Source organism: Acinonyx jubatus, chromosome B2 (genome assembly GCF_027475565.1).
Source record: "Acinonyx jubatus isolate Ajub_Pintada_27869175 chromosome B2, VMU_Ajub_asm_v1.0, whole genome shotgun sequence".
Lineage (NCBI taxonomy): Eukaryota > Metazoa > Chordata > Mammalia > Carnivora > Felidae > Acinonyx > Acinonyx jubatus.
Genome location: NC_069385.1, coordinates 64,082,987 through 64,227,165, shown reverse-complemented (window position 1 = coordinate 64,227,165; position 144,179 = coordinate 64,082,987). Strand labels below are relative to the sequence as shown.

The window sequence follows — 144,179 nt, the reverse complement described above, 5'->3', positions numbered from 1 at the left end:
GCATACTAAAAGGATCATACACACACCATGGCCAAGCAAGATTTATTTCTGGAATGCAAGGATTGTTCAAAATAGGAAAAATCAATCAATGTAATACATCCCATTAACAGATGAAGGAAGAAAAAAAAAAAAAACAAATTATCTCAATTGACGCAGAAAAAGCACCTGACAAAATTCAGTACCTTTCATGAAAAAAATATTCAAGGGGAACCTGGGTGGCTCAGTTGGTTAAGCGTCTGACTTCGGCTTAGGTCATGATCTCACGGTTCCTAAGTTTGAGCCCCATGTTGGGCTCTGTGGTGACAGCTCGGAGCCCGAAGCCTGCTTCGGATTCTGTGTCTCTCTCTTTCACTGCCCCTCCCCGACTCACACTCTGTCTCTCAAAAATAAATAAATGTTTAAAAAAAAAAACATTCAACAAACTAGGAATAGAAGAAGGAAAATACTTCAAATAAAAAACATAACCATTTTCTCTACCACAACCCCTTTCCCAATTGCCATGGTTAGTTTAATGGAGAAACAGGGTGCCTGCATATAAAATGTTATTTTTTTTTATTATATGAAATTTATTGTCAAATTAGTTTCCATACAACACCCAGTGCTCATCCCAAAAGATGCCCTCCTCAATGCCCATCACCCACTAAAATGTTATAAAGCCTGCAGAAAGCAGGGTGGTCAGCATGCTTTGTGTCCAGCTTGCCCAGCTAATTCTGTCACCTACTTCTGATCAACCCAAGGGCTTACAGATTTCCTCATCCAAACACAACTGCATACAAAATTTCATGTGAAGTGAAAAGCCCACACTGTAACAAGGACAGCCTTCTTTGACTCCCCCATACTGTACCAGATCTGCAGAACACACATATGTATGGTACATTTCCTTAATAATGCACTATCATTGATTTTTTTTTATTTTTGTGGCCCACTCCCAACCCCTAGTTAATCAATAACCAAGTCATCCACATAAGTGTTCACACCCTTATTTGGCCTTCTCAAGAATATGGCTCTCTTTTGCCTTCCCACCAAAAATAAATCCAAGAATTAAAATGCAGTTTATTTTCTGTTTCTGAGGTGAGATACCATCAAAAGTAGTTCTTTACTCTACCTGCATTGATCTTGACAAGCTGGCGATGAAGCCTATTTTTGGCCATGGCCAACTGTAATTTAAAAGCCATCGGGAGGGGTGCCTGGATGGCCCAGTTGGGTAAGTGTCCAACTTCGGCTCAGGTCATGATCTCATGGTTCATGAGTTTAAGCCCCATGTTGGGGAGCTGGGAGCCTGGAGCCTGCTTCAGATTCTGTGTCTCCCTCTCTCTGCCCTTCCCCCACTTGCACTCTGTATCTCTCTCTGTCTCTCTCAGAGACAATACATAAATACATAAATGCACATTTTGACAATTTATTTTTAAAAAACACACAAAAGCACAACTATGGTTAGTTCACTCATTTTTTTCACTTTTAAACTTAAGTTTATGAAAATTAAAATATATGTACAGAAAAAGTTTTGTCCTGTATATACAGTAAGGTATTAATCTCCATCACAAGATATTTTGAATACATCAGCAGAAATTTTTACTTAAAAACAAAGATCAGGGGTGCCTGGGTGGCTTAGTCGGTGAAGCGACCAATACAGCTTGTGAGTTTGAGCCCCACATTAGGTTCTGTGCTAACAGCTCAGAGCCTGGAGCCTGCTTTGGATTCTGTGTCTCCCCCTCTCTCTGTCCCCCCACCCCACTATCACTCTCTCTCTGTCTCTCAAAAATGAATATATGTTAAAAAATTAAAAAGAAAAACAAAGATCATTATGGCATTCATTCTTAAAAAAAATACTTTCATTAAGAAAGCTCATCCTTTCTGTTATGCTTCACTATTTAAGGAAAGCACTCCTAATGAGCTCTATTTTGACAGTAACCAAATGATATCTGACGACAATAGGAGCACAAATGTGTTAACTAAGTTACTGACCTTTTGAAACAAACAAATAATATTAAACAAATTTGTGAACAAGTGTTCAGGATAATTAGTATTGATTTCTATTTATTCAAGGGTCTTTGAAGTGGTGATGGTCACCTCACTCTTAGGTTAGAAAATCACCTTTAAAGAGAGAAAGCCGAGGGGTGCCTGGGTGGCTCCATCAGTTGGGCGTCTGACTTCAGCTCAGGTCATGATCTCACAGTTGGTGGGTTCGAGCCCCGCATCATGCCGTGTGCTGACAGCTCAGAGCCTGGAGCCTGCTTCGGATTCTGTGTCTCCCTCTCCGTCTCTTCCTGTCCCCACTCATGCTCTGTCTCTCTCTGTCTCTCAAATATGAATAAATGTTAAAAAATAACAATAATAATAAATAAAGAGAGAAAGCCTTAAAATGCTTATTGTCAAGGGATGTTGCATAGGATTTACCAAACACTTCAAGAACCTGAATGTAATTGTATTACACTTCAGACATCCACCCCAATTACAATACAGTATCTTTCAGAAACCATACCCTCCCTTAAAAGAGAAAGAGGTATTTCCATGAGTAGGCTTTAACATCTTAGAAAATTAATTTCCTTCAGTACCTCTCTGTTGCTAATTTAAGGTAAACTTCTCCCTATTCTCTCCCATTATAACCACTAAACCACTAATGCTACTATTGCTGAAAAATATATTTCAAGAATTTGCAAAACTTGTGACCATAAGAAAACTTCTCAGACACAGTTCAGAAATGTTACACTCATCCAATCCCTCCAAAGAAAATCAGCAACTCCCAATATCAAATTGATTGTTTCTTACTATTCATGGTCAATTTGTTTTCTATCCTGCCTGTTTTGGTTAAAAATGCTAAAAACTCTCTTGTAGAATTTAGGGAGCTGGGAAAGCTAATGTAAAATTTCATTTCCAACCCAATTCTCCAGCTTTGACATTGGGGCATACCAAAACTGAGCCTTCCCACCTCCGTGCACTCACTCCCCACACATACATTTAGAATCCCTCTACTCTCTGGTCACTACCCAAGGGGAAAAAAAAAACTTAGGGCTTACTAAAAGACCTAGACAGCATATCTTTTAAGTCGGTTATATCAATTATAGTGTTATCCAAGATGAGGTAAGTCCAAGTTTAATATGAAAGGTGATTCCTTTTCAAGAAATCATGTCAAATTTTTGTTAATGATAGGAGTCACATGAATCTCTCAAGCAACCCAAAGTGTCTCCTAAGAAAGACATCAAACCTGAGATGTTAGTAATAATACTTGATTCCAAGTACCTTAGGATCCTAGAGATGATTCCAACTTCACCCTCACACACACACACACACACACACACACACACACACACACACTCTGATTCCACTCTTGTCTCCACCAGATTTTAACTTGATCCTCCTCTCTGTAAATCCATAGGGCACTAGAGAAGAAAAAATTGATTGTTTTTTCAGAATATGTTTGGATTTGTACAAAGAAATTGGAAAGAATTATAAATTGGAAATATCTGAGATTTTATCATATCTGTTGGGAAACATACGTCCTGGGAAGATGGAGGATGAAGATACAGGGAATAGGAGTAACAATCAAGAGAAATAAAATGATGATGAGTTCAGGAGGGCAGAGCAGTCCTCTGCCCCTCTGGGGAGGCTGAGGTAGTTGAGACTCATCCTTTGTAAAGGAGCAGGGAGCAAAGTGGCTACCTTAGGAGCCTAGTGCTCCTGCATACTCACCTTTTCACCTACTTGGAACTGACCAATAGTCTGCAGTAAAAAACTATTTACACTTTCACTGGTGTCATATGTGTACTGAGTTCCACTGTTATTCACATAAAGCTTCAACATCATGGCCTCCTTCACTGTGAAACATTGGACAACAAGAAGTATTTACCAGTAAGAGTATAAACAATCAAGAGGGCAGTAGTTTTTGTCATTTTTTTTCTTGCTATACAACAGGGCCTGGAACATAGAGTCACCTAATAAACATTTGTTGGATGAAGGTTGAATTACTCCATCCACAGAGTACCCAGTAAGACAATCACAGCTCCTCTGTAGCAGATTCCAGATTAGAAACTCTTAATGTCCAGGCCTATTATGCTTCTCACACAATATCAGGGACTAACAAGGAGTGATGAGCTTTAGTTTGAAATTAAGTAAATATTCAACCCCTTAAAACTTCAAATGCTAGGGAACAAGCAAGCAACCTGGGAGCACATCCTGGGAGAGGGATGAAAATAATTACTTTTCATTTTTATAAATAAGACTGTAAACCTTTTTAAGTTTAACTCATATAAATCCTAATTTAACTGTTCCAAACTCAGGCAAATTACAAGTAAAATCTAGGGAAGGGAAAACTTGTGGTACTTCATGCTTTTGCAGAGTATTTATTTTAAGCCAAATTTTCTTGAGTCCTGGGGAAGGAGACATGAAATTACATGAAAGAGGGCTTACTACTCTACAGGTAATATTCATACATAATGTTTTATGAATAAAATATATTTTATAAGTTTCAAAAATCAAAATAATATTTTTTAACTTAATAAAATAAAAAACCTACTCATGATAAAAAAAACTCTAAGCTGAGAATAGAAGGGAATTTCTTCAACTTGATAAAGAATATTACCATATTGTACACCTGAAACTAATATAGCACTGTATGTTAACTAACTGGAATTAAAATACTTTAAAAAATAAATAAATACTCTTTAAATAAAAAAAAAGAAGGAGAGGCAAACCAAGAAACAGGCTCTTAATATAGAGAACAAATTGATGGATACCAGAGGGGAGGTGGGTCGTAGGATGGGTTAAATAGGTGATGGGGATTAAGGAGGGCACTTGTGATGAGCACCTGGTGTTGTACACAGGTGTTGAATCACTATATTGTATCCCTGAAACTAACATTATACTGTATAACTAACTGGAATTTAAGTAAAAACTTAAAATAGTATCTACAAAATACCTAGAGCTAACATCACATTTAATGGTGAGAAACTAGAAACTTTCCCAACAAGATCAGGAATAAGATTAGGATGTTTCCTGTCATCACTGTTTTTCAATATCACACTGGAAGATCCAGTCAATGCAATAAGAAAAAAAAAAGATAATTAAACATATATATAGATTATCAAAGAAAACACAAAACTGTCTTTATTCACAGATGACATGATCATCTTTGAGACAGCTGAAAGAATTGACAAAAAAACTCCTGGAACTAATAACCAGGCACAACAAGGTTTCAGGATATAACGTTGCAAGTTAATATACAAAAATGAGTCATTTTGCTATATAGTTACACGAATAAGGGAATTTTGCACTTAAAACACAACACCATTTATGTTAGCACCCCCAAAAATAAATACTTAGGTATAAATCTAACAAAATACATCTAATACCATCTAAGGAAAACTACAAAACTCTGATGAAAGAAATCAAAGAATTAATAGATAGCTATTCCATGTTCAGGGACAGGAAGACCCAGCATTGTCAAGACGTCAGTTCTTCCCAACTTGATCTGTAGATTCAATGCAATCCCAATGGAAATCCCAGCAATGTACTTAGAGGATATCAACAAATTAATTCTAACAGTTATATGGAGAGGCAAAAGACCAAGAATAGCCAATGTAATAGTGAAGGAAAAAAACAAAACTGGAAGATTGACACTACCTGACTTCAAGACTTGCTATGTAAAACTACAATAATCAAGAAAGTGTAGTATTCATGAAAGAACAAATGTACCAAATGTAATACAATAGAAACCCAGGAATAAACCCACAAAAATGTAGTCAACTGATATTTCACAAAGAAACACAGTATAATAAACAAAAGAGTCTTTTCAACAAATGGTGCTGGAACAATTGAACATCCACATGAAAGAAAGAAAGAAAGAAAGAAAGAAAGAAAGAAAGAAAGAAAGAAAGAAAGAAAGAAAGAAAGAAAGAAAGGAAGGGAGGGAGGAAGGAAGAAAGACACAGACCTTACACCATAAAAAAAAATTAACTCAAAATGGATCACAGACTTCCATGTAAAAAATGATAAAACTTCTAGAAGAGGAGAAAATCTAGATGACCTTACATATGGCAATGACTTTTTAGATACAACACCAAAAGCACAATCTATGAAAGAAAGAATTGCTAAGCAATTAAATTTTCCTGATGTAAAAGTCAGTACGAAGAGAATGAAAAGACAAGCCACAGACTGGAAGTAAATACTCGTACAAAATACATCTAATCAAGAACTGCTATCCAAAATATGTACAAAGAACTCTCAAAATTCAACAATAAGAAAATAAGTAACTCAACTTCAAAAAATGGGCCAAAGACATTAACAGAACAGACCTCACCAAAGAAAACATATAGATTGTAAATAAGCATAGGAAAAGATGCTCCATGTCACATATCATCAGAATGAAATGCAAATTAAAACAACAAGATACCACTACACAACCTTTAGAATGGCCAAAATCCATAATACGTCAAGTACTGTCAAGGATATGGAGAAAGAGAAACAATCATTCATTTCTGGGGAAAATATAAAATGGTACAGCCACCCTGAAAAATAGTTTGGTGGTTTCTTATAAAACTGAACATACTCTTACCACATGATTCAGCAATCTCACTTTTTGGTACTTATCCTAAGAAACCAAAAACATGTCCACACAAAAACCTGCACATGGATGTGTATAGCAGCTTTATTCATAAATGCCAAAGCTTGGAAGCAACCAAGATATCCTTCGGTAGCTGAGTGGATAAACTATGGTACATCCAGACAATGGAATATTATTCAGCACTAAAAAGAAATAAACTGTCGGGGCCCCTGGGTGGCTCAGTCAGTTGAGCGCCTGACTCTGGCTCAGGTCATGATCTCACGGCTCGTGAGTTCCAGCCTCACATCGGGCTCTTCTGACAGCTTGGAGCCTGGAGCCTGCTTCAGATTCTGTGTCTCCTTCTCTCTCTGCCCCTCCTCTGCTCACACTCTGTTCCTCTCTCTCTCTCAAAAATAAACATTTTTAAATAAATACATAAATACATACATACATACATACATATATAAATATAAGCTATCAAGATATAAAAAGACATGGAGGAAACTTAAATGCATATTACTAAATGAAAGAAGCCAGTCATACATACTGTGCAATCCCAACTATATGAGATTCTGGAACAGGTGAAATTATTGACAGTTAAAAAGATCAGTGGTTGCCAGGGGATATGGGGGAGGAAAGAATGAATAGATAGAACACAGAGGCTTTTTAGGGCAGTGAAAGTACTCTGCTAAAATGGTGGATATAAGTCATTATAAATTGGTCCAAACCAAGAATGTACAGCATGAAGAGTGAACCATCATGTAAACTATGGACTTTGGGTAAGAATGATGTGTCAATGTAGATTCGTCAATTGAAACAAATGTACCACTCCGGTGGGAGATTTGATATTGAAGGACACTGTGTGTGTGTGTGCAGACAGGGATATATGGCATGTCTCTGTATCTTTCCATTTTACTGTAAATCTGAAACTGCTCCAAAAAATAAGGTATATAAAAATTAAGTTTAAAAAATGTTTAAAGTATACTTTGATAGGGGTGCCTGGATGGCTCACTTGGTTAAGCGTCTGACTCTTGATTTCAGTTTAGGTCATAATCTCACAGTCTTGAGATGGAGCCCTGTGTCGGGCTCCATGCTGGGCACGGAGCCTGCTTAAGATTCCTTCTCACCCTCTCCCTCTGCCTCTCCCTCACACATGTGCACACTCTTTCTCCCTTCTAAATAATAATAATAATAATAATAATAATAATAATAAAGTCTACTTTGATAAATCTTAGTCCCATTCCCATTACTGTCCACCTTGGATGTCCCCTCATCCATTATCAGTAGGCATTTTTATCAGTTTCTTAATCACCCTTCCAAAATGTCTTCATTCAAATATAAACAAATACAGGTATATATTCTTCTTCTCCCACATTCGTTAGATAAAAGGTAGCTTAATATATAGGTACAACGTCTGCTCCTTGCTTCTTTAGTTAGCAGTGGTATTTCCTAGAGCTCTTCTCCCATCACCATGCTGTGGATGTCCTCATTCTTCTCACAACTGCATAGTACTCCACTGTGTAGTGAACTGGGTCCCCATTGGTGGGCACTTGTGCCATTTTCTGGTCTTTTGCTATTGAAGATCATACCATAATAAGTTGTACATATGCCATTTTATAATTGTGCATATGTAACTGTAGTATAGAGTCCAAGAAGTGAGATTTCTGGGACAAAGGGTAAAATGCGTCCACAATTTTAGTAGCTAGTGCTAGATAATATCCAACAGGCATTGTAGCACATTGCTACATTTGCCACCAGCAGCAGTGGATGACTTACTGATAGTGTGTTGTCAAACTTTCAGATTTCTGCTAGTCTGATAGGTGAGAAATGATATCTCAGTGTATTTGATCCTTATTTCCCATACTGTGGGTGGGGTTGAGCATCTTTTCACACGCTTATGGGCATTTCTCTTCTTTTTATATCTTCTCTTGCCTTGTAACCATTTTCTATGGGGTTCATGTTCTTCACAATTTTAGTTCTTTATATATTAGAGAAGTAACACCTATTTCTGTGATATGAGTGGCAAATATTTTTTCCTAGTCTGTCGATTGTCTTTTGGCTTTGCCTAATAGAGTCTTTTTTCCATTCAGAATTTTGATCATATTGTCCTTTTTTTAAACTTCACACAACCCTAGATGATAGGGTTATCTTCATTTTAGAGAAGAGGACACTGGGTTATAGGAATATTGAATATATTGTCCAGGAACATACAAATGCAACCACAGATCTATCTGACTTTGAAGGGTGTAATACCATAATACCACAATACTCTTGCCATAAAATAAGAATAAGAAAAGCAATGGCATCAAAACTAAAAATAGAACTACTCTACGACCCCGCAATTGCACTACTAGGCATTTATCCACGGGATACAGGTGTGCTGTTTCGAAGGGACACATGCACCCCCATGTTTATAGCAGCACTATCCACAATAGCCAAAGTATGGAGAGAGTTCAAATGTCCATCGATGGATGAATGGATAAAGAAAATGTGATATACACACACACACACACACACACACACACACACACACACACACACACACAATGAAGTATTACTTGGCAATCAAAAAGAATGAAGTCTTGCCATTTGCAACTACGTGGATGGAACTGGAGGGTATTATGTAAGTGAAATTAGTCAATCAGAGAAAGACAAAAAATTATATGACTTCACTCATATGAGGACGTTAAGAGACAAAACAGATGAACATAAGGGAAGGGAAACAAAAATAATATAAAAACAGGGAGGGGGACAAAACAGAAGAGACTCATAAATATGGAGAACAAACTGAGGGTTGCTGGAGGGGTTGTGGGAGGGGGGATAGGCTAAATGAGTAAGGGGCATTAAGGAATCTAGTCCTGAAATCATTGTTGCACTATATGCTAACTAATTTGGATGTAAATTTAAAAAAATAAAAAAAATTAAAAACTAATTAATTAAATAAAATAAAAATTAAAAAAAAGAAAAGCAACCACATCTAACACTTTACATTAACTATATTTTTACCCTCACAACTTACGAAGTTGAGATCATTATTATCATACGCATTTACAAATGAGAATTTGAGACTTCAAAAGGTTAAATAAATTTCCCCAGGAAACATTGTTTCATCAAGGATCAAGTCCCTACAATCCATGTCCAGAAGCAGGGTGCTCCGTCTCCGAGCTCTACAGTCCTTGTCCTTAAGGAACTTACAGAGCCCAGGAGTAGAGACAGAAAAGCAACCAGCTGCAATAATAGAGGTAAGAGCTGCATACAGGTACTGTTGGTATCACTCCATTTATTTGGAATCTTAGGCTGTGTCTCATGTGTTCTTGGTCATAGTGATAAACTGTCAGGCCAGCATGCAAGCAGCTCAGCAGTATCACCAGATGCTGTCACTAAATCCAACAATAGCTACAGTCATGTCTCATAGTACACATTTAATGAAACACAAATGCCACAGTCCAGCTACTTGTCTGGGCACATTCCCTCAAATTCACAATGTTGAGAAGCTCTGTGGAGAGAAGCACTCCTTATGGAGGACTTCCTGAAGGGTCAGCACTCTACTAATTCCCCTAATTCTGCTCAGTGAGATCTAGCTCCAGAATGAACTAGCCTGACAGAGAGGAAAGTACCTTTCCTGCTTAGAGTTCTCCCTCCTGGGCAACTGCTCTTACAGAAATTTGATCTTAAGTGATGCTCCCCACTATAGTGAGAGGGCTTTAGAAGTTCTAGAAAACTATGTTTCCTGTTAAGGTGATGTTGAAGATGCCATTCAACATTCAAGGATGTCATTCTCCAGGGTCTTACCTTTAAAGGAAAAATGAAAGTGGTTTACAGTCTCAGTGCCAGGAATAGTTTTTGTTTTGTTTTGTTTTGTTTTGTTTTGTTTTGTTTTGTTTTGTTTTGTTTTGTTTCCTACTGAGACTGACTTTCACTTACCCTGTGACCCTGCCACTCCTGTAAAAGATCACATTTCCCTCTTTGAATTGGTCCTAAGGAAGCTCAGATCGGAATGTATGGCACATCCATGTGATTTCCTGTGCCTACTTTTACTCCCAACTCTTTCTTACAGACTAATTCTACTTTCCCTTGTACTTATATTAAGTTATCTCATTGAATTGTGTGCACTGTATTGTCACCTAAATTCATTTTAAATAAGACAAGGTGTAAATATATATTCGAATGAAGCGTTTTATCCTCATTTTTTATTCTTTTAAACATTGCAAAAACACCATGATTGGAATGCTACTGAATCTAAATTATGACTTTATATAAGTAAAGAAAGATTACTTCATCTGTACCAGAATTTCACTAAATTCTTCTCACTTGTGATAATGTTTATCTCTGGTAAAAGAAGGGTCAAAGCACATCAGAATTCTTTTCAGCTTTGGCAATTGCCTGGCATGCTAATTGCTACCTGGTTGAACCAAGCTTACATTATTAATGAGTTTTCTGCTATTCACCGCTTTGAAGCTAATAGACACGGAGCCTTGAAATTAAAATACAAATTAGTGCTCAAAATATAATCTTCCTAGAAATATATAGACCCCTGTATGCTACAATAAAGTCACCCAAAGAGCAAACTAAAAAACTACCTAGAACATCGCATTAAAATATTACTTGCTAGAAAGCAATTATTCACATAGTACTTGCTACAGAACAGAACACATATGATTCTATCACAAAGAATCCAAATGTGCCTTAGAATGCATACTTAGTATCCCATTTCCATTAACTTTCAGTGAATTACAAATACAGGACTTTTAGTACAATTGAGAGAATTTCCCTCTGTTCTCAAAGTTCTCTCTATACCACTCTATCCATAGAAGGCTACTGGCATAGTCCACTCAGGAAAAGGTATATTTCACAAAATAAAACCTTATCTCATTGTGATGAAATATCAAAACTAAGAAAACCCAAATATGTTTGTATCTATCCTAAGAATAAAAAGTAAAAGATTTTCTTTTCCTTTACTTTATCCGTCTATTTGTTCAGTCTTGTTTCTTTTTTGTTTTCAATGAGTTCACGAACAACTCAGGGTTTACTCTCTCTAATCCTTGGATCATTTTATACCCAGACAAGCTGAGTCTTGTTATCTCAGGAAAAATCATGCTTTAGACTTTTGCAATATTTCTAACCTCAAAAAATTGCCAGTGTTCCTGGAGTCTAAAATGACTATACCCGGAGGAGCTAATTTTCCTCTGTGCTTTGAACTTACACAAAAACCACAGCTGCCTTTATCTATCTGGCTTGTAGGTTAATTTACCACAGGGTGCTCTGTTTGATTCTCTCTGGTGTTATTTAGCTGATAAAAACTTGGAAATATTGTGACTATCTGTGTCTTGCCCTTATTATACTGTCCGATTTGGTTCATATCATCTCTCCTCTCCCTCCCTCTCTCTCTTTCTCTGTCTCTCTGAAATTAGGTTTTGCTGTTGCCAAGAATAAATTGTTCCTTAGGGAAGCCAGTAAAAGTCTTGATTGTGTGTCACCCTGAGGACAAATGTGCCAGGTAATTTTCTTTTTCCCTTAATTTTTAAAATCACTGTTTCCTACTCTTCCATATCTTTGAAGGGAGGTGGGGAGAACTGATTATAAAGTCACTTAGTATTCACACTTTCAGCTATAGCATATCTACTAGCAAGGTATTAAACTATCCTCAATCAGTAAGAATTAATGTCTAATAGAGTCATAGAAAATAAAGTATACATCCCTACTGATGATAAACAAACAAACCTATGGGATAAATCTTCATTTCTAAGGAAGAGCACAAGTCTTTATTTACTGGGTTAGGGTTAAAATTTTAGATCTTTCTGGATTTCACCTAATTTCTGGATCCCTCATGAAAACATTACTTTATTGCTTGCCACTCTGACATCTCCCTCGGGCTGCTCCCCTAGGTAAGGATTCTTGCAAAGGACACAGGGAAACATTTCCAGTTATTATAATAAGTAGAAGAAAGGACAATCTGCTTTTTTTGAGAAAAATAAATCTTAAAATTTCAAAATGGTAAATGCCATAATGCTAGCAAAGTTAATATCTCCTTCACATTGCCTGAGGCATTCCATCAACCACTGTTTTCTCCTAATGCTCCAAATTTGGAGACATGATGAAGGTGGAATAGTCAATGAGGAAACAGTCAAAGGCTCAGACATATAATTAAAGAGAAGGATTCGAATAAAACTCTATGAGAAACATTTAAGCAGAGCAAAGATGCAACGAGACATAGGCGTGGTGAATGAATTATACCCATGTAGACTGACCTGTAAAAACAGCTATAATCTATCAATTTTTTAAAAAGGTACTTTGATTCATGAATTCAGCAAAGTTGCAGGATATAAAATCAATGCACAGAATCAGTTGCATTTCTATATACCAACAATGAAGCGACAGAAAGAGAAATCAAGGAATCGATCCCATTTACAGTTGCACAAAAAAACCATAAAATACCTAGGAATAAATCTAACCAAAGAGGTGAAAAATCTATACACTGAAACCTATAGAAAGCTTATGAAAGAAATTGAAGAAGACACAAATAAGTGGAAAAAGATCCCATGCTCCTGGATAGGAAGAACAAATATTGTTAAAATGTTGATACTACCCAAAGCAATCTACATATTCAATGCAATCCCTATCAAAGTAACACCAGCATTCTTCACAGAGCTAGAACAAATAATCCTAAAATTTGTACGGAACCAGAAAAGACCCTGAATAGCCAAAGCAATCTTGAAAAAGAATTTAAAAAAGGTACTGTACAATAATGCATCTAGTATGACCTCATTTTTGAAAATGAATGAATAAGCAAACAAAACTTAAACACAATAGAAATTTATAAGTTTCTATAAGCATAGAGAAAAATACAAAAGTACACATAGCCCATGATCAATACTGGTTACCTCAGAAGGTGTAATAAGAAAAAAGTAGAGATTAAAGTTTTCTTTCACATTTCTATATTACTATGACTCTCAAAAGTGAACATTATATTATCTTATAATTAAACAAAACAAAAAATGTAAGAATAAAAGACAAACTATATGCCAAGGAAGATACATGTATCATATATATGAAAGAACTTCCTATTCAATTCAATTAGAATTTGTTGAGTACTAGGGACCAAGCATATTGCTTACATATGATGGATTGGGCTACCAGTAATAGAAAACCCAACTCAAATTGTGTTAAATAAGAACAGTTATTGGCCTACATAACCAGAAGTCCAGGAGTGATGTAGGTTTTAGGAGTCACAAAACCTGTAGATTCCAGCTCCATTTCATTAAGATTCTTTTGGCACTCTCTTCCTCTGTGTACTGACTTCACCCTCAGTCTGATAGGAAGGATCAGACTTATTTTCAAATATGATATATCCAGAAGAAGAGAGAATTGCTTCTCAAGGAGATGAAGTAAATGCCCCTGTCAAATCTTTCCTTGTGCCTCATTGGTGCAAACTGCATCACATTCCCAATCTTGTAAAAATCATTGGCAAAGAAGATGGATATTACATCAATCAGGGATAGTCTTGGAGCAGGGCATGAAGACAGTCTACTGAGGAACATGGACTGAGTTGCAGAGAAGACAGGAATAGATATTGAAGCAGGGTTCCATTAGCAAAGAGAACAAAGAAGTGATGACTGTGGTCAGAAGTGAACAAACAATGGTAACACAGTTCTTACCCAGTGAGTGGAGTTTATACTGTTGTAAGAGGCAAGGAATAAATGAGCAATTATGACTGTAAGGAGTATTATGAAGTATACAATGCTATGCTTTGGAAACAGCAAAGGATTTATTACTGATAACAAGAAGATAGCTCAGACATTATTCTAATGTGATTGTTCAATAAAAAATATTTTTTAATATTAATGATCAGAATGTATAAAACATGAGACTTCAGTATAGATACTTGTCATCCATAACACAGCTAAAGGTTTCTTCCTTGCAAATACAGGAATTCTGATACATTCTACTTCACAGTATTCCCATCCCAAAAGAAACATATGTAAGTTGGATTTTTCACTGCATTATGGAATATGCTCCTAACAGGAAGAGAACTTCTGTTTTGCTAGGCTTCAATGAAAATTTCATTTTCCACTTCTAATTTTATGTATATGAAGATTGGAAGAATTTGCACAGATTAGCTTCTGGTTCTAAACATTTCAAACATCACTTCTCCTCCACTATCCTCATACTTCTGGTGCCAAACACTAAAAGATGCATTCATACAGCACCTTCATGTCACAGTGTAGCGTGAGTCAGCACAGTGGGGAGCGAGAGTATTCCTGGAAGCCATTCCTACACTAGATTTGCTAGTGATAACTATATATGCATCCCATTAAACCTGAATTAAAGGGTGTCCCCAATTCAATTTAGATCCCAAAATACCTACAGGATTCCCCAAACACAAAGGAAATATGACAGAAGGTAAGTCAAAGTAGAAAGAGAAAATGGTCTTGGAGTGAGTGAGAAACTATACATGTAAATATTACCGTTAACATATCTTACATCTGCACATTGCACATATGACCATGGAAACACACTGCTAAGGTCCCACCCACACCCTTGAAAGGGGCTCAGGCAAGTGAGAAGCCCTAAAGTTTATTTAAGTTTCATTGGTTTTATGATAAATTCAGCCCTGCCTGTGAGAGAAAAGCAGGTTGAGGGAAGACTGTGCAAAGATCAGAGAGAGAGGGCACAATGATAGTTGAGGGCTTCCTATAAAGGAGAGAAGCCTGGAGTGCAGGACACAGGAACAGCAAAAGAGCAAAAGTGGTTTCAATATAGACACGCTTGCATGTGTAGAAACAGGGCTGAGACAGGTCTCCTCTTTTTTCCGCAACATTCCATAGAAAGTAAAAGGCAAAGTTGTCTGCTGAAGGTGAATGGGTAGTTGTAGCTAAGGAATAATGGTGAGGCTTATGAATAATCATTTTGGAACCTATAAAAGAGATGACCAGGGCAATAGGAAAAGTTTGCCAAGTAGTACTGAGTGCTGAGGTCAAAATAAAATTGGAGAACATAAACTTGACATAACACCAATCTTTAGGGTTGTGGGATAGTTTCCAGGAGCATTCAGCAACTCAGCTAAGAAACCAAGTGTAGGGGCACCTGGATGGCTCAGTCGGTTGAGTGTCCAACTTCGGCTCAGGTCATGATCTCACAGCTTGTGAGTTCGAGCCCCGCATTGGGCTCTGTGCTGACAGCTCAGAGCCTGAAGTCTGCTTCTGCTTCTGTGTCTCCCTCTCTCTCGCATCTCTCCCTAACCCCCTCGCATTCTGTCTCTGTCTCTGTCAAAAATAAATAAACATTAAAAAAAATTTTTTTAAAGAAACCAAGTGTAATGAAAATTTGTTGTTTTTTGACCACCCAAGATTCATAGATCTATGTAGTCATTGTACCCCAATTTCTCTTTAGAGAATCATGTACTCCTTTCCCCACTTTTAGCCCATATACTCTGGGCCTACACTCAAACCAGATTGTTTGGTTTTCTGTTTTCAAAAAAAAGGAATTTTGGAGGGGAATTTCCAAATTCAAAAAAAAAAGAAAGGAAAGAAAGAAACTGGAACTGGCATCATGAAGGTAATGGATAAAAAGATGGAATAGGCAAAGGTAGGGGAAGAAGTATAACTAAGGAGAATTTTATTTTCTGTTTGTACCCTGGGACTGAGACCATGTGCCTCTTGTACATTCCCCAATAAATAACTTGACAGGAAAAAAGTTGGGAGTTCAGAGAGTGTTATTTATTGTGGCTTTCTGAAAGGTCCTACAAAGCAAAGATTCACTTAGGCTGAAATTGGTCCATTTGAAAGCAGAAAGGAATGAAAAGTATGGCTATACTAATGAAGACCATTTCTGCCTGTGGCCTACAATCTGGGATGGCTAAAAATCCAATGAAATGAAACCAGGGGTTGGAAAAATGGAATGCTTTCCTGTCAGTTAAGGTTCATGCCAGGAAAGGGGGGGGGGATGCGTTGTTCCAGGAGACCAAAATTGAGATATTTTCCCACTCAAAATATCTGCTGTTATGTACTCAGGGAGTGACTGACAAAGAGAACAACTAACCTAATTACAGAGATGTGGGGATGGAACTTCGGAGCAAAAGGCAAATCACTGGTAACTCTTACCACAGCTATTGTTTAACTTTATCTCTAGGCAGAGAGCAAAATGGAAGCCGTTCAGTTGAGAGTGAAATGCATGAGCCGATAGTCTGAGACTAAGGCAAGGCCAGCTGCTAAGAGCCTGGAATTCCCATGCCCAGCTCCACAATTCAAAAACTGTGTTTTGATATGATATTTGACTTTGGGTTCTTAGCCTATGGAGCCCAAGGGATGAAAAAGGAGTAAGAGGTGGAAAGCTTCATATGTTGCTAAGGAGGTTGCTTTGTTTGAGCTCTAAATCAACTCCCAGAACCCCAAAACTTTACTAAGCCAAAAGTAGACTGCTCCAAGATAATGCTATTAGATAGCTCATCCTCCCCAGACCCACCTGAGACATAGCTATGGAAAGCAACGGACAAGAGAGAACGAGAGAACCTTCTGGAGGGCAGAACAGGGATCAAACTGTTTATTAAACATACTGACTCCATAGGTCTTGGTGGGGCTCAGTACTTTCAATCAGCTAAATGGGCTTATTACTCACCACCCCCCCCCACACACACACACACGTTTGGAATATAGTGTTTTAGGGGTAAAAGAATCTGAGATATAGGCAACTTTAGACACTGATCTATATCAATGATTGTCACTCATTCTGCCTCCCCATAAATTTCACAGCCTGGGGTACACAGTTCTATGGCATAAAGATATAAAGCACTAGCCTGTGTCAAGGGAAATCTGTCTGCTAAAAGTACCATAAAGGAAACTGGGCCTGCACAGGAGAGTAAATAACAGGGAGCAAGCCAGGAGGCCTGTGAGCGACTTGGGAGGCTGAGCATGGAGACGGTCAGAGAATATAGTGTAGGATGAGGGCAGAGATGTGAGGGCAGCAAGGATCTGTTTTCCTCAGGTGTCCTTAGAGGGAGGCCTAGAGGTATAAAAGAACTGTGCAAATCCAGACACTTATAGCCCCATCTCTCACAACCAGCTCTGCATCCCATTAGTCTGCTGAAGCCTCAACCTGCTGGCTTCATTCCTTCAAACCCCATTTCTCAAAGATTTAGTCATTTCTCAATTTTTTTATATTTTTAATTTTATTTTGAGAGGCAGAGAGAGAGAAGAGAGAAGAGCAGAGAGAGAGGGAGACAGAATCCCAAGCAGGCTCTGCCCCGTCACCACAGAGCCCAACACGGGGTTCAATCTCAGGAACCATAAGATCATGACCTGAGCCGAAATCAAGAGTTGGATGCTTAACCGACTGAGCCACCCAGGTACCCCTCAACTTCTTTTATTTAACTTTGGTCTGTACCTGCCACACATTAATAATGCTTTCATATTCCACTTCTGAGTCCTTAGCATATCCACCCTCCATATTTGAACTTTTCTGTAAGCTAGTATTTGTTGAGTATGCTACTGTGGGTAACTGACCACCATCCAGAAGAGAAAGAACCTTCAGTTTTCACTCTAGGGAACCCTTGAACTCCACAATACCAGCTTCTTAGCCTCTTCTGGGATTAAATTGAAAGCACCAATGATACAAAAGGGGGCAAACCCCCACTAAGTCCTCTGCTTCTGAGGCATCAGGACTTCATGATAAGTGCCACAAGCCTGGAGGCATTCCATGATCTCTTCACCAAGCTAACATTCCTGAGGAAGGAGGCATCTGGCTTTTTGTTAAAGGTTTCAATAGGAGCTTTGCCTAGTGGTCTCCATGTCTGATCTTTTTCCAGAAGGAAGCCGAACACAAATAAACTACCATTTGGATTATTTAGATCTCATAGGTCTACTGTTTGCCCTGGCCTCTAGGAGCTGTATGCCTGTCTGGTGGGATTTCTCCCCTATATTTGTAAGTTCTCTAAGGATACAAGGACCAATAGTGCTTAATAAAGATCTTTGGTCCATTTCCTATGCTTCTTCCTTGCAAATGAGTAACACATGACTTCAGGCCATGATGAGAATATTCAGGTTTTATTTTGTGGTGTCCACCTATGCAAATTATTAGCACTTAGGAGTGCTTAGGGGTACTGAAGCTAGAATACACCAAGGTGAAGATGTGATGAATAATGTAGACAGATCACCAAAGCTTAGGGCCAGGACACCACAGAAGAGTTGAAGACAAACTGAGGGCAGGCCCAGAGGCAATAGGATAGATCATGAAGTCCAAACTAGGTTAAATGGGACAATCAGATTCTAAAGGAAAATCCTTTTTGAATGAGGGAAAAATAAGGTGAAGGAAACAAGAAAGCATATGTAAGAGGTTGAATAGATGGTGTTGCAACATGAAAAAAACCTGAATATCAGTGTCCATGCAGATGTGGGTTTGAATTCTTATATCTCTACAGGTCCTGTGGCCTCTTTAACTTCAATTAACCACTTGGAGTTTTGAAGGTCTTATAGAATGATAATATCTATATTGTAGAATTAATTATAAGAATTAGAGACTGGGGCGCCTGGGTGGCTCAGTCGGTTAAGTGGCCGACTTCGGCTCAGGTCATGGTCTCGCGGTCTGTGAGTTCGAGCCCCGTGTTGGGCTCTGTGCTGACAGCTCAGAGCCTGGAGCCTGTTTCAGATTCTGTGTCTCCCTCTCTCTGACCCTCCCCCCTTCATGCTCTGTCTCTCTCTGTGTCAAAAGTAAATAAACGTTAAAAAAAAAATTAAAAAAAAAAAGAATTAGAGACTATATATATATATATACACACACACACACACACACACACACATATACAGATATAGTACTTATATCATCTAGCAGACATCAAATAAATGATGGCTATATTAATACGATTATTTGGTTGTGAGCTTTCTGTGGGCATTAAACAGCAATAACAGTCTTAGCCAGGAGCCGATGCCTGAAGTCTTATCCATTTATTTATTTATTTAATTTTAAGTAGGACCCATACCCAACATAAGACTTGAACTCATGACATTAAGAATCACATGCTCTAGCAACTGAGTCAGCCAGGTGTCCCAAGTCATTATTTATAACACTTACCTTCTTCAGCCAACAATGAGTCTTTATTTAGTATTTAAATCTTTTAGTGTTTATTCATCGAACAGAATAAGTAAACCCATTTTATATATAAAAGTCTAAGCTAACTGCCAAAAACATAGTACTCCCCCATGCATGCACCATTAATGTTACCTGTTTTCATGTGACTATCCATCTTTGTTTTAAATTGCCAATATTTTTAAAGATCTGTTACTAAATACAAATTTTCTTCATTTCTTTGTATGACACTGTATTTGGCTGCCTTTTTTGTACTCCTAAATTATGTTTTTTATTGAAACAACCCATTGTTCTGGCACCATATTAATATACCTTTTGGTCTATTTATACATGTCACATCTTGGGTTGACTTGACTTTTATTCCAAGTTTCTTCCTGGCAAAGACAATGATCACAGTGTGCATACTTAATAAATGTTACATAATAATAACCATTAAATGTTCCTTTAAAATCTTAAGCAGCTTTTTATCTTTAGCTTCTACTTTGAGATAATTATATACTTCCCCAAAACTATTTATAGCTCCCATCAGGAAGAACAGCTGAAAAAAAAAAAAAATGTGTTCCCAGTCCTGCCAAAACTATGGTAAAAGTGATTCAAACTCTGAATTTCTTTTGCAAGTGTTCAAATGGCATTCAACATATGGATGTCTAATTCCAACAATAGAAAACTTTGCCCAAACCAAAATCTCCCTGATGGAGGTGGTCACTGAATACATCTTGTCCATATCACCATCATCATTCACTTACCAACAAACAGATATGCAAAAACGGATACAGAAACATACTTTTTACTTGCTGTTATCAGTCCATCTGTATCTGTGCTCCTCAGATGCACCATGAGTCATGTCCTCCTCCCTCCCTTTGAAGCCTGAGCCCCAGCATATTTAGTCAAGATCACAAGATGTAGTCACAGATCGCCTTACAAATAAAAGGAACAGAAGATGTCCTCCGTGACATGACTCTCACATCACAAGGTCAAAAACTTGTATACATATGTGCACTACACTTAGGGTTGCCAGGTTTAGCAAAAAAAAATTTAGCAGCCCTATGCACTCTACGATCATCCCTCAAAGTATCCTAGATGCTGTATCTGAAAACCCCCAGATGCTTCTCCCCTCAGTCAAGAAAGATTTATATAGTGGGCTGGTCACTGGATTTGGAGACTGAAGACCGAGGTGCTGGTCTCAGCTCTTGCCACTTAGAACCTGTTTGGTTTTGGGTAATTCCATTATGATTTTTACCACCAAGATCCTATTATTAAAAGGTCCATTTCCAGACTTTTGGAAACCACTACCCTTCGTGAGCCACCATGTCAGGTGCTGGGGAAACAATAAACAAGCACAGTGCTCTGCCCTCAGAGAGCTCAGTGTCTAGCAGGAAAGAAACATATGAACTCAAGGGGGAAAGTTGGGGCTGGAAGTCAAGACTGAGCTGCTCTCTTTTTTTGCTATGGTTTTGGGTCTGGTTGTCACTGCATCTTGGTACAAGCCTTTTGCCCTCAAGAGATCAAATAGAACCCACTGCTTAGCAATAGTAGCCTCCAAAGAGATGAACATGACATTGTGATGTCTTGCCATCTAACGTTTGAGACTATAAATACCTTTGGGGAAGTCGTACAAGAAAACACCATCTTTCTTCCTGTCAGAGAGAAGTGTCTTTCTGTGCCAATTACAGCTAGCTGCCCTGTTCCTCAGATGAGTGTCCTGCAAGAGGAGGTGAAGGCAGAAGGAAATTCCCCAGCTACTGACAGTTTCCCAAGGAATCCCCAGCATCTGCGAAGGTAAAGTTCTTCCAGCATAGGTCCAGAGAGGCAGAAGCGATAGCAATACTTACCAGAGCAAGGTTGGGGTATGTAGGCCCAGCTTAGTCCCCTCCAAGGTTTAAATTCACACTGAGAACAAACTGCTGGCCCACACACTGGGAAGCAGCCATTCCTGGCCTCGTCACATTGACCTGCCTGTGTTCGTTTATCCATGAGCTCAACTGCTTTTTAGTGGTAAAGTTTGGGTGATGAACTAAAAACAAAACAAAACAAAATGTAGTTCTTTAAAATGTAAACATTCTATTATTCTCTTTTCTACTAATAAAAATGCAGCTATTCGATTAAGGTATCTTCCAGGACCACGTACCTGGCCTCTGCTTACTTGATCACTGTTTTTTCCAAACCTTGCAACCTTCCTGTCCAGCCCTCCTGTCCATAACAGTGAAATCTCATGGACTCAAAGTGGAAGGAGCTCTACAGTTGGGAGCTATCAGCTGGCTTTGAATCCCAGCTGTACGTCCTAATTGCTGTGGGAATTTGGGCAAGTCATCTAGTTGCTCTAAAACTGTTTCTTCATCTGTTTATTAGGGTACAGTGTATTTGCCAACCTCTAATAGAGGTACGGTCACAGGTGGTCAATAAGATAAATTACACCATTTAAAACATCTTTTCAGGGGCGCCTGGGTGGCTCAGTCAATTAAGCATCCAACTTCAGTTCAGGTCATGTTCTAGTTAGCTGTTCATGAGTTTGAGCCTCCCGTAAGGCTCTGCACTGACAGCTGGGAGCCTGGAGCCTGCTTCGGATTCTGTGTCTCCCTCTCTCTCTCCCCCCAACACTGCTGTGCTCTGTCTCTCTCTCAAAAATAAACATTGAAAAAAAAACACGTTTTCGTAAATATATAACAAACTATAGTAATGGGCTTTTGGTACAGTATCTTTTTCAGTACAAGAATTCAGTTGATTAAACAATTCTAATTACTATACCAATCATGCGTTAATGGAGGTCTTAAAACACTGCCATCTTATGTGGGGCTGAAAGAGATCTAGTGACACAACAGGATCATCAAAGCTCGCTCAGGGACTCCAGAGCTCTTGATTTCATCACCTTCACCTCTTCACCCCCAGTCTTACCTACTATAGATAAACCCTGGTACTTTAGACAAGTCAGCACATAATGGAACCTCAAGTGTGCACCAGGGTAAAACCCTTTCCAAAAGGGATTCCGGGATCTATGCAATTTAAGGGAAGTGTCTGGGTGTCTAAGTGTCCCCAAAATTTCTGTCACAGTCAGCAAGGTCCATGAAGGTTCTCTGCCATGAGAGATGGTGTGCCCGAGGCTGCCAGGGGCCCAGTCAGCTTACCAGTCTCTTTTCTGATGTAGCAAAATAGAGTTAACAACTTAAAACCAAGAACAAACCAATCTACGTTTTCTGTTAATATCCACAACTTGGTGTATAGGTTTTGCTGCTATTATTATCCAGTGCATGCAGTCACCATCCAGTATTAGGTGTAAGCTCTTCTCAGTAAGGACTCAGTTCTGTTATCAGAGAATAATAGGAGCAAGGTAGCATAGAAAAAGATGAACTTCGGCATTAGGCCAAAGCTATGAATCCAAGCTATGCCTCAAAAAATTAATCTCCTGGCAACATAGTTTCATTTGTTGGATAAAGGAGAAAATACTGTGAATTCAAATACATATGGTGTATTTTGATAGAAGTGGCCAAAAATGGCACTCAACATTATTACTATTAGCATAATTTTATGCTAAGTGCTTATATGGCTATAAGTGTTTTTAAATTCTTTAAAAAGACATCATCACAAACGTGGAAGCTTACATAAAAGGAAGTTGGCTTACATAATCTTCTGACCAATTGTTATTCCCTTTTGGGAAGTTTCAAAATAGACACAGTGAAAACCAGAGGTAAATATGGTGTCCCATGATCGTGATTTGAATAAAATGCAGTCAGAATGTGTACTCCACCCTCTGCAACAAGCTTATCTTGGTCATTTTACTAACCTCAACATGTATTAAATTTTTTAGACTAGCAGTGTAGCATCATAGGAGGATTTTATTACATCTTAAATTTGGATTTCACCATTATAATCGTCTTTTGATGTATCAATTTGTCTAGGCTACAGTCTCCAGTTAACCCATCAAACACTAAGTGTTGTGAAGATATTTTGTAGATGCGATTAAAGCCCATTATTAACTGAGAGATTATCCTAGATGATCTGGGTGGGCCTGATTCAATCAGTTGAAGGGCCTTCAAAGCAGACTGAGGCTTCTCTGAGGAAGAAAAAGTTCTACCTATGGGCAACAGCTTAAGCTAGTACCTGTGATTTCGTTTGCCCTCTCTGATGGCCTGCCTTTGGGATTTCAGATTTGTTCTAGCCAGCCCTACAATCACATAAGCCAATTCTTAGAATAAATCTCTTAAGAAATATCTTATACTAATTTTGCTTCTTTGGTTAAATGCTAACTGACATAGCCATACAATTTTTGTTTTTTTTCTTTTTGTATTAAATCTAATTGACTGCACCTTGATATCTACATTGCTTCTAAAGGTTCTCTTTATTATGTATGAGTTGAGTGGGGTTCACCGTAGATGTGAAATGATCTTTTCATTTTCATGGTAGATATGAAAATGTCTTTTTGTGTGTGGGGTTTTTTTAGAATTTATTTTTGAGAGAAATAAAGTGTGTGGGTTTTCTGGGAAGGGCAGAGAGGGAGGGGTACAGAGGATCGAAAGCGGGCTCCGAGCTCACAGCTGGGAGCCAGAAGCAGAGCTCGAACTCACGGTGAAGTCATGACCTGAGCCAAAGTCAGCTGCTCAACCAACTAAGCCACCCAGTCACCCCAAAAATGTTTTTAATTCAATGTGTTCCTCTACTCCACTGTATCTTTCTATTTCAGAAAAAAAAAAACTGTCAAATGTAGATTCAATGACAATCTTCTTTTATAACTTAAAAAGAAATATATTTAGTTATTGCATGAGTGAAAAACAAGAGAAAATAAAACGCTTATGTCTAATTGGCAAGAAGTTAAAATTCATGTACAAATAATTGATATTTCTTATCGATTTAAAAGTGGATCTTAGAAAGGCCTGAGGTTTTAGAAATGGAAGTACAGTCTGAAATCATTTTGTCAAAATAACAGCAGACATTGTCATTGCTTTGCCAAGTGACAATCCAATTTTAAATAATTCAGCAGTAAAATTTTCATAATTCTCCTAGAGAGAATTCCTTAAAACTGGTTCTTAATATCAGTGGTCTTTTGCCAAGTTTCATTTCATCTTTAACTTCTCTGAGAACTTCTAAAACTAGAATATAATTATATACACACAGGCTTTGAGAGCTAATTTGAAAATAAAAACCCAAAGGAAGCAGGGTTTGAAACTCAACTCAGATTTTAATTTAACCGAAAGTATTATTCATGACAAATTTTTCTAAGATAAGATGAAGTAGTCCTTTTTTAAAAACTCCACTTTTAGAAATGTTAAATATTTACTCATCTTCTTATTGGGAGCTCTTTTCCTGGTTGTAATAACAATATGCACAAATAACCATAGTTTTTATTTTTGAATTACAACCCAAAATTCAAAGGTTTTTTTTTTTTTCATATAGGCCAGGGGCTTTGTAAAATAAATTAATTTTAATTACAAAGGACTAGTACCAATATATAGCTAAGAAATGTATTACCATTTACCTGAAATAACAAACATGTGCTTTGATATTTTTATTATTTAAAAACTGAGTTTTCAAAGAAGGCTGTTTAGCAGTACTATGGTTGTGAAAATAAATTTGAATTAAGCAGTCCTTTAAACTTAAAATTCATGGTAGAATAAAATGTTAAGCAGGTAAAATTTTTTCTGTGATATATACATAAATATTTTCATGTAAACAAAAGCAAAGATTAGGAACAAATTATCTTTGTCAGCAACCAAAATACATACATTAAAAAGGTTATTTTATTTTCTTCATGCTTCCATTGAACACGACTGGCATAAGCAGAGCAATAATTAGATGAGTCTTTACACTCCCCTCATACTCTTCTGGAGATTATATACAATAAAGACATCTCTCTAGAAGAAAAGAAAATATTAGAGGAACCAGACTCTTGAAAGTCATGACTTTTAAATATTAAGTCACTCTCTTTCCTCTACCGTGAAACAATATGGTCTACCAGAATTTGCCAGCTGAGAGAAGGTGTGGCGAGATCCAGCACTAATGCATATGGCAGAAAATGAAGCACAATGATGCAAAGACTCTCCCCTCAATGTGAATTACCCATACACTAGGAGATAATGGCTTCCAACGCAAACATAAAACAGGCAATATTAAAATGCATATATTTTCAACAGGAGTGCTTCTTGAAGCACCAGCATCAGAATCAGGAACCCAGGGACGTGCATCAGGATCCAACTGAGCGCTCAATAAAATAAAAGCATTCATCCCTGGGCCCCACCCCCAGACCCTCTGGGGAACCCAAGCATCTGTAGTGTTAACAAGCTCCCCTGGGAATAGACACAAATTTGTAGTAAAGTTTGAATATCCCTACTCCAGACTACTGAGGATTTCTTTTGTCTCTTTCTCTTGACCACAAATATCTCATTGTCTCTTTCACGCCTCTTTACTTATTAGCCAGAAGGAAAATGAAAACAAAAACATTTCTGATTATGTCAGTCAGCGGCGATAATTAGTAGTGATACTTTTTTTTCCCTCAAGGAAACACAGGGAAATACGCGACATAGGATTCTGCACCTAAATTTTTCAAAGGTACACCAGAGTACTTTTTGTTTAAAGCTTTCAAAATGTATACGTAATAAAAACATTCAAAATGATTTGTAAACTGTCCTCTGATCAAGAGTATCCAGTGTGAAGAGAACCGCTGTTCAGTGTTGTTGCTGAGTTCTCACTAAGGCCCCACATGGTCTTCTTTCCCAAACACCAAGCATCTCAGCAAGCGCTCCGTGCTCCCACCAAATGATGCTCTGCCAACCAGGCAGCATAAAAGTACCGAAGGGTGGCTCGTAAAAAAACAAGGACAAAGAAAGCAAAGCTCAGTTTCAACTCCTATCACAAAAGGAGTCTCGAGACCTACTGCCAATGTAAGATGAATACAGATCATGCTGACTTTCCTTAGAGAAAGCCAAATATACTTATTAATATCTGCTTGAAATCCAGTTTATATTGAAAATGGAAAGCATGATTCACTTCCATGTGCTTCTACGTATCTACTACAGTGTTTATGTTCTGTAAGATCCCTAGTGGACAAAACAATTTTAATCTGTGAATAATATAAATTAGAAACCAAAGAGGTAGGTGATTATCAGCAGAAGCTGATCCCAAAACAACATGCTGAATAATATGCTTTGAGAACCAAAAGAGTTCTTTAACTGGAAAATGAGTTCTAATACCATTACAACTGTCTTAAGAGCAGGGTTCCCCAAGTCCTTTGTGATGGAACCTTCCCAAGTCCTAATTCCTGATACTGTGCTATATAGGCTCTTCAGACATTCAGTAGACATTCCATTTTAAGAGACAGATAATAAATAAAATGTAAAGAAGTAATACTGGAGGCCAACAAAGACTGATGCTGACATCAGCTGGGCTCTTCACAAATCTCTACTCTCATGTGGAAAAAAGCACATTAAAGTTGGGCACGATTCATTTAATCCAGCTCTGTGGTTATAAAACTGAAGAAACAGAGGCTTTTTCCCCACTGGCTCACAAAGCACTAAGATTCCAAAAACATGCTGTAAAAATCCAAAAATGGTTAACTTAGCTATTTATAAAGCCCATGAGGGGCGCCTGGGTGGTTCAACTGGTTAAACATCCGACTTCAGCTCAGGTCATGATCTCTCGGTTTGTGAGTTTGAGCCCTGCATTGGGCTCTGTGCTGACAGCTCAGAGGGGCAGGTCTTCGGCAAGAGAAAAATAGTTTGAAACCCCAGATTTGCCCTATTAGAACTTGCTCTATGCTCAGACCAGGGTTTACCTTTGCCTCTTTGTGGGAGACACACTTTTGAGCATATTCACAAATTCCAGCCCTGCTGTGGGCAAACCCCAGGGCAGAAATGCTGTTCCGCCCAGAATATTTAGAAACAGCTGGACAACTGGAAACCTCTGAAGCTGCAAGGCCAAGACTTCCACACAGCTGTATTTAACTTCTCCATAATTGTCAGTCACTTGTTTTGAAAAAAAAAATCACCTTATTTCTTTATAGCCTTATTTATCTGAGATCTTCAAATTCCAAGGGTGATTGTGAATGATTTTTTTTGTATCTTCCACACTTACTGCAATGTTTTCACGTTTCCTTTGGGTAATAAAAAAAAAGTGAAGCTATTTTTAAAAGGAAGGTTTTAGTCTAAAAAAATTACATGATACCCAGAGTTCCTTCTTGACTATGAAATAATAAACCAGAATGATATATCTATGTGGCACAGTAGAACAGGAGTCTCAGGATTCAGACAGGTATTTTGGAGTCCAGCTCTACCATTAACCTTGGGCAGGATTTTAGTCTCTCTGAGACTTGCTTTCTTCACAAAAAAGAAAGAAAATACTACCCACCTCACAGGATGCTGTGAGGATAAAATAATGCACAGTGCCTGGAAGATGGTAGGCGTCCAATAAATGGGAAGTCCTTCTCCCCACTAGACTCTGTGAGAATTCTTGAGTAAAGGAAACACCAGCCCACTCAACTCAATCCCATTTAAATTAGCAGGGATGCTCTGTCTCCTCGACTTTGCCCTATTTGCTCCAAAGAATCACTATCGTGCTTAGAAAAATGTCTACATTTTTATGTTCTCTCCTTTAAAACTGGACATGCAGATAAAACATTTTTTTAAAAACTATCTTCCTAGAAATGATAATGCAATGTTCCCTAAAGCACAACATGTATAAAAACAATTCTGAAAAACATGACTAAATCAGTTTGTACATTATTTCTTAAAGTGCACCAAAGTAAGTATTAATGACCTTTAAAATGTCACTAACCCCCTTGGGTTATTTTTGTTAATAAAAGTAAGTATTTATCTACTGAGACATAGGTGGTTTTGGCTCCAATGTGATGGCAAAAAGCAGCAATGTCTTCCAGAAAAAAACCCGATAAACTCAATTAAGCATACCTTAGCAGCATACAAAACACCTACAATTCAATGTAACTGCAGGCTCAATAAGCACAATCCTGATTCCTGCTTCAAAAACAAAATCAATCAAAGAAACAAAAAACCATCTCCCCACACTAAATCAAGGATTTCTCTTGAACCTTGGAGGTAACATTTGTGATCATTTCCCTATTGTGTATCCTCGGTAACAGAATTATAACTAACCACCATTCTTTCTTTACACTGCACACACACACACACACACACACACACACACACACCCTATAAAAAACAATGAAATATACTTGGAGAACCCATGTGAGAGAAAACTCAAAGTCTGATAAAGAACAACCATCACCCAAAATGTTAGGCAGTTCCAATATTCACACCACTGTTCGGTGTTCCCCACACACATAGACAGCACTGGGACGGATTCTTCTCCTTGTGTGGCCGGGAAGACGCGGCAAAAACTTGAAGGATTTAGGCATCATGTCCAGGCAGGCGTCATGGAATTTCTTAATCCTCCAGTAGTAAATCAGTGGGTTCAATGCAGACTTGAGGTAGCAGAGCCAGAGTAGCCAGGTGCTAATCTCAAAAAAGTTGTGCTTATAGTAAAAGTGCTCACTGAACGTTGCCACAAGGCTGTAAGTGGTGAACGGGGCCCAGCAGATGATGAAGACAGCAAAGAGAATCAAAATGGTGGTGAAGGCACGTGTTTTAAAGCCCATGTCAATGCTCATCTGGAAGGGTCTCTGTAGACTCATGAGACCCAGTTTGCTGGCCTGGCTGGGGCATATCCCCTCGGGGTAGCTATGGATCCTCAAGGCATTGTGCCGAAGGGTGTTGAGTATGCCCATAAATGAATACAGTATCACCAGGAAGGGTATGAAGAAAGAAACTAGAGTAATCAAAATCACATAAGCTTGATAACCTGGATTGGTTGTATACCCAAACACACACTGGGGGGCTCGAGAAGGGATCTGCAGGTCAGGGTTTCCTACAGCCAAAGGAAAAGCTAGACAAAAGGAAGCTGTCCAAGAAACAGCAATTAGAATCTTTGCCCTATATGGATTTAGTTTATCCTGCCTCTGGACTATAATAAGGAATCTATCAATGCTAATGATGAGCAGGATGGCTACTCCCTCTATCACAAACAACCAGAAAAACATAGCAGATACCCTACAGAAGAATTTCCCAAAAATCCATCTTGTAGTAAGAATAGTTACCAAGGCAAAGGGCATGTTCAGCACTGCAAGCAACATGTCTGCAAATGCCAGGCTGGCAAGGAGAATGTTAATTGCAGAGCGCATGGCAGCTTTTTGGTAAACCATCAAACAAACAACCAAGTTCCCAAGAAAAGATACAAACAGAATAAATATCATTATAGCAGAAAGAATGATCTGGAGAGGCAAGTTTAGGCTCTTAAAAACTGCTGGTGTTGGGGTTACAGTTGTGCTATTCACTGTCAAGGAACTGATCCCAGTGGGAGCCATGGTTTCCATACTGTATCTGAGCAATGGACCAACGCCGTGATGTTGGAATGGCGGAGGGACCGTAATGTTCATGTAAGTGTTTTCATAAACTACAAATGTTGTGTTCGTTGCCCCAGTATGGGATGCAGTCAACACTGCAGAGAAGACCATGGTTTCAGCAGGATGGAAGGCGCTGGCAGAGATGTGGGCGTATCATGTTTCACTGATGGACTTGGAAACACATTCTGGAAAACAGACAGAGTTCCATCTTCCAAAGGAGACCTTTTCCCTGCAAACAAGCCCAAAATACAAAAAGTAAATGAGAAATGGGCTTTGTAAATAACATTTAACTTCTTACCTTCATCATGAAATACCACTTTTTTAAACCGTGAAAAATACCTAAGTCTCTTAGCCTAGTCAGCACTAAAATATTGTTGTTGTTTTATATTTGTCAACCATGATGGAATTTTCATAACATTTATAAATAAAGTGAAAGTGAAGAGAATCAAAGTGTATTACTGCCTCAAAAGCAAAAGTTACAACCTTCCAGTTAATTTTTCTTTTAAATTTCCAATAGCAGCATGGCCTTTCCACAGTCGCTATTAATAGAGATTTTAGTATCTGGTTCTCCTGAGATTACTAATATTTTTCTTAATAACTCTTTGGTACAAGTTCATATTCCATTTTTACAATAACACAAAAACTATTTGGCAAAGAATACTAAACTCAGTTTCTATTTAACGCATGATAATCACACACTTTTGTTCTAACCCCCTATAGGTACTAGGTTATTTTCTATGAAGGTCTAAAATAAGTTTCCTGGCTTTCTATTTTTGTGTGTGTTTCTTCTCAGAAATCCCAACACCAACCATACTGGAGAAGTTATTCAAGAAGAGAAGAAAATTATACATTAAAAGTTTTGGTCATATTTTTAAGACTTTTTTTTTCTAAAGCTCTCTTTGCTTCTCATAGTCCCTCTTCTTGCCCATGCCCATCCATTTCCATCTTTTAATTTCTGGTTTATATAATCTTCTCAATTTCTTCTCCCTAAAACAGACCTGGCTAGGTGTTAGCAACTTGATAAAATATGTCAAACAAATAATAAAATGGGGATTCTAAAGGAGATGACCAGAAAAATGTTCCAGTGTGAAGAAATCTACTACAGAAAAGTTACTAAGACATATGGTTCTCTTGTTCCAAAAAGTTTCTTATCACCTTTCTTTTATCCTTACCCCCAACTTCTTATCAATTTCTGTAACCCTAGAATTTTCTATAAGGGACTTTCTTAACCTACTATCTAACCTACTTTTGTGGTATGGGCTCTTCTTTCTTTACTGGGGAGGTAACCTTTTTAATAGAAAGGACTCTCTTTGTATTCCTGAGTAGATTCTTTTAATAAATCTCCAATATTGGGGGGGGGGGGAATAAATGCACAGAAGTTTAAAACAACACTGTAATTTTTTCATTATCTGAACTTAGAATTAAGACATCAGTTTTAAGTGAAAATGCAAAAAAATTCACTTACTTCTTGGGGTATGAGGTGTGGAGGCATCCCACTTGCAAGACCACTTGCAAGATCCAGCACTGGACCCAACTCACAGGCTCTCTACCATACTTGTATCTACCCCTCTTCATTGTCTAGGGCTGCCTTTATGAATAAAGAGGACACTAATCTGTTCAAAATATTAATTTATTTATTCTCACTTTTATAGCTTAAGTTCTTTGTCCCTATTAGGTTTTTATCCATCTTCACATAGTCACTTTCAAATGCAAAATATATCTGAATAAGAGACCACACTAATCCAGTAACTTTCAAACTTTATTAACTACAAAGGTCCAATGTGTAGGGAGCAGTGGCAGCTGGAAAGCTTTACAATATAATCACCATAAGTCTCTTTAAAAACTACCTAAATATAGTGGCGCTTGGGTGGCTCAGTCAGTTAAGCATGTGACTTGGCTCAGATCATGATCTCACAGTTTGTGAGTCTGAGCCCTGCATCAGGCTCTATGCTGATAGCTCAGAGCCTGGAGCCTATTTCAGATCCTGTGTCTCCCTCTCTCTCTGCCCCTCCTCCATTCCCTCCCTCTCTCTCTCTCTCTCTCTCAAAAATAAACATTTAAAACTTTTTAAAATTACCTAAATATAATTAATAAATAAAATTGCCTAAACATGCGAATAAAGACTGTATTTGCTACACAAATCAGTTTCAATACATCTATCTCTAAAGAAAAACCATAAATAGGCAAATGTGTATCTTTTTTATGTTTATTTATTTCTGAGAGAGAGAGAGCAAGCATGTGGGGGAGGAAGGGGCAGAGAGAGAGAGAGAGAGAGAGAGAGAGAGAGAGAGAGAGAGAGAATCCCAAGCAAACTCCATGCTGTTGGCACAGAGCCTGACACAGGGCTCGATCCCACAAACTGAGCCAAAATCAAGACTTCTATGCTTAACTGACTGAGCCAACCAGGCGCCCCACAAATGTATATCTTAAGCCTAATGTAATAGCTATAATTGTGTGTGACCAAGTAAAACAAACATATTTCCATCCTGAAGTAGTACATGATTTATTATTTATTTTTTCTTATTGAGATATAATTGACATATAACTTTGTTTCATTTGCACAACATGATTCAGTATTTGTATATGTTGAGAAATGATCACCACAATATAGTTAACATCCATCGCCACACAGTTACAAAATTTTTCCTTGGGATAAGAACTTTTAAGATCTACTCTCTTAGCAAATTTCAAATATGCAATACAGTATCATTAACTATAGTCACCACACTATACATCACCACGACTTATTTCATAACTGGAAGTTTGTACCTTTTGACCCCCTTCACGAATTTAACCCACATCTATCCACCACCACTGGCAACCATCAATCTTGTTCTCTTGTATCTACGAGTTTGGTTATTGGGGTTTTTCTTATTTTTTGTTTGTTTTAGATTCCATTTAAAAGGTCATATAGTATGTGTCTTTGATGGGTTTCACTTAGCATAACGCCCTTGAGGTCCATCATATTGTTGTAAATGGCGAGATTTCATTCTTTTTATGGATAAAAATGGATAATATTCCATTGCGTATATATGCCACGATTTCTTTATCTATTCATCCATCAATGGACACTTGAGTTGTTTCCATATCTTGGTTATTGTAAATAATGCTGCAATGAACATGGGGATGCATATATCTTTCTGAGTTTGTGTTTTTGTTTTCTTCAGATACTCAAGAGTGGAATTGTTGAATATATGATAGTTCTATTTTTAATTTCTTGAGAAATTTCCATACTGTTTCTATAGCAGCTGCACCAATTTAGATTTCCACCAATAGTACATGACAGTTCCTTTTTTTCCACATCCTCACCAATACTTATTTCTTGTGTTTTTGATAATAGCCATTCTAATAGCTGTGAGGTAACGTCTCACTGGTTTTGGTTTGCATTTTCTTGATGATTACTGAAGTTGAGCATCTTTTTATTTACCTTTGGCCATCTGTATGTCTTCTTTGGGAAAATGTCTATTCAGATCTTCTGCTTACTTTTTATTAGGATTTTTTTTTTTGCTGTTGAATTATAGGAGTTCTTTATGAATTTTGGATATTAACTCCTCATCAGATATATGATTTGTAAATATTTTCTCCCATTCAGTAGGCTGCCTTTTTATTTTGTTGATGGACACACTTTAAAACATTTGGTCTCCTTGACCATGTTGAAGAACAAAAACAAAAAATGGAATGGAGCCAAAGAGGAACCACAATTTAGAAGATACTTTTTAGGTTGTTATATAAACATATACAGTCATAATATTTTTCTGCCATCAAAGCCTCCCATTACTATAAAAACTTCTAACTTAATTCAAAAATTCATTCATCAAATATTTATTCAAGTACCTTGTATGTACCAGGCACTAGAGAGGCAGAAATTAATAAGTGGTTCCTGGACTTCTGGTTAAAAAGTGCAGACCAATGAAGCATTTGGGTGGCTCAGTTGGTTAAGCACCCGACTGCAGCTCAGGTCATGATCTTACTCTGTGTTGACAGCTCAGAGCCTGGAGCCTGCTTGGGATTCTGTGTCTCCCTCTCTCTCTGCCCCTCACCCCACTCAGGCTCGCTCGCTCGCTCACTCACTCTCTCTCTCTCTCTCTCTCTCTCTCCTCCCCCTCCAAAACATAAACATTAAAAAAAAAAAATTTTAACTGCAGATTGACCGTAGACCCTGCATCTCAAAATCATACTTGAAATGTCAGTAAAGGATTTTCTAAACAAAATGTACATCCCAAAGGACAAAAGGTATGAAGGAAATATACACTAATAGATAAGGGATTTTTTTTAAAGTGTCTCAAGACAAAAAGCAGATAGCAACATGATAGCTGACTGAACAGAACAGAGACTTCTTTATCCTCAATACTTCCAGGGAAATAAGCTTAGAAGAAGCTGACACACCCTGTAGACATATCTCCAGAGCAACTCTGGATTGGGAGGTAGGATTACAGAAAGGAGGTGGCACTGAAAACTGTTAAACTGACTGAAAACCCATCTCCAGAGCCACCAGAACCCCACTCCATGCCCAGGTCTCCCCTCTTGTGAGCAACCACAGGAAATCACACACTCTCATTCCATCAGCACAAGTCTGTGGCACAACTGAATCTGATAAGCATAAACTTAAGAGTATCAGTGCAGGGCTGAAAACAGAGAGATTCCATGAATAGCTGCACATTCCATAAGAGCACCTCGTCTTCTTCTCCATCCAAAGTGCTGTTCCCAAAGCACCAGCAGCCTGGCATGTGCTACCCATGCAGGACTAAAAGGTTTGTCGATTCCAACAATTAGAAAGCCCTAGAGTAAAAATCTCTAGATTCTAACATTTGATGGCACCCTAAGAAAAATGCTACCTTGGTGCCCAATCACCTTGCATATTGAAGTCCACCCACTATCAAGCCAACCCATGCACATAGAGCTTTGCATTAGCTTTTTGGTGTCTATTAAATATAAATGGTCCATTTCTCTAATATATAAGAAATCTACAAAGGAATTAAAGGCAATTTTATAGTTAAACATTAAGGAAAAGAACCAGAATTTATAAATATCAAGGAACACAGCATGCATGGACTTAATAATGCCTTTGCCCTGGTATCTATACAGTGTTCTTTATTCACTGTACTTCTGGCTTACCAGAATGTAAATATCCTCTGGCCTTCCTCCTCTTCTTACTTTGAACCATAATAAGCAAAGCAGCAGCTTTGAATGCTCATAGTAACTATGTTAAAAAATTCTTCCCTCTCAGGACTCCTCATCAAATACAATTGTGACCTGAAGTTTCTTTGTAATTTTATATAAAACTAAATAAAAGTTTAAAAAATTTTTAACGTTTATTCATTTTTGAGAGGCAGAGACAGAACGTGAGTAGGGGAGAGGCAGAGAGAGAGGGAGACACAGAATCTGTAGCTGGCTCCAGGCTCCGTCCCGAGCTGTCAGCACAAAGCTCCGTGCAGGGCTCATACCTAGGATCCGTGAGATCACGACTTGAGCTAAAGTCGGACGCTTAACCGACTGAGCCACCCAGGCACCCCTAAATAAAAGTTGTACAGGGGCGCGTGGGTGGCTCAGTCGGTTAAGCGGCCGACTTCTGCTCAGGTCATGATCTGGCGATCCGTGAGTTCGAGCCCCGCGTCGGGCTCTGTGCTGACAGCTCAGAGCCTGGAGCCTGTTTCAGATTCTGTGACTCCCTCTCTCTGCCCCTCCCCTATTCACGCTCTGTCTCTCTCTGTCTCAAAAGTAAATAAACGTTAAAAAAAAATTAAAAAAAAAAAAAGTTGTACAGTTAAAATATGCATTTCCAAAAAATAAAATAAAATTTACATTTCCAAAGGAAATGGGACAGTAGCAACATGAGAACTAGAAAATTAGCTTATTTTGATAATATCTGCATAAGAGTCCTAATGTTTAATCTATCTTTATTTGCCATCAGGGGAAACTCTTACTACATTTTCCAAATAAGAAAAACTTAAAATTCTGTGTAAATGTGTGCATACGTGTATATATACACACCCTACATGTAATGTGCACATGTAAAACTCACATAAGGCAGAAGTAATTGGACTTATGATTCTTTCCTTCTTCTTAAGGGATCTACGAAACAACACTGGGGTAACTAGGTTAATGATATGAGTAAAGTGTTTTACGTTTGGACTGTGCCAGAATGCCACAATTACTGGGGTATCAGTGCCTAGAATGGACAGTGGAGGTTGTAGTATTCTCTGGTCTTACCTGCTACTGCCACCTTATTCTCTGCAAAGATTATATTCTAGAAGGCATAGACTGATTTTATTAATTTCACAGTTGCCTCTATTATGCTTTGCATACAGCCCAATACATATTTAGAAAATTAAGTTCATTTGCACTGTTTTGTGAGATTAAGGAATTTCTTCTTTACTCACTTTAAGATTTAATTATGTGACATATGCACATAATTTTTAAATAATCAAATGATTTTTTAAATGACAGTTGAGCCCTGTACCACCCTTCACCAATCCATTACCATTTTCTGCAGTAGCCATTTTTAATTATTTCAAAGGCTTTTCAAGTACTTATTCTTTATATATCTAAATAATATGAAGAAATTGCTACCTTTTGATTTATCAATATTATATATTAAATCTTGACTTCCTATTAGAATAGATGACAATTTTGATGTCATAGTAACTCCAACTTATTTCTGCTCCCTTCATACTACCAAAATCTTATTTGAAAATTTGAATTACAGTAGACATTAATATAAACATTAATGTATTTATATAATTAGTATATCTGTCAGTAAACCAATAGAATATTTTTCTTTCATATATAAATTTTGAATTTCCTAGAATAATTAACTTATTTTTTATTTTCAATTTTTAGAAGTAACTACCAATAATTTTTTTCACCTGTTCCACCTGATAAATTCTATACCTACAAGTATTTAATTTTGAAAGGCCAAATTTATCAACTACATTTTTATATCCGAGTCATACTTTCATCCTCCTATCCCTCCCTGGAGTGGTTACTTCCCAGATCTGCTATGCAGAAGGCAGAGACACCCTTTTACTACCATCCTGGAAACCCTCCTTTCTGCTTTTGGCTCCTGGCTTCCACATTTCCTAGGCCCTTTTTCTTCCACTTCACTGCTTCCTTTATTTCCTTCTTTCCCAGGAACTGTTTGCTCAATTGCTTTCGAAGGAAGAACACAAGGAAAGCAAATTTGGGGGCGCCTGGGTGGCTCAGCTGGTTAGGCGTCTGACTCTTGATTTCAGCTCAGGTTGTGATCCCAGGGTTGTGGGATCGAGCCTGGCATCAGGCTCCATGCTGAGCATGAAGCCTGCTTAAGTTTCTCTCCCTCTCTCCCTCTGACCCCCTTCACCTCTCTCTCTAATAAAATTTTTAAAAAATTTAAAAAACAAGGGAGGTAAATTTTGAGTCCCTGGACGTTTGAATAAGTCATTATTCTGTCCCTTAATTGCCCTTGCTTAGAATTCTCCAATAAAAATAATTTTCTCTGAGAATTCTGAAGGTGTTCAGGTGGTTCTCAAAGGTAAGGGTTCATAAGAATCACCTGGAGCACCTGTTAAGCTACAGACTGCTGAACCCCACCCAGAGTCACTAATTCTGTAGTCTGCAGTGGGTCCCAGAATTTGCATTTCTGGAAGATGGGGGTGGGGGGGTGTGGAAAGTAAATCGAGAACTTTACATTTCAGATACAAGGATTAGATGAAGAACCAAAAAGCTTTATTAACCACTACGGAAGTAACTTCTATCTGCTACAGCCCCAGAGATGACATTTCTGAAAACTAAACCAAAGTCCAATCCTGTGGGTGGCTCTATCACAATGTAAATTGTATTCTCAATCTTATAGTCTTCTTCTGTTAAAATTAGTGCACTGATTGGGAGGGAATCAGGGCCTGAATATTCACATGGGTGTACATGGGGATTTTGATGAAGCTGAGGACCTTGTTCTGTGGTCTTCCTAGCCAACAGAAATGGCCTTTCCTCCCCTTAAATAAAGAGGTTAGTCTCTCGTCGCCTGAAGAGTCACTGAGGAAGGGCCTCACCTTACATAGTTCTTTGCAAGGGACTTTTGCTCTTCCTACAGCCCTTGCCCCACCACCTCTATTGTTTCTGTACCTACAACCAGACTAAAGTCCAAGCAGAATCCAGAGGAAGAAGCACAAAGTGTGACCTAGGAAGAAGTACCACTTACATAAAAAGAAATGCAAGGGTTGCCTAGGTGGCTCAGTCGGTTAAGCATCCGACTCTTGATCTTTCAGCTCATGACCTCACAGTTGGTGAGAATGAGCCTACATGGGGCCCTCCACTGACAACACAGAGCCTGCTTGGGATTCTCTCTCTCCCCCCTTTCTCTGATCCTCTCCTGCTTGCACGTGCACTCACTCTTCCCCTCTCTCAAAATAAACATTGAAAAAAAAGAAGAAGAAAGAAATGCAAGACTTTTCCAGTTAAAAACCAGGGAATATGAATGAAAAAGGATTCTGAAGGTAATGAGTCAGGTCAGAAGGAATATATTAGATCAGATCAAATTTATTGATATGGTCATAATAAAAACAGATTCTTTGTGTTAGCTCCGCTGACTAATAATGGCTCTAACAGTTTGCTCAATTAATTAACTGAAGGCTGGTCCCAAAAGTCATTTACAATAGATGAAATTGAGATCTCTTATCATCTTTGGTATAAAGGAAGCTACCCAAAGACTTGGGCAGATAGGAATGCTGGACTGGATTTATCATATAATACCTGTTCACCCACCTCTAACTGTGTCACCTGGTAGGATCTAAAGGCACTGCTTCCACCAAGGCTTTAAGAGATTCACTGATTGAGAGAACCATTAGCATTCTTGAATCTCTATCAAAGCTAGTCTTTGCAGACCAAGAGTGACAATGGGCAATGCTGCCATCCAAGAAATGGGTTCCTGAATTAAATGGGGATGGCAGTACCCCAGAGTGGCAGGAGCTAGGTGAGAGCACTTAACCAGAGATGAGGTGAGCACAGTTACCATAATGCAGCAGAGCAAAAGCTAAGTCTGACCTGCAGGATCATTGGTGTCTGATCATGGTGTCTCTAAGAGAGAAATAACTAGAAGCTTATCAAGTCCTACTTGATATGTATAAGCATCAAGGCTATAAAATAGAAAGCAGCAGCCCCTTGGGGTGCCTGGGTAACTCAGGAGGTTAAGCATCTGACTCCTGATTTCAGTTCAGATCATGATCTCACAGTATGTGAGTTTGAGCCCCACTTAGGATTCTGTTTTCCTCTTCTTCACTCTCTGCTCCTCCCCCCACCCATCCCCACTGTCATAAATAAAAGTATTTTTTAAAAAAGAAAGAAAGAAATTAGCAGTCTCTCAATCATTTCCCAAACTTGAGCCAGTACACAGACCTAGAGCCCCTTGAGTAAAAACAAGTCAAGTCCCCTTCAGGAAGGACCTTGCTACACAGCGCAATCTGTACTATAAATTTTCTTACCAGTCTTCCTCAAAAAACCTGCAGCCAATTACCAGAGTGACTATACACTGAGGAAGGAGAAATAATCAGAATTTTGTGGGATTGCTGAATATGGCTCTGAACTGGCACTCATTTCTGGAGACCCAAAATGGTACTGTGTTGCACCATTCAGAGTAGAGGCTTATGGAAACCATGTGATTAATGAAGTTTGAGCTCAGTTCCAACTCCCACTCATCCCATAACTCATGCCTATATTATTTTCTGAAATATGGAGTTGCAACAGACATATTCAGTAGCGGGAAAATTCCCTTACTGGTTCCTTGACATGTAAGGGCTATGATGGTTTCATTCCTGTAGAGAATACAAAAATTGGGATCACCATCAAGGACTGGAAGGATGAAGATGATCCTTCCTATCACATCCACACTCAACTTGCCTATCTGGCCTTACAGAAAGATGGGTTTTGTAGACAGCAGATGCTGTACCAGATGTGACTTCATTATTGGAGTAAATCAATACATTCCCTGGCGTGTGGCACACAGCTATTGATCTGGCAAATTATTATTTTTTTCTTTATCTGTGTTACCAAAGAACATCTGAGCGGTTTACCTCCAGCTGGCACCCTACTGTCCTACCCCAAGGCTCTATCAACTCTCCAATACACTGTCAAAATCTAGCCCACAGAGACCTCAATTGCCTTTGCATTCCACAGAATGTCATGCTTTCAACTACATGCTCAGTGAACAATAAATAGTACCTACCCTCTACACCTTGGTAAGATACATATATATGTCCTTTCCCTAAAGGGGAAAGATTCCTGCAAAACTTCAAAGGCCTGCCATCTCTCTACATTTTCTAGGAGTCTTGTAGTATGTCAAAATATCTCTTCCAAGGTGATAGCTGGCTCCACCTATCACTAAAAATCTAGTCCACCCCTTAGTAGGTTTTTTTGAATTTTATGGGTATGTTATTCTGACCCATTTATCAAATAGCTTGAAAATTTTATTTATTTCTGGTTTTGTAGTTGTTGTTTCTTTCACACTAAACCAACATTGATCTCTATTAGTGTATCACACTTTTCTTTACCCGTTTCCTGTATAAAAGTCCTTGAGGATGCAGGCTACCACCTATCTTCTCTATAACCTACCAAGCCCAAAACAAAGCTATGTACTCGTGATGCTTAAAATGCAATACCCACTTGTAGCATGCTTTACCCATAGAGAAGAAGGTGAGCAGCAAACCAGCCAGATCATGGATCCTTTCAACAGGTGGGCACAGCAAGGACCTGACTCAGGCTTCTCAGGTCTCCCATCAGAGACCTCTGACCACTCCCGGTCCCAGCTCACTCTGAAGGCTGGCCTAGGAGTCCACTGAGCCCAGACTACTGAGAAGAGCTGAGGAGCACCAACTTGAAACAATTACTACTCTAGAATTCTTCTGTACCTTAACGAGCAAAGTCAACACATAACTGGCTACTGGGAAAGACCAGGAGAGGACTAATAGAACAACCCAAGTGTTCTAGCAAATTCATAACTGACAGAGCAGAATATAAACAGGTGAGAATTTGAAATATTGGCCTTACTCAGACTGTCTGCTTCTGTCTTGAACAAAGTGTAAGTCTACAAGAAAGGAGAAAGGAGAGCTCTTATTCTGGGCCAGAGGCTCTACTAAAAGGAAAAAAGGTCTCACACCACTGTACTTTCTGATATTTGCCACACTCTTAGCCAAAAAAAAAAAAAAAAAATTTCACATGGCCCCAAAACCTCCCTCCCTTTACCCCTACCTTTCCTTTCATTAAGAAATTAAATGGAAAACTTCACCCCTACCTTCACCCCTACCTTTCCTCTCATTAAGAAATTAAATGGAAAACTAAGAGAGGAAAGAAATGATGTATCACACAAAATCCATATTCTTTGCCTAGATTAGACTCTGACTACACATCTAGAGATTCTAATTGGAAAAGAATGGTAAACAAAGAACACACCAGGATGGAAGCAAATATTCTCTGAGTATACTCCTGAGTTCTGTTAGGAAGTAGGTGGAACCAGAAATAAAGAACCAGGCAGTTCACCTAAGAGACAGCCCAAATTTCAACTTTATTTCATTAGAAACAAAAAGAGTAGTCACTTTCATTGGGCAACCTGCTTTATAACTAAAAAGAATAGTCCAGAGATAAATTTGTTTCACTATAACAATGTCTACATTTTTTTTTGGCTGAATTCTGTTATTTTTGGTTTACCTGTAGGTACACTAAAAGGAAGCTTTGAACAAACTAACCAAAAGAAAATATGTAACAATCAAGTGGAGAGGATGGGGTAGAGGAGGTCTTATTTAAAGTTTTTTATTTATCTTTTAATGTTTATTTATTTTTGAGAGGGGCAGGGGAGGGCCAAAGAGAGAGGGAGACAGAGAATCTGAAGTGGGCTCCGTGCTATGAGAACAAAGTCCAGTGTGGGGCTCAAACCCACGTACCAGGAGATCATGACCTGAGTCAAAGTAGGACGCTCAACGGACTGAGTCACTCAGGCACCCCTAGAATTATTTTTACAAAGAAAAAAATCATCACTGAACAAAATTTCACCTATTTTAGAGTATATCTAACTTAAAACCTATATGCAGTAAAGCTAAAGAAAAAAAAATGTGTGCACAATTTAAATATGAACTATACGCAGTGTTCTATTTATAACACTGTTCCATTCCCAATATATTTCTAATTCCAACCAGAATATTCACCACAAAAAAGAATTTTTTTCACTAATGTTCAATTTAGTTCTTCCGTGGACATTTGGAAAATTAGATTAGTAAGCATGAGAATTTATTTGCATTCATGTTACTTTTCCCCACAAATACTGAGAAATTAAACTAAATGTCAGCAAGGGTCTGTTTCAGAGAAGAATATTCTAAGTGACAACTGATGACAATTAAAATTGAAATTCGAGTAGCGAGAAAGGTTAGCATTTAATAGAAAAGTAAATTAATTATAATTACGAACCAGGAAAATATATTTTTAAGTGGTTAATAGAAGATTAACCGAAGGAACCTTTCTAGAAGTACAAAAAGCAAAAAAAAAAAAAAAAAAGATGAGCCCCACTGGTGACAGGTTTTGTTCATATTCCTTTTGTCTCTTATTTCTAATTCTTATTCCTTGGCTCACACTCGTTAGGTCATTGTTCTACCGAGAATCTTTACCTGCCTTGAAACTATTATTGGGGAAAATGCAGGCCAATTTAATTTCATCAGCCTTTTTGAATAGTTCACAGATATGCTATTTAACTACCACCGATGTTTCTCACAATGGTATTTGACTGAAAATTCAACATTTGGAAGGAAATACCAAGTCTTATTAAATAGTGAACCTGGAATCTCAAATCATACTGCCTGGATCTATAACCGCTTAGTTAAAACTTGAATATCTCCTCTTACCACCTATAAATTATTTGCACAGGGCAAGAGTGAAAATAAGTTTTGTTTTCATAAGGGACTATATTGGACAGTCAGAGTGAAATCCACATGCTAATTAAAAGCAACATAATCTAGTCTGATTTTGAAAAACACAGGTTTTTAAAAAAAGTTTAAAAGCTTGGTTCTTTTCTTTGGTGCCATTAGCAATCTCCTCCTTGCTTGCTCCAATTACTCCCTGATGCAGATACCTGCCATATGTCTTTCAATGGTCCAAACCTTACTTCCAAATTTCAGCCTCAAGTACCCAACTGCTCATTTAACATCTCCACATGGATATCTCAAAAACACTTCAAATTGTGCACGTCCAATTACATGTGGGATAGGGGTACAGTACCCTGGGTGGCTCAGTAGGTTGAGCGTCCAATTTGGGCTTAGGTCATGATCTCATGGTTTATGAGTTTGAACCCCACATTGGGCTCATTGCTGTCAGCCTGTCAGCATCCTCTGTACCCAGTCTCTATCCCTCCCCTGCTTGTGCTCTCCCATAAATAAATAAATATCTTTTTTAAAAAAGATTTAGAAATGTGGGGTAAATATTACTGCACATCAGTGTTCCCATGCTCAGTGACAATTGCCACCCATCTGGTTATACATGCCAGAAACAAGAGTCACCTTGACATCTACCTCCCTCAGCTATAATTGTCAATTTTGACTCCTAAATATTGTTCCTATCAAGCCACTTGTCTCAAACTCCTCTGCCATTATCCTGGTCCAAACTATCAACAACTCTCACAAGGTAGGACTTTTTGCCTGGGTTATTCACAACTGGATTCCCAACACCTACGACTGAGCTACCACACAGTTGGCGTTCAGTAAACTTCTGCCAAATAATAAACAGCCTCCTGCTACCACCTACCCCCATTCCCTGTTCAATTCACAAATTCTTACTCTTCCATTACAAGAGGAACCTTCTCTTGGTCCCATGACCAAGCTATCCACCACCCCCATTCTGTTGTCTCGTTTCAAAATGAACTTCTCTGTGACAACCCTCAGTCAGCAGTCAATTTACAGGTATCCACGGCATCCTTTGATTTATGCCTGTGCCCAACCCTGCCATGCCCCTGCCCCAACTAGAGAGCAAATTCCATGAAGGTAGAGGTGTGACATTTTTGGGTCAGCACGGTATCCTTGAACCCAGTTAAGAGCCTGGCATATAGTATATATTCAATAAAAAAGCTACTGAGTCATTAAGTTAAAAAAATTCTGACATATGCATAAACCAGTGTTGCCTCTTATGCCGTTATGACATCCTTAAAAGAAGAGTTTATTCAAATGCATTGCCTTTAGAGTTCTTTACTGAAACATTTTGTATATCTTGTCTATGTTGGATGCAAGCTAGAGATTAGCATAGGAATACACAGAGAACAGATGAAATCAAGTACCTACTTGGATCCAAACCTTAGGGCAGTCATCTATCCTGTAAGTAATGAGCTGGAGAATCTCTATAGTCTGAATGGCCCAACGTGATAGTATTAGGAGGTGGGGTCTTTGAGAAATGATTAGGTCATGATGGTGGAGCCCCTGTGAATGGCATTCATACCCTTACAAAAGAGGCCCAACAAAGCTCACTTGCCATGAGAGGATATAGTGACAAGCTGGCAATCCGCAACCTGGAGGGCCCCCCAACCCAACCACGCTGGCACAGTGAACTTGGGACTTCCCAACTCCAGATCTGTGAGAAGTAAGCCACCCAGTAAATGGTATTTTGTTATAGCAGCACAAACAGACTAAGATGAGAAAAAATAGAGGAACACAATTATATTAAACCCATAGTCTAGAAATTATGTGAAAGGAGGTATTAGGTTCATAAACTAGAGGACTATGAATCTAAGATTAAAACCTGAGCAGTAATAAAAATAAAACATTATAGTAAAAATCAGAGCACCATAAAACTCTCACAGACTATAAATGGGCAACTAGGGAAAGAGAACAGGGTTGAGAGTAGTTGGGAAAATGTTTTGGACTCTGTTTGCATGCCTCTCTATCTTCACTCCCGCCCCTGCCACCTGTACCTCCATAAATGCCTTCGACCTCAGCTGTTTGCCCAAATCTGACCCTGCAGAAACCACAGAGGTTCCAGCTCCTCCAACCACCCAACTCATATCACCCACCGTGTTGTGGGGCATGGGATTTGCTTCCCACTGGCTGCCCAGAGTAGCCCCTTAACCCCAATCCAAGGGTGAAGGTAAAACAAACCCCCATGGGGTGAACTTCAGCCTGAGAGACATAGAAGATGAAAAGGACGTCTCTCTCCCTTATGCCCCTAAATGACCACCAGGCCCAGGGAGAGTTCTTTAAAGCCCATCTAGAAGGTAATTCACTTGATGAAGTCGTTAACACACCACCTTGCATTTGCTTTTCAACTTCCTCCCTGCCTCACTTTCCTATCCACCCCCCCCACCCCCCCACCCCCCCGCTACCCTAGGATTGCACTTCTCAATATAGCATTCCAGGGGCACCTGAGTGGCTCAGTCAGTTAGGCGTCCAACTCTTGGTTTCAGCTCAGGTCATAATCTCACATTTGTGAGTTCAAGCCCCATGTCAGGCTCTGCACTGACAGCGTGGAGTCTGCTTGGGATTCATTCTCTCGCTCGCTCGCTCTCTCTCTCTCTCTCTGCCCCTCCCCCACTTGTGATCTCTTTCTGTGTCTCTTTCTCTCAAAAATAAATAAACATTAAAATATATATACTCCTTTGCCTCAGGCTTTGGTGTCTAGAAAACCCCAGCTAAGAAACACAAAAGCACTGAAAAAGAGATACTAATCTAAAATACTACTGCCACTACTTTTCGTCCTAATTGCAGTTAATGGCCACACCATCCATTTACTTCAACCTAAAACCTGGAAGTCAAACACTGTTTCTCTTATCCTTCTATCAGCACACCAAATCACTCTACACTGCCAATTCTGCCCCCCAAATAGTTCTTTGTTTTCTCTCCTCCTTACCCCCCATATCATGTCTCCAGCCCACGTAGGAGCCTCCTAAATGATCTTGTCCTTCCTTTTTATTATATTTTTATTTTAATTCCAGTATTATTAGCATTCAGTGTTGTACTAATTTCAGTTGTGTAACAGTGATTCAACAATCCTACATACTATTCAGTGCTCATCAAGATAAGTGTACTCTTAATCCCCTTGACCTATTTCACCCATCCCCCTACCACCCACCTCCCATTTGGTAACCATCAGCTTTCTCTGTAGTTAAGAGTCTGGTTTTTGGTTTGTCTTTTTTCCCTCTGTTCATTTGTTTTGTTTCTTAAATCCCACATATGAATGAAATCATACAGTATTTGTCTTTCTCTGGCTTATTTCACTTAGCATTATACTCTCTAGATCCATTCAAGTTGCTACAAATGACAGTATTACTTCCTTTTTATGGCCAAATAATATTCGTGTGTCTGTGTGTATGTGTGTATATTCTATTGTGTGTGTATATACATACACACACGTGTGTATATATACATATACATACACATATACATACATACGTATATATACAGACATACATCTTTCGATGGACACTTTAGCTGTTTCCATAATTTCACTATTGTAAATACTGTTGCAATAAACATAGGGGTGCATATATCCTTTCAAATTAGTGTTTTTGTATTCTTTGGGTAAATACCCAGTAGTGCAATTACTGGATCATATGGTAGTTCTATTTTTAATTTTTTGAGGAAAAAACTTAAAAAATTAATTAAAAATATTTTTTTTAATTTGATTTTTTGAGGAACCTCAATACTGTTTTCCAGAGTGGCTGCACCAGTTTGCAATCCCACCAACAGTGCAAGAGGGTTCCTTTTTCCCCCCACATCCTCACCAACACTTGTTTCCTGTGTTTTTTATTTTAGTCATGAAAGGTGTGAGGCAATATCTTGTGTTTTTGATTTGCATTTCTCTGATGATGAATTATGTTAAGGATCTTTTCATGTGCCTTTTGGCCACCATGTCTTCTTTGGAAAAATGTCTATTCATGTATTCTGATCATTTTTTATTGGATTATTTGTGGGGTTTTTTGCGTTGAGTTGTATAAAGTTCTTTATATATTTTGGATACTAACTCTTTATCAGCTATGTCATTTGCAAATATCTTCTCCCATTCCATAGGTTGCCTTTTAGGCTTGGTTGTTTCCTTTGCTGTGCAGAAGCTCTTTATTTTGATGTTGTCCTCCCTTTTTAAATTCACCTACCAACTGTGGCCAGATGAATAATTGTTTTAAAAAATCACAATCCTAATCATTTAAACACCTGATGGACTCAACTACAGCAATAGTGGTCAACCTTTTTTTTTTTTCTCCTCAACAAACCTGAGGAATCCAACATACTCATAATTGATAAGAATTCAGGAGCTAAGGGAGTGCATTAGGATGGTCACTCAAAAACTGTTTATCAGAATTTGTAAAGGATGCTTGAGTAATTAAGACAAGCTTCCTTCCTCTCTGCTCTCCCAGATTATATTATATCCACTTGTTTTTCTTTTTTGTTGTTATTATTATTGTTTCTGACGAGTATCTCTTCTCCCATCATTTGATAAGGACAGGGTTCCTGAGCCATGGAGATAGTCGTGTGACTACCAAGCACTTCATCTTCATGCAGTGACTGGTCTGAGAATGGGCCCATGACACCTGCTGGTCCCTCTACTTAAGAGGACTTCTACATTTCTATGTCAGGTCACTTTTACACACTCTAACACTTCCTTTAAGAAATCATTCTCTCCAGGAATTCTTCTCAAGGCTGCAACCTGGACTAGGCACTCCCTCTTTATATTCCAACTATATTCTATGCACACCTGTAGGTTAGCATTCTGTTTCAGTCACATTATCTCCCCAAGAGCAAGGAACCTGTTAGGAAGATTTATCGGGCTTTTAATTAAGGCCAGAGAGTGAGGGAAGACTGATTTTAAAAAGTAAATTGGGATTCCTTTGGAGGCAATATATTCTGTTATGGGGTGCCTGGGTGGCTCAGTCAGCTGGGCATCTGACTTCGGCTCAGGTCATGATCTCACAGTTTGTGAGTTCAAGCCCCAAGTCGAGCTCTGTGCTGACAGCTAGGAGCCTGGAGCCTGCTTCGGATTCTGTGTCTCCCTCTCTCTGCCCCTCCCCCACTAATGCTCTGTCTCTCTCTCTCTCTCTCTCTCTCTCAAAAATGGATAGACATTAAAAAAATTTAATTAATTAAAAAAATACATTCTGTTACATATAACTACCAAGTAAAATACCCATCTCTATGAATCCCTTTAATAAAGTAACGGAACTGTCTTACACTTTTCAAGATTTAGAGATAATTTTATACTTAGAGGGGGAAAAAAGGTACCAAAAAAGAACATTTCCTTTTCTTAATCATCTACGTTTACTTACCATTTCCATATATATCAAATGCTGACAACTCTTTAAGGATCTTTCAACTTAAATGACCAATATTTAGGGACCTAGTTAACTCAATAAGACATGATTCAGTCACTTTAAGTGTTATTTATGAAGACTTTAAAAACATAGAGAATTGCTTATAATGTAAAATCATAAAAATTGCTTTCACAGCGTAATTATAACTGTTTTACACACACACACACACACACACACACACACACACACACACACGCTCAAGGGAAATAATCACCCAAATGCTGACAGTAATATGTAAATGGTGGTAGCAATGTGGGCCTTTTCTTTTCTTATTGCATTTTTAATGTGCTTTTATTATTTCTATGAGAAGTAAAAATAATTAAATTGAACCCCACAGAGTAACTTCAACGTATTGAAGAGAGCACAAAGCCATGCCTCAATGAAATTCTAATACAGTAGTAAAACCTCAGCCTATAAGAATTATTCATTATAGCCAAGTAACCCAGCTCAACTGAGGTTAGTGAATGAACTTCACCATCTTTTCGACATATTTCAACAAGTACTATTCACTTTCCTAGCCTCTTTAGTTACACTGCCGTGTTGTTAAAGATGCAGATCAGATGTGCAGGACACAGGGCTGAAGGACCCAGCTTTATGGCTGCTCTGCTACTGTTCACCTTGAGAGCTCCCAGAAGACTGCAGAAAGACAGGTTCTGAATGGGTTGCTTTCCTTAGTGGGACAGATGGTGGTCCCTGGGAGTCAGTGAACTGTATGTGAAGCCCACACTGAGGGACACAATTCAAGGAGGCTCCCACCGTGTGCTTTTTCAGGCTAAAGCAGAGAAGAGCAGGTAGCTAGCTATTCCGCCCCAGCCTCCACCACCCCAGGGAGCTATTCCAACATCTGCTTTTGATTGCTCCTCTTGGTGGAAGTGTCTTCAGCCTCTACCCTCACCAGTGCTGCTACTTCCTTCAGCAGGCTGCTGATGGTCTGGGAAGGACTTCTCCAGAACACTGGCTATCTCTCCTCTTTCCTCCTTTTCCTGTGTCATCTTCTGTCTCCTATCATTTCACTCATACTGTTTGATTTGAATAAAAGGCTAAGCCTTTAGTATGAAGCCATTTGCTATCCTGTCCCTTCTATATGAAATACGAAATGAAAAGCTGGCAAATCTGTAATATTACCTAGGAACTTGCTACTCAAAGGGCAGTGTGTGGACCAGCAGCACCTGCATCACCTGTGGGCTTGTTAGGAATGCAGAACATCAGGCTCCAGATCTACTCAATGACAATCTGCATTTTAACAAGATCTTGAGATGGAAAAACAGAGATGTTAGTAAGGCCTCTCTGAGCGTATTTTTATACAGTTTTGACTTTTGAACCATTTAAATATTTTATATATTTAAAAAAGTACTAAATTGGTGGGATAAGTATGTCAACTCTCAAAATTTAACACACACAAAAATAAATGAACCTGAACCTATACGCCAAATTGATAAGCACAGTGAAGAACTTACCTTTTGAATATAGTACTCTATTGTATGCCCTTAGAACACCCTGTATTTTAAGGGGAGAAAAAAAAACACCTGCAAAGAAACTCTGGACTTTAATTAGCATAATTGTTGTTAGTAATGATAATGATATTTGGTAAAATTATTTTGTATATGTAACAAAGAATAAAGCATTTGGGGGCACCTGGGTGGCTCAGTCGGTTAAGTGGCCAACTCTTGATTTCAGCTCAGGTCATGATTTCACAGTTTCGTGGGTTCAAATCCCGTGTTGGGCTCTATGCTGTCAGTGAAGAGCCTGCTTGGGATTCTTTCTCTTTCTCTTTCTCTCTCTCTCTCTCTCTCTCTCTCTCTCTCTCTCTCCCCCCCCCCACCCCACCCTTCCCCAGTTCGTTCAAGCTCGCACTTTCTCTAAACAGATAAATAGATAGACTTAAAAACTAAGTCATTTGTATATTTACAATATACAAATTATAAATTTATATATAGGTGCCCTCCCCACCTAGCTCTATCCACACTGAAGGGGTCTAGAAGCCCCCATACTCCAGATACAATGAGCACATTCAAGTCTTAGTTTCCAAACACCACTGAACATCAAAAGAAACCAAAGCTCCTTAGAAAGGTGGCTGACCCCAGGTCCAAGATAGGAAAAGAATGAGACGAGGCTGAAGTGCCTCAGAGAAGTGTTCAAGACTAATGAGGACCTGACCTCACTTCCGTCTCTAAAAGCTTTGAGGATCTTTTCTTTACACTTAGTGTCCTTAAATTTCTTAAGAATTAGTCTGAACTTGAAGTTATCTTCTTCCATTCCGATGGGCCTCAGAACTTGTCACTCTGAAGATTCAGATTACGCCTCTGAGCACAAAATAAGTTTCTATTATTAATTTGATCTTTTCAACTCTTCATTAACTCTGTCATATCTTTTGGAATTCTAAGTATGTGGTCATTGGGATCAACTTGACTAAGCCTATCTCTGCTCTTCTTCCAAGTTTCCAGCCTCTCTTCTTGTACTGCATTCTATGGGATTGCCTTATAGGTCTTTCACATTTTCCATTGCACTGTTTTAATTTCAGCAAACAAATGTCTGATTTTCAAGAGTTCTTCCTTATTCTTGAACTGTTCCCATTTTGCTGCATCCTGTTATTGTTCAGACGTCACCTTCTTGAAACGCCCCTCAAGTTTTCTTTTATGTATTCTCCTCTATTTCTTAATTAATCACTGTTTCTCCCAGGAACATTTGTTCTGTTTATGTTACCACTCTTGTACTGCTGTTTCTTTTCATGTATCTAATGCATGTTTCTGAGTAAAGGACAGGGTAACTTTTTCCTCTACCACTGCTGTTGGGTTTCCTCTGTTTTTCTGTGGTCTCTCATAATAAAGCAGCTGGCAGAGAGTGCTATATGTGGAGAGGCTGGACTCCTCAAAAGACTGATTTCCTTTTAAGGTAAGCAGGGTGTGGGCTTTCAAACACCAAGAAGACAAGGGCTTTGTTTGGGGCAAACGCACTGCCCTTATCAGCTCCAAATGTCCACCAGGCAGTTCCTTTGATTTCTTGAGAAAATAAGACTCTAGTTTTCAACTCAGGGGTAAAATGATGGGCTGCTCTATTCCACACAGTAGGGTTGCAGGTAGAAGAAAAACAGTACAAGTGTGGGGTACAGCCTAACTATTCATCCCACCTCCTCCATTCATTGTACTTAGCACCATCAATCTTTCTTTTAAAATACCTATTATGACCAATGGAAGTCTGCACAAAACAAAACGTGATGAACTTTTCAAAACTCCTCAGGGGTAAAAGTATTCTCAATATTCATGCTAAGAAATTACTGAACCCATCTGCTTTTATTGTTTTTCTTTTTAGAAATCTCTGTAAAATTTGAGATGGAGAGAAAAATCACTCTGCCGTAAAAAAACATTTCATTTCTCATTTTATAGTACACATTCTTGAGTATCCGCTACAAGTTTGTTTTACCTTTAAGATGTCTTCTCTTCTTTGGCTTATCTCTGGGCAGTAGCTATGGTTTTTTTTAATATAAGTGTGAACATTAAGGCAAACATGTGAGCATCTGTATAAGTCTACCAGATACTCAATTTGTATTAAAACAAAGCCTTATGTGAAGATTGGCACTAGCTCAAATGTAGGATATAAAATAAAATTATTGTAAAAATTCAACGAAAAAAGACAACTCTGGTATTATTTATGCTAATTCACAGTAAATAAAACATATTTTATGCACAATGACATCCAATGGTACTCAGAAAATAATCCAGACTTCTCTGACCTCCAACTTTCTACCTGAAATATGGATATATTTATAGATATATTTATAGATATGTATGCCAATTATTTATATATATATACACAATATATACATAAAAATACATACACACACACACGTGTGTGTGTGTGTGTGTGTGTGTGTGTATGTATTTTTTTTCCAGCCAAAGGAGAAGATGTATGGTGTTCTGAAGTGCTGCATGGAAGTACTTTCTGCCTGAGTCACATTCCTCTTCCCTTTGGTCTCCTTCCTGACAGTGGAGAACACGGCAGAAACCACTCTTGTGAGAACATTTCTCTGCAGGCTGTCAAGAGAGGAGCTAAAAGTCAATATCTCCACCACTCTGATATTCCTACTGATCAACAGCAGCCATGTGAATCCGTGCCAGCTTCAGAGTTGCCAAGTCTTATCCCGCTAAATTTGTCTGCGCCTGTTTCCCTTACTTGCAAGGCCATCATTTATCACTCAGCAATGCTGTCGCTAGCCCCATCTCTAGTCCTATCACCTTTATTAACTAATTAATGTCAGCTTTGTTTACTTCTACATATCAAATACTTAACTAGTGCTTACATATCAGCAGAAACCCTTCCAGAGCTTCACAAATATGAAGTAATTAACAACTTCAGAAGATAGCATCATAACCGTTCTCACTGACAGATGAGGAAGCTGAGCTACAAACCAGGCCACTTGCCCAAGGTCGCACAGCTATGAACAGCAGCGCTAGGATTAGCACCTAGGTAACCTGGCTCTAGACTGTGAATCACCATCCCGTTAGGGACGGGGGAGAAAGTCTTATTCTAGCATACGAGAAAAAATTTAAGATGTGCAATTACAGCTACCATTTCTTAAACACCCACCATGCACCAGACCTTCAATATAATATTGCTAATCCTGACAAACCACCTTCCCCATTGTGAAGAAAAGTAAACCAAGGCTCAGAGCTTGACATGCCTCCGATCACATAACAGTGGGAAAGCTGAAATTGGAACCCAGGGCACCCCAGCTCCAAAGTTCCTGCTCTTTACAAAATGCTTTGCTGCCTCCCTCATCATCCGAGGAAAGAGAAAGAGACTTTTATTCCATTTAATACAGCAATCTGTAATGTTAAAAATGCCGTCCCTAGATTTGGCCTATGCTCCTGGTCGAACGCCTTGAGGATTTTATTTTTAGAGCAGCCTTTCCCAAAGGCTTCTATTTTTCTTCAGAACACCATTCCCTGAGGGCCAGACTCAGCATGAGAGCAGACACTATGTTTTATGCAGAGTTGATGAAATGACCAAAAAAAAAAAAAAAAAGGTAGGGCAGTAACTAAAACAGGGACATTTCTGGGAGCAAAATCCTAACTTCCACAATTAAAAAAGCCAAAGTATCCCTGACATGGCAAGGAAAATTCCACTATCTCTCATCCTCAGACACTAGTTTCATAATGTTGACTAAAAATTAAACTGTCTGATTTCTTCAAATCTAAACACTTGGTTAGAATTGGATAAACTCTGTGAATGGAGAATGCTTTAGATTTTTAAAATTTTTTATGGGCATGCTTTGGAACTCTGCAGCCAGTCTAAAAATCACTTACCCTTAAATTCTTTCAAAATGCAACTGGTAAAGTTGCCATTCAGCATTTATACAACACTTCCAGGAATGACACTAATCTAACTTCATGGGAGGAAGGTAAGACGTTTAATTCCTCTTTTATATTTGGGGAGGTTTATGAAGAGATACTTATCCCCAGGGAATGTGATATATCACAAAGGACAATCTGATCCTAAGTTAGTGATTTGGATGGATGTGACAAAAAAGTTAATGACTCAAAAATGGGATGCCTCACAATCTAGACTTGAGGCCATGCTCCTAGATGATATAGTACAAACCAGTAACTGAAGAGATTTTTCACAGTGATTAATCACTGAACACAGCATGACATAGGGAACAATCTTCTAGAGCTCCTGGCTCCTATCTCTACATGACTGTTTAATACAATCTGCTTCATGTTAATATGGGCTGTACTGTGCACCAGATACCAAGAAAGAACACAAAAGGAGATACACCTGCTGCCTTCAAAAGTCTTGAAATATTATAAAGAATGGAAAGGACAATTATTAAGTCCATTAAGGCAATAACCCTTTATCTTCAGATGTATGAATTCTTGTTAATACCAACCATGTTATACAGTTCTTGAAAGTCAGTAAGAAGAGAGGAGCTGGGGGAAGGGATGGGTGAAATAGGTGAAGGGAATTAAAGAGTACACTTAACATCATGAGCACTGAGCAAGGTACAGAATTGCTAAATCACTATATTGTAAACCTAAAACTAATATAACACTGTATGTTAACTATACTGAAATTAAAATTAAAAACTTAATAAAATTTAAAAACTTTAAAAAAATAAATGAGAAATAATGGAGAGTAGTAAATAAATCATAAATATAAGATGCAAAAAAATCAAGCATCATTTCAGTGTTCAATCTCGCTAAAATTGAAATTAAAAGAAAATTACAATGTTATTTTTGCCTAACAAATTTTCAAAGGTTTAAAAAAGATGAAAATAAGTCTAGGAAACTGATACTCCACCAGTTAATGCAACCTTACAGTATTTCAGCAGGCTATATCAACATTCTTAAAAATATCCCTAGGGATTTCCTTTCCTGGAAAAGAAAGACAAGCTTGTGGTAGACCAATGCTCTCACCAAAAACAACTGAAAAAGCTGGATAATTTTTCTTTAAACTTCTTTGGGGGTGCCTGGGTGACTCAGCTGACTGAGCATCTGACTCCTGATTTCGGCTCAGGTCATGATTCCAGAGCATCGGGCTCTGTGATGAGCGTGGAGCCTGCTTAAGATTCATTCTCCATCTCTCTCTCTCTCTGTGTCTCTCTCTCTCTCTGTCTCTCTCTCTCCCCCTCTGCTCCTCTCCCTCCTCTGGCGCTCTCTCTGTCTCCCTCTAATATAAAAAATAAAATAAGTAACTAAAAACTTCTTTGAAGGCATCTAAGAGTTACCAAAGCAAGGAGAACTTGAGAGGTCAAGATCTCAGAGAGAAGGAAGCACAGAGAAACGTGAGGTAGCTCTGCATTTGATGATACTTTTCCTCTGAGGTCTGAGCCGGTTCTAAAATGCCAGCTCAGAGGCTTTCTCAAGGCAGCTGAGAGGCAAAAATCCTGAAAAGTGGCAGCTGAAAGGCTTAAAAGCAGCTGAGAAGCTTAAAGTTGAGTAATAGAGGCAGCTGGGAGGCTGAGAAGCTGAGCAGAGCATGGTCTGTACTAGCGTCCTACAGCTGGAAGCTGGTGTTCAGGGCTCATGGGAGGTGGTGGAACGACTTCCAAAGGACTTCATTCTCAGACGAGGCATGGACAGGAAATTGAAGGGCTCTCCTAACAACCAAACACCAACCTAATTGGCTCAAGTTTGGGTTTCTTAATTAAGTTTCCAAATGAAGTTTATTTTTTAAGACACAAATGGAACATCAAAAGCACTAGCTATGAAGAAAAGATTGATAAATTGACCAAAACGGATCATTATGGAAATGAAAAGGCAGGTCAAAAGGAAAAAGACATTTGCAATCACATAACTGACAAAGGACTCATACCCTGAATATATGTACATATTTTTAATGCTGATGAATTTTTATGAAAAACACAAACACATCCAGGTGAGAAATGAGCATAGGAACTAAATAAAAACTTCACAAAGAAAGATACCCAAATAGCCACACACACAACAAAACAGGTGCAGTCCCTCATTATTCACCAGGGAAATGCAAACAAACAAAACAAAACACAACAAAGGCAAATCTAACAGAATGGCTAAAATTAAAAAGACAGAAAACAATGACTACTGGTCATGACGAGGTGCAAATGGAACTCTCATTCATTGCTGTTGGGAGTGGAAATTGGTAACCGTCTGTGGAAAACTGGTACCATTTATGGTAAATTTGCAGTTAAGCCTGCTCTATAACCCAGCAATCCCACTCCTGAGTATACGCTGAACAGAAATGTTCACATTTCTGTACTACAAGTCAAGTACAAGTATATTCCTAATGGCACTATTTGAAATAGCCAAATATTAGAACAGACATGTCCATCAATTGTAGCACTGATTAAAAAAAAAAAGTAGCACTGACAAATGTGGTATATTCATATAATGAAATACTGTACAACCATGAAAATGAACAAGCTACTGCAACATACCACATGGATGAATTTCACAAATACAATACTGAGCAAAAGACATGGACACAAAAATGTATATACAGTATTACTCCATTTACATAAAATTCAAAAACAGGCAAAATGAATCTTTGGTGTTGGTATTACTGCTTACCTTTGGGGAAGAGTACAATTAATGACTGGGAAGGACCTTCTAGGAGGTTCTGGGGTTCCTAGGATGATGGACCATCTGTGGTGGTTATACACATGTATTCACTTTTTCAAATTTCACTGAGCTATTTCACCCTTGATTTGTACACCTTCCTGCTTATATGTAATACTTTTTAACTTTATTAAAAATAAATGTATTACAGGTTTGTAGAAATTTTACTTCTCAGGATCCATTCTTAAATTTTTTTTAACGTTTATTCATTATTGAGAGACAGAGAGAGACACAGTGTGAGCAGGGGAGGGGCAGAGAGAGAGGGAGACACAGAATCTGAAGCAGGCTCCAGGTTCCGAACTGTCAGCACAGAGCCCGACGCGGGGCTCGAATCCACAAACCGCAAGATTATGACCTGAGCCAAAGTCGGACACTCAAACGACTGAGCCACCCAGGTACCCCTCTCAGGATCCATTCTTAAGAAATATTTTTAAATACCCTTTAAAAGTTCAAGTAATTAAAGTATATATAAAATCTTCCAGACCTTGGGTTAGGCAAAGAATTCATAGATATGACACCAAAACAGCAAAACTCAAAAATTTTGCACTTCAGATAACATAATTAAGAAAACAAAAAGCCAAGAAACAGACTGAAAGTATATGCAAAACTCCTATCAATAGAAGACCTGTACCCAGAATGTGCAAAGAACCCTCATAACTTAATATTCAAATCCATTTGAGAAAGGAACAAAAGAGATGAATAGACAAATCAACAAAGTAGATATACAAATACCTAATAAGTGTGTGAAAAGATGTTCAACATCACTGTCATTAGGGAAATGTATATTAAAAATGCACTGAGGGACACCTGGGTGGCTCAGTTGGTTGAGCATTCAACTTTGGCTCAGGTCATGATCTCACGGTTTGAGTTCGAGCCGCGTCGGGCTCTGTGCTGACAGCTCAGAGCCTGGAGCCTGCTTTGGACTCTGTGTCTCCCTCTCTCTCTGTCCCTCCCCTGCTCATGCTCTGTCTCTCTCTGTCTCAAAAATAAATAAAACATTAAAAAAAAATTTTTTTTTAAATGCACTGAGGGGGCACCTGGGTGACTCAGTTGTTTAAGCGTCTGACTTCGGCTCAGAGCATGATCTCGCGGTTCGTGTATTTGAGCCCCCATTGGGCTCTGTGCTGATAGCTCAAAGTCTGGAGCCTGTTTCAGATTCTGTGTCTCCCTCTCTCTCTGCCCCTCCCCTGCTCACACTCTGTCTCTCAAAAATAAATAAATATCAAAAGAAAACCTCACTGAAATATTTCACATCCACTAGAATGACCATAATAAATGACAGACAATAACAAATGTTGGTAAGGATATGGAGAAATAGGAACCCTCATATACTGCTGGTAGGAATGTAAAATGGTGGAACCATTTTGGTAAACAATTTGGTCGTTTCTCAAGTAGTCCAACATAAAACTCCCATACAACTCAGCAATTCCATTCTTAGGTATCAACCCAAGAGAAATGAAATGTGTGTTCAAACACAGACTTGCATGTGAACATTCACAGTGGCATTATTCTTAATAGCACAAAGCTGGAAACAACCTAAATGTCCATCAGCTGAAGAATGGATGGACAAAATGTATATATCCCTACAATGGAATACTGTTCAGCAATGAATAGGAATAAAGTACAGATATTGCTATGTTGTTAAGGATGAGCCTCAAAATATACTAAGGTAAGCAAAAGAAATCAGTCACAAGAAACCACATAATACATAATTTCAATCATATGAATTATTCAGAAGAGTCAATTACTTGTATAGAGAAAGAAAGTAGATTAGCAGTTGCCTGGGATTAAGGATGGGAGGGGAGATTAACTGTAAATGAGTGTGAGGGATCTTACCTGGGGTTAGAAAATGTTCAAAAATCAATTATGGTGATGGTTGTACCACTTGGCAAAATTACTGAACACCACTGAACTATGCATTTGAAATGGCTGGATTTTATGAAATGTTAAATATATCTCAATAAAGCTGCTGGGATGCCGGGGTGGCTCAGTGGGTTAGGTGTCCGACTTCAGCACAGGTCATGATCTCATGTTTCGTGAGTTTGAGCCCCGCATCAGGCTTGTGCTGACAGCTTGGAGCCTGGAGCCTGCTTCATATTCTGTGTCTCCCCCTTTCTCTCTTTCTCTCTCTCTCTCTCTCAAAAATAAGCAAACATTTAAAAAAAATAAAACTGTTAAAAAATTTCATGTACATGATAGCAAGAAAATAAAGCCAACCTATTCAGATTAAGGAAACAGTTTGAGCTAATTATGTGCTTTATATCATAGAATGCTATACAGCCATTAAAACTATTTCTGAAGAGTATTTAATGACATAAGAAAATATTATGCAAACATGTTGAGTGAAGGAAACAGACAAAGCTGTTTATACAGTATGCTCTTGCTACTTTTTTTTTTTTAATTCTTAAAAGGGACTGGAAGGAAACACATCAAAATATCAATACATGTTTCTGACCAGTAAGTTTCTTAGCAATACTTTTTCTTTGTATTTTCTGTATTTTTATGTATTTTCCAAATCTTGCCAAATGAGATTTCCTATATTCAAGAAAAAATTCTGCTTAAACATTTTCACATAACAGTTATTTTCAATGATCATAAGATATTTCTTTAAAAAAAAAAAAAACTCTATTCCATAGGAAAGACATTACGGAAACAAAATAAGCATCCTTCTATCTCATGATGCCTACTGGCCATAGCTAAAACATAATACAATATTTGAAAATTTAGAAACTGGTGACCAGAGGAATTAATCAAGTGTACCATCCTATTCCATTATTATGCAAGAAATGTACTCCCATTGATCCTTGAAGGGTATAACAGACTTATGAGAATAGAATTTGTTATCCCCAAAACCATAAATTTTAAATATGATCATTTATCTAGTCACTACTTTTTAAAGTACCCTATCTTTCCTCCAATTATTTACCTACTAAAAAAATTAAAAAATTAAAAAATTAAAGAACACACACACACACACACACACACAAGCAAAAAAACAAAAAACCAGTGCCTACTTTTTCATATTAATCTCTATATCACCATTCTGGTTCCCAGAAACATTCCCTGGGAATCAATGCAATTTAAAGCAAAAAAAAAAAAAAAAAAAGCCAAAAACAACAACAAATAAACAAACCCTGCCTATTTTTATTTTCATGCTAACTCAAGAGTTTTTAATTTTTTTTTAACATTTATTCATTTTTGAGAGACACAATGTGTGTAGGGGAGTGGCAGAGAGAGAGGGAGACACAGAATCCAAAACAGGCTCCAGGCTCTGAGCTGTCAACATAAAACCTGACAATTGGACTCGAACTCACAGACCCCGAGATCATGACCTGAGCTGAAGTCGGGATGCTTAACTGACTGAACCACCCAGGCATCTCAAGAGTTTTTTCTTTTAATCCCACTTTAGCATCATCTGAATTTCTGGGTACAACTCAGCTATACTCCACTCTCTGAACCTGTTCTCTTAAAATACTGTTTTAATGTTTATTTATTTTTGAGAGAGACAGACAGACCATGAGCAGGGAAGGGGAAGAGACAGAGGGAGACACAGAATCCAAAGCAGGCTCCAGGCTCTAAGCTGTCAGCACAGAGGCACCCAGGTGCCCCTAAACCTGTTCTCTTAGGTAACGCTCTACACATCCTATCTGCATGAGAATTAGAATTAATTTTTCATTAATACACACAAAGTTAGCACGATGAGAGTTTGTTTCCAAAGCCTTCAAATAAATTTATCTAATCAAAACTGATGTTTTCTACTATCGTACTGGTATTTCTTCTCCACTGCCTCTTACTGCAAATGATTTGGCTTGTCCTTTGGAAGGAATAAAAAGTCAGGGCCACCATAAGTGTCCAACTGAGCAACTTCCATACTCTTCCTCCAGATGCCCACCATGTTCACCTTAGCAGTGAACCTGGTTCACTTATAGTACTTGGTTGCTATTTACAAACTGTGTGTCACAGGGCAGATTACCTCATCTCTTGGTTCCTCAGAAAAATGGAGATCACGATAATACACCTTAGTTCACGAAGCTGTTGTAAGCGTTACATTGAGACAGAAAATGTAAAGTACTGACGCATTATCAGTGCTCAATAAATACGAGCTAGCAGTTCAATTCAGGCCAGAAAAGAAAACCATGTCCTCTACAACGCCAGCACTGCAGTGACATTTGGGATGCTACTCCATTACCCTTGCAAATGACTGTTTTCTCTTTCTCACCCCAAACTGAACTTAAATCTGTTTCTCACTTCAAGATTCTGCACTATGATTTTGACATACCTCTGTTTCTCTCCCTCTGACCTTCTCCACTCCAGCATCTGCCCCCTTTATTCAGAACGGTGACTTTTAATAGTCTTTTTTCAGAACAAAAGAGACACATACAGCTTCTCTTGTTCTTTCGTTGCTTCAAACATGATGGAAGTCTATATATTCCTTCCTAGACCTTTCAGAAACAGTCCACTACAACCATGCCCATTTTATTCCCCCATCTCTAAGCGCAACTGAAGTATAGCCTATTTCTTTTTCATAACAACATGATTTGTGACTGTGACTATGACTGCCCCTGAGAGCTCAAGCCAAATCAGTTCAACACAAATGTCTAGGGCATCAACCATGTGCCAGGTCCTGTACTAGATTCATATGACATGCTACCTGTCTACTAAAAATAAGTGGGGACAAATATGTTTAGGTCGTAGTCTCTTTCTTCCTACACATCTGGACAATGTCACTGCCTAAGATGGTTCAAACATTATCTCTTGATATAATACAGTTTATGAGACTCCCTACCCCACCACTTTACTACCTCACCTCACCTGCAACAACTAAACATATGTTCTCTTACAGTATCATAGAAATTTCACAGAATGTAGAATCAGAAGACCTTAATGATATCACAAGAGATCTCAAATAATCTCTTGATTATATATGTATAGTGGTCAACTGTATCTTTTCTTTTTTTAAAGAAGGCTGCTCAAATCACTGGCCCCTTGATCCTGTCATATGGAAATTAATTAATTACCATAGCAAATTCCAATAATGAACATACAGGAAAATATGCAATTACTAAGCTAGAAGATAACACAGGAGTAACAGCACCAAATTAAAGATCATTCTGTTGTTAGTATGCCATTTCAAAATAAGATTGCTGTAGAGCAGTGTTGACTCATCCTCAGAAATAATGGCAAATCTGTTTGACCTTGATTCACTGCCATGATCAAAATAATTCCGGTTAACTTGGGAAGATTCTGAAAAATCTAAAGGTCATACTTAAAATACTTAGAGTCAAAAATCTATGAAGACTTTAATTTTAGTATTCAAAGGAGCCACCAGACAAAGACGAACAAAATGTCAACAGAGTCATTCCATGCCAACTGAAATTACCTTCACTTGCATATTTTGCCCTGATGCGCAGTCTTCCACCATGCTACCCATGCATTTTAAACATCTTATTTTTAAGTAATCTCTACACCCAACGCAGGGCTCAAACCCACAACCCCAAAATCAAGAGTTGTATATTCCACCGACAGCCAGCCAGGTAGCCCACTACCCATGTATTTTATATAAATCTTTGACATATAATTTTCAATTTGACTTATAAATTTCTTTAAATCAATTTCCTTCTTTCCTTTAACAAATAATTAAGCACCTGCTCTAAACCAGCTTCTAAGCATAGCATACAATGGAGAACAAAACAGATCTCCTGATCTTACATAACCCAAGTCTTAGTGTGGTGACTCATTGTGATGGACAGGGACACAGGGTGCCTGGTTTAAATGTTATTTCTAGGTGTGTCTGTGATGGTGTTTCTGGATAATATTAGCATCTGAATTGGTAGAGTAAAGAGACTACTCTCCCCAGTGTGGTTGAGCATTATCCAATCTATGCAAAGCCTAAACAAAACAAAAAAGCAGAGGAAGGGGGATGTTGCACTCTGCCTGACTGTGCTGAAACACCAACCTGCTTTCTACCCTCAACTGATACTTATATCACTGGCCCTAACTTCCCTGGGTCTCCAAGCTTGCAGATGGCAGATCATAGGACATCTCCGCCTATAGAATCATATGAGCCAATTCCTCATAATAAATCACATGTATCTCCTACTGTCTGTTTCCCTGGAGAACCCTGACTTATACCAAGCACACACAAACATAAAATAAACAACCAAAGGATTCTGTGTGCTGTGAAGGAAAACTCAAGACTCTCAAAGAGAAGAAAACAGAGAAAACATCATTTCTCATCTATATGCATAGACTTGCCATAGTCTCTAAATCTCATGCTCTGTATTAGTATGCTACTATCCACAATAATGAGCCCAAAAGTACTAGGCTAAAGACCAGTATAATTTGGTTTTAAAGTTATAGTTTATGTTGTATTCAGTTTTATTTTTGGTGGGTGAGGTGGGAGAAAATAGGTCATAGACAGTTAAAAATTAAAATAAAATAAAATAAAATAAAATGAAAAATAAAATACAAATAAATAAATGAAGACTAAATGTGGGAATCTTTCATTGCAAGAATAAATAAAACTTTATGAAATGCACATGGTCCTAAAAAAGTTTTCTAAAAACAAATTTTTGACAAATAATTTTTAATTCATAAAAATGGTTCTTGAAACCTCAGTAAGTGAAGGATTCCACTAAATGTTACCCTAAAGCAGAATGCATGCATAAAAATAATTATCTCCTCTAACCTAACCTTATTTCCATTTCTGTTATTTCTAAATTTAAATTTTCAATCAGGTTTGCTGTACTTCCAACAATGGGAAAGAATCATTCTAAGTAAAAAGTGTTCCACAACTGGCATTCTAAATTCAAAGTACTGCATATCACCTCCCAACCCCGCCCTGCTCTCCCCCTCCTACACCACAAATCATGCCTCAGCAAACAAATCTTTTAAAGAAAATCTGCAATATTCATTTTGAACCTTTAGAATTAAAGAAAAACAAAATCAAGGTGATGAAATAGTTGCATTCTAAACACCAAAGAACAATTCCTCATCATGCACCACAAAATCACAGGGAGAAAGGATTTGGGTTGAGGTTGTGGTGTTTGTTCATTAGTGGGCTACCCACTGACTTTACCAGTGATGCTGCTAGTGATGCTCTAGTACTCTGCTCAAAGATCAAAGCATCAGTAAAAGCCTTACAAGTTTACAAAGTGCCCATGCAACTGACATACGGCTGGTAAGACCAAGTGCCCATAGGGACTTCACTAGCCAAATGTCAACTGCACACGCAGTAGTCGAAATTGCAATTCCTAGATTGCCTCTTACACAAAAAAAGGGAGGATGGAGAGCACTAAATGTTGCTGTACAAACGTCATCGCTTATACTTACGTGGGGTTTTTCCAATTGTATTATAGTTTATTCACGTCCACTTCTCATTTGATTTCCCCTATAGCAGATACAGTGTTATAAAGGAGTGATGCCAGAAAGTGGTGTGTGTGTGTGTGTGTGTGTGTGTGTGTGTGTGTGTGTGTGTGATCTATATTCAATAAGGGCAAGAACCACTGCACCAAAAGGGCCCAAATGTAGTTTGCCTAATGGTTGATTAAACAAATGTAAAAATTCTTCTTATATGCAGAATACATATTATGCTGGAATTGAGTAGAATGCGCAGAATTTAACATAGATTCTAGAAGGGACAGCATTCAGTGAAATGATCAATCCAAGTCTCAAGTTTATATTAGATAAACAGAAAACTCCCCTTCGACAGGGCCACACACTAAATGGATGCTTTATGTAATGTGGGTTTTCATATAAGTGTTCTGTCTATTCATTACAAAAAATTACCAGAAAGATCTTTTCCTGGAATTTTATTACAATTTAGAATCTAGATATGAACAAAGACCTTAGCAGAATAAGATTCTAATATTCAAGCTTCAGAAATCATTTCCATACTGGTGACTTGCTATGCAAGATGAGGAAAATTAATAGGATAAAAAATGGACTTTAAAACTCAAAACGCAAAAGAAAAATTATTTCATAAAAAGAGCAGAGAAAATAGTAAAAGCTAAGTTTATGACATGGGTAATTAGCACCTGATGAATGGAATAATTATCCAAAGGTATTCAAGTTAATTACTTAGGCCTTTTTTTTTTTTTGCTTCATTTTATCACTGTATCTAAGTTTTTATAGCTAATCCACAGTAGCTGAGCATGGAGAAATAAATTCTGACGTTCTTAAACTCCTTCTATTTTAACTGTTCATCACAACCAAGGCTGTACCCACGCATCTAACCTACGTAGGGTTAAAGGGAAAAAAATGAGTATAACAAAAGAGAAAACTATACGCTTCTTAAAATATTTACCAAGATGTAACCATTTGAAATAATCATAGAATAATTACTCCTTTTCAGAAGTGAGCCCCCCAGAAGAACCCTGCCGCTTGCCATCTTTCACTTGCTGCTTTTGAGAGCATGAATAAGGGCAATGCAGACCATGGGTAGCTTTTAAACTTTCCCTACTACCATTTTAAAGGCAGAAATCTGAAGCAACAGAAAGCTAAATGTGACTGGCAGTGTTTTTCAAGTTCAAAGATGTAACCAGGTGTAACCAAATAATTGAAAAAATAAGATGCCTGCACTAACTCCCTAAAGAACAAAACCAAGACTAGATACTAAGGGAAGGTAAACGAGATGAAGTTTATGGCTTAGGAAGAGAAAGTGCTAATACCAATATTTCAAATTTATCAGCAGAGGAAAATAAACTATAAAATTAGAGTTAAAACGGGAAAAAATAAGAGGCTTGCCATCATATGCTGACATATTAGTGTCTGCTTTTTCTTTTCAAAAGCAAACACCCTATAGTTAGTAGCTAAGTTTGGATATTAATCTGAAAAACAAAGATATCCTATTTTGGACATGTCTACAATCTCAGAAACAAAGCAGTTTCTTCAGTACAGTCAGATTTAAATTGAATTTTGAGTTGGGATTATAGCATTATAATATTTGTCAGAAAACCCCAACAGCAACCAAGCTTCAAAGGGCTACATTTGCTGTATGTTTGAAATGAATAAAAAATTCCTCCATGCCAAAAGGGCAAAGAAAAAGAAAACTGTAGGTCTTGAGTCTGGTGCTAGATGGATGGTTTCCCCAAAGGATTTGTAACTACCAATTAGTACTGAGATTTCTTTTTTAATTAAAAAATAAATAAAATAAAACCTTCAAGGAGAAATCGGATTTAAAATGTGTCCAGGTCAAGAGAGTGCCCAAGCTAGTCGCAGAAGCAAAATACATTTCCCCTCTGGAGGAACCCACCTTCAACCCAGGCCTGATACAAGTACCACAGATAAAATTCCAAAGAAAATGAGCAGCTCATAGTCAAAAATCATAACCTTAAAAAGCAACATTAGTGATTAAGAAGCTGGGAGTGGGGGTTGGGGGGGCAGACAGAAACCAACCCACCAAATGACTTCAGTTATAGATGTTATTAGAATATAAAATAAAAAATTATTGATATTATGAGTAGGAGATAAGCAAATATGAAAAAGAATCAAATAAGGTTCTAGAAATACAAATACAATAACCAATATTAAAAACAAAATCAGCAAAGTGAAATATTAGACACAGCTGAAATGAATTAGTAAACTGCAAATAGAAACATTAGTTTTCCCAAATGTAATCAAGACATTAAAGGGGTAAGAAACAAGGAAGATAATACAGAAGGCCTAACAAGCATGCAGTTAAGGTTCCAAAAGGAGATCTTTAAATTAATAGAGAAGAAATATTCAAAAGATAAGAAACAGAACTTTTCAGAATTCCTAAAGATGCTAGTTCCCAAATGTAATCTGTCTAATGCCAAGCAGATTTTTAATTCATATCCAGAAATATCAGACTGAAAATTCAGAAACAAGAGAGAGCAAGTAGGAGAATATCTTTAAGAAGAAAGAGAATACCTGAGTATCTTTAAAAGATCTTAGATGGTACTAGAGGGGAAGACAGATTTCCCTACAAAGGAAAAAAATTCACTTGACTGCTTAATTCTCAATCGCAACAGTACAATTCTGAAGACAATGAAAGTGTATTTCTTGATGCGCACAAAGAAAATAACTGCCAAATTCAAATTCAATACCACAGAGTCTTTCCAGAATCAAGGTGGAATAAAAGGATTATCACACAAAAATCTGTCTCTTTCTTCTCTCACACACACACCCTCAATAAAGGAAAAGAAAAGCATATACTTCAGGCAGAAAAAAAGTGATCCCACATAAAAGGTCTGACATCCAGGAAGGAATGGTAAGGACAGATACAAACACATGGTTTAACACCTTTATGTTAACAACAATTAACATTTAACTTAAAAGAGAAAAAAAATAGGCTAGAACTAAAATAACTCATCAGCAAAAACACATAAGTTGGAAATGAGTATCATTAAGAGTTAAAAAATTCTAAGGAATTTGCATGTTTTTAAAAGAAGAATGAGGGCCCCTGGGTGGCTCAGTCAGTTAAATGTCTGACTCTTGATCCTGGCTCAGGTCATGATGTCACGTTCATGAGTGCAAGGCTCACATCAGGCTCTGCACTATCAGTGTGAAGCCTGCTTGGGATTCTCTCTCTCTCCCTCCCTGTCTCTCTCTCTCTCTCTCTCTCTCTGCCCCTCCCCCCACCCACATTCTCTCCCCCACTCACTCTCTCGCTTTCTAAAAATAAATAATAAACTTTAGAAAAAAGAAAACAGAAGAAAAGGAGAATGTATTAGTCTGCTAGGACTAACATAAAATACCACAGACTGGTGGTTTAAACAACAGAAATTCACTTTCTAATAGTTCTAGAACCTAAAAGTCCAAGATCAAGGTGATTATCAGTGTTGGTTTCTGGTGAGACCTCTCATCCTGGCTTACAGACAACCACCTTCTCACTTTGTCTTCACATGACCCTTCCACTGCGCATGTGCAGAAGGAAGAGAAAGATCTCTGGTGTCTCTTCCTCTTTTTTATATGAACACCAGTCTTAATTAGATTAGGGTCATACCCAATGTCTTCATTTAACCTTGTCTCCTTATAGGCCCCGTCTCCAAATAAAATCACATTGGGAGTGAAAGCTTCAGCATATGAATTCTGGGGGGACACAATTCAGTCCACAACTTTAGACAAGACATTAACTTTAGACAAGATTAATACAAGTATGCATAGAACTGTCTGGGTATCTACTAAAAAAGTAGATACTATGTAGTAATCTCCTAACCCTCAAAATAAAAAGAATAGTAAAGAAAGTGGAAAATCAATCTATCTAAAAGAAAGCAACAAAGGAGAGTAGAAAGACACAGAAAAAGAACAGAAAATACATAAAAATATGAGAATAAATGAACCAGAATATACCAGTCTTTATTCTAAATATAAAAAGACTAAACTCTGAAGCAAAGATCCAGCTATATGCTATTTACAAAAGACACATCTAAAAACATTAGCTATGTCAAGTTGATCATAGAGAACCCTATATCATTTTATTAATATCAAAGAAAAAATATTAAGTCAAATAGAACTATTAGAGATTTTTTTTAATGTTTAGTATTTTGAAAGAGAGAGAGAGATAGAGAGTGAGTGGGGGAGGGGCAGAGAGAGAGGGAGAAAGAGAATCCCAAGCAGGCTCCACACTGTCAGCACAGAGCCTGACACAGGGCTGGAACTCACGAACCATGAAATCATGACCTGAGCTGAAATCATGAGCTGGAGGCTTAATCAACTGAGCCACCCAGGCATCCCAGCACTATTAGAGACTTAGAAAGTCATTACATATAATAAAAAGTTTAATTTACCATGACAATATTTAAAAGTCTGATTATAAAGCATCTAATATCAAACCTCAGAATGTATAAGCAAAGGTAAATAATCAAGATGAAATTGACAAATCCATTATTATAATTTCTCAGTAAGTGAATGATCAAGGAGACAAAACTGTCAATAAGTATAAATATTTAAACAACACAGTTGAAACTTTCATCTTATGGATACCCATGGACCCACATGCAACACTGCACCCAGAAACTGGACAATATGCAACACTGCACCCAGAAACTGGAGAATACACATTATTTTCAAGTTACACGTGGAACATTTAAAAACAGAACATTTGTGCTAGCCCATGAAGCTTACATCAAAAAGCATGAAAGAACTACTATGATAGAAACCACATGCTCTGACCACATCACAAGTAGAGTAGAAATCAGCAGCAACAACAAAGTTTATTTAGAAGCTAGAAATCACAGCAAACGGCACGATATGATAGCAAAAACACTACACAAAAATTTATTTTAAAAAATTTTTTTAATGTTTATTTATTTTTGAGAGAGGGAAAGAGACAGAGCATGAGTGGGGAGGGGCAGAGAGAAAGGGAGACACAGAATCCAAAGCAGCCTCCAGGATCAAGCTGTCAGCACAGAGCCTGACACGGGGCTGGAAGTCACCAGATGTGAGATCATGATCTGAGTCAAGTTGGATGCCTAACCAACTGAGCCACCCAGGCGCCCCCATAAAAATTTCTGATAAGCAGCTAATGTAGTGATTCAAGGGAAATTAACTATCCTCTAATAAGGCAAGATTCACAGTTAATGAGCTAAGTACCCAACCTAAGAAATTAGAATAGCAGAATAAACCTAAGAACACAGAAGAAAGACAATAAAAGAGCAAAAATGAAAGAGAAAACAAACATATGATAGAGATGACCAGCAAAGCCAAAAGCTGGTTCTTTGAACAGATTAAGAGAAATTATATATCTCAGGACTAAAGGAGGCTGAGAGAGAAATTAGCAAATCAGCAGTTTTTAAAAAATTGGGACATATCACAGATGCAGTGATAATTAAACAGATAAAAGAATATCAGGGAAACCTTATGCTAATACTTTACACTTCTGAAAACCTAGTTATAATGACAAATGTCCCTTAAAGTAGAATGGATAAATTGCAGAATTCATACAAAACACTAAACAAAAATGTAAACAAATGATAGCTATGAACATTGATAAATCTCAAAAACGTAACAGCAAACAAATAAGCAAGCATAAAAGTATAGATAATTAATATAATTCCTTCTACAAAAAGTCCAAAAATAACCAACACTAAAGAATATGCTGCTTTAGAGATAAAGCAAGCATTGACTTTAGGTGGAGAATGAGGAAACAGAGGGATTCTAGGTATATCATACTCTTTAATTCTGGTAGTAGGTCCATGGGTATTCAATTTTTTTAACTTATAAATATCCTTTATGCATTTTTATATGTACAATGTACTTCACAATAAATGTTCTTTTAAAAAATTACATAGTAAAATCAGTTTCAATAGCATATTCTGAACTTGACCATGTAAACAGTGAACATTCACATGGCCTCATGAAAACAATTTACCTATTCAATCTTTACCTACCTGTGACATTCCATGCCAAACAAAGATATGGTTCTTATTCTCTGAGATATTACAGAGGGGAATAATATTCACCTAAACAAAAAATTCATCCTGAAGTGCATACCAAGGGAACAGAGAACCTCAGAGAAACGAGGAAAGCAAATTATTTCAGCGAAGAAAACAATGCCTGAAAAAATAACTGGCCCAGAAAATATGTTTGGTACATATGGGTTTACTTTCTCTTTCCTTTAACATCCAGGACCAAATCCTAAAAATGAAAAATATACATGAAAATGCAAACGTGACTCTGCCTTCGTTAGGGTCATGTCTGATGGCTAACTGTCACTACTGTCATAAAAACAACGTTGAGAATTTCTCTACATTTAACCATCAGTCTACACATGACCTTTTCCTGGGTTGTACCCATTTTAGTATCTCATTTTTTCCCTAGAAGTGACTATGTTTCTGTGATGGCCAGAGTGATATTTATCTGGTTTCAAAAGGTAATTTCTGGTTAAGATGAGGTTTCAGGGGAACCTGGGTGGCTCAGTCAGTTAAGCATCTGATTTTGGCTCAGGTCATGATCTCACCATTCACGAGTTTGAGCCCCGCGTCGGGCTCTGGGATGACAGCTCAGAGCCTGGAGCCTGCTTGGGATTCTGTGTCTCCCTCTCTCTCTCTGCCTTCCTCCCAGTCTGTCTCTAAAATAAAACAAAAGCATTAAAAAATTTCAAGATGAGGTTTCATATTATTGACAGAGAGAAAAATACAGATGAACGTATAGGTAAAATATAGATATATAGACACACACATATACTCAGGACACTAAGAGTACCAGAGTTGGCAGCAAAGGACAAAAAGCAGAATATTTTCAAATCTTAGAGATGACTACACAGGAAACAGTATCTACTCGTTCTACCATGCATCAGATTTGCAGGCAGGAGGTCAGACGGTAATACAGTAAGGAGGCTGAAAATGAAAATGGAGTGAATGGGGGTGGGGGGCAGAGAGAGAGGGAAAGAGAATCCCAAGCAGGCTGCACAGTGCCAGTGAGAGACCGACATGGGGCTGGAACTCACAGGCTGTGAGATCATGACCTGAGCTGAAACCAAGAGCCGGACATTTAACTGACTGAGCCACCCATGTGCCCCAAAATATTAATAATTGTTATCTGTTGGGGTAATTTTCCTTTTTTTCTTTTCTTTTGATTTGGGGTTTTTTGATTTTGTCTGGATTTTCTACATGTTCTATGATGAACATGTGTCACTTTCATAAGGAAAAAATATCTATTATAGCATAAGGATAAAAAGTAAATATTTGATGGGCCCCTGGGTGGCTCAGTCAGTTAAGCATCTGGCTTAGGTCATGACCTTGTTGTTCCTGAGTTCTAGCCCCTCACTGTCAGCACAAAGCCGGCTTGGGATTCTTTCTCCCTCTCTCCCAGCCCCTCCCCCACTCTCACTCATGCTCTCTCTCTCTCTCAAAATAAACATTTTTTTTAAAAAAAGAATAAATATTTGAAACTTTACAAAGCAACTATTTACAAAATATGGAAACAAAAATGAGAAGTTCCCAACATCATTAAACCTCTCAGTGGGAACAAATGTACCCAAAGCCTATCATGGAAAATGGGGGAAACTTTCAACCCAAACTCCTTTTATTAAAGAGCTCAATAATTCAAAAAAAGGAAACATGTTTGAAGAAATACTGAGTGGGAACTAGCTGAAAGAATTAAAGAACAGACTTTCTGCTACTGTCAGACAGTAAAACTTCAGAAGGCACTACTATTTGTGCAAACTTAATCAAAATGGAGCAGAAGGTGGCCTGCTTCACATACAGCCTAGAAGTAATGGCAAAAATAAGCTAAAATGATGAAAAGAACAGATTTTTATTACAAGTAAACACTTGTGGTTGTGTACAAAATGCAACATTTTTCCCTCTGGAAGACAATGGATGATCTGGCTGGAGTCGCCCCTTTCCACTCCACCTGCCTGTGAATCTGTATCCTCCGGAGATGATCTTAGATCAAAAACCCTGCAGCTGACACCCTCAGCCACTGTACTGAACACCTGACATGAATGTTAGTTAACTGATTCTTAAGTAACTTTCAGTTGAAACTCCTATTCTGATCCAACTTCAAGCATCTTTAAACGCCTGCGAATGTTCTTTCTCTAAAATTTATTTAAAAAAAAAAATAGGAAGAGGTGAAGGCATCTGCTTTCGAAAGGCAGCAGCTAGAATAAGGTATCACGTCCCTTCTTCAGCACCACATCCTCAAGGCAGAACTTTAGAATTTCTACATAAAAAATTTTTGCCTAAAATATTTTTTCAAGGCTTTAATCATATAGACAAGACTTAGTCAATTCAGAGAAAAGCTTGGGTCAAAAGCCCCAAATGGTATGTAAAAACTTACGGTTAAAATGACACATAAAATTACACTGAAAATTACCTAAAAATTGATTAACATACATGCCAAGTGATTGGTTATTTGTACACTATCCAGCTGGGGATGTTTTTCAATCTAAATTGGGCCTGGGAGAATATAATTTCTTTAGAACTAGCACTCAAAGGAAATACTGATAATAATAGTGTTATTATTAATTTCAACATGGGACCACTAGATTACCCTCCTAACTGCAAATACACCTCTTCTGCCTAAGATCTGAGAGCTATTTTAAAATCCAACCTTCCCAACTTTTCCTTACATTTTTATTAAACATGAATGAGCTTTCCAGTATATGAAGCTACAGTTTCATGCTTGAATTTTCTGAATCTTCTGTCACAGACACAGAAATGGGAACAAATTACTTTTACCAATTCTGTCCGTATTTGCCAGCATAGAGGCTAAAAGGCACTTTATCCTATGTGTCGAAGTCAAAGACTGGAACAGCTCACTGTCAGCTTCAGAAACCATTTTTTACGAGCATGGCACACTGCCTCAAGCCAACTAAACACTAAAGCATGTTGGGCTGCCTAAACTGCAAATTATTTGGAATGTTCTCCATGTTTTGTGGTTGTGAAAGTACCTATTTTGTGGATCATCCAGTTAAAATTACGGCCACATTTGACCTTAAACAAAAAATTCCCAGGAAACCGAAACTATAATCGACCAAGATCCCAACATCTCTGAAAGACCATGATCTCAGACTCATGATCAAACATCTCAAATCTTATTTTTTAAAAGCCAAAGAGACACAACATAAACTCTGTGAAACACTTTAGTGTCTGTTTCAAGTAAACACTAAGAACTCACCCTAAAATACACCTCATACTTGCCAAAAAAATAAAATAAAATTGCCCCCTGTAACAAAGGGCATATGTGGCAAATATAAACACAAATATAAACATACATTTTTTAAAAACGCCTAGAAAATAAAGCAAAAACCTGTCTAAAAGATTATTTCATTTCTAATTTTCATACACATATGCTGCAATGTAGCAGCTTCAGGTGTGGAATGTGAGGAAGAAATACTCCAAAGCTTATAGTGATTAGAGCACTGGATCATAGCTATTATTTTCCCAAGCATTAATGGGTACCTGTCTCAAATCAAATACTTAGGACATTGTTTCACAACTTGGAGTGCCAAAACTTCCCAAGCTTTGCCTCGCATGCCTTTGAGATCTACTCTCTAAGTCTCAGGCCTATGGAGAATGCCCTGAAGGTCATTTTTGAAGTGTTAAAAAAGAAAACATCATATTGACAAGCCAATTTTTTCCTAGGGATTCTTCCACTGAAGATAAATTACTGAAGCATAAGAAATGCTGGTTCAATCATCCACTGATGGGATAATTCAGTCCATTTTAATAAACATGTGGTTAAGATCATTGGCATATGGCTTCCTGGTCCAAGCTTTGTGCAAGAACAAGAACATGTGGGAAGATAGTATATTTTAACTTAACTGATACTGATGAAATTGATGAAAATGCTGAAGAGATGACAAGCCTTAACAGGAAGTATTTTTAGCTTCTGATCTTTCATATCTGTGTTCCTGGTGCATGTATATTATCAAGTACCTGAACAGTTTTCCCTGTTTTAGATATACAGATATATAAATATGTAAGTATAGATAGATGTGGACTATTTAATTATATATATAAATTTGTGATATATATATAGTTTCAAAAAGAAGCATTGAGGGATACCTGGATCACTCAGTAGGTAGAGCATGCAATTCTTAATCTCAGGGTGGTGCGTTCAAGCCCCACGTTGGGTGTAGAGATTAATTTTTTTAAAAAAAAGCATCATTCATAAAACAATCTCACATCAAATAAACCATATATAAAATCTCAAAATTGTTAAATTTCCTAGAAAATTGTAAATTCTAGGAGCTAAGTCCCATTCACCTTGGAACCCCAAATTCTTAACGCAGTTCCCTCGTCTGGACTCAAGCAAACTTAAGGTAAAGTGGTAACTTCAGTTAGGATCTTAAGTATGTGACTTTTTATAAACAAATTTTTTCCCAAGAACATTCAGTTTGCTGTCAATTTTCAGAAAATGCTGGGATGGTGAGTTCTAAGTTTCAGTTCTGGTATACTTGAGAGCAAAGTAACAAAATTTTGCTCAGAGATAAAAATTTACATACCTAACAAGATGTTATAATATTAATGATTATCCTGTAACGATTTCCTTTCAAAACTTCACCACCGCAAATGTTTCCTATAATACTCCCTCTCTATTTTGGTAGTATTTTTTCACAAAGAGATTATCTGTAACGCATATAACTGAGAATTTAAATACTTACGACATTCTTTTCCTTAAACAAGCTCCCACATTCTATTTTAATTGTTTAAAATAATCTGGATGATGCAATCAATTATATCACTAAAACTTTGGCTATGCAACACTTCACAAAATGTAGGGACTTTTCATCAGCATCTTTGATTTGCAACTGACATCAGATGTACACAGTGTGAGTGGAGAAAACAGAAAGAGGAGTAGACAGGTGTAGTAGAGACTTGGAGGTGTGAGAAAATGGGCTTCCTTCACCCACAGGACACATGAAAAAAGAAAACGTACCCATTTGTGTAATAAATGTACTCATATATTAGGTTTCATCAAATAATTACACGAATTACATACCTTATCCAGGGGTAAAATTGTCTGAAGTAATGTTGGATTATGCAGGAAACATCAGGGTTTGTTTTTGGTTTGGGTTTTTTTTTATGATTCTTAAAAATACTACCCTTAAAATTAGTTGGAGCCTTTTAATCTAACACATAATGAAAACCATATTCACCAATAAGCAAATAAATAAAGCGAAAATCCTATTTTAAAAAGGTACAGTTAAAACCTTGCCGAAAAAAAAAATGCATACCTACTACGGGGGATACCTGTATTCCATAAGTGTCCAGACCAAATCTAAATATCTTACCAGAGACGAAAGGATCAGTTTGAAATTTTGGGTCAGACCTAGAGGGCATATCATAAAGATATATCTCTGGAGGGTTTTGTACTTGTCTGTGTATGTTCAGTACGTGAAGGATATTAGGGAGGAGAAGGAGAAGGAGAAGGAGAAGGAGAAGGAGAAGGAGAAGGAGAAGGAGAAGGAAAGAAAGAATGTTTCAAAAGGGGCGGGGAAGAGAGGACTAAAATCAGGGCGACGCTGAAAACCGACCAGGGCTGAAAGACAGACACACAGCGCCGCAAGCTTACCCACATGTAAGAGGCAAGCTCTTAGAACTGTTAGAGCTCCCGGGGAGCTTCCGGACTTGGGCAAACGAGGTCCATTTCACGCCTAAAGAAAGACGAGAGCACAGTGTAAAAGTTCAAGAGGATTCCATCCCCTTCCTCTCACTCCTGGCACTTAGCTTCTGGAGGAGAAAGCCCCGCCGAGCAAAAGCTGGCGCTGGGGGCCAACCTGCAGCTGCCCAGTTTCCTAGAAGGCCCAACTGCTCCAGCGGGCAGGGGATGGCGCCAGGGGGCGCCGGGAGGCGAGGCAGGCGGCACCCAGGGAAACCGAGTCCCGGTCGGGCCCCCACCGTGCGGCGCGGGCTGCCGCAAAACCTTCCCGAAAACCCGAGCCTCTCCTGCACAACTTCGGTCTAAGCAAGCTGCTTCTCCGCCGCCACTCCGCCCGACAGCACCGCCTCCCCAGCGCCGCGGAGCGACGCGCTCCCGGCGGGTGGCTACCTGTCCGGGGGGCCGCGGACCCCAAGTCTCACCTCATACAAAGGGCTGCGCGCGGGCGCCTGCAGCAGAGCCCAGGGAGCATGGCCCCCTCCAGTCCCTCCCGGAACTTTCCTGACATAGCACTTCTCTCCGCTGCAGAAAACGACGCTTCGAGGCAGAGGAGGAGGAGGAAGAGGAGGAGGCGGTGTGGCGACCCAGGCGGCGGCGGCGGCGGCGGCGGGAGCTGGAGCAGAAAGTGAGGAGCATCGCGGGCGAGCGCCGCGCCTCCCAATCTGCCGAGGGGTTTCCGCCCCCAGGGTAACCAAAGCTCCCTCTTAAAGGCGCCCGCCGCGTTTCAGGACGTGAGGGCTGGGGAGGAGGGGAGAGGGGGCGGAGGCAAGTAAAGAGGGAGGGGGCAGGCGGCGACGCTGAGATTCTGGAGGCCGCCGTCCAGCCTACCCCAGGGCTGCTGCGCTCGCGGGTTTCCGGCCGCTCCTCCCGCTCCTCGCCGGGTCTGGTCGCCCCTTCGCCTGGGCAAAGGTAGGACAAGTGCTGCCACCCAGCACCCGAGCGCCGCTCCCGCCGCTGGCTTGCGCCCCACCTTTGCGCTGGAACGTAGCCCAGTCTCCTAACCGCCCCCATCCTTTTAGGGTCCTGCCTTCCTGGGCCCCTCCACAGCGCCGCTGTCGTCCGCGCCCCCAAAGCCCTTGTGCGCCGCTGGCGACTGCCCAGTGGAATTGCGTTCCCTCACGTGTGTCAGGCATGTCCTCTCTATCTTCCTCACAGTGGTGAGGGTCTCCCCGGGAGCGCTGAACACTGAAATAACCAAAGGCCAGGCCAGTAGGGCCCCCTAGACTGACCTCTGAAAGTGTCACTGGCAAATGGCATGGGAAATTTACCAAATGTCCTGCTTTGTCCTATGCTTTGTTCTCTTCCAATGGCCAATTGCCAGATGGCCTCCAACTGGATTACTAGAACAGTTGACTTTCATCAACAGAGATTAGTTGTAAAGATCCCCAAACTCAGAAAGGCCCCCCTGAAAAGATACCACCTTAAGACCTAAATGACGCTGGGAAATATTACTTTCAAGTGACAAGTGATACTATTTTTCCAACTATCATCAACATTTGTGATCACTGCCGAGACCACAGTGGGGTATGCGCAGTGTGGAGTTGCCCCAGAGACACACAGCATGAGCAGCCATCAGCCTTAGGAACAGACCATGGTAACAGTGGGTGTGGGCAGCAGAGAGCTTCTTTTTCTACCTCATGCCTCCAGCTCTTGCTTCTTAGTACCTTGGGGCCTCAGGATAGGGTGTCATTTGTATCCTGGTACCCTGCACAGTGTCCTCTGGCTGACCTGGAGATGGGCCCTCAATTCAAGGTGAAGATCCAGCCTGGGCTACAAAGAACTGCCCCGACCCCCGCCAGGGGACGGACTCAGAGGGAGTGGTAGTTTCTCCATGCACACAAAAGCACCAGCATCAAGGAGCCTGAGACTGGACCTCAGTTCTTCCTCTCCTGCCACCTGCAGCTGCATAACAAGCACGTGCTGACTTGTGGAGGAAGAGGACAAGGAGACAATGTGCAAAAGATTGGAGCAACTTCTTTTATAATGTGGAGCAGAAATATGCCTTGGGCTCTCTAGAAGCAGGAGACTGTGGTCGTTGAGCCATGGTCCTTGATCATGACCTGAGCCAAAATCAAGAGTCAGAGATTTAACAGATTGAACCACCCAGGTGCCCCAGGAGATATCTTCCTATTATGATAAACTCCCATATAGTCAGGATAATTGGATGTAATAAACACCCAACTCAAAGTGACTTAAGAAAACCTACAGTGGAAGAGGTTGGAATGTATTGGCTCACATGCTTAAAAAGCCAAGAGTAGATCTGGGGGTGTAAAAAAAAAAGGAGAAGAAGAAGAGGAGGAGGAAGAAGGAGAAGAAATTGTTTTTTAAATCTTTTTTTTTCTCCAGATGCTCAAAGAATGTTAGGACTCCATTTCTCTCCATATTGTGGCTGTGCTTTCATTGGACTAGTTTTGTTTTCTCTAATAAGGGCCTAGACTGACAGCCCCAGCATTAATTTCTCCTCCAACCTCCTTAGCAACTGATCCCACTAGCAAGGAATAAGTCTTATTGGACTAACTTGGGTCCTACACTCATCTCTGAACTAAGCATTATAACTGTGGGTTTGAACATACCCTGCAGATTGGGGTCACTTGACTGTCTGAAAAAGATCAAGGGAGCTTTAGTGTCCACCACACCCCCCCCCCCACACACACACACGTAAATCACATGAACTGAGTGGGAGAGAGGAGGTTTCCCAAAGGAAAATTTGTTTTGCCAACAAAGAGAAAATGAATGTTGAGTAGATAAAGACCGTAGATGACCCACTCCCCACAGCCCCCCATTTCACACACACACACACCCCCTCACCCTCGCACACACTCACAACCCCTTAGGGACTGACTAGCTCTCTGTGTCTTCTGCCAATAGCCTCAGGACCAGAAAAATGCTGATGGTCATGGGTTGTAAGTAATTGAATCAGTTATCCACATCCTTTGACCTCAGAAGCCCTGGGAAAGTGCTCAGTGATGTTTAACAACCACTTGCAAACAAATGGTGTCTAGGACGTAATTGTATTCAATCATTTTTTTTCTATCCGCATGCCCCCACCCCCCCATTCCTTGTTAAACTTTATGTTATTATATAATCAATTCAACTTGATAAGGGCCCATGGAAATTTCTTATTACCTATACAGTATGTTCATTCAACTTGAAAAAGAAATGTGGCCTGTGAATAATCACATTTCAGTATCCAAGTGACACAGGGCCCAACTTCATTTCAAACTCCAATAAGTTCTTCTTCATCTGCTCAGAGATAGCACAGAGGAGTTTATATTTCGCCTACCAAAAAATGCCAGTTTCAGCTTTTTTTCTTCCCACCAAGAACTTTTCTTGTGGTTGCTCATAAAAACGTTTTATATTTTCTTCCTTCATCTCTCTATTTTATGAAGTTTGTACGTATCATAGAAAGATAGACTTAAAAACCTGGAAGAGGCTTTAGAATTAACCCAAAACATCCCAGTTTATTTCATAGATAAAGAAATAAAAGCTAAGAGACTGACCTAAGGTCATGCAGCTGTTTTTAGCATCTGTGACATGTCCAGCTCTGCTACACATTTCAAATAATATAGATACAAAAGTATACAACATAGTCACTGTCCTTAGAGAGTTGAATTCAGTCAAGGAGACATTAACCATCTAAGACAAATTCAGAGAATCACAGTATATCATACAATTTAGGATTTAAAAAATGTGTGATGAGCTCAGTGTGTTAACTATAAGCATTGAAATAAGAGACACGTAAGCTGGAGTAGTCTGGGAAATGCTTTTTAGCCAGGAACCACCTTGACAGCCTCTAAAAAATACATAGAAAAAAAAAATGGGCTTCCTATGTGAGAAAACAAACAAAATGAGAAGTCAGTGATGAAGTAAAGATCTTCCCATGTGTTTGGAACAGAAAGAAAATACTTAATAAAGATTAAGTATTTAGTATTAGTATTAAAGATTTAGTATTAGCATTAAAACACTAAATAAGATTAAGTATTGTTAAACTTATGTTTTATTATGTTATGTGTTCTCAGCTATAATGTAAATTTTTTTATCTTACTTTGGACTATGTTCAAAAAAAGTTCAAAAGCCCCTAGTTCAGAAGCCAGACAGAGTGGATATGAAACTCTGCTTTGTAGCAGGACATTGATCAAATAACATCTCTCCAGGCATTGGTTTCTTTATGTGCAAGAGATTTTCGGCACTGGCCTTTGTACAGAGTAAGACTATATATGGTACCTCTTATTTGCTGGCTGAATTGGAGATGATTTCATATTAGAATCACCTGAAGAACTTTTTCAAAATCCCAGTACCTGGGACCCACCCTTAGAGAATCAGACATAATTCTAGGATAAGAGTCTGCACATCAGAGTTTCAAAGCTCCCAGGTACAGTCATCTCTGCAAGCCCCTGGGCTGGACCCATAGCAAAATACATCCACCTGAGGAGCCTGGTGAAACACTGCCTATTTCTTCAGTAGGGACATTGATCTTCATGATTTATGTCTCTGTTTCTTTTGCCAAGCAATAGATAGCATGCTAGGTCATCAGCAGAATTCTAACTACTTTTGGCTCTGAAAATCTTCAACTGTGGTGCAAACTGCTTGTGGTTTATCTCGGTCAGTAGCACAGCATGGATCCTGAGTCATAATCTCTTATGCATCTCTCCAAGTATACAATTTATGGTCAGTTAGCAGTATACAGTAGTTTCTGGAGGTGCTAAAAAGCAGTAAAATACCACCAAAAAATCCCTAAGGAAGAGGAAAAGGGCTAGAAGCAAATGGCATTGGAAATCCATAAGCTAAATAATTAGCAAATGACTCATTAAATTCAGCTATTTTCATCCTGACTTTTAATAATACAGTTTCTAAATATACTAATTACTGATGTACTTTTTGTAATCTTACATTTAGGAATCCCTCAGTGTTTATATCTTATACATTTTTCCCCTATACAGTCAGTCCCCTCTGTGTATGAAGTGGGAGGATCTTTCTTCAAATACAAAGTGTCCAAGAGACTCAGAACCAGTTATTCTGCCTAGTTATGTTGTCTGTGTAAAGCTTGACTTTTTTTGTATTTGGTTGGGCAAAGATAATGAACATAGAATACTTTTGAATCTCTCCAAAGAGACAGAGCAACTGAATAAAAATCTTAAAACCTAAAATTTTAACAGTTAGACCTTATATGCAACATGATATGACAAAAAAAGGACCCGGAACCACTACCGGGTCTTCTTGCCTAAGAAATGGAAGCTGAATCTAATCAAGCCTCTGGAACTAATAAGAAATATAGGAGACCGAGGATCGAGTTTGAAAACCACCTCAAGGAAGGAATCAGTCAAATCCAGAATGGCAAACATTCAATAGAAAAAATGACCTCGTTTCACTACCAAATCAATGGCACGAAGAAACAGGGGCCTTTAAAGAAGAAAAGAGATTTAAAAATCATAATCATGAAATGTAATGTGTGGACTTTGTGTCCTTTTTTGAACAAACCACCTGTGAAAAGAACCATGAGACTATCAGGAAAATCAGATTATAGACTAAGTATTAGATAGTATAAATAAGTTACTGTTGATTTTCTTAGATGTGGTAATGACAGAAGAGTTCTATATAAAACAAAAATTTCATCAGAGGTGCATACTGAAGAATTTTAAAATCCTGCTCAAAAAAACAGAAGGAGTAATAGGTGGAAAAATGACTATAATTTTTATAACTGGGAGATGATACATGGAGGTTTATTATCCTTTACTTCTGTTATTGTCTATGCTTGGAAAGTTCCCTAATAAAGTTTGTGTAAAAAAAAAATTAACAACTTTCTCTTTGATGTTGAGTTAACCTTTTATTAAAATCCTTCTCTTGATTTTGCTAATCAGACAATGACAAATATATGTGAGTCTGGGCCCGGTTACATCTTGAGTATCTTTAGAAACAAGTTTTCTAGTCTCAGAAGTCTTTTGTTATAATATTTTTGGCCAGTATTTACTAGTCACATTCAAGGCATAGTACTGAACCAAAATAGTGATCAGTGAGAGTCTCTGGGGGAGGAGCCCACAACCATTCCAACACAGCTGGCTCTCTGCATCACAGGTGCCCACTCTCCAAGTATCTCTGTGCCTCAATGATTATCTCCAGTGACCAGCTCTGGCTACCTCGATTTGCAATGTCCATGATGAAGTCTACAGGTGAGCCCATAGGAACTAACTGGCTGAATGCTTTTATCCTTTTTGTAAACCTTAGTGAAGACATGATCTTTTGGCCTTTTCCCTTTCCTTACCTTACCCCATCACACTATTTCCCACCCCCCATAGCAGGCCTGCACTCACACGTACACATGTGCACACACACACTCTAAATAAGCATTGCAGAGGTAAGATCCAGCAACCCAAGACCAGTGAGACTAGATGGAGAGCAGCTACTCAGCCTGCTTTTAGTCTGTGTCTTAGTCTGGTGTGTCTCCAACACTTGTATCTGGACTAGTATTGGTTCAATTCAATTTTAGGAGATTCAATTTTAGGAGAATGTAAACTTTATTATGTCTATTTAATTTATTACGAATTGAAAATATAACTATTACAACAGTCTCATGGACATTACTTCTGTCGATGAAGATGGGTTTTTTTTTTTTACTTATTTATTTATTATTTTGAGAGAGAGAGTGAGCAGGGGAGAGGGAGAGAGAGAACCCAAGCAGGCTCCACACTGCCAGTGCAGAGCCCGCGAGGCAGGGCTCAAACTCATGAACCATGAGATCATGACTTGAGCCAAAATCAAGCATAGGACACTTAACCCACTGAGCCACCCAGATGCCCCTGAAGCTGTTTTTTTTTTTTTTTTTAATGAGTCAATTAAAAAGATTAAGTCAATAAAAGTACAGATATTTTGAGAATAAGACAATATTCATGAAAATGTTTCATATATGACTAAAGGTTTTGAAATTCTGTCTTTATCTATAGAAGGAAAAGAGGTCTTATAGCTCACACACTCAAGCCCAATTGAGCAGGAGCTTAACTGGAAGTGCAAGATAGTAGTAGATATGCAGTAGATAGATAGATAGATAGATAGATCGATCCTGTGAAAATCACAGGTTCTATTTCTAGTGCCGCCATGGTGGAGGGACCTTAGGCAGTTGGTTAGTTAACCTCTTAAGCCCTCAGTTTCTTTACCTGTGTATTGGGAATAAGAATGAAGTATTATGAAGAGTAAATAAAACATTCATCTAAATCACTTGGTCTCTGATAGAAAGTTAATGTCCATGCATGTTGGAGCTATGACTAATAACACCAAGTTCATATTTTTCTGGGCATTCTTTTTTTCTTATTTCCTTTTAGAAAGCTTGGAATTATAGCAGCTGATTTTAAATTTTTCCATTGAGAAATATAAATAACAATTTTCAATATCACTGTCACTAACTGAGATTTTTTTCAGCATGTATTTTTTGACCAGTGAAGTGGTTCTTACCTGCTGATAGTAAGTTGTATCATCTACCTTTTTTAAAGTAATCACTCATTTTTCATATAACTGATACTTAAAAAAAAAATTATAATTAGCCCTTACAAAGGTATCACTCCAGTAACCTTTTTTTTTTTTTTTTTTTCAAAAACTAGGCTTCATGCCCAGTGCAGAGCCAAACACAGGGCTTAAACTCAAATATCTGAGATGAAGATCTGAGCTGAGATCAAGAGTCGGATGCTTAACTGACTGAACCACCCAGGTGCCCCATTATTTCAATAACCTTTAAAGAATATTTAGAAGATATAAAATTTGAGCATTCTAGTTTTTTAAACAAAGATAATGGATAGACACTTATTTGAGTGTAAAGGAATTTTATTCCAATTTGTAGGGTTTTTTGGAAGTCATAACTTAAAATCCTCCAGTTTAGGATAAAAATGACTAAGAGAAAACAATTCTCAAAATTACTGTGTAAAATCGTCTTAATTCTTTATTATACATAATTATTTGACATGTAATGTTTGCCTTCTAAAGATTCTCTGCTGATATTAGATACATAACTTATATAGGTAATGGGCAAAGTGGTAAAAAAGAGTCTACCAACAGAAAGGAAGGTATTGAATAACAACGTGGTGGCCATTAAAATACACCAGTCAGCTGTTCTACTGCAGGAACTTGACCTCACTGCCCTAAAGATCCAGCCCTGCATTCACTAAGGTCACACTCCCCTTGGCCTGCCCTCAGCCAATGACAGAGAATGGCTGGGGCACTGCTGTTGCCCATTCCTGCAGACATAGAACTCCTCTAATGGGCAGCTTTGGCTCCAGGACTCCTCATCAGCCTGACCAAAACTTTCTGAGAACTGTGCTACAGTCTGAGATTCTTCATACCCAACCCTCCTTCCTCCTCGCTCTCCTTGCACACTCCTGAGACCTACATCGTGGTCTGAAGGCTCTTACTACTTCCTACTTCCTCTTCTTTATCTTTCAGTGATATTTCCACCAATAAATTTCTGATGCATCTCATCCCATCCTAGTGCCTTCTTCTTGGTGGATAAAGACATGTTTGTTATTCAGATCACATGAATCTGACAGCTAGGAAACAATTTGAAGAACATAATTGAGGTTTTATTAGAAACTATAGGAAAGTTGTAGCAGAGCCAGCTTAGGGAAGCCACAAGGAATTAGTGTGTACTTATTTTTCTGAATACAGAAAGACTTCTTTGAAAGACCATCATGTGTGCACATTATCTGTGGAACAGTGAGAAGCCATCTGCATCTTTAGAAAAGGTGTGATGTGCTTACAGTGAGACAGAGACCAGCATCAAGTGCTGCCTGGAAAAGAGGGCTAAGTGTATCGGCTTTATGGAGAGAGAAAGAAGAGAACACGAAACAGAAAAAGTAAAAACTAACTTAGGATTCCTGTTTTGGTAAGTCAAAGAGATAACAGCAGTGCCCACTAGAAGAAGAGAAAGAAAAGAACTATTTTTAACTCACTGGAGAAGGGGTTGGGGAAAAGGGAAGAGATGATTCACTGAACAATGTTCACCAGAATTCTCCTAAGCAGGAATGTGTCATTGTTTGGGAGAATAAATTGATGAGGTCACATCATATAAGCGAGGCCATTGAGGCTTAGATAACAAACATGTGTCAAAACATTCCAGAAGGGAGAAGCTGGGTTGCATGGACAAGGGATGGGATGCTATTGCTCCTGAGATTAACAAGGATAGAGACGAGTGAAGAACCAAAGACAGGAGGAAGAAAGAGAGGGAGAAGCCCTGGGACTAGGTAAGGGGAAGCATCAGTGAAAATCCTCAGCAGGGGGTTCCTCAAAGCCTTGTGAGAACTCTGATAAGAGCAGTGTTGCCTGTAGTTATTTGTGTTACGAGACCCCAAACCATTCCTTCATTCATCCTCTCTCCAGAAATTCATTAATGTCTGACTAAGCTACACATGCTTTTAGGGACTTGTTTTTGTTTGTTGTTTGTTTGCTTTAAGAGAAGTCAAAGCTGAGGAGTGGTTGGGTGGCTCAATCAGTTAAGCATCTGACTCTTGATCATGACTCTCAGGTCAAGATCTCATGGTTCGTGGGCTTAAGCCCTGCATCAGGCTCTGCACTGACAGCTTGGAGCCTGCTTGAGATTTTCTCTCTCTCTGTCTCTCTCTCTCTGTCTCTCTCTCTCTGTCTCTCTCTCTCTCTCTCTCTCCCTCCCCCTCCCCCACGCTCTCTTGCTCTCTCTCAAAAATAAATAAACTTTAGGGAAAAAAAAGGAAAAAAAAAAAGAGAAAGAAGTAAAAGCTGAGAGCCCCATCTGGGTCCACAGGGTAGAACAGAATCTCTAAAGTAGCAGAAGCGTGGGAAGTAGATGTGAGCAGACTTCATAAACGCTTTAGGAATTCTCAGAACTCTTGAGAAGGCTTCTGACTCCCATGGCCATGAATTTAGGGCTGGTGGTATTGAGCTCATTTGATCTGGCTCATAAGAAGACAAGGCCCTGTTCGAAGTCTGGGTGACATTTACTATCACACAACAGAACTATAGAATTCTTGAATTCATCTTATACAACATCTTTGCTCTTGATAGTTAAGGAATTGAGGCATAGAAGAGGCTTAGTTCCTTTAGAAGCAGATCCTGAGAGGATATGAGCACAAAAACTTAATTTAGGAGGTGGGAAAATGAGACTGGAAGGGAAGAATCATCAAAGGGTGTATTTTCAAGTAAACTTCCACTGTATTCAGGTAGAATCAATACTGCTGACGAACTCTGGAGCCAGTACAGAGCAAGCATTTCAGAGTTATCCTGCCCAAGGATGAGGGAGCTGGATATTTAGCTCCTACCAGTCACTAGTTGAGTGGGAAGTGGTAATTTTCTAGAACGTCTAGACTCTCCTGTGCTGGGGCAGAACTCTGGGGTTCCAGAGGTGTGAGAAGGCTCTCAAGCAGAGATGCAGGTTCCGACAATCAGAAGTGTAGCTAGCATGCATGGAAATATGATATGCCAGGGGAACTGGCAGGGCACTGACAGCATCTGCTACAGGATGGTAAAGGGACTCTCCAGGAATCTCACAGAGGAGTCACAGAGTCAGGACAGGAGACACAAGCGTTGGGGTTGGAGGTGGAGAGTGGTAGGATCTGGCTGAGACTTAGACAGACCTGGGTTTGAATCCCAGCCCTGTTCTCTAGATTCTGGGCAATCTTAGAAACCTACTTAGCCATTCTGAGCTTCCAACTGCCTCATTTGAAAACTGGGGATAACTAGCTTGCAGGGTTGGTGAAAGCTGAATACAGAAATATTTGTGAAAGAAATAGCAAATTGCCCAGAAGACACACAATAAATGGTGACTAATATTTTTTTTTAGAAAGAGAGTGAGAGGGAGAGACAGCATGTGTGAGTGGAGAGAGAGAATCTTAAGCAGGCTCCATGCCCAGCGCTGAGCCCAATGTGGGGCTCAATCCCCACCATTGAGATCATGAGATCGTGACCTGAGCCGAAATCGAGTTGGATGCTTAACCAACTGAGCCAAAATGGTGACTAATATTAATAAGTATTATTTTATTAAATAAGATGATTTTGATAGGGTCATAATTAAGAAACAAAAGGGGGGCACTTGGGTGGATCAGTCTGTTGAGTGTCCAACTTTGGCTCTGCTCAAGTCATGATCTTGCGATTCGTGGGTTCGAGCCCCAAGTCAGGCTCTGTGCTGACAGCTCAGAACCTGGAGCCTGCTTTGGATTCTGTGTTTCCCTCTCTTTCTGCCCCTCCACTGCTCATGCTCTATCTCTCTCTCTCAAAAACAAATAAACATTTAAAAAAAATTTTTTAGGGGTGCCTGGGTGGCTCAATCGGTTAAGCGGCCGACTTTGGCTCAGGTCATGATCTCACGGTCCGCGAGTTCAAGCCCCGCGTCAGGCTCTGTGCTGACAGCTCAGAGCCTGGAGCCTGTTTCAGATTCTGTGTCTCCCTCTCTCTGACCCTCCCCCATTCATGCTCTGTCTCTCTCTGTCTCAAAAATAAACATTAAAAAAAATTTAAAAAAAAATTTTTTTAAAGAAACAAAAGTATGCCTTCAGCCATACTATGGGGAATCTCCCCCTCCTTACCCCTTGACCTTTGATCTCCACCCAATTTCAGTTATTAACATTTTGTACTGATTCTAGGATAGTTTGGTGTGAAATCAAACTTGAGTCTTACACTTGATATAGAACTAAAAACAGGACTCCTTTTAGTAATGAAGACTCCTTTCTTATATATTTAAGTTGTCCAAGGATGATATAATGTTGATAGATGTTGAAGCTAGAGTAGAGATACGTAGGATTTAGTGTGTTATTCTTTCTACTTCTGTGTATGTTTGAAAAGTTCCATAACACAAAAATTCATTAAAGTTTATTCTAGTCCCATTAAAACTTTGAACTCACAACCAACATTTCTTAAAAATTAAACATCAGAAAAGTTAGACACAGATTTTTTTTATTTATCTTTTTTTTTTAATTTTTTTTTCAACGTTTATTTATTTTTGGGACAGAGAGAGACAGAGAATGAACGGGGGAGGGGCAGAGAGAGAGGGAGACACAGAATCGGAAACAGGCTCCAGGCTCTAGGCCATCAGCTCAGAGCCTGATGCGGGGCTCGAACTCACGGACCGCGAGATCGTGACCTGGCTGAAGTCGGACGCTTAACCGACTGCGCCACCCAGGCGCCCCTAGACACAGATTTTTATAAAGAAAGATGAAACTGAAAAGAATTGTATAATTTTCTGCTTTGTTATTTTTGTTAGTTTTTAGAACAAGCTAGCCTTATATACGGGGATGTAAGCATGAATGAGTGCAATTTAATCAAATTACATTTGATGACAGTTCAATAAACAAGCATTTCACTTAGGATGGGAAAAAAGAAAGAAGAGGTATCTTTTTTTTAAGTTCACAGGCCCCTATTTAAGGATATATTTCTGTAATGACTTATCATTAAGAGAAACAGTGGAGGGGGGAGATGAACTTAAGATCAAAGTTAAAAGTTCTTCTTAGACTTTTCTCTGGACACATTATATGTATTTTTTTGGTTTTTTGTTTGTTTTTTGAACTAGTGGTCCATATGCTTTGGAAGGTAACTTTACAGCCAGATCTACTTTGTTTTCTCAAAACCATCCTTTCCGTTATCTGGGTGAATCAGATTTTAGAATTAAATAGTGATTTTTCTTTTTTTAGTTTTTTTTTATGTTTATTTATTTTTGAGAGAGAGACAGAATATGAGTGGGGGAGGGGCAGAGAGAGAGGGAGACATAGAATCTGAAGCAGGCTCCAAGCTCTGAGCTGTCAGCATAGAGCCCAACGCAGGGCTCAAACTCGTGAACCACGAGATCATGACCTGAGCTGAAGTTGGACACTTAACCAACTGAGCCACCCAGGGACACCTGTAATTTTTCTTTTTACTATTAAGTCATAAATAAATTACTAATATCGAAGGCTGAGAGACCTGAACATCAAGAAGGAGGGAGATAGTATGAGATACACAAAAGTGAGAATAATTGTTTAGAATTTTTTCAGTTTATTTATTTTCAGAGAGAAAGAAGTGGGGAGGGGCAGAGAGAGAGAGGGACAGAGAGAATCCCAAGCAGGCTCTGCACTGTCAGCACAGAGCCCAACATGGGACTCCATCTCACAAACCAAGAGATCATGATATGACCCAAGATCGAGAGTCAGGTGCTTAACCAACTGAGCCACCGAGGCGCCCCTAGAATTTTCAAGTTATTGTGCAATATCTCTTACAGCAATTCTCCCTCTAAACCAGTTCTTCCCTCAGTCATATTATTCAGTGCCCAGCACTGTGGGAAGTCAACAGTGAACAAAACAGTCAAAACTATTGCCCTCAGGGAGCGTATGTTTTCCTGGGGAGATACAATAAACACAATCAATACGTGAAATATATGGTATTTTACAAGGTGACAATTACTATAGAGGAAAAGAAAGTAGGGACGGGAGATCAGGAGGGTTGGAGGAAAAATTAATAAATATAACCACAGAGTGGTGGAGCAGTGACTATCTGCAGAAAAGTGCCCCAGGCAGAGGTAAACACAAAGTGAAGCCTCCTGCTGAGGGGCTGGAATGGTCAAGGAACAGCCTGGGGACGAGTGTGGCTGGAGAAAGGGAGAGAAGAGTAGATAAGGTCGTAAATGTTGCTGAAAGTTTGTTTCAGTGGAACATTAGTCCTTTAGACAATTTGGGAAATACTATAGTCTCTGTTCCTTTTGCAGAATCACATCATCTGCACGTTACATGAACTAAGTCCTGCCAAAAGCAATCTGTTTAACATTTATAACCCATGCAATGGACTCAATATTTGTATTCCTCCCAAATTCATATGTTTTAATCCTAACACCCAGTGTGATGGTATTTGCTGGTGGGGACTCTGGCAAGTGATTAGGTCATGAGGACGGAGCCCCCATGACTGGGCTTAGTGCCACAACCCCAGAGGACTGTCTCACTCTTTCTGCCATGTTGAGGACACAGCCAGAAGACAGCCAGCCGGCTGTGAACCAAGAATCAGGCCCTCACCAGCACTGAATCTGCTGGCTCCTTGATCTTGGATTTTCGGCCTTCAGAACTGAGAAATAACTGCTTGCTGTGTAAGTCACCCAGGATATCATAATAATTTGAACAGACCAAAACAACCCAACATTTCTCAAACTTTCCTGACCACAGATCTCTCCTACATCAAACACCTATTTTTGGGATACACATTTTGAGAAAGATTTTTCTAGCTTATAAACTCTTACAACAAAGTGGATTCTTCTTTGTATCTGGTTACATACATTCTCAGTAAATACTTGTTGAATGGATCAACCCTCATCAGGCCACAATTACCTAATGCACAAGCTTATTGTGCCTTAAAGGAAAATGCCAAACTAGTCATTTCCTTTAGGTCCTGTTTCCATGTGCAGTGGGTGCATAAGCCTTCAGTCTCCTTTAGTAAACCTACTGGGCATTTTCCCTCCCCTGTCCTTTCCTGGGTGAGTAAGTTAGGAAGTCCAGCAGCCTGAATATACTCAGTTCAAGTGACTAGCAGATACTTCTGTGGCTCAGCCAATTCTGTTTTTACTACAGTCTTTTACTATCGTCTTTTACTCCCGTCTTTTTTTTTTCTTTTTTCAGAGAGAGCACGAGTTGGGGAGAGGGGCAGAGGGAGAGAGAGAAAGAGAAAGAGAAAGAGAGAATCGTAAGCAGACTCCATGCTCAGCACAGAGCCTGATGCAGGGCTTGATCCCACACCCCTGGGATCAAGACCTGAGCTGGAATCAAGAGTCAGATGCTCAACTGACTGAGCCACTCAGGTGCCCTGTTTTTACCACATTCTTGACCTGAAGTATCAGATACTCTCCTGGTTATTAAAGAATAAGCCTATCATTGTTTCCCCAATTGGCTTAGTCCCTCCATCAGCAAGGGAGCCCCAGAGGGGAAAAGGAGGAAGTAATGGAATTTGGCAAAACCTCACACTAACAATAGGCACTCCTCATTCTTCTCCTTCAGGCACAGGTAATAGATAGTTAATTTATGTGTACCATATATCCACAGTTTAAATAATTAACAATAAACTAGAAGTGCTTTCAAGAGGCTTATGGAGTATATGTACTATTTCCATTTCTAAGGACATTACATTTATTTCTGAATAGTTAAGAAATTTACAAAATAACAGATACCAATTTAAGTCCTGAAGAATGACCTCTTGTTAAGATAGCAATAACTGCATGAATATCCTTTTTTTAAATTAATTTTATTTATTTATTTTTTAGAGAGAGAGAGGACAAGAGGGGCAGAGAGAGAGAGAGAGGGAGAGAGAGAATCTTAAGCAGCCTCCATGCTCATCACGGAGCCGGATGTGGGACTCAATCGCAGGACCCTGAGTTCATGACCTGAGCCAAAATCATGAGTTGGATACTAAACTGAATGAGATACCCAAGTACCCTAACTGCATGAATATTCTTAAAGCACTTAGTGCTAGCCCATGCCTCCTTCGCTCACAACTGGTTATATATTTACTAAGACTATTCCATTGCCAACCATCTAGGGGATTCACATTCCCACAGGGGACTACACTCTTCAGCTGGTTTCATGTGTACATAGTTTGTAAAAAAAAAAAAAAAAAAAAGGCATCAATTAGTATGGACTTCAGTAGCAAATATCATAGCTCTTAGCAATGTGTCACCTGTGTGACTTTTTTGTTTGTTTCAACCACAGAACTAAGAATATAAAGTTATGTGTATGCTTGTATTGTGTGTGTATGTTTTATATATAAAACTAGGAAAGCATCAAGGCTTTTTGTATTGACTGTTCCCCGACCAGTCTTTTAAAATTTCTGACATAGGAGCCTTGTCTTCTACTAGAATTATTTCTAAATAAAAATGGGAATCTAAGTTTTCCTTCATCAATGTACTCCTCATAGAAATTTTCCTAGGTTCATGAAGTGGGGCAGGGCATATATGAGGATGTTGATCGATGGTTTGTGGTAGTGGAGAGTTGAAGATAACCTGGATGCTCATCATTTGGAGAATTAATGTTAAATGTAGTAGACACATGTAATGAATTACCACACAGTGGTGAGAAATACATGAAAATGTACTGTTAAGTGAAAAATGTGAGAAAGAGTACAATACTCCTTATGTAAATTAAAAGCACATACCTACAAACAGCACTACATACTTCTCAAAGTCCTATATCTATTCAAAGACATTTTTAAAACATTAAAAGTGACTGTCAGACATCCAGGGCTTGGATCAGCTGGGGTCCTCAGGCATCTTTCTCAGGCATCTTTCTTGGGCATATTTCTATGTAGTCTCTCTATATAGTCTTTCTTTTTATCTGGTTAAATAGTCTTTATAGTCTTTCCAGTGTGGTGACCTCAAGATGACCGGACTTCTTACAGAGTGTGCTTTCAGAGTTATATAGTACTGGTTCTCAAACTTTGTCATACAACAGAATCTCAGGAGGGGTTTTAGAAACACGTATGTCTGAGAGACACCCCAGAGTTTCTGGATTCAGTAGGTTGGGTTGTGGTCCAAGAGGTTGAATTTCTAACAAGTGCCCAGGTAATGCTGACATTGCTGATACTAGACTGACACTTTTTGAGAACCAAGCTATAGAGGAAAGCATCTGAAAGCTCAGGGAGATAGGACTCTTGAAATGCTTTGAGCATATTCAATATTTTCAGCCATCTCCTAACCATACCCCTCCAAGAGGCCTCAAGGTCCCCTTGTCACCAAGGCATTAAGAAATGCATTGAGAAGGGGGCATCGCCATCTTCCATAGCCCTAGGGTAGCTATCCTGAGCAAACCATAGATGATGGCAGAAGATGCTTCAGTGGATTGGGTTCCCTGATCTCAGTGACAAAAAGTAGAATTCCAAAGTAGTAGATGCTGGTGATGCCATCACAAGTACTTGAACCAACACATTAAATTCAGAATTCCATGTGAGCACACCATGGCAAAGAATTCAGCCCAATCAAGCCTTCTAGTTCATCCTCCTCGAGTGAATGCCATTAGAACTCATTCCCATAAATGTTCCTCACACTTCTGACAATAGAATTTGGTGAGGTACTATAACTGTTGCAGCAGAAATTATGCCCTGATATTTTTTTATCTGGACCGTGTTATGATATAACTCTTATATGCAAACACAGGGACAATAAAAAATAGTGACGGGATAGGTCCTAACAAGAATCAGTATCAGTTTGTGCAACAGATGCCTAAGGTGCAGTCATTGAAAGACTTTGATGCAAAATTAGGCAGATTTCCTGAAGAGCAGGAGAGGACTCCTCTGCCAAAGGAAATTCTCAAAGATTGGAGGATTTATATCTCTCAGCTTCACACGTATCTGCCCAAATATCTATATCAACCCCCTTCTTGCCAGCACCCTTACTTTAATCTGAGAGATCAAGTAGAACAGAGCATTTCATTGATGTTGCAACTCTGCAGGCCTTCTAATCAGGCCTTGGGGCTCAGGTTCAGCCATATTTACTCTGCAACCTACAGGAGAGGAAGGACTCTTTCAAAGTTGCCATGGAGGCTTTTTGATTCTCCATGCATGTTCTCAGCTGGACATTCATAGTTTTCACTCCTCTTTCTCCTTATGTACACCATCTAGGAGAGAAGAAGTCAGCTAATGCTACTATCTTTATTATCATTATTGATCATACATGATAACATTTTCTTCATAGTGATAGCTAAGATACAGTAGCAGTTATGTGGAGCTGAGACCAAAGATCTGGATACTCTGGCAGTGGTTACAGACAGCAGTGTTGCTATCTGGGAATTGAACCTTGACCTAGCCAGGTGGGGAAGGGAAGCTGGGAAGCCTGGGACTCTGTGGTGAGGCCAGTCTGTACCATGAGGAGCTGAAATGATACCATGTTAGGGACATCATTTGGACAGAAGCAAACCCTTTCCACAGTAAATCTTCCACACTCCCCAAATTAGATCCACAGGATTCCCACCTATTAGGATCAATCAGTGGGATTATAATCCAAGAACATCATATGAGAAAACAAACTACAATGTAACGCCAACAAACAACAGATTTTGAACCCAAGGATTACAGATATTAGAATTTTATTAAGTCTAGAATATGAAGTAGTTATACAAAGAAGGTCTAAAAAATGAAGAATGACTCACAAATATGATCAACCAAACAGTGGCATTTTTAAATAACTTGTAGAAACTGAAAATATATTTGTTGAAAAAAAGATCTCAATTAATTATTAAATAGCAGATTGTATACAACTGAAAAGCACCTGAGGGCTAGCTACTGGCTGAGATCGATGCAAACAAAGTGTTCAGAGTTCATCATAGAAAAACAAGAGAGAAAACATGAACAGGACTATGATCGTTCATTTTATGTGTCAACTTGGCTGGGCTGTAGTACTCAGATATTTGGTTAGACATTATTCTAGGTGTGTCTGTGAAGGTAGTTTTTAGATCAGATTAGCATTTATATCAGTAGACTTTTAATAAAGCATAATATGGGTGGATTTTATCCAAACAGTTGAAGGCCTTGATAGAAAAAACTGACCTCCTTGATGAAGAGGGAATTCTGCCAGCAGACTGCCTTTGGACTCCAACTACAACTCTTCCCTGGGTCACCAGCTTGCTTACCCACCCTACAGATTTTGGACTCTCCAAGCTTCCCTCTCCCTCACTTTCTCTTTCTCTCTCTTTCTCTCTCTCTCCTACCTCCCCATGAGGTGTGGGGTGTGTGTGTGTGTGTGTGTGTGTGTGTGTGTGTGTGTGTGTGTGTACCTCCTATGGGTTCTGTTACTCTAGAGAATCTTGACTAATAAAAGGACACTAAAGAATTGGGAGAGTAGGGGCACCTGGGTGGCTCAGTCAGTTAAGCATCTGACTTAAGCTCAGGTCATGATCTCCCGGTTTGTGAGTTCAAGCCCTGCATTGGGCTCTGTGCTGGCAGCCTGGAGCCTGCTTCAGATTCTGTGTCTCCCTCTCTCTCTGCCCCTCCACTGTTTGTGCTCTCTCTCCCCCTCTCTCTCTCTCAAAAATAAGTAAACATTAAAAAATTTTTAAAGAATTGGGAGAGTTAAATGAGAGAGCTTAACATATATAAAATGAGAGTCTTAGAAGAGAATAGATACAACAGAGAAGAAGAAATGTTTAGCAAAGTACTAACTAAAACATTTCCAGAATTGATTAAAAACATGGATCTACAGATTAAAAAACATACAAGCAGTATAACAAGTAACAAAAAGAAACCCACACCTAGATACATGGTAGTAAAATTACAGAACACTAAAAACAAAGAGAAGATCTTTAAAAAGCAGAATTAAAAGGAACACAAAGGAACAGCGATTAGAAAGACACATACTTCTCAATAGCAACAAAGGATTCTGAGGACAGTGGAATAATATCATGGTGGTGAGAGGAAATAACCAACCTCAAAATTGGTACCTAGCAAAACTATTTCTTTAAGAATGCAAGTGAGGAGCACCTGGGTGGCTTAGTCAGTTGAGTGTCTGGCTCTTGATTTCAGCTCAGATCATGATCCCAGAATCTTGGGATCAAGCCCCATGTCAGGCTCCATGCTGAGCGTTGAGCCTGCTTGAGATTCTCTTCTTCTCTCCTTTTGCTCCTCTCCCAGTCTCTCTCTCTAAAATTAAAAAAAAAAAATTAAAAAAAGAATGCAAGTGAAATAAAGACATTTGCAAATAAGCAAAATCTGATAACTTCCTACTAAAGGAGCTACTAGAAGATGTAATTTGGGAAGAAGGAAAATGATACTACAAGAGGGGTCTAAGATTCTGGAAAGGGTGGTAAATTAATAAAATGATAAACATAAATATAAATCCAAACAAAAATTTTCTCTATAAAATAATGATGATACTTTCTTTTAAAAAAAATTTTTTTGTAATATTTTACTTTAGTTTTTGAGAGACAGAGCACAACAGAGTATGAGCAAGGAGGAGCAGAAAGAGAGAGGGAGACACAGAATCCAAAGCAGGCTCCAGGCTCCTGGCTGTCAGCACAGAGCCCAATGTGGGGCTCAAACTCATGAACCATGAGATCATGACCTCAGCCAGAGTAGGACACTTAATCAGCTGAGCCACCCAGGCACCCCTAATGATGATAGTTTCTAATTTTAAGTACTTAAAAAAAAAAAAAAAAGAACTAAAATGCTGGACTATATTAGTATACCAGACAGGGAAGTGATTGGAGTTGGTGTGATAAGGTCTTTGTGTGTACAGGAGGGAGGCACATTGCTCTTATCTTAAGAAGGATAAGTAGGGGTGCCTGGGTGGCTCAATCGGTTGGGCAACCGACTTCAGCTCAGATCATGATCTCACAGCTCGTGAGTTCGAGCCCCGCGTTGGGCTCTGTGCTGACATCTCAGAGCCTGGAGCCTGCTTCGGATTCTGTGTCTATCTCTCTGCCGCTAACCCACTTGCATTCTGTCTCTGTCTCTCTCAAAAATAAATAAACATTTAAAAAAATTAAAAAAAAAGAAGGATAAGTAATTGTTTTTCAGAGACAAACACTACATGAATGAAAATAATGTATACATTCAGCATATGTGGAGGAGGAAAATGGAATAAGAAAAAAGCAAAAATAAATAATTCCTAACAACTAAAATCAATCTGTCCAAAACAAATAAGGACAAAACTAGAAGCACAGAAGTGGAACAAAAATAGATGTCAAAAAATTAAGATGTAAAGATAAATCCCAATATACCAATTATCGTAACAAAAAAATGTAAGTGGTTTAAATCCAATAGCTGAAATATCTCTTTCTCTCGGTGCTTTTTATATCCCTATAGAGTTATGGATTTTATTGAATACATTGTAATTAATTATATCCTCATTTTTTTTTTTGGTCCTCAAATTATCCCAAAATTTGGCCTATGGGAGTTTCTTCTGGCTGACTTTTGTATCTTTTTGACATCATCCAATTAGTCTTTGAGTGTTTGCCTGCTTTCTGTCATAAGAAAAAGGGAAAAGTCAAAAGAAAGTACTGCTTTACAGAAGAATGCAGGCTAATAAATGCAGTACTATAGCATTAGAATAATCATCATTTTGTGATTCCCAATGTATTATCTGATAAGGGGAAAAATTATAAAAACCATTACATATTGGTGAGGAAAAATATATTCTCAGAGGGCAAAATTTCATCCCACTGATCATCTAGTAGTGAACAGAAAATGTGGGTTCATCATGGAGATTTCCAGGAGATAGTAAGAACTAACTTGTCATTAGTTGTGTCATACCTGGTGTAGTCAGATCATCAGTATACTATATCACCTATGAAGAAGTCCTACCAATAATGATTAATCTGATTCTACTTAAGCATTAAGACACAACTTCTGGGGGAGCCTGACTGGCACAGTCAATTGAGCATCCTTCTTTGGCTCAGGTCATGGTCTCATGGTTCCTGAGTTACTGCCTCTGCTGTCAGAGGGGAGCCCACTTCATATCCTCTGTTCCCCTCTCTCTCTGTGCACCTGCCCTGCTCATGCGCTCGCTCGCTCTCTCTCTCTCTCAATAATAAATAAACATACAAAATTTAAAAAATAAAAAGACACAACTTCTGGCCATCCTCCTGCCCCACCCCACCCCCACATGAGCAATGGTTGATTACTTCTACAGACCAACTCTCACTCTCCAGCAATGGTGAACCACCTCTAGAGACCACACCTATCATGCCCACACCTTTTGCACTGGTAGGTATTTTAACAGACTAGGTCTGATCACACCCTCTCATAAATTGCTTCACCACTGGAAGGCTTTTGAAGAGGACTTTCCCTCTGAAGAGGTCTGAATCTCAGCCTTGGCAGTGAGAGGTTGGGGGGGCTAAGCACCTGCTACTTCTGGACTTCTCACTTTCATCTTTCACTTCTTTTAGTAGATAACTACCTTCTTCTACTTAATAATTCTTTATATTAAATTTTCCTTGTGCAAATAATTGGTGTGATTTCTCTTCCTGGAAGTACCCTGACTTATGATACCATATAAGAAACAAGAGCAGTATTCATAATACACGAATGACCCCTACAAATCAATGTGAAAAATACAATATAACAGAAAAATCAATAAAAGGTGTATATAGGCTTTTCATAGAAGAATAAAATTAATGTCCAATACACATACAAAACATAAAAAATGTCCATTTCATTAGCATGTCACTTCACAGTGATGTTGGACAGATGTTAGATGCATGGAAACACGTCACTGGTGAGAGGCAGTCCAATTTGGCAATATCTCTAAAAGATGAACATTGTTATAGCAGGTGGCCCAGTAGTCTCACTCCTGACTATGTACCCAAGAGAAGCTCTGGGCATATACCCACCAGGAGACACAAGAAGTCTCCTACCTCAGTATTCATAATAGAAGGTAGGGAGGAAAAGGAAAAAAACAAATGTCCATAGAGATAGCAGCAGCATGGATGAATAAATTGTGGTGCATTCACATAACTGAATATCACAAAGATGTTAATATGAACTCTGAAAAATGCAACACAATTGATTACTTTTGGAGATATAATATTGAGTGAAGAAAGCAAGTCCAAGAAGATCGCTTACAATATACTACTATATGAGCGTTTTAAAGTTCAAAAACAAGCAAAACTGAACAATGTATCATTAAGCATCAGAGACATATGTGTTAAAACTGCATTAAGCACATAATATACATTGAATTACATGTCAAATAATGTATTTTTTAAAAATAATAAAGAGACATATAACAACGCTCTACGCAAGGCTGTGATAAACAGAATGAGTCACACACACGATACTCTGCCCAGAAACGTAAAGAGAGTCAGTAGTAATAAATGACAATGATGGTGTGAGTCATGGAACTAGACTGAACTAGATTCTTTTTTACCAAATCCATAAGCAAAAATCTGAAAATGATAAATTAGCAAGAAACACATCAGCGTTTTATTTTGAGATAAAGGTGGAAAGGAATGCAAGAGGAAGGGGGAAACATTAACATAGTTGCATTTGTAGATGGGATACAAGGAGGGGCCAAGGCTTGTTACCCTACATCCTTGTCCTTCCTTGGGTTGGTTTTTCTTTTTAAAAATAACTTTGTTTATGTATGGGCCTTAATAAAACATTTTTAATTGTGTAAAAAAAAAATTTAGAAAACCATGAAAGAAATGCTTGGGATTAGAGTGTAGACAGCCTGGGGATGGGAGTTGGAGTCCTGGAGATCAGGAGCACCGGGCGCTGGAAGACTTGGATTCTAATCCGGACTCTGCCACCAAAGGGTTGGGTTCCTTTGGTAAGCAATTAAACTTTCTGGTGAGACCACCTCATCAGTACAATGTGAGAGTTTGACTAGGTCATCATTAAAGTCCATTCCAGTTCTAAAATTCAATTTTTCTACTATTACTCAAAGTAGCATTATAAATCTGACCATAATGTTATCTTTTTTAATGTTTATTTATTTTTGAGAGAGAGAGAAAGACGGTGAGAGAGAGAGAGAGAGCACACGTGCGTATGCGCCCACACAGAGGGAGAAGGGCACAGAGAATTGATTTGGGCTCAGACTAGTGAAACCTGAATCATGACCTGAGCTGAAGTCAGAGACTTAACCGACTGAGTCACCCAGCATCCCCCCTCGTAATGTTATTATCTTTTAGTGAGCACTCACACGGGCCCTTCAACACCATCTCTGTTAGACTTTCCATGCCTGTGGCCATGGGAACATTTGCTGAGAAAAAGTCCCTTTACACTGGGGATCTCCCAAAAGTAATGGGAGACAGCTCCCCTTGTGTTCTCTGCTGTAAGGCCTGTCAAGAAGTTTGTTCTTGAGACAGGAAGGAAGGAGGGCTTGGAGACGCAGAGTGCTGCACATAAGTCTACCTCTCTTCAATCTCCCTGACTCAATATTAGAACTCTTTTATCTTGCTGGAGGAACAATTTAGTTGCCTGTTCCACACCTCTTCTGCTTCACACCTGGATTGTACACTTTGAAATTCAAGGCTTAAGAAAATAGCACATCCTACATTAAGGTTTTTCTTCTTTCTTAAGGTCTTCTCCTTTCTTAAGGTTCTGGAGGATCTACCTACTCTGAAATCACTACCCCACAAGAGCAATGGTCTCAGGGGAGAGAGTCTGTCAGCCTGGAGGAGTGAGTGCACCCAGATACCAGGTGAATCCTCACTCTTGCTGAGCCAAAGAGACTGAGGCACAAGTAATCCCACTATTGACACTTCAACAGTACTCTCCAGGCTCCACTTTTGGCCCATCTTTTAGACCTATTTTCATTTGAATTTTCCTAACAACAAAACAAAACAAAACAAAACAAAAGCACTCATGGTAATTCTTGATTCTCAAAGAAAATTGAGGGTTTGAATTTTAAAATTGAAGTTAATCTTTTATATCAGTATTCCTGGTGAATCATCTGCCACAAACCATGTACTGTACTACTTATTGGTTATGTTTATCATTCTATTCTGTATCCTTACAGGCCCTGGGTACCCATAAAACAAAATTATACCACTCAGAATCACTCTGGGCAATTTTAACTCAGCCTTCTAGGATATTTTGTTGTTTGGGTTGTTGTTTTCATATTTCTAATCCCATTAGAAGTTGTGATTAAGTGTGCCTGTCTAGCTTCTATTTCTTTTTTATAACCATGTCACCTAGAGTGGCTTTTATGATATATTTTTCCCAGTGAAATTTAATTATATGAGCTCATGGTTATAGTTTAGAGAAAGCTTATATGAGTGACTAACTTCAACCAAACTACACGAGAGTCATAAATCCCTACAGCCTATGCTTGGGTTATGAGAGAAAAATTCATGGCAAGTTGTTTTTGTAGTTCATCCAGATTGTAGTTGATTTTGTCAAGTCTACCGCACATGCAATTGCAAGATGATAAGGATCTATTATTTTGAAAGTGAAGCCATCATGGTTTTGATTTCACTTCATTTAACGCAAGTATTTATCAGACGCTTGTTTTGTGCGAAGGATTGTGGGCACTGTCAGGGTACCAAAATGAGTAAAACAGAATGGCTGCTTTCCAACATGGGAAGCTTTCTTCTAAAGCAGATGAAAACAAATGCTATAGAGTAACAAAACCAAATATGGTGACAGCATGGAAGGAGAGAGGCTTCATTTCACCCCAGGGATTTTGGTAGGCTTTTGGGAGGAAATAAGATTCGACTGCATCCTTGAAGAATTGATAAGAACTTCAGAGGAGGATATGTACATGAGATAAACACAGACTTCAACAAAGAGAGTTAATACTCTTAGTATAGAAATACATATATACCATACAATTCATAACGTGTTTCACAAATATAGCAAAAGATTACCATCTTGAATATATATGTTAAGAAAAACTCTAAAACCCCCAATAGAAAAGCAAGTAAAAAGACATATTTACAGAAGAAAAAATGTACATGATTAATAAACATAAGAAATATGTTCAAGCTCATTCCTAAACAAGGAAATGCAAATTCAAACAATTGCAATTTTTTAAGCATTTCAAATTACAAAGAGTTTTAGAAGATACTGTTCAGGACATACAAGATATAATACAACGGGCATTCTTGCATAAACTGCTATAACTTTTCTAGAAAACAATTTCATAATATAAATTAAGAGCCACAGAAAGTTTATATCTTCTGTCCCCCCAAATAATTCCACATCTACGATTCTGTCATGAGGAAATAATTGAAGTATGTCTAAGGTTTATGTGCAATGATTTTCACATAAAAATATCCCTAAAAAGGCAGAATGGTTAAGTTATGCTATACATTTCTGATGAATTATCAACTCATACAAAATGATGTTTGGGAAGAATTTTTAAGGACACAAAACAAGGCTGATGATTTGTTATTGAGTGAATAAAATAGGATACAAAATAGTATCTACAGGATATTTCCAGCATATATCTTGGAATACACATGAGAGAGAGAAAAAGAGAAAGAGAGAGAGAAAGAATATACAGAAATGAACCAGAGTGGTTATAATAGTTATTTCTGGATGAAATTGGATTTGTTTTCTTCTCTACATTTTATTTTCCATTTTCCTCAATTGAGCACATAATGCTTTTATCATTAGGAAAAATAACTTTTTCAAATGAATTCAGAGCCCTTCTATCCTTTCCTCTTCCAACAAACTGTGCAAACAAAGCCACATGTCTGTGACAGTGCTGGTTTCCACCTTGGAATGAACGTTACCTTTGCAAAGCTTTCAGCATTCATAGCACTTACCCAAATCAAATCCAAATCTGCCCTCTGCTGCTTCTACTTCACAGAAATTTCTCTCAAGGCAAGACCCCTAAACTATCATCAGAGTTACTTTACTACTCCACACCCTAGGCCTTTTATTGGAGAATTAACACAAAAAAGAAAAAAATGGGACCTTGATATCACTTTATAGCCAGGAATTACCTTAGCCAAAACCTTTTTTCTTTAAATTCCAATCTTCCATTTGTGCAAAACAGATCAGTTCCTTATATAAATCTGAGTTTCCTATATCCAGTCTATTTAGAAGGAGAGATACCTGAAATCTGTGACCCATGCACTGAAGTTTGGCCCTATCCAAATAAACCTTCATCATATATAAACACTAACCCTTTTAAACCAGAATTAAAGAATGATGGGTAGGGAGTAATTCCCTATATTTGAGGGAATCCCATAAATCTAGAGTAATCTTATTCACTCTCAGTATTTCTGTTAGATTCCATAAGAACAAAAAAAGTGCAGATGTTGGATTACAAAGTGTGAAAGAAAGAAAGAAAGAAAGAAAGAAAGAAAGAAAGAAAGAAAGAAAGAAAGAAAGAAAGAAAGAAAAGAAGGGGGGGCACCTGGGTGACTCAGTCAGTTGAGCATTCAACTTCAGCTCAGGTCATGATCTCACAGTTCATGAGTTCAAGCCCTGCGTCGGAGGGCTGACAGCTCGGAGCCTAGAACATGCTTTGGATTCTGTGTCTCCCTCTCTCTCTGCCTCTCCCCCACTCGTGCCCCATCTCTCTCTCTCTCTCTCTCTCTCTGTCTGTCTCTCTCTCTGTCAAAAATAAACATTAAATTTATTTTTAAAAAATACACCTTTCGTGGAGAAGGGTGTATTACCTTCACAGAAAACAAGAGCAGGTGCATTGTTAGTGTTTGGACAGAGGCCAATATTGGCTAAAACTACATAGCTGGTAAGAAACCCAGTCCAAAACCTCAAACATGAAGTCAAAATCACCTAATTTTCATTAATTCGATCCATGTTCTGCCACAGAACCTATCTCACTGGAGGTCAATTCTACTTGGGTCATTAATTCCATCCCAGAGCTTCATCAGAAAACGGAAGGCATTCATGGTACCTGGAGGAAGAAGTCCTCTAATACCCCTTTTATCAAGGTTGCTGCAGGCATCTTTATTAATCATGTCTGACATGATCTGTTAATCTCTTTGATTGTATGCCTGGAGTAAGACACAGGAGTCTCCCAGGAGGCTGGCAGCTGTGGTACTGATGACCTCACCTCCATAGGTTCACCTTGCAGCCAGCCCAGGAACTACCCAGAAGCTCTGAGCCCCTCCTATTCCCTGCTCTCAGGGGAACCTCATTCCAGGCTGAAGAAGTTCCTTCTTGTCTGGGCTTATCCATGCCACTCCGCTTCTTTCCCCAAACACTACACTCCCTCTTGTATTTTCACAATGAGCCATGAAGACCCATTATACCCAGAGCCTAAATCTTAAAATCTTAAAACTAGTTTCTCCTTCCTTGGTGGCAGGAAGGGTTGACTCTCTAGATTCTCCTGGATGCTGAAGGAATATTCCAATGTATGTTTCTAGGGCATCAACAAGAAAACAAAATAATAGGAGTATGAAGTGTCCAAACTGAACAAGTCTGAACATTCACATCCCACACTCTCCATGTTTATTTTCTCAAGTCATTTATGTGTATGTGCCTCACAATCAAATTATACCAGTTACACATTATTTTCATCCACTCATTCTTTTTTCTTCCTCAAACTGTTTTCAGGTGCCTGAAATACACACATTTTCACACCTCTTCTCTGTTTTACCAGTTGAAGCAACTTCGAGAAGAGATATTCCTCTATATTTTACCCATGTAAATCTTACCTTGTTTCTTTTCAAGTTATTCTAAATTCTTGATGTCTCTCTACTTCCATTCACTATTTCTAGTTTCTTTTGACCATCTTATGGAGTTGGGAAGTGCTGTCAGGATAGGAGGTCTAGTAGGGATGACGTCTTCCTGTCAGTATCCTGCCCTACAAGTCCTTCTTTAAATGCCCCAATATTCTGTTCTACACAAGTGATGAACTCCCTGAGTCAAAGAGAACAATGAGTTAATGGAGGTATGCACCCTCTCGCACCCTAACAAGATTGTGCCTTCTTCCATTAACTTCCATTAACTTCCATTCCCCTCTGGGTGCTGAGGACTGACTGGCCTGAGAAATGTCCCCATGAGGACATTCATCATTCAACCTTGAAAGACAAACAAATTTTGGCATTTCAGTGTTTCCAATACACTTCTTTCTACAGAAGGTATGTCATGAATGACACTTTTAAGGCTTTCTAGCTTTTCATATTATTTATGGTATTAATGAAGGCAACTGTTGCTGTAACAGAAACCAACTCAAGGGCAGGACAGAAGCCAAGAATCCGCAAGCACACATGAATCTCTCTCATTCTCTTCTGGGCTTCTTGAGTGCATCTGCTGGTTTCTTGCCTCTTGGTACTTCATCCCTGGGTCTTTCATTTTTCCATTCAGGGAGCAGCCCCCACTTACAAACAGCTGCTTCCTGTTTTTGCTGTTGTTATTGTTGGCTTTACTAGCAGAATCTAAGTGGGTTTTTTTTTAATGTTTATTTATTTTTGAGAGAGAGAGCGTGTGCAATTGGGGGAGGGCAGAAACAGAGGGAGACACAGAATCTGAAGCAGGCTCCAGTCTCCGAGCTGTCAGCACAGAGCCTGATCTGGGGCTCGAACTCATGAACTGTGAGATCATGACCTGAGCTGAAGTCGGATGCTTAACTGACTGAGCCACCCAGGCGCCCCTAACTGGTTATTTTTAAAGATTCTTGCTTAATTTCCACAATATTCAGAAACATTTGGTTTATTAAACCAACCTAGGGTCCAAGTTTTGAATCTGAAATAATTTTTCCCTTTTTATTCACCTGTTAAGATTTTTTAAATAAAAACTTAAAAACCAAACAAACCTTCAAATGCAGTAGCAGTATGCTTGGATTTGTTTCACCCATACTGAGTTTTAAGCAAACAACATAGCTCTTCTCAGGCCTACTCCACTCTGGCTTAAATGGAGATGACTTATTTCACCATTATTAAAGAAGTGAAAAGATCCTAACTACATAGGATGGGGTATAGCTTTGATTGGCACTTCTAATTTAGTTCAAGGAACCCAAACAGCTGAATCAAAGGTAGACCAACTCTCCATTAAAGGCAAGTGTCCTCCCTCCAGCCAAAGCCAGCCAGCCCAAGTGAGGAGGAGGAGGAGGAGGAGGGGGAAGATGTCTGGAGCAGGAAGTTACAGCCTGGGGGGCTCTGGGCAAAATCTTAGGAAGGATTATTTTTCTTCCTCATATTCAACTACTGTGTTCCAAGCCTCTCTTTGTTTCTTTCAGTCACGTCTAAATCTGAAATATGCTTTGGGGCCTGGAATTTAAATTTACCCTAAATTTCCTAATGAGTTTTGCTTAGACTGAAGCATAAGTGTTGATGCTTAGCATGATAATGAAGACATAATCATTAATTGGAGGAGAACACAGGTAAGATGCTTTATGTTGAAAGAGATGAGGGAAGAGAGTCTGGATACTGTGTGAAGAGACCAAGGGTATGATCTGGTATGTGAGGTTAAAATACAGCCTGAGAGGGCTTCCGCCCAAACCCAGAAAGTGTCCCCATTTCTGCTAAAGAAATACATCCAAGCAGTTCTTTTGTATCCTACATGAGGTTACGAAATAGGGATGGCTTTGCTGTAGTTCACAAATAATTTGAAATGTAAATGCCTTCTCTGAAACACTATGTTTCTATCATCACCCATTTCCCATTAATGCAACCATGGCTTCCACGACAAGTATTCACAGACTTCTCAACCGGTCAACAAGCTTCTCATTCTTGCCGTGTTGCAGGTTGGGAGGCTGCTGTAGCTGGTGGTTAGGTTCGTAGGCTCTGGAACCAGATCACCTGATTTGTCCTGCTGGCCCCTCCATGTAAGCAGGGCAAGTTACTAAACTTTCTGTGCAATAGTCTTGTCTTCTGAAAAGTGGGAATAAGAGTAACAATGCCCAATTCACAGGAGGTTCAAAGAAATTCAACAAACATTCTTTAGACAAGTGCCTAGCAAACTCTAAATTCTTGCTGCTCATAAATATTGCTAGAAATTATCTCACAAAAATCAATGAACTTTTACATACATGCGGAAAATTTAAAGTTTGACAGTATAGAAAAAAATTATAAATCTTGATTTTAAAAGTAAAAATCACCTTTTACAAGTTGCTTTGTGGCCCAAATCTGGAAAGAGTTAATGTCTGAATTACATTTAGGGCTCTCATAAAGAAACAGTAACCCTTGCCTTGTTTTCAAGGTCAGTGTATTTTAGAGAAATAAACCCCTTGGCGTCAGTCTGAAGGGGACAGAATATGCTCCCCCCCAAATATGTCACTTTGGCATATCAATTATTTTGAATTAAAGTTACTTAAGAAATAGCTGGTTCGGGGCGCCTGGGTGGCGCAGTCGGTTAAGCGTCCGACTTCAGCCAGGTCACGATCTCGCAGTCCGTGAGTTCGAGCCCCGCGTCAGGCTCTGGGCTGATGGCTCGGAGCCTGGAGCCTGTTTCCGTCTGTGACTCCCTCTCTCTCTGCCCCTCCCCCGTTCATGCTCTGTCTCTCTCTGTCCCAAAATTAAATAAAAAAACGTTGAAAAAATAAATAAAAAAAAAAATCTGGTTCAAGAAGGACATTCTGACCTCCTTTGTCCTCTGAAAACAGGAAATCATATCCCAAGTGAAAGTTACCTTCCCTGTACCAGGAAGAAGACAGGCATCCTTATCAGCAGAGCAGAGATAAGGAATTTAGGGCCGAGAAGGCTGTGTAAACAATCCTTGTTACTGCTTTACTAATTTATTACCCTAAATCCAAATCCCTTTGTCTTGTCTATTCTTCACAAAGTTATTGTTTCTTTGTCTAAAAGGTATACAAGCTGCTTGATCTAGTCCCTTCTTTGAGTCTCATATTTTTTATGAACTCCTGTACACACAAAATTAAATTTGTTTTTCTCCTGTTAAGCTGTCTTTTATCAGTTTAATTACTAGGCCAGCCAAAGAACCTAGAAAAAAGGAGTGAAAAGTTTTCCTCCTGTACAAGGTCTTTAGTGGCCACAATTTCTTGTAACCGTGAAAGACAGGGTGAAGCATCCTCTTCACCAAGTCATCCTGGGTCATGGGACTCGCTAGCTAGTTCTACAGCCAAGCATCTGCTGGCGCAAACCTATTACTTTTTTTCCCTTTTTCTTAACTGAGATAGATCTGCTGTGCTGACTGGATGCAAAAATTTCAGTTTCATCCAGTGTCAAATATTTTAGGCTTATAAAAGCATGTTTTACAAACAAATTCGGTAAGTCTAGAGTTACGGTATCAAAAAAGAGGAAGTTCCCATCACCTTTGGTCATTCAAAAAGCCGACATATTGAATATTTGGGAGCTCTCTTGTCTTTTACTTTATGGAATGAATGAGAGGATAACTTCAAGAATGATGAGGCCATGGGACATGTAAATTCAATGAGAGAACACACCAGAAAAGGAGTTTGGAGAGAATCCAAGAAATCTTGGTATGGAAAACATGACACCAGAAAAGAAACTGGTATTTACAAAGATGGGCAGCTTGGTCATTAGATGTAGAATGTAATTTCTATGAATAATAAAAAGAAATATTTTTATGTTATAGTATAATTTTAAAAATTGTTTTACATAGGTCAAAACTTAAAAAGGTGAAAATGAAAGCAGATGGAGATGTTGGAGGATGAGATCATGAGAGAATGCTCTTTTTCTTTATTTTTGATCTTATCTGTTTTGGACAATAAACTTAAAAGCATAAAAGTTATAGGAAAATATTGTTTTCCCTTTATTAATTTGAATGTTGCTTAAGGCATCTCATTAGCAAAGAACTGAATTTAAATTTAACTGTAAACATTTCAATGCTGACCATTAAAAGTCTTTCTAATTGAACATGGATCTGAGAATTTGAAATAGCCCTGAAGGTTTCAAAGAGTACCCCTTAAGAGTTACATTCAATTCATCATTTCAGCAGGTTTTTAGGCTATCAGCACCTCCAAGGGGCTATACATTCAAGGGAAAAAGTGAACTGTCACACTTAAAAGTGCATCTTAATTGCTTCAGAAATAAAAATAATTTTAGAAAATAAACATCTTTGGTTCCCAACTACTAACATTAAAACATCTATTTTAAATGCCCTAAATTTCCATGTCATTGGTTTAAAGCTGATCTTGTCAGCAAATAAACATTGAGAACAAATACAATACATTAAGACTTAGGAATCCAATGGAAATCCAATGGTAAAGGTAGGGAACATTCAGGAGATAAATTACTCATCAGCAGAGAAAAGTGGCTCTATCTCCCCCTCTTAAATCGCAATGAACCTTTCAGCCCTGAACTTTTTCTCAACTACTAGTTGTTTTCCAGCCAATTTGCCTGCCAAGGATGAATAGGAAGATTAGTGAAAATGTATGCTTACTAAATAAGTTAGAATGAACATAAAACTTTTGATATTATCAGCTTGGTCATGAGTGCAATAGATAGGGTCACACTACAAAAATGGTGACCAACTCTACCTGGGGCTTCAAGGAATGTTTCACAGCTAAGATGGAAAAATTAATTTTCTCTTATAGACCAATAGCCACAGATGATGGCTATTGCTAGAGTCTGCTTTGAGAGGGATTATGAGGTTGCCTCCAAAATTAATCAGTGTTGTTTGACATAGTCATGAGGTGGCTCTGTGTGTGTGTGTGTGTGTGTGTGTGTGTGTGTGTGTGTGTGGTAGGTGAAGCTGTAATAATGGCTTAAGGGCAAATATTTTACATCCTACAACATCTCCTTCATGCCAGGCCTAATTACCTGCAGTATCCTTAATGTACCCTACTTTCTCTAATCCCTCTGCCTTTGCTTGTGCTAGCCCCACGGCCTGATATATCCCCCTGGGTCTGGGTTCACTACTAGGTGGCTCTGTGAGTTCCAAGTCAAGACTTGGCAACATGAGTAGAGACAGACAACTCTCCTCTTTCTGATCCAGACCAAAAACAATTAAGGAAATATAAAAATAGGGACAAAGCACACATCAACCCTGGAAATGAACCACTGAAAAACCAGAAATTTCAAGAACTATCTGCTGAGTGCAGTACTGAGAGGTCCAGATTGAGAAATAGCACAGAGTCTGCTGTGCAATTCATCACACTATGGAAACAGCCTAATCTCTCAGAAAACTAGGTGGGGGAAAAAAAATCTCACAACTCCTTGTTTGGAAGGACCAACACAGGCTGTGAGATAGATGGGAGGGTTTGGGAGCATCAGTTCAGCCTGGCTTACTCACAGTGTTAGGAGGGAGGGTGTTAAGGGTATAGGAAAGATCCCAGAGTAAGGACAGCCCCACTGAGCAGGGCCAACCATGGAATGGGAGTGCACAAAGCACCTGAAATACAACTGGAACTCCGGCCAAGCTATGTTGAGGGGTCAGGATCTAAGCAGAGTGGGTCTACACCTAACGATGATCCTTGTTTATTTCTTCCACAGAAAAAAATAATTTATTTTTTAATTAAAAAAAATAATAAATAATATAATAAATAAATAATAAATTATAATAAATAAATAATAAATAAAAAGCTGATCCTTGAACAACATGGGTTTGAACTACATGGGTCCACATATATGCAGATGGTTTTGATATAGTACAGTACTATCAATGCATCTTCTCTTCCTTATAATTTTCCAAATAATATTTTCTTTTCTCTAGCTGTCCTTATTGTAAGAATATAGCATATGACACATATAACATATAAAATGTGTTTATTGACTGTTTATGTTAACAGCAAGGCTTCCAGTCAACAATAGGCTATTAGTGAAGTTTTTGGTTATACGCAGATTTTCAAGTGTGTGGGAGGTCAGTGCTCCTAACTCCCCCATTGTTCAAGGCTCAGCTGTAGAAGTATTATTATAGTTGAGGAAAACCTGGGGTGCCAGGGTGGCTCAGCTGGTTAAACTTCAGACTCTTGGTTTTAGCTTGGGTCATGATCTCACGGTTCATAGGATCGAGCCCAGACCGGGGTTCTGCGCTGGCAGTGTGGAGCCTCCTTGGGATTCTCTCTCTCCCTGTCTCTCTGCCCCTCCCTGGCTTGCACTCTCTTGCTCTCTGTCAAAATAGATGTATAAACTTAAAAAAAAAAAAAAAAAAAGGAAGAGGTGGTGAAAAAAACTCTTTCATTAGTAAAAAACAGAAAACAAAAAAGGAAAACCAGAAATTTATAAAATAACAAAGCATGTCTGTCTAGTTCTTGCCCAACATATACATGCACCCATGAAATAAACTTTCAAAAGATCACTTTTTATGGTCTGTTTTATAATACTCCAAAAATGTTGCATGTGTGTCAGATTAAATAAATCTATACTCACATATTGAATAACTGGGTTCATACTGTTTTGCAATCTGGTGTTTTTACTCAAAATATATTTTGGAAATCATGACAGCACATTTTGATCTTTTTATGGCTATAAAGTATTCTTTTGTATAAATGTACCATGATCTACCTAATTTGTAATTTATGAATGTATAAGTTGTTCCCAATGTTTCTGCAAATATAAACAATGTTGCTGTTGCACATGTGTAACTATTTCTAATGGACAAATGCTTAAATGTACACTCATTTGCTCAAGGAACACATATATTTTTAAATTTAATAGATATAGTCAAACTCAAACTCCCTCCCACAATATATACAATATAGGAGAGACCTTTCCCTCCTATATTAAAGGAATATCATCCATCTAAATGCCTAACAGCAGAGTACTGCTTAAGGCAATCACGTCATACCTATATGAGGATATGTATATAAATAGTTAAAATTATGATATAAAAGAATATTTGAGCATGTAAGAATACTCTGATGATATTGTCAAGGAAAAAAAGAAAGATGCAAAAAAGAATATATAGTATTACACTATTCTTATGAACCTTTTGTAAACTTTACTTTTTTTTCCACTAATAAAATGAGGATAGTAATGCCCATCCTACTTTGATAGGACTAAACCAAGGTAATTTCCTTGGGAATGATAAGTGAACCATAAAGATTCTGACAAATTACAAGATCCCCTATTTGAAACTCATGCTGACATTTTCACAAAACCTCTGTCAATGGAGACCAAATCCACTGGGTTTAGTACCCAGAAGGCCCATAGGAGGTATCGTGAATGGAACACAGTTTTTGCTCTGGCCATAGGCTGCCTCACACTATTGGCAAACATGGAGACCTTGAGGACTTACAGACTCAACATAGCACAGCCTGCATGGGTTGGCAGGGGTGTGAGTTTTCCCTCAAGAGCTCTCCCGGGCTCCTTTTCTTCACTATCACAACCTACCACTTCTAAGAGTGGTCACCTTTTCCAGAGAGCTCTTCTGACCACCCAGGTCTTGAATTATTTTTTCTTTTCTTACATTCTTCTACACAACTGAATACCCTATCACCCAATGCCTTACACAGGTTTTGTGGATTTTTTTTCTGGTGTGTTTTTGTTTCATTGTTTATAAGCATACATATGCTTATTCACTAACCATTTATTAGCAAGCAAGTGTAAAAGTAACAATTACCTGACCACCATTAGGGTGACCGTGTCCTTTGTCATCCAAACCTGGATATGTTTGAGAAATTTGTTGGTAACAAATACACAAGGACAGCAGTCATAAACAGGGACTCCCCACAGAGTCTAACTTGGGTTTGTTGAATCTCAGCTTTCATTTGTGATGCAGTCATGATCACTAACATGTTCAGTACAAGGTTCAAATGAAGCCAATGCTAAGATTCCAGAGGCAGGATTTTGTCACTCTTTTAGTTGACAGAATGTCAAAGGTATGACTGGCTATGACTAGACACTGGGTTGCTTCAGAAGATAGTCCAAGCCAATATCCTTAAGGTCTTGCTAGACACTTATAAGTAACTTGTTCATTAAAAGATGCAGGATCTCTCCAGACCCATGCTCATGAAATTAATATGCGTATGATCCACCAAGGGATCTTGTTAAGTGCAGATTCTTACGCAGCAATCTTGTGGCAGGGCCTGACATTCTGCATTTTTGACAAGCTCCCAGGTCACACAGGCATTTAATGTGTTGTGCATGTATGTCACTTTGAGTCAGACAGATTCAGTCCAAATCTTTGTCCTACCATGGACCCATTTGACCTGTGTGATTTTAGACTAATTATTTCACCTCTCTGGGCCTCAATTTCTTCATTTAAAATATGGGAATCATTGAATTTATCTTATAAGATTACGAATGTAAAATACCTTACACACCTTGGGTGTTCCTGGGTGGCTCAGTTAGTCGAGCATCTGACTCTTGATTTTGGCTCAGGTCACGATCCCAGGGTCATGGGATCAAGCCCTGAGTTGAGCTCCATGCTTAGCAGAGATTAAGATTCTCTCTCTCTCTCTCCCTCTGCCCTCTCCCCCACTCATGCTTTCTGTCTCTCAAATTAAAAAATAATAATAATAGTAACTTACACAGTGTCTGCCATAATATAACGTGGCAACAAATGTTAGCATTGTTATTATCGATATTGTTATTTCTGCTCTTATACTTAAAGTCAATGATTAGGTCTTATCCCTACAACATTAAGGATATAATATCTCTTATAAATGAATTTATCTAGATTTCTGTATCTTTTGTAAATTTGGTCCAATATTATTTTCTTCAGATAACAAATGAAAAGGCAAATACTTCTGTGGGGATAGAAGATGGGAGGTGGGAAGTTCAAGTGGGAGGAAACAGCAGAAACAAAGAATACCATCCTTTTCAAGAAAATATGTCCCAGACCTGAGGCATTATTAACCAGGCCAAAGTGCGTCAGAAGGAAAACAAAAATAAAATCTTCACAGCAGAATCTAAAACAATGAGAGCTGAGATATAGAAAAATATCTCAAGTCCAAGTTGAACCCTTTGGCATTTGTATCACATTATGAGCAGTTCCCAGATATTGTACTGCCCTCTTAATCAGTCGAGCAAGTGTCATTCAGAGTTTAGGTCTGCACAAAATGTCTGGGCTAAAATGTGACTTAATGATGTCGGAGACTCTCAAAGCAGTTTACAAGGAGTGAAGCAAAACAACGCTTCCAGTCTCCAGGGTGCTTATACTCAGAGGAGAGGTACTGAAGCATACAGGAAAATGTGCAGCAATTGTTCTCAGTTTTAGAATGATTTAAACAACTTCAAAACCATCCTTTGTTTCATATAGCCCTACCTGCATGTTTTTAGCCCAGTCGTGGGAGAAACAAGTGGACCGTTTTTATTTTTATTATTTTCAGCATATTTACTTTGAGAGAGCACAGAGGAAGGGCAGAGAGAGAGAGAGAGAGAGAGAGAGAGAGAGAATCCCAGGCAGGTTCCATGCTGTCAGCACGGAGCCCAATGTGGGGCTCGAACTCACGATGGTTGAGATCATGACCTGAGCCGAAACCAAGAGTTGGACACTTAACCGACTGAGCCACCCAGGCGCCCCTGGACAGATTTAAAATAAATCCCTCCTTTGTGGCTGGTAACAAGTTGCATCTGAGCAGGGCTGCTAATTGGTAATGTTATAGACACATGGGGCCAACAAGGTCTCCTGAGCAGTGATCAACAGACCTGATGTCTAATAAGAAAGGGAACATTGGGGATTAATACTAGAATGTATCTATTTTAAAGGGATACATTTAAAAGAGTAAACCATGAAATGATTCCATCTTCTTACTCACATAAAGCACAAACTGTATTTTAATGCTCTATACTTAGCATTCATTAAGTTGAAATATATAGTATGAAATTATTTTAACCCCACTAAGTGCTTTGATACAAAACTGACTGCTCAAGGAACTCAAATTCATTAGCTTCATTCAAGTTTCGGGTTTTCTTAGACTCGGTTAAATTTGATATTTCAGGTGGTAAGAAGAACTAGCTTTACAGCAGGATTTTAGTGCCATGTTGGGTGTTCTGTTTAAATATTTGCCTACTTACTAACCATAATCAATTGCAAAAATACAACTGATGCACTCTGATCATGCTCAGAAGCTTAATTCCTCCTACAACAGAGTGAAAGCTTAAAGGTTGAGAGGGGTGCAGTAAAAGGGAAAGAAGAATCCTTTTACCCTGTGTGGAGTCGGCAGCGATGCCCAGGCTTTGCATTCCTTATGCTACAGTGTGTCTGGGGTCAGCTGCTCAGTAGCACTGCTGCTAAAAATAGCCACAGCCTGGACATTACAGCACCTAGACAATTCCTAGACCAGGTAACGTTATACCCTCAGCTTCCAAAGCCCTCCTGGCATATTAAAGGATTTGTGCACATGCTCCCCCCCCTCCCCAATAGAAAACTCTGGGAAGACAATGATACAGGAAGAGGCATCCTTGTGCACATCTGGCCTCATCCTTCACCTGGGAGGAAATCTTGGGGTTTGGGTCCATTTTTATTTGCCTTAATTAATTGTTTTGAAGTTTTTTAAAGTGTCCATTGTAAATTCACATAAAGTCACCATGAGTGTTCACTCCATTTTATCCTAAAAGAAAATAATGTTTGGAGGTACATTATACACAAAGCTTTTACAGTGTAAGAAAAAATATACCTTAATCAGTCATAACTATATCATGCCTATCGATGTCCTTTGGGTTTATTTCTTGATAAGTGAGATTTTATAAAATCTCATTAATTTTCATATTTTAAACCTGTATGTCACATTAATTCACAAAGCTACAACTTTGTATATTCAAGATTTAGAGGATAAACCTCTTTACTTTGTAAATTCAGCATACTGCTTTCTGCTATCGTTTCTTTCTACCACCTAAATGGAGACTCTCATTCTGTTTCAGTGTAAGAAAAGTCAAGGCTAAACTCAGCTATCTCAAGCATAACTAAATAACTGGTTAAACCTACCCATAAAATAATGTTTGGAGGAAACTACATTTGACAAAAGATTTCAATAGTCTCCATCTTTAAAAAGATTCAAGAGACTTCATGGCTGTCCTAGAGTTTGGCAATTCATATGCCTGGATGCATAGAATTGAATGAGAAGATCTTTAAGCATCCTTCTGGGCTCCTGGATCTGCAGAACCTCAGGAGTAGAAGCAAACTAGGAGTTTTTTACCAGATAGAATAGCCTATTCTTAGTGCACAGAATCTAGCTTGTCTTTGTTGCAGCAATGCCTCTAACAGAGCCCGCAGCTGTCTAGAGCCCTGTTCATAAATTAACACTGGGCAAGTGCCTGCCACACACACACGGCATTATGTTAGGTGCTAGGAGGAAGGAAAGATGGACACAGGTCCCACCCTGAAGAAGTACAGGTAGTGGGAAAGGATTAAGTACCTATTTTCAAGTTTGCTACATGAAGCAAAGGCTATGCAAAAGATACCAGAGACATAAAACAACCAACTTTCTAAAAATATACATATGAACTAGCATAATCTACCATAAAAGAAAGGTAGGTGGAACTACAAAAATAAACATATAGCCACATAGATCACACATATTTACATATATATATATATATATATTCTGTATAAAACACATATATATTCTGTATAAAATACAGAAACAAGGCCAGATATTCAGAGTGAGAATCTGGATTTGGTCAAATTAAGATTGTTTTTCTTTTTATATTACCATATTTTCTAAATAATCAAAATTGAGTGGCTTTTACCTTTATAATTTAAAAAATGTTATTTAAATATAAAATAAACTTAAATCTGGACTCTCAAACTTTTTCATATTTTTTAAAGCTTGTTTATCTCCAAGGAATTTGAAAGCACATTTCTAGTCTAGAAATCAAATAAAAAATGTAACTAATGGAATAAATCCTGCATTTTGGACATCATATCTAATCTACCTTATTAACATGATGAAAGAAGAACAGAAAATAATGTTACAATTTGTATTCTGGTCTAAAATCTTTCTGGGCTTCCAGACATTATGATGATGAATATTTTAAATGCATGCACGAATGAACCAAAATTTAATGTAAAATTATAAGTGCTTCTATCACAAATACAACCAGCTGTGTTTGGAATTTATGTCTTGATATTTTCAAAAACCAACAAATTTAAATGCATCATAGAAGCTAATTACTTCCACAACCCATTTCCTGTGGCCAGTGACAGAGAAAAATTTGCAGATAAAGCCAGATTTATTTACTCTCACTGTCTTATTCAACAAACCTATAAAAATATTTGTCACTTGTCAGTCACTATGCTGAATACTGGGAATCCAAAAAAGTAACATGAGTAATTAATAAGACAAACAATCTGATTTTTAACATGTACAAAACACATTATGTATTTTGTATGCATTATGTATTCACCCAAATGACCCAAATAAGAAGACCAACCTTACCAAGTATTGGTGAGGCTGTGGACCAACTGCAAGTCTCATTAATGGTGGGACAGTAAAATGCTACCACCTTTTTGGAAAACCACTAGACAATTTCTTTATTTTTTTCTTTTTTTTTTCTTTTTTTTTCTTTTTTTCTTTTTTTTATTTTTTTAATTTTTTTTTTTAACGTTTATTTGTTTTTGAGACAGAGAGAGACAGAGCATGAACAGGGGAGGGGCAGAGAGAGAGGGAGACACAGAATCTGAAACAGGCTCCAGGCTCTGAGCAGTCAGCACAGAGCCCGACGCGGGACCCGAACCCACGGACCACGAGATCATGACCTGAGCCAAAGTCAGACGCTTAAACAACCAAGCCACCCAGGCGCCCCAGACAATATCTAATAAAGTGAAGCATATGCCTCCCCTACAACCCTGCAATTCTACCCCCAGATACATACCCCGGAAAAATGAGTGCATGTGTCACCAAAAAAGACATGCACAAGAATTCAGTATCAGCTTTATTCATAATAGCTCAAGACTGGAAACAATTCAAATATTCATCAACAGGAAAGTGATATATTCAAACAATGGAAAAATAATTAGAGCAACCAGTAAATACAGTGACACAAAAAAACCTCATGCTGAGCACAAGAGTACACACTGAATGTTTCCATTTATTTGAAATTCAGGAATAGGCAAAACCAATCTATACAATAAAAGTCAGAATAGTGGTTGGGGGGCAGGGCAAAACACGACTTTTGGCTGAGAAGGAGTGGAAGAGAACTTTCTGGGGTGATTGAAATATTCTACATCTTGATCTAGATTAGTAGCTACATGGGTGTATATGTAAGTAGAAAGTGAGCTGTACAGTAATGATGGGTGCATGTTACTGCATGACAATTATACCTCAACTAAAAAAAAAAAACAAATGTGATTCAGTCCCTATCTTCAAGAAGTTATAATGGGAGGGAACTAACAGTAGTACAATGTGGTAAGAGCAGCAATATACGTAGTGAATGGAGTATCCCTGGAGCTCAGAGGAAGATCAAGGAATGGTGTCTGGGGACAGCTCAAAGGCACCATAAGTAAGTATGGAATTGGTGTTTGATTATGACCCCCACACCAGTGAAGTCTCTCAAGGATATCGCCATTTTTCCGATTTACTGGTATGTTGGTATCATTTTTCAAAATATAACTAAATTTTCATCCCAAACAATCCACCACAGGTATCGTAGGCATTATTGATTTGTCTTTAGTCTTCATTTGCCATGTTTTGTCACACAGTTCAATTTACTCTGACATATGTGTGTTGGCTCTTTAGAGTCCCTTGTACTGGTGTGCTGGAGCAGGCACAGAGACAGGTGAGACAGAATTCCAGCTTTCAAGGAGTATATACTTTTTCAAAATACCTCTCTTATCCATCTCTTTTCCATTTCCACTGACCCTGTCTAAGACCAGTTCTCTTTCCTGCAACACCCAGAGATGTCATAACAGAATCCCACCTAGTGCCCCTAGTTCCCAGGCCCATGTGTCATGTCACAGCCATTCTCATTAAGTTTCATTGATGTTCTAAATCCTTTGGTGACTCTCCAGAGCTAATACATCAAATGTAAACTCTTTGTCGTGGCATACAAAGCCCTCCACAATCTGGTTCCCTCAATATTACTCCAGAAAGGATAAGTCTACTAAGAGGTATTGTGAAGACACATGAGAGAAAAACAATTCTTAGCTTACATTTCCTTCAAAACAAATTTTTTTTAATTAAAAAAAATTTAATATTCATTTATTTTTGAGACAGAGAGAGACAGAGCATGAGCAGGGAAGGGGCAGAGAGAGAGGGAGACACAGAATCTGAAGCAGGCTCCAGGCTCTGAGCTGTCGGCAAAAGAGCCCGATGCGGGGCTCGAACTCACGAACTGTGAGATCATGACCTGAGCCGAAGTCAGACGCTCAACCGACTAAGCCACCCAGGCGACCCTAATTTTTTAAATGTTTGTTTAATTTTGAGAGAGAGACAGACAGACAGAGTGCAAACATGACAGGGGCAGAGAGAGAGGGAGACATAGAATTCGAAGCAGGCTTCAGGTTCTGAGCTGTCAGCACAAAGCCCAACGCAAGGCTCTAACCCATGAACCATGAGATCATGACCTGAGCCCAAGTCAGATGTTTAACCGACTGAGTCACCCAGGTGCCTCCTTCAAAAACAATTTTTTAATGGAGACTTTACGTTGATTTTTTAAATGTGTCATAACAATTCTAGGTATGATACATACTGGATGTGTCTACAGGGAAATCTGCTCTAGTCTGAATGTGATTGTTCATTCATTTGAAAATCATTTACTCCTTGGGGCACCTGGGTGGCTCAGTTGGTTAGGCGTCCAACTTTGGCTTAGGTCATGATCTCACAATTCATGAGTTCAAGTCCTGCATCCACCTCTCTGCTGTCAGCACAGAGCCCACTTCAGATCCTCTGTTTCCCTCTCTCTCCCCCACTTGCACTCTCTAATTCTCTAAAAAATAAATAAACATAAAAAAATAATTTACTCATCATTTTCTCTGCTCCGTATTAGAGAAAATGCAGGAAAGACCACTCTACTTTCAATGAGGGAAAGTCCAACATCTCAAACTTATATACATAGTTCTTTCTTTCTTTCTTTCTTTCTTTCTTTCTTTCTTTCTTTTAACTTGATGAACTCCTTCTACCCTACAGGGACAAGCACAACTAACACCCACAATAGAGTTCCCTGGTGCAGTCATAATTTCCCAAAAAAGATACATTAAGTGGGATATTGGAGAGTGTCCTAAAAGACACTTAGTTTATCAAATATTGAAAGAGGAGGAGGAGGAGGAGACAGAGAAGCAGAAAGAGGAGGATGAAGGGGAGGAAAAGAAGAAGAAGGAAGAGGAGGAGGAGGAGGAGAGGAGAGGGAGAAGGATGGGATTGGGAGAAGGGGAGGAGCAGGAGGGGGAAAGGGAGGATGGAGAGGGAAGAAGGAGGGAGAGAAGGAGGAAACCTTGAAAGGGTCAATCTGTTGCTCTCACCCATAGGACCTTTGAGGTCCTTTCTTCTTTCTTTATCTCAGGTTCTTCTTTCATTATCTCAGATTTTATAGTCATTATGCCCTCAGATATCAGAATCTAATAAATGTCACAAACCCAACATCATTATTTAAAAACAAGGCATTGCCACTGTAAGCAAGACAGCTTATATACATGGCAGTATCTTTTAAAATAGTCTGATTTTTCTTTTGCTAGGAATACCACACAAGGATCTTTTTTCAGCATCTACAGTGGGTAATGTCTACCAGAGAAGCAAAAATATAGTTAGCAGGTTTGCTTTTCTGTCAAAAGTGATCTAGTTGATCATTGTTACACGTTCGCCATTGACGTTTTGCATCTTTTTTCTACTCTCCGTTCTAGTCACAGCCTTCTGGCAATATGATGTTTTCAAGCACAGATTTGATATGCATGAGCCATCAGTTTTTCCGGTGATTCATAATCTGTAATTTTAGAAAGATTTGGTTCTTTATCACTTGCCTCACTTTAATAAAAGATCTTTGGTAGTATTTTCTAAAGATCTTTTGGAGACAAAATCCCCTAAACAATTTCCAGTCTGTGAAAGTGACAAACTCATTTAAATAATCAGTTCAGAACAGCATTTCTGTTTATGGGTAAGAATGCTGCTCTGATATTTAAAGTGGTTTAAGGAAATTCAACCAGTGAATATAAAATTAAGCATAATTGCCTCCTCTCTGAGAGGGCACAGGGGTGCAGGGAAACTGGCAAGTCAGAAGCCATGTGGTGCTGTGACTTGCTCTCAGGAGTAATGCTGAATACTGAGAAGGTTTGCACTTTGCAGCCTATTTACTGACTGAATTCGCAAGTTTCCCTTTCCCCCTTTCTTGTGGTAGCCCACTTACTATGCCATCATTGATCATTCTGAGGCTCCTTGACCTTTCCCACCATTCCACTGCAAGTCAAATGTACAATTTCATACTAAGAAGGACACTTTCTTGCACTAAGTGCAGAGCTTTGAAAGTGTGAAAAGCTTAAAAGCTAAAGTTGTACAACTCGGCTCATTTTGGCTAAAAGGTTGAATATTTGCTTGATTATCTGAGAAAAATGCATCTGGTTGTTTGCAGGGGTAAAAGGGAACTGTGAGAGACGTAGACAGTCTATCCTCGAGCAACTTTCCAGGCAGTAGAGGCTGGATTACAGAAGAATTCCTTAGAACACCTGGGCAAATTCTGAATTTACTGATGCTCAGCAAAAATCCCTGCCCCAAATGGTCTGACTTGCCCACAGGGCCCCAATTCTGGGGCCTCAAGGAGTGCCACACAGATTAGAGGGGAAGCTAACCCAAGCCTCTTTGACACAGGAACCATCTTCCTCAGATTGCCTTCATTCCAGATCAAAAGTTTCATCTTGAGGATGGGAACGTGCTGGCATGTCAGGCAGGGCTAGATCCTGCGGGCTCAGCTCCTAGGATGGAAACACAAGCCTTGCCCTTGGGAACCCGATTTCATCTCCATGGAAGGTTCTCTTGACATGGAGCAGGAGGTCTGCCCACCAGCCAATCACACCAGCAAGGACAGCAGCTTTGCCTGTTCTGTTTTGTTTTCACAGAAGAGTACATTTCACAGAACAGTAGCACCAGTCTTTGTGAACTGTTTCTCCACATTTTGAAAACCACAGCCATCTTTCTGCCTGGCCCGCATTTGTTGAAAACTTTAATGGGTGGCCAGCATGGACGTAAATTACCCTGTCTCTAATCCATTTTCATCATCAAATCCAACAATGACTCATTATGGGTTGAAACGTTTATTCAGAACTGCTGAAAAAGTACAGCTAGTTGGACAGCTAGAGAGCCTTTTTCGTTTCAGTGGGAAATAAACACTGAATTCTGATGGTAACAGGCTACGTCCTGCCTTGAAAACAGGCATCACACACGTGTAATTTCAGGAAAACCTGAAGGCCTTATTCAGGTTAAAGTGAGCCAGAAATGTAACAGCTCAGAGGTGTGTGCAATTTTAGATTCAGTGAGGGTTCTCATTATAAGGTAAAAATAGAAATACGTAGAAAATATTATTGTGTTGTTCTGAGGTAAAGCGAAGAACAAGACTGTGTGACTTCAGTTTCTTCTGGAATCCTTTTGAGAGCTAGATGTTTGTGAAGTCCTAAGTAGAAAAATGATGAATGAAGATAAATGATTTGTGAAATTGTACACCATGTTGAAAAATAAACATTTTGCAAAAGAAAAGAAAAATGGAAAAAAAACAAGAAAAACTTCTGGGAAAGAAAGAAGTTGGAGTTGGAGTCCACAGATGGAAAATAGCTTCACCTGTCTTCCCTATGCCCTCAACCACAACAGTGAAAGTAAACGAACTGTGCTGCAGATATTAGAATTATTTTAGAGCCTTCATATTGTATTTTCATCCCTCAAAAATGATCATTTTCCTCTTTCCCTTTTAGAATAAGTAAGAGTGGGATGCCTGAGTGGCTCAGTTGATTGAGCGTCTGACTTCGACTGAAGTCATGATCTCCCAGCTTGTGGTTTCCAGCCCCACATGGGGCTCTGTGCTGACAGCTCAGAGCCTGGAACCTGCTTCGGATTCTATGTCTCCCCCTCTCTCTCCCTCCCCTGCTCACACTCTGTCTCTCTTCCAAAATAAAAATAAAGACTTTTAAAAAAAAATTTAGAATGAGTAAAAATATTTACACATGAAAATACTATTCTTGAAATTCCAGAAGAAAACGCAGTTCAAACCATCTTCAAATTCTTGCCAACTTTTCCTATTTTCCTTTTCGAAAAGAGCGCTGACCTCCCCTCTCCTAACTGACAACGGGGAAGGAACGTTTTCAAGAGATACATGATAAATTAGCTTTGCTGCTCCACCTTCACCTTTGAACAAAGAGGTTGCTAATACTGAGGTGTCTGGTTGCTTTTTCTCATTCTTTGATGTTTCAAATAGGCCAGAAGGAAATCTAGGACAACTCCCCTCAGCCCCACCCCCACCCCCACCCAAATCCTGAGTTAATACAGCAGACAGTGTGGAAGGAGGCCATTCTTCATCTTTCATACCTGTAATTGTTTGCAGGGCACTGCACAGCCTTCAAGGGCTGACTGATAGGGTGTCCATTTAAGAACACATGCTGTCACAATCAGCTGGGAAGGAGAGAAGCCCAGAAAAGGCCTGTGATGACCTCTGGCCACTCAAAGTTCTCTCAGTCAGAACTACCAGATATGAGAAGGAAGCCACACCCACATGTGCTAGAACCTTTGCTCTCTGTGTGAGACCTAACCAATAGGACTAATTAATTCTGCCTAAAGTAGAATTAGCCCCAGTAGTAGCTGAGCCTTAAAGAATGCTAAGGGTCAAATATTTACTTGATTGTGTCTTCATCATAACTGTTAGAATCAATGTGATAGAACTGGAGAAATACCTTTGAAAACTCTAAACACTGTTAATGATGAATAGAATAAGAATAATGCACCAATATTGCTTTCAGGACATGACTGTACAGGGGTTTAAGTGATGGCAGAGGCTAGTCGGATGGAAAAACAGAGGCTCAAATATCACAGTTACTTTCTTACTTTTTGAGGATTCTTAGGTGTATTTATTGCATATGGAAAAAAATATGGAAAATCATAGATATAAGTAACATGATAGCCAAGACCAGTTCATGAGGATGAGCTCAGGTAAAAGGTGTTAGAGCCCATCTCCCTCCCCTCAAAGCAAAACTTTTCACTGCCCTTCCTGGCTCCATCTTCTCTCCCTTACAATCACCAGAACAATCAACCAATGTGCCACAGTAAACTTAATAAGATGTTGTTAACAGAGGAGAGAGCTTTTGGTACCTGTCTGTAGGAGTCTCATTTAGGGAGCTGACCTTTCTTCCTTGAGCCCTTGAGATGCCTGAGGTATGAAGGTCTAGTTAATTCGCATTGGAAAGCCTCTATCAGCATCCCATCACCAAGGATACTATGCAGAACCATGTGTGTGCACCTCAAAGGCCAGCATTGATTCATCAAAGATACGGCAAGCAGCAAGACTGCAGAGTCTCAAGATAGAACATGATATAAGATAGGCTCTAGCAATACAGGATAGTCTAGGCCCTCCAAACCTGTTAAATAAAGAAACCAAAGGCATAATCCTTGGTAGGGGGGCAGAGGGATGTGGGATAAAAGAATGCAAGGCAAAGTATTGACTCAGATCTGAGTAAATTGACTGACCATTTCCATATTCTCTATCTCACCTCAAAACCTTGACATAATGTGGCTGGCTCTGTCTCTACTAAATGTTTGCTCACGGTGAATTCCCACCTTTCCCTTTATGTCCAACCCAATAACTGCTTAGCCTATAAGATTCATCGTGGTATTTCATTTCCCTTTGAAATTTATCTTTCTGGGAAGCTTAGGCAATGGTTATATTTGTTTCTAGTCTCCAAATTAAAAGGAGGGGCACCTGGGTGGCTTAGATGGTTAAGCTTCCGACTTGGGCTCAGGTCATGATCTTGTGGTTTGTGAGTTGAGCCCCACGTCGGGCTCTATGCTGAAAGCTCAGAGTCTGGAGCCTGCTTCGGATTCTGTCTCCCTCTCTCTCTGCCCCTACTCTACTCACACTCTGTCTCTCTCTCTCTCTCTCTCTTTTTCTCAAAAATAAACATTAAAGAAATTTTTTTTAAAAAAGGAGTCTTGGTCGTTAGGTGCTGAGCCTTACAAGTAGAATACAGGTGTGGTGATGGTAAAGGTATGGTAGTCCACCATCACTGTGGTCAAGACCTGGGCTTTCGACAGGAAGTACTCCTACCCTAGCCCCTCCCCCACTGACTAGCAACATGATCTTAGGTCAAGCAAGTATTTAGTGCTCTAAGATTTTCTCACCTGGAAATTGGGGATAATAAAAGAAGTTACCATGTAGAGTAATGGTGAAGATAAAATGAAATAAGGAATATAAAGTGCTTACTACTCTGCCTAGTAAATGATATACACTGTAACTATAAGCTATGATAAAAGTATCATTATTATTATCACCATTATCATTATAAACTCAATGTTTCATATACTTATAATACTCTACAAAGGAATAAAAGGTTTTACTCTTGGGCTTCCCACAGATTATTCATTTCATAAAAATTTACTACCTTTGGAGTCAGATTGAAATCTCCCAAATGAAAATTACAAAAATGGAAGCTGCACCAGTGACAATAATTTTAAAGGAGTTCAGTTTTGCTCTTTGTAAGTTCGCAGGACAAGCAAAGATATGTAAACATGCATGTCTTTCTAAGTGGAAGTCCAGTTGGAAGAAGAAGGGATGCATTTGTAATAAGCATAATCTCCTCAAATACCTAGTAATGTGCTAAATCTTTAAAGCGATTTTGGATTTTAAAAGCAAATTATTCTCCAGAACAAGTTAAATGAGTTCTCAGTACTTGCCTCAAACTAAGAGTTTGCTTATATACCTATTACTTGCTTTCTTCTTAGAGATCACTTTTATTTAAATGGTCCGTTTCTATCTGGTACCCCCAAATACTAAAATACCAAGTGATGGAGTCTGACTATATTGCACTTTGTATTAAGTTAAATGTTTAAGAATGAATCTTCTTTCTAATGTCCTATATTTCATACTATCTCTTAAGTTACCTCAAATCAAGTTTGACACCTTCCTAAATTAATAACATTCTTTTTACAGAATTTGCTTTCCCTGTAATTGATTAAACTCTCAGTTGGTGAAATCACTTTATTTTATACTCATAAACTGTATTATACATTCTGAAAAAAAAATTTCAAAATTGTGATAAAAGTTCATAAATCTGAGGGCACATGTGAAGTAATGAGGATTCAAACTTACAAAGTTGTAGGGCTCCTGGGTGGCTCAGTCGGTTAAGCATCTGACTTCAGCTCAGGTCATGATCTCACAGTTTGTGAGTTGGAGCCCTGTGTTGGGCTCTGTGCTGACAGCTCGGAGACTGGAGCCAGCTTTGGATTCTGTGTCTTCCTTTCTTTCTGCCCTTCCCCTGCACTCTCTCTCTCTCAAAAATAAGCATTTTAAAAAATACAAAGCTGTAACAAAAATAGCAGGAAAAAACTTTTGCAATAGGCCTCGAAACCAGTATTTTTAAATCATTATCACAGTTATGATAGGGAAATATATTAAAATTTTACATTGCTATGATGATGTGGCTTTTATTCTATTCTAAAGATAGTGAAGATTGGACACTTACTTCTTATTATTTTGATATATTCTAACGGCTAAATAGTGGGGGAACTTCATTGGTGGGGAGATGAAATTGAGAATGTTTAAGTAACTTGTTCATCAGCGGGAGAAGCTGACATTTGAATACAGGCATGCCTCATTAATATGCTCCATACCCTCTAATTCACTTATGAAAAATTATCACAGGTATTACCTATGGGTTGTGAATATTTTCAAAGCACTAAGAAGTCTTAGTGCTTTGGATTAGAAGCCTTAAACTTAGACCAGACCTCCTGCTAATTTTATTTCTAAGGGCAAAAGACTCTAAAATCTTGCAAGGTTTCCAAGTCATTTTTAGAAAATTAAGTGATGTTACAAGATAGGTGTAACATTACATGGTGAATCAGGGAATCAAGACCCTGAGTTCTAGACTCTGCTTTTAATTATTTGACTTTACACACCGTACCTGAACTTGCAAAACAAGAGTTGGACCTTATCCTAAGATACCACCCAGTGCTATGGGGTGTTTCAATGGGGACTGCACCTAATTATCATTAACAGAATTGTTCAGGCTATACCACAGCACAAATTAAATTGCACTTTATGCAATGTAAAAAGCACCAAGATCACATTATGTCCCTACAAATAATTATGTGCGGCTAAAATCTGACATAGGTTGGTGCTATGGGTTGAACTGTGTTCCCTCAAAATTTGTGTGTTTAAGTTCTACCCCCTAGTACCTCAGAATGTGACTATATTTGGAGAAAGGGCCTTCAAAGAGGTAATTAAGGTTAAGTGAGATCATTAGGGTAGGCCCCAATCCAATGTGCTGGAGTTGTTTGTGTTTTTTTTTTCTTTTTAATTTTTTCAAATGTTTATTTATGTTTGAGAGAGAGAGAGCGCACACACGCGTGCACAAGCGGGGGATGGGCAGAGAGAGAAGGAGACACAGAATCCGAAGCAGGCTCCAGGCTCTGAGCTGTTAGCCCAGAACCCCATGTGGGGCTCGAACCCAGGAACCATGAGATCATGACCTGAGCCGAAGTTGAACATTTAACCAACTGAGCCATTCAGGAGCCTCTTCTTCTTTTTTTTTTTTTTTTTTTTTTAACTTAAAACAAAAAAAAAAGTTTTATTATTTATTTTTGAGAGCAAAAGAGAGAGCCAGTGGAGGGAGGGGCAGAGAGAGAGAGAGGGAGACAGAGGATCCAAAGCAGGATTTGCACTGAGCACAGAACCTGACGCGGGGCTCAAATTCATGAACCTTGAGATCATGACCTGAGCTGAAGTCCGTCACTTAACCGACTGAGCCCCCCAGGTGCCCCCACAATGTGCTGGTGTTCTTTTGGTCACAGGTACAGAGGAAAGACTGTGTGAAGACACAGCAAGAAGACTTCAAACTCAGGAGAGGGGCCCCAGAAGAAACAACTGTGCTAACACCTTGATCTCAGACTTGTAGACTCCAGCACTGTGAGAAAACGTCTATTGTCTGGGCTACCGGGTCTGCGGTACTTTGTTACAGTAGCCCTAAGAGACTACTACAGCCCACTCTTCTGGCTCTTCTGCATAGCAGCTGCACAAAGGATTCTAATGTCTATAAATATAAACACTAGGTATAAAAGGGACATTAGGTATCTAACGAAATATGAAGACCTGGGACCTTGCCAGAGGTCACACTTCTTAAACACTAAAGAAGTCTTTCTTGGGATGGCATGTTCTGTTCCACACACAAGCCCTGTAGTGAGTGTCCCAGGGAGAATCTCAGCCTACGCTTGCTCCAGCCACAGCAGTGCTCTGCAAGGAGAAATTAAAAATAGAAACTGTATCTCCCAGCCTAAGAGTATCAAAGACACACAAAAGGCAAATCCTTTCAATAGCCTCTCAAGAAAAGTGAAAGTGTGTTCACAGGGAGTGGAAGACCTTCTGTCTATAGTCACCAACTATGCCTTAGAGCCAGAGGGACTGGGCTGTCTGGAAACTTAATTCTTTGATGAACTAATTACATTTCTATGATTTTCCCCCTTACATGGCAGCTTCATTCTCCTTGGGACAGTAGCATTAATTAAGGCAAATAAACCCTGCACAGGAGGCTTCTCATCTCTCCCTCCTTTGAATTCCCATTGCATTGTGTTTATACTTCTTAGGGCCCTTATTAAATTCTGCCCTGTAGTGGGTAATTTGTACTCTTCTCTTATCTGAGCAGGAAGCAAAGACTTTGTTAATTCCTTACCATAACTTACCTCTATACTCAGCTCGGAGATTGCACTCAATTAATACTCAGTAATATTCATTAAACAGAATTGAACTAAATTACCATTCAATAAACCCCTGAAGTGCTATTTTGCACTTTAGGTCATAGGTAAATACATTCATCAGGAGGAGACTTCATTGGGAGGACTGGAGTTCACTCGGAGAAAGTCATGAGAGATGAGTTTGGAGAGATTAAGCAGACACGGAGTGCCTTATAATTTAACAAACTTGGATTTTATCCTAGGGCCGATGGGATGAATTTAAAGCAGGGGAGCAACAGTTTCATATTTGCATTTTTAAAGAAAAATCAGTCTGGAGGCCAGTTGGAAAACGAATTACAGAGAGTCATGACTCAGGCCTAGAGTTGAAGGTGGGGGTGAGTTAGAGAACAGCCAGAGGTGTCTGAGTTTTGCAGTCTTTGTCATTGAGACACTAGTGGAATCATTGCCAAACCAACCAAACAAAGTACAGCTGGGCAAGGGTCAAGAAGGTGAGATGGCAACTTGGATTTTTAAATTTTTTTATTGCGGTATTACGCATAACAACTCAGGTATGTAAAATACTTTATTTTGAAATGCCCAGCTTGATATAGATATACATATGTATATACTAATGCAACGTCTACCCAGGTCAAGACAGAGAACACTTCTAATACCTCATGCCCCTTCCTAATCAGTGACATATTCACTAAAAGAGGAAAATTAGTCATTTTACAGAGAAAATGTGAAAGATGCCACCTTAACCTAGCTATCAAAGTTAACACCATCAAAATGAGACAAATTGGCAGCACGCGTTTCATGATATGATGCACCGCAAAGGGCAAAGATGGCAGCAAATTCTTTGACACTTTTCCCATAGAGAGGTGTGGACTATGTGTGTCCTCTACCCTTGGATCAAGGCAGGCTCTGTGACTGCTCTGACAAATAGAATAAAGGAGTCATGTTCTGACAATCCGCTTTCTTTGTCCTGCAACATTTGCTTTTGGAACCCAGCCATTTGCTGCAGCTACAACAAGCTCATCCCACATGCAGCGCTTGCCTATGGATGTTGCCATCTGGTTTTAGCTGAACTTTCACCTAACAACCTGCGTCAGCTGCCATGTGAGTGGGCCATCTTGGACGCTTCAGATGACACCAGCCCCGGCCATGTCTCTACATGAGAACCCAGGGCAGAAACACCCAGCTAAGCTCCAACAATCCACAAAACCATGAGAGACAATAACAAACTGTTGTTTTGAGCTGCTAGATTTTGAGATGGTTTGCTGTGGAGCAAAAACAACAGATAACTGAAATAGCAGCCAACATTGTGAAACTGTAAGCTGTGTAAAACTTCACCTTCCCTGCTGCATCCCCCAGCTTCTAGAATAGTAACTGGCACACCGTAGATAGATTGATAAGTGTTTGTGGTGAATGAACAATTAGCAATATTATTGATGTAATTACTGACTGATTCAAATGACTTGAAAAGCCACTTTTAAAAAACTATTAAGCAGGGACACCTGGGTGGCTCAGTCGGTTAAGCGTCCAACTCTTGATTTTGGCTCAGGTCCTGATCTCACGGTTCGAGTTTGAGCCCCACGTTGGGTTCTGGTTTGACAGCATGGAGCCTTCTTGGTCCTCTGTCTTTCTCTCTCTCTGCTCTTCCCCAGTTGCTCTCTCTATAGCTCTTTCAAAATAAGTAACAGTACACTGAAAAAAAAAAAAAAACATTAAGCAAAGTTTAAATGTCTTCTTTTGGCTTAATAAATGACTTGAGCAAGCAGAGAACATTAAAAAAAATCATACTATTAATCTCATATCTACATTCAGAACTGGGTCATACATTTGACCTACCTAAAAACGGGTCTCTTAAAAAATAGAATGTGTCAACCTAAATATTTAAAGGTCTCATTAAGGATGCTGTTTTGAGGCTCTATAATCTTTTACATCTAGTCCTTCAAAAAATCTTTTATCTTACCTTTTGCTATTCCTCCAGAAGCACCAGGGCCAGCAATAAAGGGAAAAGATGCAACAAAAAAATAACCTAAGAGGAGAAAAGGTACGCATTTTGCTTTGATGATGTATTTCTGGGATTCTTATAAAGCAAAAAATAGTTTCCCATTCTCTCATCCCCTCTCTCTCTCTCTGTGCCTCTCTCGCTCTTCCTCCACTTTCCCTCTTTCCCTTCCTTTCACTTCTTTCTTTCTAGAAGACAAACTTTAAGTGGTTTTTCCATTTCTAAGCTTCTTATCTAAACTAATAGAATCAGTTATGGACCAGCACTGGCATACAGAAATGATTGAATAATGAATGGATGATGGCCTAAGAAACGATGAATAGAGTTAATGAGAATTGAATATTCTATGCAAGGGTTTTCCTATACCAATAATAATCTATATAATAAGTAGGAGCCCATTTGTATTGTTTTTTATTTGGGTAATTAAAAAGCAGCATCTGTTTATATGCTCATCAATCCATATAAAGACAGGTGAGATTATAATGTCATATATTGAAAAAATAAAAAAAATAAAATTTAAATATCATACAAAAATATACTGTTGTGTAGTGATCATCACTGAAAAATGAAAGGGAGTTATAGATCATTCTAAAATTAAAGTAATAATCCTCATTACATAACTCAATTATTGGACGATTTGTATTATGCTTACCTCAAAATGCAGTAAGACATTTAAAGAAAAATTTGGCTCTAAATGGAATTTTTACTACCAAACATACATGTATTAGATTTAATCAATATTTACCTTTCTGAAATAAGAGAAAGGCCTGAGGCTTATTTTAGAAATAAATAAAACTATTGTTTATTTGTTTCCTCAGTGGCCCCCTCTGTTTCCAGCTGTGGCTGTCCGTAATCAATCTTTCACTTCACATAGGTCTTTTTATTCGTTTACTTGCTTTGGAGCCATACTCAGAGTATATCCCCAGTCAGGTGGCATTGTTGTGGTTTTCCTCTTTCAAAAGTAGATGAACTCTTCCAAAGGTTATATTCTCTCATGCAACCAAGAAATCTTCCTGCTCAAGACTGTACACTGCTATTTCCTTTCATTTCAGGCATTCCTACTCAACCCCCAAGTACTGGCTTATCCCATTTTGACTAAATTCTTGTTCCAAAATTATTCATCTTTCTAATGACCTACCTGTTGCTTTTTTTTCCCCACAGGAAGCAAGGAGGAAGCAATTTTGGTATCACCAACTATATACTTCACATCAACACACTAAAAAATTACAGAGCATCGTGTCTGTTCAGGATACTGTTCTTTTAACTGGTGAGCTCCTCTTCTACCATTCTCCTCACAGGTATTCCTGAGACATAGTTCTGTTGGAGCACAGACAATGGCAAAGAAAGACCATGGAATTAGTGACCCAAATGCTCTGCTTTGGTTTTTATATAGGGATTTAGATCTAAGTGCTTCTGATATTTCATCATTTCTCCTAGCGAGTAATTCAGGCCTATTTCTTCCTAAAGCAGAAGATATGGAATATTCAGATAAACAAATGAATAGATATTCCTTCTAAGTATTTAATGGATCGGTCTTTGTCAGGACAAGTAAGATAGAGTAGCTACTATAAAGATGGCTACTTAAGATGCATAAAACTATTTTAACCCTTTATGGGTGCTCATTTCTTATATATTTTCAACTTGTACCCGACAAACTGTCTTAAAGCACTGCCCCAATTCAGGGTGCTTCGAACTGCTTCAGTTCTATATGTTCAGTGATGGGTACCCAGTTATGGGTACAGAAGCTTCCTAATCACTAATTGTCCAGGGCTCTACCCTCCTCTTTTTGGGATTATGGGTGTTTTAAGGGCGTGGAGTAGATATGGAGGGAATGTCCATGTACAAGCATTAGTTGGGGCCAATCAGAGCCCTCTGGCACAGATAGGGGTCATTGGTGAGATGGCCTTTAAGACCTCCATTAATGCCTTTTGTGGTTAGGATGACTATACATCCTAGTTTACCTAAGAAATTCTAGTTTATGCTATTGTCCCTATTGTTCTAATGTAATTGGTGCCCTTTTCACTCTCAAGTGTCCCAGTTTGGGCAATAAATTATATGGTAACCCTGTTTATCACAGAGCTTTACCGAATGTACCTACTTTGGCAGCTTTTGTTTTATGGGCTCTCTGGACCTGTTCTCCTCCCCACCCTATGATTAAACTTCCAGCCTCCTCTCCTGACTAACCCCAAGTCTTTTCATCCCCAGGAATCCTTTCCCTCCTCCCTTTTTCATACCTGGAAAGCTTCTCTCCTTCAAAGCCACCCTCTATCTCCTGTTCCTTCATTTTTTTTTTCACAATAAACTTTAGACCCAGACACTGCAACTATTTTATCTCCACAGATGGTCAGCACACACTGGACATTAAATATTTTTTAATGCTGCCATACTAGTCATTAAGTATTTTTTTAAAACACCCCCCCCCCCGATCTAGAAGCCATCAACAAAGGCATCTTTCAGACTTACTAAACCAGTCTATCATAACAGAGAGGGCCCAGACATGTTTCTCATATACGGTGGGCACTGAGTAGTCCTGCACCTTGAATGCCATCACTTAATTCTTACAATCCCAAAGAGGCAACACAGTAAAACATTTAGGAGCACAAGATTTTGAAAATAATCTACTACTAAGGTTTAAATCCAGGTTCCAACACTTACTAATCTTTGAAAAGTTATTTTAGATCTCTGTGCTTCAATTTCCTCTGTAAAATATGATAAACAGTACTTCTCTTCCTGCCTATGGTAAATATCAAGCAAGTTAGTAAATGTAAAGCACCGAGATCAGTGCCTAGCACAGTCACTGCTTTTAAGATATTATCGGCTAGTGGTGATGCTGAGATCTACACCCAGGTTTTCTAAATCTAAACTCCATGCTTTCTGTGACACCACTACCACTCAAATGCTCTCCCACATATAACAAAAAGCAGTACGAGGCCAATGAAAGATATGGAAGTACTTTATTTTATCTTGTGACACCATATAACAGCCAGATTTACATACGTCTAACCAGTGTGTAGTAGATCTGAATAGGGAAGATGGCTCAGAAATAGCAGTATTTGTAATTCAAGTATTGACCTTTCTTTGATAAAGGAAAACAGTTTTGTGGACGGATTGATTTTGAAATGCAATTTTATACAGTTGTTTTCTTAAAAGAACACTTTTGAACCAAATATAAACAAGGTACAGTTTATTCACGTAATGAACCTGCAGTTGAAAACAAGCTTAAAATTTCCCATCTCAGCCCATTTTTCTCTTTTCAGCACTGCAAATGCTTCCTTCTGTCATCATGCTGAATTCCTCAGCATCTTCCATACCATTCCCAAGGGAATCCCTGGGAAGTAGTGCATGTCTGTATTCCTTCAGAAGGACACAGATAACCTGGAATTTTTCTTACCACATTTCCAATATTCCTGTAACTTACACTTCCTGCTCTTTTGAAATATGCTTCTTTTTGGCCCACCAGAAAAAACATAACACTAGGACTCTGAAAACCTAGATTTTGGACATGGCTATGTCATAAACTAGAGAATAAGCCTAAATAGGTCATGAAACCTCCCCAGCTCTCTGTTCTTAATTGCTAAAAACAAGTCCTATTTGTCCAGTCCTTTATTGTTATTTATGTTCACGGTAATCATTAGAGTTAAATAAGGCAGCATTTTGTTCATTGTTTAGAGAAAATTCAGTCTCCAAGAGGCTACACAATCTACCCAAGATCCCACGGGTGGTAATATGACAGAGCTAAACTTACATAACCTCACTCAAGACCCTAGTGCCAATACACACTGTACTCATAAGTTAGTTCAACTGACGAAGCAGCAATTTCCCAGGTCCCTTCCAATAATCACATTTCACGCTTCTTGCAATTTTTTCTCTCTTCCTTCAACCAGCATTTAAATGAGAAAACATACATATAATTCATCACCAAATTTCATTTACCATGCTTCTTTGATTTAACCATTCTTCACAATTTTCTTGTTATTTCTCTATTAAATCCAGAGAAGTTACTTTTCCAGACAGCTCTCACGACTGCCTGCTTCTCTGAAAGCTTCTGGATTTACCCGTTTGTCAAAACAGAGACTGCTAAAATTTCATAAATATCAATTCCTTTTTATAATTTTAAGAAGTTATTCCATACATAAAACCAATTCAAAACAAGAGAAGTCCTGTTATTCCCTATAATAATAAAAATGTACTTTCTATTGATTTTGTGTCCACTTTCCTGTCTGCTTTCATTTGGGAAATACTGTTATCCTACCTCACTGTCAAGTCTCCCTTACCCTAACAATATAGTCACAAAAGGTAGGAAAACTCTTACTTTCACAATTCCATAGGAAGAATAAATTAATCACCTAAATTGGATGGCAAAACTTTGAATGTTAAATGAGGGAGATACAGGACATTTCCCAAGAGATCATATGATCAATTTAAAAGCTGATGATATGATGTGCTAAAATTACACATTAACTTTTTTATTTATAATAAATGTATACATGTGATTAGTCCTGCTGATATTACACACGAACATATGCCTAAACTGAATTAAACTTTACAAGAAAACAAAATTCATTCTACCAGCAATCCTGAAAATTCAGCAGAGCTCAATAAATAGTATGCTCTCCCAAGGAGGGAGCTTTAAACATTCAGTAATTTGAAACTAAATGAGAAACTAAACAGGGCATGGGTTTGGGGAATACATCTAGGAAAAGTAATTTCAACATTTTCTCATTTTGATGGTATTGCTTTCTTGTCTTCAGGAGGGATGATTTTGACTTCAAAAGTAACAAAATATTTGAGAAGGGATTTTACATCTTTCTGTTCTAGACAGTATTCTTCTGCTATTTTCTCAGCAGTCCACGTTTCTGGATAAAGCTTATGATTATTGAGAAGTGTCAATGCCTCTACAATGGAAATTTTGCCTTTGGGAATGTTCTTAATACTCATCATGTTAAAGTCTTGGCCTTTGACCAATCTGAACTCCTTTGGCTCTTGACATTTTCCAGCATCTGTTACCTAGTATCAAAAAACAAAAACAAAGGGCTTTCAAGATGAGAGAAAAGATGTGACATCTACTTTCATGCTTCTCAAATCTCCACTATTCTTCAAATAAATGCTATATATGCTTCTCCAAACTAGGCTTTCTCATTACAATGACCCACACATTCAACGGCACTTTTGCAAATCACTATTTTATAACTACAGCTCAATCGTCATTAAGAAATCTAGGTAGTTCTACAAAATAACAATCAATTGCCTACCATCCACTCATCACATTATTTCATGCATATTAAAATAACAAAAATGAATTGATTAGATTAAATCTGTTTTAGGAGGGCAGAATTCTGATGCTGCCCTAATAACTTACTTGATAATCTCCATTCTGTTTCCTAGTTTTTTATTTCATATTCAATACCTCCAAACACCTTAAATGAATTCAAATATGCTAGGGATTTTGCCTCTTGAGAGAAAATAAACTAATACACAAACATAATAAAAAAACCCAACCTATGTACACCCATCTTTCCACCTGTCTGTCCCATCCAAGTATAATCCTTGTGCTGTGCCCTGTATTTCATTCATTACTTGGCCTTGCCAATCATTCCCTTTTCCTTTTTCTTTCAATTGTACCCTGCCTACTGCTGCTGTTTGGTCAAAATATAAAAATGCCATAGTCACTATCTTTTAAAAATGCCCACCAAACCCAGAACAACACTTTGTTTATGGCCAGTTTCGTTTTCTCTAGTTAAGCTTTAAAGATGGTATTCGTGATCTCTGATCCAGGATTAGATTAGATCTTAATGCAGAAGACACTTTTCAGGCTTCACGTATACTCACTATAGATCTGATGCCATTGACCATAATAACCTTCCCCTTGGTTTCCATGCCACTCCTTTTCCTAGTTTTCCATCTGTCTCTCTAGTGGGTCCTTTGTTCTTGTGGACTTTTTCCTCTTCAGCTGCCCCCTGAAGGTTAGTGTGCTCCCAGTTCTGGCCCAAGCCCTCTTTTCAGTCTTCACATTCTACTACAGTAATCCCCCACACACCCTAGACTTCCATTATTACTTATGTGTTAATAACTTTCCAAGCTGATCTCAAACCTAGACCTTTCTCCTTACTTACAGATCCAAATTCCCAAATGTGTAAAGGGCATCTTTACTTGGATTATCTACAAGCACCTCAAAATCAATATGTCTAAAACTGAAATTACCCCTTTCCTCTGAAAATCCAATTCTATCCCATATTTTCTATCTCAGTGACCAATATCACTTCCCTCTGTATCTCATTCCAAAACTTAAAGCGTTTGTTATGTCATATTATACCTGACATCTCCCTCTCCCTCATGCATTATATCCAATCAATGACCCAATCCTGTTGATAATGACTTCTAAGTCCCTCTTGAACACATTCACTTCTCTCCTGGTCACTACATCACCCTAGTTCAAGCCAAAGTCTCCTGTGGGCACTACTACAAAAGCCTCCGGACTGGTCTCCTTTGATTAGATAAAATGCATTTTATTCCCTTCCAGCCCATTATGAAGCCAATCAGGTAAGAAACTCTTCAATGACATTCCACTGTCCTCAAGATAAAACCCAAATTTCTTAGCAAGACAAATAAGGATCTTCATGATTTGGTCCCTATTACCTCCATCCTATCTCAATTCTCCCAAATTTATTGCTCACACTTTCCCCTGACTGCAATGAAGTCTAACTGGTTCCGGAAGGCATAATACTCTTCTACCTCTATATTGTAACTCTGGCCTGAAATATTCATCCAAACTTCTTCACTTTCCAAAATTCAAAGCTTCTCTTATCTTTCTTAACTTTCCCAGGTAATCCTTCTTCCACTCGATATACATTTTTATTCAATTTCCCTTCTGTTTAATATTAAATACTAAAATATTATGACACTGAAACAGTATCTGAAAATTCAACATCCTCTCTTGATTAAAAGAAAAAACAAAGCAAACAAAAAACTCTGAGCAAATTAACAATAAAAAAGTCCCAAATGTGAAAAAAGTATTTTTAATCAGAAACCATATCACTTTATTATAATTAAGGCTGAAACATTAAAGACATCCTATTTAAGGAAACAGCAGGATAGAATACCAATTTTCACTGCTATGTTAATGCTACAAACACAATAAATGTAGTAGTACACGTTATGAGAAAACTAATTCTATGCTGATATGAGAGAATCTTCAGAAAAATAATACAACAAACCGAAAAACTAATAGAAATAACCTTGCAATGTGGGTAGCTGTAATACAAAAATCACTCACTTTCTGCAAATTAGCAATAGTTAAAAACCTTAGGGTGAAACAAGATCCTATGGTAGCAACCTTCCCTCTATCCCCCCAAAGCTGAGAAATACAAAGATGTTAATTCTCAAATTAACCTGTACATTCCAATTCAATTACACTAAAAATCCAAATCAGATTTACTAAAGAACCTGACCATTTGATTCTCAAGTTCATCTGGAAAAAAGTGTGACAAGAGTCATGAAACTTTTGGGGAGTAGTGTGGGATAGAAGGTTGTAACAGATATCAAGACACATTACAAACTTCCATTAATTAATATAGTATGATCCTAGTATTGAAATAGAAAAGCAGGTAGAACTGATGAATCCATAAACAGACTTGCATCTATTAGTATTTTAAGTGAGTGGAGAAAAGACCTGGCTATTCAATAAATTATATTTAGACAACTGGCCATCCAGTTGAAAAGATCTCCACACACCACTGTTATCTTTATGTAAAATAAAGATTTTAACAGAAAATATACAGTCATAACAGCAGGATAAACTGCTTTTATGTTGGAGTGAGTCCAGACTTCCAATACCACGAAAAACAAAAAGACTAACATATTTGACAGAATTTTGAATAGCAATATTAAGTTAAAAAGCCAGACAAAAGGGGCGCCTGGGTGGCTCAGTTGGTTCAGCATCCAACTTCAGCTCAAGTCACAGTCTCACAGTTCATGAGTTCAAACCCCGCAACATGCTAACTGCTGTCAACACAGAGTCTGCTTTGGATTTTCTGTCCCTCCCTGGCTTGTGCAGGTGCGTGCATTGGCATGTGCTGTCTCTCTCAAAAATAAACACAAAAAAGTCACCGGGCGCTGGGGTGGCTCAGTTGGTTAAGCATCTGACTTCAGCTCAGGTCATGATCCCACAGTTCTTGAGTTCGAGCCCCACATCAGGCTCTGTGCTGACGGCTCACAGCCTGGAGCCTGCTTCAGATTCTGCGTCTCCCTCTCTCTCTGCCCCTTCCCTGCTTGCACTATCTCTCTTCCTTAAAATAAATAAACATTAAAAAAAATTTTTTTTAAATAAACAAAATTGATATATACACAGTATCACTAATGTCTACAAACATCACAAATCGTTAAGAAAACTATGAATTACCCAAAAGAGAAAAAGGGGCAAAACATAAATAGGTACTTCAACCTGTTTTTCATTGTCATTCGAGTCTTTTTAGACTTTTCCCCCAAATTTTAATATGACCATATATCTCCTTGTGTATTGTATCTATGTAACTGTATTCATAAAAACTTAAATTTTTTTCACTCCCCAAGGGCCAGTTTTTTAATGCATGATTTAGTATAGCATGAGAAAAACAGCAGTCAGAAGTATTATTCAACACCTGTTATTGTTGGAAGTATTTAACACACAAAAAATGAACATCAACCCTTCCATCTTTTTTACGGGAACATCTGGTGATAAATGAGCCCTATAATTGCTATTACATGCAACAATTCACAAACCTTATTTTACATCAGTTTTATTTTGCTTATCTAATGAAAATGACATTAATAAGTGTATCTGTGCAAACAGTATTACCAATCTAAACAGAGAGGACCAGAGAATTTTCGAATGGAAAAATAGCTGGGAGTTGTCATTGGCACTTTCCTCTCCTTTAATCCCACTCTTCCCCCTACTGAGATCCTTCCTGCCCCAACAAACTCATCTAGTTAACTCAGGTTCATCCCTCAGGCCTGAGCTTAAATGTCCCTTTCTCAGAAACCACCCTTGGTTGTCCAATCACAAACAGGTCCCTCTGTAGACTCACAGTGACTATACTTCTCTGTCACAGTCGTATCAGTAATTATGTACTTACGGTTGCTCATCTGTTTAATGTCTGTGTCCCTCACGATATTATAAGCACTGAGAGCAAGGACTAAGTCTGTTTTGTTCATATATATACAAAGCACTTGTGCACTGTATTTATATATAGATCTTACATATAGGTTCCCATTCCCAATGTATTCCATAAACTCCCAATTTTCACGTTTCCTATCTGAATATATCTTTAAAAAACAAAACACCAACAACACAACACTAAAGGAATCCCTGAGATTGGGACAAAACTCAACCCACTTAAAGATGAGAAAATAGTATTAAAGCTCTCCTCTTCAAATGACAATCACTGGAAGTACCTTACAAAATCCTACAAATTGTGAAATAATACCGCCACTGAGCTTAAGTTTTGCCAATGCCCTGTACACTGGTCACAACTACATTGACAGTTTTAAACAGGCAGAGCGCTCACTCTCTTTCACTACCTACCACACTTCTCTTGTTCGTTTCCCTGGAACACAAAAAGGTTCAATTACTTATCTGCTGAATTAAAACACACATTACCTTCACAGAAGACACAGGATCTTTGGAATCAACATACACATCTCTTAGGAAGGACAGCAGTTTGTCATCTTTTCTAGCAACTTCTCCCTTAATTTCTGGATGGTCTAAGAAAAAGAATGTCAACGATATTAAACCCAAAGAAAATTCCCTCTAAGATCCTAACATTTAACACAAGGCAGCCACTTTTAATTTTTTGCTTAATGAACAATCACTCGGACAATATAGGAAATATTGTACATGTAAATCAAAATGCTAGGTCAGGCCCGGCGTCCACCGTTCTGTGAAGACCCCTAGAGAGCACTTCCGAGGAACTTCTTACTCGGATTCCGGACCTCAAGCATTAAAGATAAAAGCCTCCGAGGGCCAGTACGGCCGGGGTAGCGGCCGCCACCTCCGCAACTTCGAAATGGGCGGAGCCGCCACTCCACCGAGGGCGCAATGGGACAGTCTCAATGTCACCGGCCTGGGGGATTCACCTTACCGCTCTCGGCTGACAAGTCACTGCGGCCAACCCCGGTCACCCCCGCCACTGGACCAAGATCCACGGGCGTGGAACCCCCAAGCCCGCCCCGGGACCCCGCGCGCGGAGTCCAAACGCCCCCTTGCACCACTTACGGCTCATCTGCTCTCGCAGCAGGCTCTTAGTGGAGGGGTGCCTGGGAGCGGGAGAGGGCTTCATTTTGCTGATTTCCCGTTCCGCCCGGTTCTCTAGGTTGAAATTCCTGATTGCGCGAGACACAGCAGCCCCCATCTCCTCACAACATGATGCGCTCTGGGTTCACACCACACGTGGGAAGTCACCGGCACCGGCGCCCTCCTGGACGCATCGAGCATGCGCACGCGTGGGGTCGATCCGGCCCATTGTCGAAAAATGGGCGCCAAAGCGCGCCGTTCGCCCCCTAGCGGTCGGGAGGGCGCACGCCGCGTCTCCGCCCTGAGTGTGTCCTAGCGAGCGCCTCCCTTCGGGATGGGAGGCTCGCGACCGCCTTTGGCTGCTTCCGGGGGGAGGGGCCTCGGGAGGGGCCCGGTCTAAGCTGAGACCCACGTCTGTTCTCAACCCTGCAAGTTGGGAAGTCGGGAGAGAAGCTTTAAAACCGTACCAGGCCTGACGTCCCCCCAGACTTTCTGATTTAATTCTAATGCCGGGCGTTGGTTCAAGCTTTCCACGTGATTTCAAAGTTGCAGGCTGAGTAGAGAATCAAAGTGGTAAGGAAATCGAAGACCTTGACGTCCTTTCACAGGTCAGGGCCGCTGAAGGAAGCCGGTAAAAATGGAACTGACTGCACCAGGATAAAGGAAGGTCCTAAAATCGCCCTTTCCTGTTTTCTGAGAGGAAAATAATGAAAGTGTATTCTTTCAGGGCACCTGGCTTGGCTGGGTAGATGAATCCTGCAGCTCTTGAACTCAAGGCCCACCTGGGGTGTAGAGATTACTGTAAAACATTGTTTAAAAATCTTAAAAAAAAAAAAAGGCAGTTTGATTTGCTTGTATCAGTTTCAGTCCTGCTGTCCTTTCTCTTTTGTTTATTTTTGATACTAATGTGTGTTATTTATGTATACTATTAAGTTCTGTGTCACCACGTCATTCCCTAACTTATTTCTCTTTTAAAGCCAGAGAAACTTCCCTGTAACTTAGTGAAAGGAATAGCCAGTAAGACGTTAGGAAAAAAAACACCAGTATTGTTACATACTCTCTCTTCCTGTCTCCCCCCGTCTCCCCCCCTCCCCACTCCCCATTTGTAAACAGATTATTATGTTGCTCCTTCTACTTGAGATTCTTTAGAAATATTGTCATATATATATATATACATATATATATACACATATACACATACATATATATAGTCATTAATCCATAAAAGATAAAAGGGACCCACTAGGAAGTAGCAGGGTTTCCAAAGTTACCATATTTTTATAGACTGGTTGTAATGGTTTTAGTGTCCTCATCTCTCAGCAAAATGAAGGTGGTTGTTTTTGACCAGTTAAAAGCAAGGGAAAGAATTGATGTAAAGAGAATTGAATCGAAGTAATTTAAAAAAAAAAAAGAATCAAAGAAAGGGGCATTTTTATTTAAATAAAACTAATGGTTTATGTATTAAATTATTAAATTTAATAATTATAAGAAAAGTACTGCAAGGAACATAGCTTCCACCATTGATTATCACGAAATCTGTTTTTACTGGGATTGGTTTTTGACATTGATATAAAGCCAGCTTTTTCTTCTAGAGTTAGTTGGGAAGTTATCCTGCAGGTGGCAGTCTGCTCCAAGATTTCCATCTCTGAGACCTGGACATGCCTAGAACTCCATGCTTTATAGCCTAGATACTCATATTTCTTTGTGTGCCAAGAAACTTTCATCTGCCTCATTATGTCCATGAGCTTCATCAGTTATGGTAGCATGTTATACTCACTGCTTGTTAAAATATTTTAAAAGTAAAAAACTCATTTTCATAGAAATTTTACCATACTTCTAGTAACACATTAGATATACTTCTAGGAGCATAAAAGTAACGTGGGACAGAAGTTACAGGAAGTGTAGGGGGTTGTGGAGATAACTAAATGAAAGGATTCTTTGAACTCCCACAGGTAGGTAGAGTTTGGATCCAGTGTTTCAGAAACCTCCAACCTCCAGCTACTTGCCTGGTCCTGGTCTGGTGCTGCTCGAGCCCTTGGAGCAGAACTGGAGCAGAGGTACTCCCATCAGAAATGCACAATTGACTGTCATCGTTTGGGAATCATCATGGAAATAAAGCCTAAGTCATAAATGCATAATTCTAGCTCTTGTCAAAAGAAGCATAGTAACGGGAAGTCTGGGCTCAGAACCCTTCCAGCTTCTGTAAAGGGATGCAGTCAGGTCCCCAAGGAAAGGATAACCAGGATACTGCTCAGAATTAATCATATCTCTGAACAGAATGTTATGATGGGTATTTATTACTAAATATCTTAACATACTAATGAAATAAACCCAGGGTCTTGCCAACACAATAGTATATAAATTCTATGAGGACAGAAACTTGTGTCTATTTTGTTTATTGCTATATTCATCACCTTGAATAGTGCCTGACACATAGTAGGTACTAAACAAATGTCAAATAAATATGAAATAAACCCAAAGGCAAGTAGGGCCCCTGTGCTGGAGTCCAGACCCTAGACAGGTTTCCTCTGCCAGAAGTGGATTCTTGTGAAATTTACTCACTCTGGTCAAACCTACTCTCCTCATTTTAAATTTGGGAGGATAGTAATTAGTGGGTTTCACACAGTTTAAAAATATAATATATATTATATATATATGTATTATATCTAACACAGGTTTATTTCTGAGATCTCCATTCTGTTCCATTGATCAATATGTCTGTTTTTATGCCAATACCATACAGTTTTATTACTATAGATTTGTAATATAGTTTGAGATCCAGGATCTCAGCATGATGCCTGCAGCTTTGTTCTCAAAATTGCTTTGGAACCAGTAAATTTTTGAAAAACAGCAATGAGGAAGAACTTACCCTGTAAGATACCAAAATACAATATAAAACCTTACAGTGTGATACTGATACAGAAATAGGTAAATAAATCAATAAGTATAATAGTGACAAGACAGATCTAATTATGTACAGAGTGATATTTAAAATCACCCTGTATTGGGGTGCCTGGGTGGCTTCATCAGTTGAGCATGTGACTCTTGATTTCAACTTGGGTCATGGTCTCATGGTTCCTGGGATCGAGCCCTGCATCAGGCTCTTCACTGACAGCTTGGAGCCTGTTTGGAATTCTCTATCTCTCCTGCTCTCTGTCCCTCCCCCCACCCAAATAAATAAATTTAAAAGAAAACTTAAAAAAAATAATAATAAGGGGCGCCTGGGTGGCGTAGTCGGTTAAGCATCCGACTTCAGCCAGGTCACGATCTCGCGGTCTGTGGGTTCGAGCCCCGCGTCGGGCTCTGGGCTGATGGCTCAGAGCCTGGAGCCTGTTTCCGATTCTGTGTCTCCCTCTCTCTCTGCCCCTCCCCCGTTCATGCTCTGTCTCTCTCTGTCCCAAAAATAAATAAATGTTGAAAAAAAAATTAAAAAAAAATAATAAAATAACCCTGTGATGTAATGATCCAGATTGCCACATTTCCAATGTCATTTATCTACCAGTCCATTTCCCTTGCTCTCCACCCCCATTCATCACTTGCTGTTTTCTTGTTACTCTCCAGTTTTCCCTGCACCAGGTTGCTTTTATTTGTTTTTAAAAATATTTTAAATGTTTACTCATTTTTGAGAGGCAGAGAGACAGAGCATGAGTGGGGGAGGGGCAGAGAGAAAGGGAGACACAGAATCCAAAGCAGGCTCCAAGCTCTCAGCTGTCAGCACAGAGCCCAACACAGGGCTAACCATGAGATCTTGACCTGAGCCAAAGTCGGAGGCTTAACCAACTGAGAAACCCAGGCGCCCCAGATTACTTTTATAGTTTATCTACCCTTCCACATCCCCGGGATCTTACTTTTTATGGAAGTAAGAGATGTTCCATCATGGCTAGGTTTTGGTTTAATTCTTTTTTTAAAAAAAATTGTTTTAATGTTTATTTATTAGTTTTGAGAGAGAGAGAAAGAGAGAGAGACAGTGCGAGCAGGGAAAGGGCAGAGAGAGAGGGAGACACAGAATCCAAAGTAGGCTCTATACTCTGAGCTGTCAGCACAGAGCCCCACACGAGGCTGGAACTCATGAGCCATGAGATCATGACCTGAGCCGAAGTCAGACGCTCAACCGACTGAGCCACCCAGGCACCCCGGTTTTGGTTTGATTCTAATGAGGTAATTTTGTTCTGTCCTTAGCAATTTAATCAGTACAATAATTCTCCCGCTTGGCCCCAGCTACAGAAGGTATCCCTGACAGTTTGGCAAGGAATTAAAAAAAAGTGCAATATCATAAATAACAAGCAAATACTCAAGAAATAATTTTCATTTCAAAGATTATGAAACAGAGAATTCCAGAAGTTCTCCTTAAAAGCTATGAAAAGCAAACTGTAGCCAGAGCAGTTTACCTTAGCTAGTGAATCCAACGCAGTAACTTCAGAACTAGGGTCCATGTTTGTTCTCTCCATCTGTCTGTCCATCTTCAGGTCTAGCCTT

At 38.8% G+C, this 144,179-nt stretch overlaps 3 protein-coding genes and 2 long non-coding RNA genes across 9 annotated transcripts; 2 read left to right on the top strand and 3 right to left on the bottom strand.

Moving 5' to 3' along the window:
• Nucleotides 1–25,443: 25,443 nt before the first annotated feature.
• GPR63 (G protein-coupled receptor 63) lies at nt 25,444–30,160 on the bottom strand. Its single transcript, XM_053222458.1, has one exon. It carries the CDS (start codon nt 30,123–30,125, stop codon nt 28,866–28,868), a length of 1,260 nt encoding a protein of 419 aa, XP_053078433.1. The 5' UTR covers nt 30,126–30,160; the 3' UTR covers nt 25,444–28,865.
• A 4-nt stretch (nt 30,161–30,164) lies between these two features.
• LOC106980070 (uncharacterized) lies at nt 30,165–76,533 on the bottom strand. 4 transcript variants are annotated; one of them, XR_008298458.1, is made up of 4 exons: nt 75,896–76,517; nt 75,391–75,468; nt 70,324–70,434; nt 30,165–30,243 (listed from the first exon to the last, which is right to left on the bottom strand). XR_008298458.1 is itself a non-coding variant. In XM_027057233.2 (3 exons), the coding sequence occupies exon 1, from the start codon at nt 76,482–76,484 to the stop codon at nt 75,897–75,899; it is 588 nt and encodes a 195-aa protein (XP_026913034.2). In that variant the 5' UTR covers nt 76,485–76,533; the 3' UTR covers nt 30,165–30,243; nt 75,387–75,468; nt 75,896. The 4 variants fall into 4 exon arrangements, 2 of the variants coding, with proteins under 2 accessions (XP_026913034.2, XP_026913035.2); XR_008298457.1 differs by having other exon boundaries at nt 75,387–75,468; nt 75,896–76,498; XM_027057233.2 differs by lacking the exon at nt 70,324–70,434 and having other exon boundaries at nt 75,387–75,468; nt 75,896–76,533.
• Nucleotides 76,243–132,318, top strand: LOC113598759 (uncharacterized). 2 transcript variants are annotated; one of them, XR_003419468.2, is made up of 4 exons: nt 76,243–76,382; nt 99,450–99,594; nt 129,416–129,478; nt 130,598–132,318. It is a non-coding gene; the product is annotated as an uncharacterized LOC113598759 (long non-coding RNA). The 2 variants fall into 2 exon arrangements; XR_003419467.2 differs by having other exon boundaries at nt 99,432–99,594.
• LOC128315577 (uncharacterized) lies at nt 103,777–121,689 on the top strand. The gene is made up of 2 exons (XR_008298459.1): nt 103,777–103,912; nt 120,137–121,689. It is a non-coding gene; the product is annotated as an uncharacterized LOC128315577 (long non-coding RNA).
• Nucleotides 132,319–132,371: 53 nt separating the features above from the next.
• On the bottom strand, nt 132,372–139,925 carry NDUFAF4 (NADH:ubiquinone oxidoreductase complex assembly factor 4). The gene is made up of 3 exons (XM_015077796.3): nt 139,686–139,925; nt 139,071–139,174; nt 132,372–134,443 (listed from the first exon to the last, which is right to left on the bottom strand). The coding sequence occupies exons 1-3, from the start codon at nt 139,819–139,821 to the stop codon at nt 134,156–134,158; spliced, it is 528 nt and encodes a 175-aa protein (XP_014933282.1). The 5' UTR covers nt 139,822–139,925; the 3' UTR covers nt 132,372–134,155.
• Between the last annotated feature and the right edge of the window lie 4,254 nt (nt 139,926–144,179).

Coding starts and splice junctions, on each gene's coding strand:
- GPR63 (XM_053222458.1), bottom strand. CDS start 30,125: ATGGTCTTCTCTGCAGTGTTGACTGCATCCCATACTGGGGCAACGAAC.
- LOC106980070 (XM_027057233.2), bottom strand. CDS start 76,484: ATGGGGGCGGTTAGGAGACTGGGCTACGTTCCAGCGCAAAGGTGGGGC.
- NDUFAF4 (XM_015077796.3), bottom strand. CDS start 139,821: ATGGGGGCTGCTGTGTCTCGCGCAATCAGGAATTTCAACCTAGAGAAC. Junction 139,175..139,685: donor GCTGCGAGAGCAGATGAGCC/GTAAGTGGTGCA, acceptor TCTTTTTCTTAG/ACCATCCAGAAATTAAGGGA. Junction 134,444..139,070: donor ATCCTGTGTCTTCTGTGAAG/GTAATGTGTGTT, acceptor TTTTGATACTAG/GTAACAGATGCTGGAAAATG.